At 40.0% G+C, this 144,179-nt stretch overlaps 1 protein-coding gene across 4 annotated transcripts; it reads right to left on the reverse strand.

The window, feature by feature from the left end:
* Nucleotides 1–21,023: 21,023 nt before the first annotated feature.
* Nucleotides 21,024–119,533, reverse strand: epha3 (eph receptor A3). 4 transcript variants are annotated; one of them, XM_061054166.1, is made up of 18 exons: nt 119,374–119,533; nt 111,669–111,733; nt 102,989–103,649; nt 67,355–67,510; nt 63,785–64,144; nt 57,878–58,002; nt 51,797–51,959; nt 51,110–51,215; nt 50,696–50,760; nt 49,032–49,157; nt 44,160–44,345; nt 40,025–40,086; nt 37,561–37,770; nt 35,688–35,837; nt 34,878–35,071; nt 28,156–28,311; nt 25,115–25,224; nt 21,024–23,723 (listed from the first exon to the last, which is right to left on the reverse strand). In XM_061054166.1, the coding sequence occupies exons 1-17, from the start codon at nt 119,465–119,467 to the stop codon at nt 25,146–25,148; spliced, it is 2,958 nt and encodes a 985-aa protein (XP_060910149.1). In that variant the 5' UTR covers nt 119,468–119,533; the 3' UTR covers nt 21,024–23,723; nt 25,115–25,145. The 4 variants fall into 4 exon arrangements, with proteins under 4 accessions (XP_060910149.1, XP_060910148.1, XP_060910147.1 ...); XM_061054165.1 differs by having other exon boundaries at nt 25,115–25,227; XM_061054164.1 differs by lacking the exon at nt 25,115–25,224 and having other exon boundaries at nt 51,110–51,212.
* Nucleotides 119,534–144,179: the final 24,646 nt, after the last annotated feature.

The following is a 144,179-nucleotide window of genomic DNA, read 5'->3' on the forward strand; positions in this document are numbered from 1 at the left end:
AACGCTTGTGTATAACAAAACCACTGGAAATACTACACTGTTTCTCCCTCAGGCCACTGTCAAAGTTAAGACAACCACGCTGAAAGGAACCAGACTTGCTACTGCTGCTGGTTAGACGGTCTTTGGTTTTTAGTGTATGTGTTAAAATATGAAGTATGTGTACTCTATATAAAGGTAAAGTAACCAATGTATCTCACTTACAAACATTGTTGATTAATATGAAAACAAGAAATTCAAGATAAGACAACAATAAGTTAACCGTGATACACATTTCACGATGTAAACTTTCTACTTCAAATGAGTATGTTTGTTACTTTCTGGCATCTGGTAGGTTTAGCCCTATCAAGCCACGGTGAGACAGAAAAATATTCTAGATGAAAAAATATATATTTTGGTTGAAAGTTTTAACAACCCTTCAAAAATCCCAGCAAAGCATCCTATTTATCAGATCAAACAAAGAATCTAAATGGGAACTTGAAAAACAACATACTGCCATTTTTACCGTCTTGAGATGATATTTTTTAAGTGTAAATGAGAAACACCAAACAAATGAAACAGTCAATAGAACAAGAAAACAAAAACACTTATCTTGTAAACATTACATGGAAAACATGAATTCATGGTTAAACACTGATAGGAGTGTATTGACAGCTTTAACAAAAAATGTGTCCAATTAATAAAATGTGTACCAAAACCATTTTATAAGTATTCCAGGGCAGCACACCAAAATCTTAAATGTATATTTTTTTATTGCCGAAATTAGGGCCCGACCGATATGAGATCTTTGGATCCGATACCGATATTATGGAGAAAAAAAATCCTATTCAGATATATTTCTGAGATCTATCTTCAATCTTTAGAGATAATTATACACACATTTTTGTGTTGATCCCTCAAACACAGTTATCAAACACTTAAAGCCTTTATTGGCCAGAATAACAGCAATGCACTGAAACACCAAACTCTACTTCAAATTAAAAAAATATAAAAATAACAAACTATAAAATGAAATACAAAACTTAAGTTGAAAGTATCAAATAAAAAATGTTGCCTTCCTTCAGTCCTGCACTGTACTTATTCCACCCTCAGCCATCTGAAAAATAAAAACAACATAAAATACAGTTATTAAACAAAAAAGCTACTATTGTTTATTGCAATTTTATTTACATATTCAGGATTATTTTATCGACTAACCGTGTATCGGGCGGGCCCTATATAGCTGAAATAAAAAAGTGTAAATTTAAGATTTTGGTGTGCTGATTTTGATACTTTGTTTTGGTTTAGGATTAAGCACCCATACAAGTTACTGAGAGTGAGCACGTTTCTTTGTATTTACTTATCAGAAGCAATAGAAAAGTGTCACTATTACAACAAGATGAAATGCATGTGTGAGAGGAAGTGAAACAGTGACATCAAAGAGACCACTGCTAGTGCAAGTTTGACTGACATTTTTTATATATCTCATCCAAGTATGTGTTTTTTCAGTTTAAAGCGTGTGGTCTAAACAGAAATGTATCAGTCAACAGCAGCAGAGAGAGAGAGTGACAGCCAGAACTTGCCCGTGATTTCCGTGTTAAAGAACACATTATGTGTGATATATTGGGAGGCCATGTGCTTGATGGCATAGTAATTAGAAGCCATATATTTTCCAGAGCTATGAGACGCCAGAATCATTACCACCTATCGCTCTGATGAATATTTCATGAGACTTAGTGGTTATGAATATATTTGTTTGCGCTTCATATGTACATATTCAAAATATGGAAAGTTCCACTGAGAGGTTGGTTGAGAACATTTAAAGTCGAGCTGCTGGCCAGTCGTTGGTATCAAATTGAATACTGGAATGATGCCAATTATGAACAATCAACCAAACTATTTTAAAAAATATGCATATGTGGAAAAGATGTGTGCAGTATATGTAAAAACTGCAATATATTTTTGTTGTCCCTTCCTTTTTTATGTCCGTCATGAGTGACGTTTTGGAGAAAACACTGAATTAAGTATATTTCTACATTTAATAATAGGTGGAACACATTTTCAGCGATTGGCAAGATTACTCTAAACATGCCATAGTTTGTGTGGGACTTCAATACATCAAACTATATCAGTCTATGGATCAGTGAAAACATTGTGGAAACAAAGAGTTTAGGCCAAGTGGGGGGAAATTGAAAGTACCGTAATCCTCGGGCTACAGATGTAAACTGAGCATAAAGAAATGTAAATACAGACTACTCAGTGTTTCCGACAATGTAATGTATCCCACATACAAAATGTGCCCACACAAACTTTAACAGGGACATGTGCATGTGTACGTCTGTCTCTCTTCTCTCACACTAACTCACACAAACACTGGGTGCAGGTGCAGCTCTTTTGACTGATGAGTCTGTGAGTGTTTCCAAAAGAGCGAGCTGCTCTGTGACAGCTGTCTCTACATTCACTGTTCACATGACACTCTGCATCCCGCCCTCCCTTTCCTTTGTTCTTTCACTTTATACTCTCCATCCCACTTTTTTTCCCCCTCTGTCTCACTTTCCACTGCGCCTGAGCCTCGCTGGAGTCAATCTTTCATCCAGAGGAGTGAAGCGCCAACTCTCAAGGTACGGTAACGAGAATCAAACCAAGTCATCCAAAACAACTCAACGCTGCTCCGTAGTCCAGTGCAGTGCAGATTGAAAACCAATCTGTAGTGGTTAAGAGATTCAGACCAAAGAAGGGAAGCAGCTGCAGCTATGCCAGTGCCAGGATTGCATTTCTATCTCCACACATTGACAGAAAGTTCAACAATTACCCCAGAGCCCAGCCTCAAAATATGATTAGCATGGACCCAGATGATAATGGCTTTTACATGCAATTACGCCAAAGGGGGAATTACCCAGTGTATGGGAATACTGTAGCTTGGGAATGAGACAATTGCTTGCTAATGTCTGTTTTTGTTGGCTGACCCACTGGAAATGTATTTATTCATTTTTTTTATTATTCAGACAAGCTGCATCTGCATTACATTTTGCAATCGATATTCATGAAAAATTTACCATCACGGAAGGTTGTGAGTGTTTTTTCAGGAGCAAGGAAACAGAGGACACATGATAAGCAACGAGCCGAAGATCACAATCAACAATCAACTGCAAATTTGCTTTACATTTTTTAACACTGAGATCTACAACTTTCTACACATTGTACACCTCTTCAATGTGAAGATTTATTTTACAGTAAGTATTGCGAGAATTCAAAGATGGTAATAATGTTGATAATATTTATGAACTTTAAAAAGTTTTTAAAAAAAGTTAAGTAAAAAAAATAAAAAATCCAGGACACAAATACCGAAAATAGAACAAATTTGACTTCATGTATTTTTGCTAGAGGCACATCTGTGCCCAGACCAGTAAAGACATATTTGTTAACAAAAGTATATTGAGAAATGAATTAAAAATGTAATTAATTGTTCTACCATATGGATGTATCTAAAATCTATTGAGCTACATTTCTTGGAAAAAAAGTTTAAAAAAAAAAGCAAAAAGAAAAGTTACAAACAGTTCTAAGAGTGTGTTTTATGTCACTTTCTAAATAAAATTTGTTTAGCTGCAATTTCACTTTCGTCAAGAACAAAAAATCCATTAATCAAGTTGTGCCATTTGATTGATTCCCAGAATATCCCAAAGCACCTTTAGGTGAGACCAAACAACAAAAGAGAACAATAACTCTTTCTAGCAGACACAAATGTTCTGTGACGTTATTTCCAGCTGAGCTGAACTCAGCTTACAGTTCCACAGTTTACCGTAGTGCTTCCTAGTCGGTGGTCTACACAGCCTTCTACAACAACACATACAAGTGCACACTCAATTGTTGTTTTACATTCAAATAACTAGAAGTATTTCTTTTGACATTGACTTCTATCTTAAGGACTTGAAATGAACATACACTGAGACCAGAGATAACATAATGTAGCTCAGATAACCATAGAGATGACTCTTATTACTGTTATTTTATTATTACCTTCTATTCTTTTTTAATCTTAAACTGTATCTACTTTAATTACAAAACCGATGCAAATGTAACAAAAGAAACATTTGGTGTGTTAAATTAGATCACTGTCTTTTTTGCCATAGATGATTACTTAGACTGCAATGTACTCACCAAATAAAACATGAAAAATGTTGTCTGAGTTAAATGGGATTTTTGGCAGCGTACTTCATCAGCTTAACTTTAGTCATAACTATCACTTCCACGGCGTCCGCTTGATTTCTGTTGTTTATAAAAAGTGTGATGAGAATTCTTATGAAGTGCCGTGGCTGCTGCCTCACAGTGTCTGCTTTTTCACAGCGAGTCAGCTGCCCCGTCTGCCGGTGTTGGGTAACCTTGAGTCAGATCTCTGTGGGTTGTCTTGGTGTAAACAGATGGTCTCGGCTCTGATGACTTGTTTCTGATGTCACCCAGATAGTGATTCGACTGTCAGCTGAGATTCCCCACTCTACGGAGGTGAGACGAGTGAAACAGTTTGAAATATGTGGAGGGTAAACAAAGGCTGCGGACCGATTTCCTGGGAGAAGTTCTATTTAGACAATCACAACCCAACTGTGTGAAGAGTGACAAACTCTAATGAAGGAGCCCATGGTTTTTGTGCATTCAAAGTGTTCTTTTGCAAGAGTGTTTTTGCTATACAATTGTTCAAAGAACTGTCACTTTATGAAGCAAAAAAAAGACAGTCTGAATATATGCATCTCCAATAATGCACTCCTCTTCTATCCCTCAAGTTTAGAACCAACATGTTTTCATGTAGTGTATAATATGCATTTTAATTTCTTTTTATTGGACCGATTATTTTTCGATGGCTTTTTGACTTTGCTTAAGCACTATGTCGAGTCAGTCTAAGCAGGTTACAGGAATCTAAGTTGGTCTCTAAGTTGGTCACACTCTTTATTATTAAAACTTTTCCCTAACTCTGGTAGGAACACTTTTAAAGAAAAAAATGTTTTTTTTTTCAATCTGTTATACTACAATAACTTTTACTAATTTACTAGTACTACTAGTTTTCCCTATAGATTGAACTTTGATAAATTACCCTTAGGGCTTTGACAATAGTAAATAAAAGGTATTTTATAAGATAGGGCACACTTAAAGAAAATAATTTCTACATTTTCCCACTATCTAATTTAATTAAATTAAGGTTAGAGAAAGTTGAACAATTTAAACTTTATGTTTTAAAGAATTGTCAAAGTTGAATTGGTATATAAATGATTAATTGACACAAGACATTTAGACTTCTACACAGGTTTAATGTTGGAATGATTAAAAAAGGAATGCCACTGTTCTGCTGCTGCCAGTCTCCTTGTACTAAAAGACTATGTTGTGTAGAGGTAGCCTGATAGTTTCTTTTCAATCTAATTCATCAAATATCGCAATAAATGCACAGAAAGCCAATGAAACAAGATTAACAACAGTGTGAAGATCCCAAGAATGTTATTCCTTTGTAATGAACCCACACAAATCCATACTAAAAAGCCTTTTTCACATTGCCAAGCCTGAACCATGCATCTTTCCTGAAAATACTGTAAGCTGACAAATCCAGGGCCTGGCTTAATGAGAACCAAGTGCCCTTGACCTTTACTCACTCTGTCCAGCTTCCTTCCCATTCCTCATACTGCATACTGACGGTATTTTTCCAATTCATGAAGTCAGTCTAAGACCAGTGCATATTCTCAGAACAGGAGAGGTGGGAGGAAGAAGAACATTCCGCGTGGGATGAAGTGATCATCCCTTTAGGTATTCACCTACTAAACCTAACAAGCTTGACGAGGACCAGGGCATTTGTATGAAGCTACTTAAAACAATGAAAATAGTCCTCCAGATCTCTGCACCTTGCTTTTCAGGAGGTAGACACATGAGGAGGGGGATTTGGAGAGTTTTCTGTGGATTGAAATTGATTGGACTGGACCTTTACTAGGATCTCCTCACATTTTCCATCCAAAGAGGCTGAGGGGCTAGCAGACCATCACATCATTACAAAGGCTTTGATAGCCATACCTCTGTTATAAGGGAAAGTAGGCAAGGTGCCCTGTGTGTGTATGTGTTTGCGTGTCTTTCTGTGTCGCACCTGCCAGATTGGCTCACTTCAGTTCATCAAGGTGCCCCAAATGGAATTGGCAGACTTTTTCAACATTTAACATTAATGTAATATTTATGTCTGCTTCCTCCTCTCGTGCTTTTACAACTATTTTTCAGGCTTTTCTTCATTGATTGTTTTAAATGCTCATAAACATCTTTTTGTATGTTGTGTGTTGTAAATAAAATTGCTTTTTGTAAGACTCTCATGATTTTTAAGTTGTGTTTTTGATTTTTAATGAACCATATAGTCATATTCTGGCCAAAAATGACCAAGGCGCTTAACTGTTGATGAAATAAGCTGTTAAACTGATGACTTGAAGCGATGAAATTACAGCTCTAATTAAACTGTTTTTGTTTTGTCCGGGTTAAAGTGGAGGAATTGGATTGACATCCAGTCTTAGTTAGTTGTTAAGAGGTTTGTTTTGCACACAAATAGAACCATGTATCATCTAATTAACAGTGATATGACAGCTCTTTAAATAAATTAAACAAATAACCCAAAAAGGAATCATGTATTACACAAAAAGGATTGGTCCAAGGACTGAACCCTGAGGAACTCCACACAGCAAAGCAGCCTATAAGTTATCACTGGTGTCACAGACAGATAAGTCAAGAAGAATATGAATGGAATAATCACCTTTGTCTGCACTAATCAGAATGATATGTGTCACTTGCAGTATTATGGTCCGTGTGGTGTATTTGATAAGACAGCATGATTAAAAGTAATCAAAAATCTCTCTTACGCTTTAGGAGTTAGTCTGTCACAACATTTTTCAAGGATTCTGGACAGAAAGGAAAGCTTGGAGATGGGTCTATAATTATCTTTAACTGTGCTAGTTCCAGAGAGGTTTTTTTTTTGTATAAATGTGTTGAATGCATCTCTTGCGTAATAAGTTGTCGGGCCATGTGTGTGAGTCAAGATACATTCTTTAGTTTTTGTTTATCTATTTGAAACCACAGTAACATTTTACACCTACACCAAGTTCATAAATCTTTGCAAAAACACGTTTTATATGACTTTAACATTATATTTTCCATAGATGTGAGTATACATGTAGTGACACATGTAATCAATAAAGCAAAAAGGCTTTTATTACCCCTAAATGCTGAGTTTTTTCCCTCTGATGGCCTTCTATAATGCTGTATTAACTACATAATGCCTCCATTAGGAAAAAGTGTCATCTTACTGAATCAATACCAACATATCTGACAGTCCTCACGAGTCTGTCTGTCTATCTGTCCCCTGCTAACTGTTTATGTCATTAGTGCATAACAGCAGGCACTTCCCTGAACTGTTTGGATGACTGTAACTGGAGAGGAAGTCAGAATCAGAGCATGAAAACCCAGCCACGACAGCCTGGCTTGTTAATGTCATTTTATCTCTTATGACAATTATCGGAAGTGAAATGTTTTTATCATTCTCATTGTGGCAAATCAGCAGCATCCGGTTCCTGAAGGCCCTCACCGGACCTGCAGAGTCTTTCCATATATATCCACAAGTGCACATGTTCACATGGACTGAAAAAGTCACGTAAAAAATGTCCCAGGTTTGCCAGAAAAGCTTTGGTTCAGTTATCATTGAGCACGCTCAAATTGATTTAGAACTGTACAACAAAAGCACATTTGTGAGCAAGGATTCCCACACACACACATACCTCCCTCCTCCGCACATAAACACACAATAAGGTCCCCATGAAAGGCAGGCTGAGATCTAAGGGGACCTAACCGAGTTTGACAGTCAACAGCCCTATTAAAGCAGGGCCCGCTGCAACCTAACACAGCAGTAATTGTAAATGTCAGGCGGAATTAACACAAAAATAAATAGTTTTAGGTTCCCTATGTGTGCATATGAGAGAAACATTACCGCACGACTCTGAGAAACGTCCTTACACAAGTCAGTCATCATCAAGCCTCATAGCATGTCTGATATGTCATTTTAATCTTATAGGAAACATGAGCCCTGGTCAAAAGCATCAATTTATACACTATGATCGTATAAACAGATTACACATATGTGGACCATGTAACATTTTAAGGCTTTTCAACACAAAACATTTACCACGCATTACACTTACATGTCTTTTTCCACATTCTCTCCCCCTGTTGGATCAAATTGCAAATGACATGACCGATGATGAAAAGACTGACCCAGGGCTGGACGCGTCTTCTGCATTCCATCAGGACTAGTGTTGTATGACTGACTGACTGACTGGTTGGCTGGAAGACAGGCGGACTGTGGTCAAACCTAAACCAGCTCACTTTGGGGAAAGGCCGGAAAGAACTTGTCATGTCTCCTTCTGCTGACATGGAAACACACAAGAGGAAAGAAGAATAGAGTGGAGAGAGAAAAAGAGAGGCAGAGAATGTGAGAGGGGTAGAAATCTTTCATTATGCACTATGTGGAAGCAATCATGCATGCATGCTTTATGGTCTCAGTAGTACGTCCACTTGTGTCATTTGTTGTTTTCACTGTGTTAGGTCCCAGTTGCGCAGTGCAAGCACAGATCTGTCATTGTGTTCACAGAGTATGGTCCCTGCATGGCAACCATGAAGGGTATGGATTAACCAATGATTGTTCTAGCTACCCACATATCAGCTTAACATTTTATATATACACACAAAAAGCAATTTCTCCTTTTTAAAATATTTTTCATTTTATTTCTTACAACATAATCATCTTTTGTTATAGTCCTACGCGTTTAACAATACTAAGCACACAGGTATTTTGAAATGTATATATTGTAAATCAATATAAAAATTTTAAAAGTATAAAAAGTACTGAAAGCAATAAAATACAACAACAAAGCAGAGACATTTACGCTGAACAAAAATGTTAAAGCAGACAATTCTAATTGTTTTTCACATGTTTGCTACACAGACCTCAGCATTGCACCATAATTGTTTGCATACGCTTAATTCCATTCATAATCTCTGGAGCATTTCAATCGATATTGCCACTTACCCTTTAAATAAAGTCTGAATTGAATTAAGGGTAGGTGTATTTCAAAGGATGACTGACACAAAACAATGGAGATATCCTCTGTTTTTTTTTTTTTTTAAGTGAAGCCACTGCATTCTTTATATAAGACAGCAGGGAGTGACCCCACAGAGAGAAGTGTATTGAATTATATACGACAATTACCTCACCTTTAAGTAGTGATATTTGCTCAGGAAACTTGTTTTCATGTTCTACAGTATAGCATGATGTTCATTTTACAAACTGTGGCTCACTTTCGTAAATTTAAATATAAAACAAAGTACTTCTATGGCAGTGTTTGTAAAATGCAGTGAGACAAGCTACAGAAAACTTAAAGTAAGTCACTGGATTAAAGCAACCTCTCAAAGAAATGTAGCAGGATACGTTACAAAAAAACACAACAAAAGTAAATTACAAAATCAAAGCTACTTTATCTTAAAGTGAAACCATTTTCAGTCAATGCTAATGGTATTTATATGAGGACCACCTTTTACTAAAGATAATAGATGTAGCTGCATACTTTTAATTAAAGAAACATACTGAAGTTCATTGCCTCATGACAGTGTCCTTTGTGTCCAGTGTCCAGTGTGACCATTTTTTAGTTTGTTTATTCCTTGGTTTTATTGCTTTATTGGTTTCCTGTTTAGTTTTTTAGTCATTTGTATCCTTCTGTTTTTCTGTTTCCTGTGTGTTCTTGGGTTTAGTTTTGAGTCTTTCTTGTTTTATTTTGTCTTTACTTTCCTTGTGTTTCTAAATGTCCCTGTGTGCAATTCCTAGTCTTGTCTATAGAGTTTCCCATTTTATTCTGTAGTTCTTGTCCCCAGTGTTTCTTGTCTTGTCTTACTTCCTTCCTTTCTCTGTTGTCCCTCCATATTGATTGTGTTCATTGTCCTCGCCTGTGTCTTGTTAGTCTCACCTGTGTCTGATTACCCAGTGTACATAGTCTCTGGGTGCTTCCGAATTGCAAAGGACTTGCACAGTCTGACACTAGACAGTAGATAGTAGACAGTCCCTTCTATCCCTGATGTACACTGTTAGGAGCTACTGGTCAGTAAGTCCCAACAATAGGCAGATATTTGTTCCTACTTCGTCTGATTCATTCAGTGTGGAAGAGGCGTCATTAGCCCGCCTCATGTTATCGACACTCCAACTCAGATGTGATATGCACGATTACTCAGTAAATAATCCAAAACTTTGCATTGCATGTAAACAATTCAACAACTTAAGATTTGAAAGGCGTGTTACCCGAACCGGCCGCATCCATCCTCGTTTTTTTTTTGTTTTTCCCATCCTTGTTTGTTTTGATTTGGAGGCGCACGTGAAGTGACGTTTTACATTTATTTTCGCACAGCATTGTGGGTGGTAAAATACATCTCATTTCTCTCAAAGGATGCATCCAAACCATACCGCATAAAACCCAGAAGTTAGTATCCATGCTGAAATGTTCAGTCTACTGAGGTGGACCCAAAGAATGCCTACTGAATGACCAAGTCACTTCAATCTACTGAAACCCCCTCCTGAAAAGTCTGCACTCCATACTGAACTGTGACTTTTCAGAAAGGGCCGAAGTGTTCCTTCCTTTCTGTGTTAGTTCGTTCATCTTCCCACTCGTGTTTTCTGTGCTGTTGATTTTCTCCGTGACTCTGGTTCTTTCTTCAATTTGATTCTTATTTGGTTTTTGATGGGCTTTAGTTTGGACTGTTTTTGTCTTTTGCATTTTTCTTAAATAAATATAATAGTATTATTTTCTGCATGTGGGTCCTCCCCTTTGCCTTATTACTCGGGGTGACAGATTGTATAAGTTAAACAACCACCACTATTATTTACTTATATAAATTTTTGATCAAATATTTTCTTGTTTTTATCAGAAACCAATAAAGGGTTTTGTAAGCCCTATTTGCACATGTTTCTCTTCATCAAAGCATCACAATGAAGCTTTGATGGGGTCCTGCAAGTATTCAGTAGGGTTTTTTTTAGTAAAAATATAGCAACCCAACAGAGGAAAGGTGCAACCATTAGCTGAAACATTTTCTCAAACTCAGCTGTTTAAGTCAAAAGTGGCATTAACATGTGGCCTTGCAATTGACGGAGGTCAAGCTGGGCGGGAAGGGAGAAAAGTGCTAGAAACCCCCAGTAGTCAAAGACAGACCTTGTCAGAAATCTATCCCTGTGTCCCTGGCCCTCGACCCAAATCATAAAACTCACAGACGCAGAGGAAAGCCTCCAGTAAATCAGCCTGTCACTGGCAAGACAAACTGGGTTTGATCCTGGTGATATATGGCTTTAATATGTGGATGGAAAGACGGGGCAATGACGAGAATGCAAGAGAGACAAAGACAGAGAGAAAAAAAAGAGAGGATGAACGGCATATAGGGTAACTTTTGAATTATTTCCGGAACATTTGTGTTTGTGTCAGGAGAAAACTAGAGAGGTCCCTTATGTTATCACACATAAATCAAATTTCTGTGTTTATTTAAAATAATGCTTAAATATAAGACATTAAGTTCTTCATAAAATAATCATTCAAGTCACAGATTCAGTGTTTTAAATACTGTATGCACTTTTCAAAACATATGGTCAATGAATATAACAGTAAAGACAGTTAAACGTTATGCATAGATAAGGATTACATTAAAAAGATATCTTGACAACTTATGCAACAACAACATTTTAGTAGAAGCACCACTACCTGATGAAAAAGACGCTTTTTCCTGTTGCTTTAATATCTCAAATTTAATTCCAAATACCCATTTCTTTGTGAAAATGTGAGAGTGAAGCTGTATGGTGGGCGGCAGTAGCTCAGTCTTGTGGGCGGCAGTAGCTCAGTCTGTAGGGACTTGGGTTGGGAATCGGAAGGTCGCCGGTTCAAGTCAAGGGCACGGACCAAGTCCGGAAATTGGTCTGGTAGCTGGAGAGGTGCCAGGCCACTTCCTGAGCACTGCCAAGGTGCCCTTGAGCAAGGCACCTAACCCCCCCCCCCCCCCACAAGCTCAGGAGCGCCCGCTGTGGGCAGCCCCCTCACTCTGAGACCTCTCCATTAGTGCATGTCCACAGGATCCTGTTTGTGCATGTGTGTGTATTTCAGCTCATGTTTGTGTAGCATGTTTACTAGACAGAGTGTAAAAAACGAATTTCCCCTCGCGGGATCAATAAAGTATAAATTCTTATTCTTCTTCTAAAGTAAACAAAAAGCAATCATGTCTTGTATTAATGCTCCATCACACTCAACTGTGTGAAATTCATTCATGTGAATGATGCAAAGAGTGTGTCAGCAGTGGAAATTGGGCTCTTATTTAGCATCATGATCTCATCAAGTAATCATCCTGCCGGCTGCTATATGGGGTAAAGGAGAATAGGAGAGAGAGGGAGGCTAAAGGAGAGCAAGGGCTGCCTATTTCTTTCAGTTGAGTTAATCATATTAAGATGTTAATGTCTATAAACTAGGTCTAATGGACATGCTGTAAAATTACTCTATAATGCTAATAACGGACAAGATGAAAAAAATAAAGAGAGGGAAGCAGAAGAGCTCAAAAGTGCTGGAAAGTGAGGACAGAGGGTGAAGAGATGAAGAGTGGAAAAAGTGGAAACTTCACTGAAAAATAAGGAGAAAAGTATAGGGGCAGGAGGAAGGATAAAAGAAAGTGACAGAGATGATGTAGAGAATAAAGAAAGACAGAAAGGGATGACAGAGTGCTGACATCAGAGGTCCAGCAGTCCCTCCACATCACTCAGCCTTCATGGAAAATCAATTCTCTCCGGAATGGACAGCGGTGTCGACAGCATGCAGCACCAGCAGCAGCTCTAAAGCCTCAATTCAGCCATTAACAGTAACACACAGACAGAGTGGTAATAGCTCAGACTCCTCAGGTATTAACACAATCACTTCATGTAGTGTTTTAGGCTGTGATCCAGACTGCATTTTGTTCAATGACTTACAATGTAATGACAAGTTTTTAGAGGTCATTCTATTACACTTTGTAGTGAAAAAGGAAACATACCAGCATGGTTTCAGTACTTAAACTTAATGCCATACCTCCATATATTACCATGGCCATTCTGGATCTGTACATAAAACCCTGAATTTGTACGCAGAAGCCTTCAGCAATTCTAATATTCGTCATTCAACTCCCATATTGAAATGATCAGTGCATGCAAATGACTTACACAGGAACTACAAAACTGTTTAACAAATAACATCAAATATCACCAAAATGAACTATCCTCCCCGTAATATGTTCAGTTTTAGGAGGTCTTTTATATCGCTCTCACATTACTGACAGAGAAGTGTGCAGTGAGCAAGCTAAGACCAACAGTATGAAAAAAAAGAAACTGGCTAACTGAAAACTGTTCGGGGAAAAAAAATGAACCAATTTTATGAAAAGTCAACACTATTTTAATGTCGATTTTTTTTTTATCATTAGTTGCTATATCTTCATAAATTGTAATCGAAGTACCGTAATATTATTCTAAAATCCTTATGATGTAACATGAACTTCTGGCTAACTCTGCCTTCTCTGTTAAATAAGATAGAAAATGAATGTTAGCATAAATTATTACATCAACAGCTTTAAGTTCTCAAAAAAATTGTATCTGTTTTTATAAGAATTTAATACATTTTTCATCAATTTACCTGAGGAAACACAGGAAACACTCAAAGGTATTCTTTAGCAGACAATTGAAATGCCATATTGCCACGGCATGGTTATTATGGTCTTAGAATAAACATCAAGCTTTCATCAGCGAGTCAGAACTTTGAACATGACATTGGGATGACAGTGAAGGCCTTTAAAGTGTTTAAAAGAGGATTACTTGATTTTTGGAGATTCTTTTTTCTCAAACCAAGATTCTAAATGTTAATTTGACTTGAGCTTGTAGAGCTTTTCTAGTCTTCTGACTGGACAAGTCAAATTGATTTTACACAGCAGGTCACACCTACCCATTCACACACACTGATGGAAAAGGCTGCTATGTGAAGTGTCCATCACTATTAACCAGTCAATACACATAAAAACATTGCAGACGAAGCAGCGGAAGCAACTTGGGGTTCAGTGTCATGCCAAAGGACACATCGACATGTGGCTGCAGGAGCTGGGAATCAAACCCCTCAACCTTATGGTTGAGAGACTCCCGACTCTACCACTGAGCCACAGCCACCTCTCAAACTAACACTTTCCAGTCCAGACCTAATCAGTTTGGAACAGCAGGAAAGGCTCCATTTTTTCAAAGAATTATATATTGTCAGTATTTTCCCGTGACAGAATGTGTGCAGCTATATAGTGTGACACCCAATTCACCTTCTGACATGTAGCTTTTTTTGAAAAACAGAAAACAACAAGAGATGTAACACTCTGCTTATCTGTTGATGACAAGGGGAAATCCAGAGGGAGGTTTTAAACTTGTAATGAACTTGAAGCAAACACAAACAACGTTTCCTACATAAGTTCATACCGCCTGGGATGCTTTGGTGACAGTGGTTGTACCTCGAGACTAGCTCAATAAAAACACAAATATCTTAAGTTCAAACAACACATGCTGTCTTCACTGTAATCACAGAGGGGGCCGTGATGATGGCTTCACTTCCCTTTGTGATAGCAACATTTGTTAAAGTGACAGCAGAGGTGTGAGCACTGCAGTCCTGGGACCCGTATGTGTGTGTGTGTCAGCTGTGATAATAACACTCTATGTGGCTTGTATGTGGACGCTTCAGTCCCATAGAGAGCACAGGCTTTACACAGCAACCACTGAGCATCCATCTATCTTAGTATGTGCGCACATGTACGTGTGTGTGGCAGAGACAGTGTTGTGATAGCTTAGAAGCTCCCTGCGGTGTGCATGTGTACACATAAGATCCTCATTGTTTCAGCATTGCCTCACACATACGTTTTCTTGCAAACTCTGAACAATGCTGGGGACGGAAAATCCCTAATCCTCCCATATTCAACTCCTGCAGTCAAACAAACAATGTCTTCAACAAAGAAAATGAACACATGACATTCTGGTCCTTTATCAGCGGACCTTTAACCCAGGAAGTGAGCTTATGAAGAGGACATTCTCCCACAGGGGTTGCTGAAAAGAGCAGTATGATTTTGCAACTTGTCCTCAGGCTCTAAAAAGCAGCTGCACACAGCTGGAGGCCTTTTTTGTTAACCAGGAAGGAGGAGGGAAGAGAAAGAGAGAGAGAGAGAGGGGAGGAGATAGAGGGATGAAGCCATCCAAGGAGGAGACATCTCTGCATGGGGAGTATACGGGATATGGGCCTCTGTACAATTCTGTTTCCATTGGGTTTTTTAAACCTGATTAAGGGTCCTATCTTACACCAAAGTAATTATTCAGGCTGTGCAAATATTATGCAAAGCATGTTTAATTTGTGACCACAATCTCGGTGTTGTACTTGAAACCGTGTAAGTGTCCCCCCCGCCTGTTGTTCTTTAAAGAAGGAGTGGTTAGGTGCAACGTTGGTGCTATGATAAGAATAGGTATCGGACAGCGATTGTAACACAAATCCATAAAAAAAAATGCTCCAAAGCCAATAGCCGAGTATTTATTTGCTATTGAAACGGACATTTTTCAGATAGTATGATGCACTTACAAGAAGGGCTTCACACTCAGTTTGCTATACACACGGTGTGAGGTACTCTTCAGTTAGTTTCAGTGCTTTTTCACATATGCACTTAATTATGTTTACAGTATAGAGTGCTGATATTATTTTCCCTCCTGACATCATCATATCACTTTTAAGGTGTTGTACAGGATTTCACAACAAGCCAAAAACAGCCTGACTTGGCCTGAGACTGACACCAGACTCTCTAAACAATAGTCTCTTTTGTACTCAGACACGTGTTATGTTTATTAAAAACCTCAAAAAGTCTTAGACGGTACCACCAAAGTCATGACCACAAATATTGATACCCTCTCCAGTATCTACAACTAAAGCCATGCCACGATTCAGCAGCATAAATATGTCATGAAGTTTGACTGGCCATCTTTTTTTGTATCAGTTCACAGAATGTTTATTGACTTTTGAGTCAAGCTGATCCTTTGGCTGAGTCATGATCTTGAGGAGTTTGAAATAATCGGTGAGGGACACTGCTGTGTCTGGTACGATCCCTGCCTTTTAATTATCTATTTACAGAAAGGCTCAATGTGACCATGTCAATAACAACAAAGTTAGCATAGACACAACTAGCTTCTGAAGGGAAAGATGACACTCTGATTGGTTTGCTTCATGTAAATTGAGCCTGTATAGCGCTTCTCTAGTCTTCTGACTACTCAAAGCGCTTTTACACTGCAGGTCACACCTACCCATTCACACCACAGAGTTTGCTTCTGACCATCAGAAAAAAACTAATCCCATTCACACACATTTATACGCTGCCGACAAAGCAGCGGGAGCAATTTGGGGTTAAGTGTCTTGCCCAAGGACACATCGGACATGTGGCTGCAGGAGCCATGACCTTCCGGTTAAGAGACGACCGACTATACCACTGGGCCACAGCCGCCTCATGTACTGCTCATGAACTTCCAAAAACATAAAGACACTAAATTAGCCACTTTTCCTACTCCTAACTACTTTGCGCTTGTAAAAGGGGCTATATGCACTTGTATCATGCACCAGGCACCTTTGACAATGCACCAGTATTATTGAAATAAAGCCCTAAGAAATGAAAAAAGGCAGAAGGGAATTATTTGAAAATGAATGAATGAATGAGGGCAACTTGTGATACAAAGCACAAAAAAAAAAGTAAAACTTTAAATTAAATTTTGGTATTTGGGTCTCTGTTAAAATGATAACGAAATATTGTTCTGCCTCAGTGTGAACACCTGCATAGTTTTAAGGGGTTGTTCAGTACATGACAACAATAATTAATTTACTCAAATGAAATCTAAGTTAAAAACCACTGAAGCGAAACTGTCTTACAGTTCTGTTGCATCAGAGGAAACATAGACACAAGGCTGGCTGTCAAAAAAGTGAAAAGACTGGAGCTGTATTTTGGATGATTGCATATTATCCCTTTTCAACATGGGTAATGAGTTTTACACATCATGACTTTGTTTTCTCATTATCATTACTCCTCAAGTGGAACCATGCGTATTGCATCCAGTAGTAAGTTGACGGCATTTCAACCGCATGTAGCCAGGCAAGATGATGAATGTTGCAGGTTAATCTTCTCCTTTGTTATTGGGTTATCGGGTGTGATTGTTCAAAACGTTCTTATCTGGCTGAACAGAACTGCCACAGGCACCTCGCTTCTGGCACTACTGCCTTCTACTGTCGTCTCCATGGCTTTATCTCCATCCAACTTTAACTCACTCTACCTCCTCCACTCCCACCCTCCTATCTTTTTCCTCACCCCAGTGGTTTTAATACCATGGAGGCTCTTTGGATAAAAAAGACAGATTGGTGGCGTTGTCAAGCATACTGTGTTCATTGTTTCCTGAAGAGGAGAGAGCAGTGTCCTGTCTTCCCTCTTTGCACATCTGCCTGGGAACATCTGGATAGTGTCAGCCTTTCAACATTAAGCAGAGCAAGCATCATTCTTTCCCCTGTCTGACACATCTCATCTCCTCCCTGTCAAAAAGAAAGAGACAACACAGATCTCCCAAATTTAAATCACACGACAAATCAACTCGGAAACAAAGTGCTTCATTAGATCTGGCTGCAGGAAAAAGAAGGAGGAAGGGATTAAAAACAGGGACTGTGGTGGTTTAGTTGGTAGCTGGTTAACAGATGTGGTAGGCTGTGTAGACAACATGTAGCAGATCCAGTGTGAAAGTGAAAGATGTTGTAAAATGAATAATGTCACAATCATACAGTAATCACATGAAAGATTACTACGGACAATTCTGCAAACGAATGAACTGTTTTCATCAATATTAACATTTTAACATTTAATTATTCAATGTGCAAAGAGCAACTATGGTGATAGATGTTAATAAAAGGCAAAGATTATGGGTATGGCAACTAAAGTACGGTTAACTTCAGGAACCTAAAAGCAGTTGCATGAGGAAAGTAAGAACTGAAGCATCACATTTATCTGTACACCAAAGGAAGCTTTTTAAGTTTTTGGAAGGCCTTGAATGCAATTACGTAAAAACATACAAATATAAAAAAAATTAAAGTGATTGAAACTAAATTTCAATCTAATGTAAAGTTACATTTTTTTTCTACATAATGTATTTAAAAATGTCAAATTTTTAAATAAAATCTTAATGTTTCATTAAATCGTTGATTTTAGATTTCCCTGTAAAAATCTTTCATCTAGTATTGTTGATTTTGTCCAACACAACGGCAAAACATCATAACAACAACAACAACAATGCTACTAATAATAATAATAACAATGATCGTCATCATCATCATCATTATCATCATCATCATAATCACCCTCATAATAACAATAACAATAATAAGAATAATCAAGCATTTTATTTAAAAAAAACATGATTTTCAGGTACTCAAAGACCCTATAAATTAGTCAAAAGTTAAAAAGATTAAAAATGGCATACTACAGTAGGAACAAACAAACATGGTAACATTAGACATAGGTCATGTAATCGGCAACATGTTCACAACATGTAAAAACACAGCATGATCACGAAAAAGTTTTTTTTAAAAAGGTGAGTCTTGAGCGATCATTTGAATGTGGATTGGTCAGTGCATTCTTGAACATGTTTTAGGAGTGAGTTCCAGATGGAGGGGACAGTTATGGAGAGGGCTCTGCCACCCCTCCAGCCTCACCCCCCTATGTCCGCTGCTCTGTTGGCATCAGAAGAACAGAGGTTAAGAGAAGGAGTGTGACGGTGGAGGAGGTCCGTGAGGTAGGAGGGGGCCTGGTTGTGGAGGGATTTGTGAATGAGGAGAAGGATTTTGAAGGACAGGGTAGAGGTGGTAACAGGAGTGGGTGAGCAGGGGCCCGTTTCTGAAAGAAGGTTCAACAAACCCTCAGTCTAACCCTGAGCTCTGAGTTGATTTACTCTCAGGTGGGAAACTCTGGGTTTTCGGTTCCAGATCAGCAGATTTAAATTTGTTAAATCAACTCTGAGTAGGTCCACTCGGTGTTCAGCGCGTGCACCATGACAATTCACCATGGCAACAGGTGACCAAAAAGAGATCCTCGTACTTTAACCATCTCGAAATATATCAATGTGGCCACAGGCTACGGCGAATATGAACAGGTTTTAAGAAGGATAAAAAAAAGTATCACTGCTGCAGCGCAGCGGCAAAGGAGAGAAAAGTGGTGTAAGAGAAAACAGCTGCTCGCGTCAGTGTGTAAAGTCTATTAATTTAATATTTAATCAGAATTAGGCTATAATAGGCTATTGCAAAACTGGTGGAATGGTAGCCTATTAAACCTATACAATTTATTTTCATTAAGATGCAATCCAGCAGAAGAAAAGTGACTTTAAAACAGCTCAAAATGAAATATAAGAACATAATTGGCTCATATTGATTTAAAGTTAACTTCATTTAGAGTTTATTTGAATGTGCATTAACTTTATCCCCAACATAAAGCTGTATTCACACACTTAGGCTAAATGTCCTCTCACCTTTATCCCGTTTAGTTTATTAATTAACCCTAATTAAATGAACATCTCCCGACGTTAATGTAGGCTCTAATTCCCTGCGGAGTAATGCAGCCCCTTCATACCGACTTAAAGACATGCCATGTTCGATAAAATAGTTTGTCTTATACGCTGTAGTATTGCCTACCTTACATAACATATGAAAACAACCTGGATTTTTATTCAGACAAACGGTGAATCTTCACCAACACGGCGTGATACGGACTGAATGAAAGAATGAGGAAATGAAATGGCGATTCTGGCTCTGAAAGAGGGAGGAGACCGAGAGAAACTCGGGGTTCACTGAAGAAAACCTGCTCCCGACCAGGTTAGGTTCACAGACTCAGTTACCATAGTAACTGACTCAGAGCTAAAGTAACCTCTCCCTCTGAAACGGGCTGGAGTTACCCCTCTTTCTCGGGTTTGAGTGACCTCCTCTTCTGAAACGGAATACCCAGAGTTTCCCTCATTTCAGGGTTAACTGATTCAGAGTTTGCACAAAAACTTATTTCAGAAACGGGCCCCAGGTGTGCAGGACGGTTTAGGATGTATTGCCGTTAATTTAGGATTTTGGATGATGTGCTTAAAGGATGCTGTAGTAGAGTCTGTATGTAATAAAGACATGGATAAGTGTTTCAGAAGGAGAGGTGGACGAAAGCAGTTCTTGTGAGTTTTCTGTCATAAATGACTCCAATCATGTTTTCTGATTGTCAAAGGGAGGCATCAGTAGTTATTTCAGTCTGTTCCATAAAAAAATAAAAATAGCTTCAATTTACTTTAAAATTAAAGTTATATTTGTGTCCTGATATGATCTTATTTCTTAAATAAAATAACTTACAATAGTCTAGAAACAGAATAATTTCTTCACACTGTTTCTTCAGGCACCATGCTAAACTTGCTAAACTTCATGAATATTGCTTGTACTGATATTTGTTTCTAATTATGCAATTATTCACATTTCATAATATGTTTTTTCTTATCAATTTGAATGATATACTGTAAATACATTTTCATCTTGCACCACCTGACTCTTAGTGTTATGCATGGAAATCAGATGTACATATAATCATCTTCTACGTAAATTTGGAGATTTTAAGAGTTGGCTACAAATGTGCTTTCGTGGACTTCTTGGTTCATGTTGATTGACATTTGAACTGCATGATTAGAAACATTTGTCAGGCAGATGATTGCTGGCTTTCATTCTAAGGACAGCATGTGCCAAAAGATAGATATATGGAGAGTGAAATTAAAAGAAAAAAGAAAAAAATTTGAGTGTTTCACATCCAGTTGTGATCTTTAAACATTTGGGAATAAACCTGAAGTGAAAGAAAAAGTCACATTGCAAAGTCACATTTAAAATAAAAACACAGGACCCAATCAATCATCATCCATTTTTTGGAAAATATTTTGCCAATATTTATTATAAAAATATAAATGTTTCCACTACAAATCATTTTACATTAGTAGACAAGGCCATCTACGTTTGCACACGTAAACTCTCACACAGACACACGGGTCAGTCTTGAGACAGAAAAGGGTGCATAACCGTATTGCTCGCTCCGATGTCCCAGGTTTAAAAAGTAAGTCAAAAACCAAAACACAGACAGCACTGACACATAATTTACTGTATGCTACAAAAAAAGCATCAACATTGCGCTGTATAATGTTAAACAAATAAATAATGATGTCAAACTTGTCTTTTTATTGTAGAAAAAAAACAAAAACAAAGCAGACACATATAATTCAAAATCAGATAAAATATAATACAGATGATTTTTGTCTCTTTTTTAATTAAAAATGTTGCACAATTTTTTATTTATTCTTTTATACATACAAACATTTGTACAAAGAAGGATGGCCATGTACATATAGTGGGATCTGTAGAGCTAGTTGCTATCATTATGATGGTTTACAGTATGTACACGCTAATTGGAACACATAGCAGCAACAGCAGCATCCACAGGTAGACCGATTAACAGAGGAGCGACTGACACACTGAACAGGGCTGGGATTCCCAAAAGCATCACCACTGTCCATTAGATTCACCTTCATCCATGGCAATAACAGTTCCATTCAAAGTGCTCAAATATTTTGTACCACAGTAAGTGCTGGGGAGAAGCTTGGAGATACCTTCAGGGTTAAAATGACCCGACCAACAGCACCAAAGTACCAAAGTGCCAGTTTAGAAATACTGGATAAATGTTGCGCTGAGGGTTAGACTGGGTGACATCAAAGCATGGGACAAACATCTGTTGGTTTGTACTTAATGGTACAAAGATCATCAGTGTTCTAAGGTGTCTTTAGGAAATCCCATCCTGGACGTACAGTATGATGAACAAGGATAACAATCTGGAAAGTTATTATTTATCAAAAGTGTTGCATCTTTCTCAGGGCATGTTCACACCTTGCTAGTTCAGGGCAGTGATGAAAAAAAAAAACCATGCTCCTATGACAACACAGGATGACGACCATGACTTTACGGAATATAAAATAAAACTGGACCTTTTTGCTTGAGGATCTTGCCATGATCCAAACCATCTCCGGGAGGCACTCTATGTTTTGCATCAAACATACCAGGATTTAAAGATAAAGAATTAATTTAATACTAAAACAAAGATAGTTATTTTATTAAATGTATGCTTTTGTTAATAAGTTATGGTTTGGCGAAAGCAAAGAGACTAAGACATCCTCACATCAGCTTTGTTGATCTCAACCTTCTTCACTAATGGTACGCTGTAGATAAATCCATAAAACTCTTAGAAAGACAATGATACCTGATGTTTTCTTGGGTCAATTAAACTGTCCTACCTAAGGAAGAAACTTGAGAACAAACTTGCTTCTACTTTAAAATACAAAACAAAGAAGAGGTATGCATGACACCACTTTGTCTCATTCAAGTTCTCTTTTGCCTTTTATGAATGTCTCTCTAACAGTTCCACCATTTTTTGTACTCTTAAGCTGCACGCTCAAATCATGACTCTCCTTCATTCTCTCTTTCTGTTTCCCATTGTAAGAAGAAATAATGTATACATCCTGAGATTTCACACAAAGGGCCTTGGGTTGAGGACATAGCAGAACTATACAACATCAGATCATAAGCCAACAGAACATAGATGTCACCATAAAGAAAAGTATATGTGTGATGTGAGTTATGGCCCCTGGACCTTCAGAGCACAGCGTTCGATACATTGTACATGTGACAGACTCACAGCTTCCACACAATGAGACGATTTAACAGAATATCATGATTATTGCTTTTATGTGACATGTCTACTGAATGCAAATGCTATAGGTTAGAGCTACAGAGTTAAATGGCTCGGTTGTCATCTTGGTGTGTCTGTAGAGACAGCAAATGTAGGTAGTTTCAACAAAATCTCGCACCTCAGACCTCATAAAGTCCAGGAAGGGTCCACACCCGAGTGAGGTACTGCTATGTGCCATGCTCTACCTGCAAGGCATCTCAGCCATTTCACCTTCTTGTTTCGCAGGCTGCTAATCGGGCGTGATGGGTGGAGACTGTGAGCATGCCCATCCCTTTTTAGCCGTAAAGGGAAAGCTAAGCTTTCCTGCTAAGCTCATTTTGGAGAGCTCCGGCTGTTTGTTAGTCCAGTTTTTGCCTTGTATCACAGTCCAGTCCTATGTAGTATCGCTGGTAAGGTTTCTCTGACCTCCTTGGACTTCCACTGCTTTTCCAACCCTCCTCTATGTCTGTAAGGCATCTCAACGTGGGCATGGAGGGATGGAGGGTGGAAGAGTCTGGCATTTCACCAGCTGGCAGGTCTGCACTGAACACTTCCTGTTTTCCTGTCAGGACATGATATGGTCTTTCATCAAAACGTTGACAGCCCTCATTTAAACCATTTCGTGTTTTCCATCCGTTTCCTGTTTACAAATGAAGCCACAGTGTTAGGCTGTGATTGGCAACCACACCAATAGACAGGTCTCTGGTGTTTTTTATTCGTTGGGTTCCTTTTTCTAAACAGGTACTGGGCCATTCTTGGTGTGAGAATCAAGGGCTTTGAGGCTGCTCACGATCTTCTTCTGCGGTGCTACGATAGTCACTCCAACCTTTTTCAGATCCCTGGTTGGTGAAGGAAAGGGGGAGAAACAAGAAAAGATTGGAAGAAAAAAGATTGAAAGTGTGTGTTAGAGATGAAGGATATGACACCCGGGCTCTAACAACATGCATCCAGCACTGCTCCCTGCACTTTCCAATGCAACTGTCATTCACAAAGGACTGCATTTCCCAGAAGGCCATGGGCTGCCACATCTTTGAAGGAGGTCTATTGGGGGCTGTTGCCTCCACTCCCCATCACTAACTAACAGGGGGGTGGGCCTATGGGGCAACACTGACAGCTGCGATTACGACCCTGTCAGTTGGGAAACAATGTTAAAGCCACAGTGGCACAAAAGACCTACTTTCTTGAATTGCATTATGCTGGATTCATTTGACAGGGCAGGTATAACTATGTGGAGAGGAGCAGCACTGGTACACTTGCAGGATATCACATTGTGAAACAGAGTCATCCTTTGACTTCTTATTTCAATGATAAGCTGTTTTAAGATTAGTTACATGCATTCAAGTGTAGGAAAATACAGTTGGTTTAGAAGACTACATCAAATCATTTAGAGGTCGAGAGGCAGCTCTGCATGTGTTATTCATTTTCACATCAAATTCACACAGAAGTTAGTCAGCTCTATTGAAACATTACATTCTTTAGAAAACATACACAACAGCAACTTCAATATACAAGTATACATACTTTGATTGCTTGAATAAAATTACAACAAATGTATGTTATGTCCCATCTCTTCTGCTAGTCATTATAACAATTGTGTTGTATTAGTAGAAGCAGGAGTTGTAGTCACAGTGCTGTTGTTACTAAGACAAACAGTTTCAGCCATTGGAACATTTAGATGTTATTCAAAATTGTAACACAAACATTTAGTAAATTCAGTTACAAGCAGAACTTTAAGTTTTCCTCCAAAGCAGCTGAAGAAGCCAAAGTTCAAAACATTCTGAGGCATCAGAAAGTGGAAAAAGTCATCATGTTTCTTCACTACCTGCTACCGTGTAAAGGGATAGTTATCTCAAATTTAGTAATTGTTGAAATGCAATAATTATCTTGCAAGAACCGTAGCCCTATATTTGACACTTGTTATACCCATCCAGCTTACTTTGAGGTATTTCAAATTTCCAATGTTGTCAGGGCACTATTAAATATAAGGATTGTTTTCCAGACATTATAACAGTATTATGGCAGTTGCCTGTGGTAAATTCTTCAAAATTCCAAGTGTCTGATAGTGTAGTTTAATTTGTAGTTACCGATTACAACAGGATCGAAACAAAGCTTATGAGTCACTAAATTCAGCTTACTATCCCTTTAAAGGTCAGACAAGTGAGAGCCCATCAATGCTTCTTGAAGTGCGGTACTGATCCCAGACAGGCCTAGGTCTTATCCTCTAACCCACCATCCAGAGCCTGGGGAGGAGGAGCCAGGTGTTAGAGAGTGGTGATTCCCATGGACGGCTCCCATTCTGGGCAAGTGGCCGGCGTGACATGGACCTCCGTCAGAACCACTCTACTGAGAGACAGCCAGGCCCAGCAACATTAACATTTTGTCATAAAAAAATGTGCTCTGTCTAGAACAGCATCATCAAACATCTGCGTTACAACTTTATGTACTAGAGATAAAACCTTTTATATTTGTGAACAATTAACCAAAACTTTGTCCCTATACTGAGTGGTCACCAGTTAACACATATTTTTTTAAAAATACAATTACAAAACACATTCAACAACTGTATCTTAAAATACAAGGTGTTATTCTAAAACATGAATCTACACATTTCTCAAAACTACAAAATAAAAGACACATACATATGAACAAACATATAAAAAGATAAACAGCTTAAAGTATTTCATAGTTAACAGACATCCCCATCATTGCACAGCGAATACACTACATGGTATTTTTTGTTTGGTGTTTATTAGGGGGAATTGTGAAACCAACTGAATCATCAGCTAAATTATACATGTAAATTCACATTGACACAGGTAAGTTTCTCCTCTGTTGTGTCACATTTTAAGTTGTTGAGAGACAGTAGATGCCCTGTAAGGTTAAGGATATAAAAGTGCTTTTCAACTTATTCCAGTCGAAGTTAGTCGGCTCTAATTGACAGAGGAGCACAACACCTGTGAATACACTTTAGATTGTACAAGATAATGCCAGTGTTTTTTTCCACTTTAAATTGCTTTCCTTTTGATTAGCAGCTCAGGTCAAGTTCATCACCACCTTAATCAAATACATACAATGAACTTTGCATGCACTCGCTTTAGATGAAGAAAATAGACCAAGTGATGCGGCATTTCCTAGTCAATCTATTCTCTCCCAGCTTGAAAAAGGACTTCAATTACTCGAGCAGATGAGTCAGCACACTGCAGCCAAGTATGATTACTGTTCCTCGGAGGTCAGAGCACCGCCAAGCCTTGTGCTGAATATCAAGGACTAGATTAAGACTGTACAAATCAATAGAGAAATCTATATAGAGCAATGCATGGTCTTAGCCAAGGCTGCTTGCCGTGTAGCTGAGTTAGCCTTAGATGCCTTAGCCTATAAGACTTCAGTGGATTAATACTGCAGTGATCCAATTTAGTGTCCACCTACAGAAAATAATGGACCAATATGATTTCTGTAGGCACGGTTTTTCCACTGCTGCTCATTTGTAATGCACTTTGTCCATTTTCTAAGATGTCCATCTATCTGCAGTGGAAGCATTGAGCTTATTAATGTGTGGACAATGGAGAACTTTTGAATGACTGATACATCCCAAGAGAAATATATATTTTGTGTAAAAGCCTTTCAAACAGCAAATACAATGGAGCTACAGCAAAGGAAATGAGCTGAGAATGCAAAATGTGGCTAAGAAATCAAATTTAATAGTCTTATTATCATTATCAAAAACAGTTTCTTCCCCAGCAGTGAGCCAGCACTCTTTTCATGTCCTTTGTTTTTGTTGTTGCAGAAAAGCATCACTTTGCAGTTTCCTTAAAGGAGCCCTAAAAAAATTCTCAAAATTCAAGTTTGAATATAGTTTACGAGTCACCAGATTTTACAGAATGCAAGAAATTGCTTCTGGGAAAAGTTTAAACCACATATTTATTTTATCTTCACGGCCCCTATTTGTCAACTTCATTCCAATATGCATCATTACTTAAAAGGATGTTACAGTCAACTTTTTTTTTTCCAAACATAACTAGCCAATTACTTTAGAAGACTGTTATTTTGCTAAGTTAGAGACAGAGGTTTGAGCTGGCAGCAGCACTGACCACCACTCTCCAACAGGCCATCAGTTCAGTTAATGCCTACTTTGATCACAATGATTACAACTGTCCAATTATTTACGCAGTCACATTCCACATCAATTAAACCAGCAGCGGGCCAACAAAGACGATGAGAAAGGCAGGCTAAAGGGTAAGAAGAGAAGTAGAACCTGTACTCGGACACTAACAAAACATACAGAAAACATAAAATATATATTTAAAAAAACATGTCAGCTGGTTTGTTTAAAGTCTTGAGTAACTTCACTCTGAACTTTCAAAATAAGAGGCATTTTAGTTATTTACTTGTGCTTAGGGTTCATAAGTTCTAAGTACAGAACTATGATATCATTCTCTACTGCAAACTGTCATTTATCCAAGGCCATGATTGACTTCATTATATGTTGTGACAAATATCCTGATTTTAATTAACTTTTTAGCACTTCACAAAACTTTAAAAATGTATATGCTAGAATACATGCACTGTTGGCATTATTCACAACCAGGATGCATAAGTATAAAGTCAGTATTTACTTTATACAACCAAAAACTCTGAGTGGCATTAGATTCCCTAGAAAAAGATAATCTTCAGTGTTGAAAGACGAGGCACTGTTATTCATTATGGCCAGTGTTACAAACCTGAGCTTCGAGAGATCACACATTATGTCCTGCACCGTGTGCACTCCAAATGGAATTCCTCAAGATCTGGCTTCAAAATAAATTTCTAACAATTTTTTCTTCATCTTCGCTTTGGATTTGAATGCTTTGCAGTAAAAAGAGGGCCATGCATACCTATTTGACAGCGATGCCTTTATTTGCTCCTTCAAAGGCCCCTCTCTATACCCTTTTATCCCATCAAATCTCCCCTCTCATGCCCTCCTTCAATGCTCTCTCTTTCATTCGCTTTCTAGTTTGGAAGATATTTATCTCTTTCTTTTAATGCTCGCACCTTCTCCCTCTGTACTTACTTGCAGCATTGACAGCGTGGCTAAAGGCCTGTCATCATGAATTACCATGACTCTCACTTGGACACCTTTAGTAAGGACTCTATAGCTCTCTTTACTTACTCTGAACAAGTGTATGTGTGTGTGGCAATTCCTGGGCTTGCCACGGGTTTTTGGGACCCTGTAAACTCTACTGACATGAATAGGCAGAGGATCCCAATGAGTGTGTGTGTGTGTGGTTGTCTTACTCTGTGGAGGTCTTGGCCAGGGTGTCACAGGAGCTGTAGCTGACCCCAGAGAAGGCCTCTTTGCAGGGTAAGGTCCTCATTCCATCCATCCAGTCACCCATCGTCCCCATCGAGGGAACCTCTGAGCTGCTCCTGTCCAACAACAAGTTCGCTGGCCTGAAAGGCAGAAAGGACACACACACACAGAGTAAAGATTTAATAAGTACAATTTTATGTACAATACATTTCCTTGAGTTTGACCTGTAACATTTTCAATTTAAAGAAACTGTGGTCATGGTTTCAGGATAAAAACAGGCACGAACTCCACCCAAATCACTAGTTTCAAAGGATAATTAAATTATAAACTGGTCTATTTGAAAAGCTCTTTCCACACATCTTTTCTCTAATGCAATTCAGTGCTTCTCTCTTGTCGATCACTTCTAGCTGAATTAATCTATGACGTGAATACAAAGTTTGTGTTTGGCATGATAGCTCTGATCTTTTAACTCCCCATAAGCATACAGTATATCAAGGCAGAGCAGTGTGAAATAGGGATTGACAATGGGAAACTTCTTAGAACCAACAGGTGGACGCTATGGAAACAGGGTTCAAGAAAAGCTGTAAGCAGCAAAATAAATAGCAGATGTTTGCAGCATTGTTGCAAGACTATTACATTGGGTCCAACTCTGCCAATGTAGCAGATCTTTGGCAGAGTTGCAAAGTTGCAGCTGCCTTCCAATATGTTGCAGACATGAAAGTATTTGAGGGCGATATTATCCATGCCATCCCTCATCTATACTGCTAATCCTGTGAAGAGTTCCAGGGCTGGAACTGATCTCAGCTGTCGTTGGGTGAAAGGCGACGTACACCCTGGACATGTCAATTACAGGCTTACATGAAGAGATAAACAAGCAATCACTCCTAACAACCAATAATTGATGCCTTTGGCCTGCAGTGCAGAGAGCTGATGAAGTCACACATGCAAAGGGAGACGTGCATATTTCACACAGAAAGGCCAATGCAGGGATCGAACCAGGAACCTTCTTGCTAACAACAACAGTGCTGTCCATACATGACAATCTTTACTGAAAAATTGTCATGCAGACAGTGTCCTGTTCAGTGGCTGATTAATGACTCTACATAGCACACAAACATTACCATATCTATCTATTGAAGCAGTTCTTATTACGAGTAACTTTTCTGCAGCCATGGTTTCTTTTCAAGTTTTATGAGCAGACCTTTTATCATCTAGTTGCTGTCATTAGAGTCTGTTGACCCTAACCGTTTCGTTGTGCTACAAGCAGCAACCATGATGTAACATTTACAAAACATTTTGTTTTACTATGCTTTTACTTTAATGGGAAAACATGTTGGATCACTAATTATTTAATAGTCAAAATATCTAGCATCTTATCCATTTATTAAAAATGAATTATACATCCATCATTTCTGTGTCTGCATACCTATACATAGCTAAACATAAACCAGAGCTACACAAACACATGCAAGCACACACACACACACACACACACACACACACACTGGCCTTGTGTGTCTGTTGCATACAGTAAACATGCTCAATGCCTTCGGGATTTAAATACAGGGGGGAAATCAAACTGTCCAACAAACTATGTCCATAATGTATTTAACATATTCAGAACAAGATTACTTACAAAATCACAATCAGTTTCTGTCTTATGTCATTACAGTTTCTGGTTGAACATGTACCATGTGGCAGATTTCAACACTGGATTTGATTAGACCTGATGGTTTCAATTGGATCAAATCAAATTAAATGCACTGCATTGGGCTTTAGAGTGCTCAGTCAACAGTAGAGGGTGAAGGAAAGGCTGCAGGCACTGTTCTGACTCGATAATTCGGGAAAAGAGTGGAAAGAAGAGGGATGAGAGAGGTGGACAGACATACAGAGAGGAAAAGAGAACAGACTGGAGGGGAAGCAAAAGATGACAAAGAAAGCTATTTCCTTTATCCGCGTCTAATCTTTGATGTCATTACTGATGCTGTTTTGTACAAATGTGTTCCTATTGTTGTGAAATCTGATCACGTCAATGCAGGAAATGGGAAAACCAGGTCAAACCACCTCAGGTCAAACTGGAGCTCAAAACAAACCAACCAATCAAACAATAGCCAAATAATGGATTAATTAGAGCTGTCTGTGAGTTTATAGCCCAGTGTAAGAGTGGCATTTAAAGCTGGATATCAAAGACACTCTTTTTAATTAGGACACGCTGCATCTGTCCTTAAGAATAGACAAAGGCACCTGCGTCAGCCCTGCACAAACAAACACACAAACTACACTACACACTTGCACAGAAGGGAAATAAAGCCTTGCAAACGAGCTAGTACAGGGCTGGAAAAAAAAAAGGTAGTTCTCCCTCAGGGAAAACTATTCATAGCCTTGTAAATAAACTCATTAGAATACCAGGAAGTCCACCTCCGCCTGGCTGATTTAGATTGGCAGGGGGAGGTTTGGAACTGCTCCGTGTGTGTTTGTGTGTGAGAATGTGGGAAAATTGCCCTAAGGTAGGCTAACTTTAAAGAATAAGGTAGGTATGGGGCACGGTAAAATATACACAGTTTGTCATTTTCCCATATTTTACTTCATAACCATCATGTTGAACTTAATAATGTATCCATTTTTGCATTTATTTAGTTTGGACAGTGCAGGGCTGCCTTCTTGGAGGACTTTTGCCTCTGTACATGAGGTGCGACCTAAAAAAAGGCCATCAGCACCCCTTTATTGTATACTTTTTGATGTTGAAAATGTTCTACTGGTAACTACTTTAAGTCATTTTCTGTTGTTTTTTCACCTTCGATAATAAGATTTACATGTATTGCATAGTACACTGAACTAAACAGTCTCTGTACGCTTCAAGCGACATGTTTTCATTCATGAATCGAAACAAAATTGGATTTTTTTTTTACGATAGTATATCATCAAGTTGTCATTAAGCAATCTTACAAAATAACAAAAAAATAACACACTTAGCCATCAAAGGGAAGAGAAAAGCAAGATGACATCTCAACTTGAGACAGGAAAAAGGGAGAACAAAAAGATGCGTTTGAAGGAGTGGAGTGGGTGTTGTTGCAATGATTGAGTCTTTTCCTGCCAGATCAGAGGCCTGTCAAAATGCAGAGGGCCCCCCAGGACCCCCTGGAGAGACTGGTTTGTTGGAAAATGAGGGGATATGTGGTGATGGTTTGCATACAGGACAAAAAAAAAGTGAGAATCTCCTTGAGAGGAAGGTTGAAAACGTTTCAAGAGGAAAAGGAAGGAAAGAACGCTTAGGCAGCAATTATCGGTACATTTTATTCTTTTTATCCATCGGGAAGGAATGATTGCAATGGTAAAGCCTTTTTTTTTTTTTTTTACCAGAATAAGACGGTTAAGATTTCTTTTTTTCAGTCTTATTGATCCTCTACTCCCCTGTACCCCCTTTTCCTATTTTTCTCGTCTGATCTCATCTCCCCTTTATCCTCTGCGTTCTTTCCCCCTCTCCTCTCCTGTGAGAGGTAAACTCCAAATGACCTTGTTTCCTCTCCAATATCAATTTCTTTTTTTTTCATTTTGTTGTTACATGTTCAGCAACATCTCACGGCAGCTCAAGAGAGAAGATGATTGGAGGGGAAACAGAGAAACAGAGGCATGAGATGATGGGGAATATAGAGGGAAAAAATCACATCTGTATGATGGCAGAGGAAGGCTGAAACCCCCTTGTGGACTAAACACTATATAAGAAAGCAGAAAAAAACATGCTCAAACAGAAGGATGTATAAATCCACCACAGAGGGAACATAAAGTCTTACCCCCTTCACATATTCATTTCCCTTCCCCTTTTCTGCTTTCATTCTTCTGACCTCTAAATAACCAGGGCTGTGTAGTCTCTTGTTTTTAAAGCTCTCAGCGGTGGAGAGAGGTGAGTGAGGAAGAGATAGAGACATTTTTAACCAATATTTAGACCCAATGTTATGCCTTTCAATTGCTGTTTTTCATATTAGGCGATTTGTATCCTCTGCCTCTGTTGAGTGTGATGGATACCATGTAGGTTTAATCAATACTGCTCAGGTGGTCTGAGGGAAGCTATTAACCTAAATGACTCAGGTGTGACATTTTGATTAGATTCCAGTGAGGCATGCAGTTTTCTTTTCTGTGAAGTAGCCAGATTGTTAGTTTAGTGCTTTGGATGTCTTAATAAAGAGAGCTCTCAAACTTTGTTTTTACATTTTTTTACAAGCCTACATTTGAACATATACAGTATAAAGAAACCACATATTGACTTTTAAATAGTTTTATTAAAAGTCATCAGTCTTTAATGCACTTAATCAACATTGCCTTGTACCAATCTTGTATCCTCTATCTTGTTTCTATAAACTTCTCAATCAGCTGAGTTTACACATTTTCACATCAACTTGGATTGATGTAAGGTCAGAGTTGACCTATTACTTGACTTTCAATGTTGTTACATATTTTCATATATCTGTTTTACTAAGCCAAATGTGTTTTCTCAAACAAATCACCCAAACTTATCTCATTGGCCCAAACAAAACATTGTGTAATATGTTTCAATGGCCACAAACCCCAGTCCTAGTTCTAGTTCACTCTTGATTCATTTGTTAACACAGATTCACAAAGTTTTATCTTTATACATTTTGCCCTTTAAGTCTTATTCAGATGAACTAGAAACCTACGACTACCGACAGTATTTCTTATGTAGGTTCGAAGTTATACTTTGGCATTACCCTTGACAATGACATTCCATTGCAGCATGGTAACAAAGCTTTGCTGTCACTCTGCCTTTGCATTTTGTTTGAACTGAGCAATACCATAATAAAGGTGTCCATTATTGATTTTACATAATGTTACAGTGTTGCAGTAGCACTACAGGTACTTAGACAGCGCCCACTTGTCATACTTGGGGACATACACATATTCATGGTTCAGCACTCTGGCTCCGATGTTCACAGTGACACTGGCCCTACAGTATTGTAATGAGGTTCCAACGTCATTGTACCTTTGTACTTACAGCTTGCATTTGTACAGATGTAATGTTGGTGTTGAGTGTGCCTTCACATTTTGTTACTGCATTGCGGAACGGCAAGAGGCATGGTGTGTAGACATGCAGAGGGAGCTTCACAAACACACAATATGGCATTCGCACACAAACAGTGCTTTTGTATCCTGCCAGTTCCAGGTACACAATGCCACCCTCTCCCCCAAAAAATATCTCTGTTGCTAGGAGTGATGGCTGATCAGTGACGGACCGTCTTCGCCTTCACCTTTCTCCCTTCTGCCTAACACATTTTAGAAAGATGTGGCATTAACTGGCATTAAGCAATTTATCAACGACGAGGCGTAACAGGAGCGTAGAAGTCCCTAGGGGCAATCAACAGACTTTGATGTCATTATGAAAAGGAGTACTGGTAGTATATAAACGTTTGGAATCCTCACCATGTTTTGCGGAGCAGAAAGAAACACTTTGATCTCATAATGTTTTAGACACCCTGTAAAACCAATCAGAAAGACAGTGGTCTCGAACCCCGACCGGGCTCCTGTTAGCCCATAATTAGTCTCTGACAGCCCACCTTGGCCTACAGACCCCAGTCCTTTTCCATCCTCATGCAGGGACAATAAACTCTGACCAGGTCCCCCCTCTGAAGCCTCCAGATGCTCGACTCCAGTCCCGAGCTTTGGTCTGGGCTTGTGAAGGAGGGAGTACTCCATTAGCCAGCCAGGACAGCCAGGAGACAAACGAGGTGTGTGAAGCTGAGTGCAGCTGCTCCCGCTGTGCAACTGCCACCAACACCATACACACAAAGGCACAAAACACACACATACACACCGTTCTCATAAATCACCACAGCCGCCTGTGCTCACCCAGCCTGTGCTCGCCCAGTGTTAAAAGCCAATCAGGGAAATTACATGCAAACTCCAAGGGACCTATTTTCACTTTCTTAAGAAATCATTAGTCAACGTTATGAGCTCGGACGTCTCCATAATACCACGGCTGTCTGCCGAACACCCGAAGCCTGCCCCCCACCCTTGTAGGGGCTGCACTGGTTCCCCACAACCCCCTGAGACAGAATGGTGGTCCAAGCAAAGAAGCATGGCATGAGGGAAGGGAGATGGGACGGAAAGAGCATCATAAGATCAAGGGGGAAAAAATAAATAAAACAGCATTGGACTTCATGGGAATGAAAAAGATCAAGAATATGGATCTAAATTGTTTAGGGGTAAATATATGGGAGGTGTCAAAGGCTGTGCTAAATTTCATGTAACACCCTGTGAACACAGGAAGCAGGAAGGCAATATTTATGACAAACCCTGGTACTGCATGGTTCCAAAAACAAACAGACGTGCACCAAGGGAGAAGAACATTTAACTTGAATGCAAAACCTGCTGCTCTTTCCAACCACATCCCTTCATTTAAAATGTTCTACCTGTCCCATTGACAAGTGATTACAAAATTGAGCTGCAGTAAACCTTAATGTTGTGTAAGTAAATTAGAAAGATCTTTAGGGTTTTAATGTTTTGAGTGAGTATGTTTTCTGCGGCTGGAGAAAAACCAACAACTGGGAAAGCTATCCACAATCAAGAATGCATTTGCCTCTTAGATTCTAAGCATATCCTTTAACTGGATGGAAGCCCCTTCAGGTTTATTAACCTTTAGCAGTATGTCATCTGTATGCACAAGAATAAATAAAAGTGTGATATGTTACAGTACCTTGATGTTGTGTTGGCTGTGATTTTGAGGCTACCAGGGTTGCGGATAAGTTTATCCAAGATGCTGACTATCTGTTCAAACTTCGGCCGATTGTTCCGCTCTTTCTGCCAGCAGTCCAACATCAGCTGGTAGAGGGTGGCAGGGCAGTCCATGGGCGGGGGGAGACGGTACCCCTCATCTACAGCTTTTATTACCTAGATGTAGAATGGAAAAGCAAAGATTTAAGAAATGACAGATGGGGTATCAATGGTGGGAAATACTTTGAACAAATTTATAGAATACACCATGGGTTTGGATACTAGATGTTTGTTTCAGTGCCGTGTGTTGCAAAACCCTGTAGGATACAAAAACAGTTCCTAATTCACTGAATGATGTTGCTAATAAAGTCATTTAAATTATGCTGCAGGGAACTTTTTTGGAGCGAATTAAAGCACCAAACCCTTTTAGACTGATACCAAACAACAGAACTCAGAATCTGGTTGTTGGGCAGCAACATACATTGCAAATGTTTTGTCTTGAAAATGTCAATGTTTAAATGTAGCTAGCATTACATTTTTAACTCCAGTTGACATTTATGTGAATATGATATTTCTATCAAAATTGCTCTGTTGCTATTTTCCTCTAATGGTCCAAAAGCCTTTTTAAAAGAATCGGATTATGAACCAAACGTCTTAATCAGTGGGAGATGCTGATGCCTCCACTTTGTTCCCATCAGTAAAACTTTGCAAACAGACTTCACTGCAGTAATGTTTAGTGTGCTACACAGACCACCTTTTTTAATGAACATTTAATTAACATCATGCTACTTACATCCTGATTGGACATCTCCCAGTATGGCCGTTCCCCATATGACATCACTTCCCAGAGTACAATGCCATAACTCCACGCATCACTGGCTGACGTAAACTTCCTGTAGGCGATAGCCTCTGGAGCTGTCCACCGGATGGGGATCTTACCTCCCTGAGAAAAAAACAGAATGAGGCGACATCGACGTGTTAATGACAGCTATGGTTACAATATTTGTGCATGAACAAAATCTCAAGGTTAAACTCCATTATAAAGTTCTAAACACCCATTAAGGCCAGTGGCTTCTGTGGTTTGATGTGAGCGATGTGATCTGATGCTCAGGGTCAGATCTGTAACTGTGATCTGAAGTATTACTATTATACAGTGTGACTGATTTGTTCTTACACACTATAGCATAAACTAACATCCTGAGTAAGATATAAGATTCCAAAATCTTTATTTGCCTGTTTTTTTTTATTTTTTATTATAAGGCAGCATTGAAAATGTTATTTTAAGGGCACTGGTAGCCTAGTGGTTATTGTGCACGCCTCATGTACGGAGGCTATAGTTCTTCAGGCGAACGGCCAGGGTTCGAATATCACCTGTGACGCTTTTTACCGCACGTTCCCCACTCTCTCTCCCATTTCTGACTCTATTCACTGTCCTATATCTAAATAAAGGCAAATACATGGGTGATGCAAAGACTACAAACATGCAAACTTCCCTCTAAATAACACACTGTCATACTGCCTGGTCTGTAGAAAAAACACATGGGAAGGTACATGGCACACACACGCACACCCACACACACACACGCACACACACACATACACACACACACACACACAGTAACAGAATGGTAACACAAATAAACACAGCAAACAAAAACATAACAACAAGCACAAACAGCTCGTATATATTACTGTACCCACCTTTTCCCCCAAATGGTTAAAGGGCAAAATGTGTGAACACCACTGGACTCACATGCACATGCAGGAACACACAAAAACAAAGAGAAAGTAAAGATTTCACCCCCAAAAAAGTGAAGGCCAGCTCAAAAAAAGAAAGTTTCTATTGTGGGCTTGTCAAAAGTTGGGAGTGTAGTGAGTAACCGTAACATGGCACGGTTTATTATCCTGTCTTAATATTTTAGATTATGTATTTCTGGGAGAAAGGCAAACGGCACACTGACTGTTTATTTGACAAGCAATTCTCAGCCAGAAAATTATACTGTGTTTAAAGGGGCTGCACGCATGGTCTAGACCACAGGATTCTGTGTTGAAAATGATCACAGACACTAACACAGACACACACACTCACACACACACACACACACAACATGTAAAAAGTAAAGATGCACATGGAGAAGTGGAAAAATAAAGCCAAATAAAGCTGTTACATTTTGTTCTGTATTTTGCGAATCCTGGCAAACTGTTATTTGTGTAGTTGTACAATGTTGAAACTTTATTATGTTAAATGGATTAACTAATTTTGTATTTAACTTCATGGTTTGGGAAAAATGCCTTACGCTTATAGGATTCCCATACTTCAGAAAAGTTTAAATTTAAACTCCTTGTATGTGTGTGTGTGTGTGTGTGTCAAAGCATTTGGCCACACATATTTTCTGGTTTACTGCATAAATGTGAAGATAGCAAAGACAAATCCAAGAACATTATCTAAAAGTACAGTAAAGTTATCTCTATTCTCTGTTTTTTTGTTGGAACAGTTTGATTTTAAAGGGAATGGGAGAATACTGCAGCCATTTGATGAATAATATTGTGTTTTAAGTAACACATTCCTGAAAAAAAGGTCATGTGCCCCAGGACTGTGCCCAACCTATTTGTTAATGCTGTCTTCTGTGTCCTTTGACAGTGTCTGTGTGTGTGCTCCAGCTCACCCTGGTGGTGTAAGCAGCCTCCGGGTCGTCCTCCAGGACTCGCGACAGGCCGAAGTCTGACACTTTACACACCAGGTTGCTGTTGACCAGGATGTTCCGAGCTGCCAGATCTCTATGAACGTAGCCCATGTCTGACAGATACTTCATGCCCGAGGCAATACCACGCAGCATGCCCACCAACTGGATGCCTGTAAACTGAGCATCATGTTTCTAAAGAAAGAAAAGATATAAAGACAGAAAAGAGCACAGGGCACACGTTAATGTCACACTTTAATGTATACATATTAAAAGAAAACTCAAGGGAATTTGACCTTTCCGACTACTTGGATAAAATGAAACCTCTCTACATTCGTATCTGTAGCTTATATATTAACCTTTAAAAACCACCTCTAACATTTAGTACCACATCTTCAGTTCAACTGTGAAATATCAAAGTGAGCGAGGTAGTAATGTATGGAAATCAGGACGAGAGCAACAAATTTACTGACACAGCTGTAATTTTTCAATGAGGCCTTTTACTGTTATCCAGAGCTCATATTTACAACATATCTATTGTATAGATATTAGCTAATGTAATGACCAAAGTGAATGACCTTATCTTTCTGTAGCTGTGTGCCTGTCTGTCTGTCTGTCTGTCTGTCTGTCTGTCTGTCTGCCTGCCTGCCAGTCTGTCTGTCTGTCTGTCTGTCTGTCTGTCTGTCTGTCTGTCTGTCTGTCTGCCTGCCTGCTTGTCTGTCTGCCTGCCTGCCTGCCTGTCTGCCTGCCTGCCTGTCTTTCTGTCTGCCTGCCTGCCTGCCTGTCTTTCTGTCTGCCTGCCTGCCTGCCTGCCTGCCAGTCTGTCTGTCTGTCTGTCTGTCTGCCTGTCTGCCTGTCTGTCTGCTTGTCTGTCTGCCTGCCTGCCTGTCTGTCTGTCTGTCTGTCTGCCCGCCTGCCTGCCTGCCTGCCTGCCTGCCTGTCTGTATGTCTGTCTGTCTGTCTCCACAGGGTTTGGGTTAGACTCCTCTGGCATGTGACTGAGTACAGTTTCTTTGTGTTCACATTTCCATCCCTTTCTCTTCACGTTTCACTCATTTGCTTTGTTTGTCTAAGAGCACGTCATTTGTGCGATGAGTGTAAGATGAGTGTATTTTCCTTTGAAACCAATTGGGCCCAACTCAACTTTTATTTTGTCTGGAGCAATTTGTGGCCAGAACCACCTGGCTCAGTCACTTCAAAGCTTTCCAGATTCCGGACACGAGCTGTAACACACGTTATGAATTTGCATGCACGTGTGTTTTTTTTTTTGTTTTTTTTTCCCAAATGTCATATCTTCAATGATGAAGTGCAGGCCTCTGGGAAAATGTCAGGAAACAACAGCTACTCCTCCTTGCATATGTCTGGACAGTGTGCAGACACATGTGGGAAAAACCTAGAAAAGACCTTCAGTACACATGCGCTCATGCCAGTGTTGTGGCTTGGCTGATGTGCTTTGGCTAATTTCAGTGAGGCAGGTCAATTTCTCTTTAAGAGACAGAGGCATGGCAAGAATCAAATTCACTCCTGGCCAGACAGTCGGGGATACAGTTCATAAAAGTAGTCATTTGATAAGTTCTGTGTGGTGAATTCAGCTGGAACAGCCAGAACTCCTAATATCAACCATACTCAGGTAGCCTACATGAACATTTACTGGAATCTATGTATCTAAGTCTTCAAACATTTTTCAATAAATATGTGCACATTTTCTAACTAACTACTACTAGTATTCATACTGCCACTTATATTCTTCTACTTCTGATAGTATTCATAATAAACAACACAATTGATGTTATCTGCTGGGATAGCACTGACACAGTTTTACAAATTCAACCCTTTGTTTGTAATTTAAAGCTCCTGTGAGGAGTTTTCAGCTGCTAAAGAAAAAGACAGATCGGATGCCTCTTCGAGACCTACAAAAGATACAATTGGTGAAAAAGATTGATTGCTCACAGCCATTCTGGAGGGAAAGACAGCATGTAACTTTTTATTCTCTTGTAAATTGGTCTTGCTTTTTTACAGTTACAATTGTGAGACTGAAGGTTTTAGAGGTGTTTGGACGAAAAGTCACAGTCCGGCATGTGACAAATGCAAGCTAAAAGATACTTTTTATTTTAAATTGTCGGGGCAAAGATTTACGGCACTGCAAAAAAAGAAAGAGTAACCTAATTTGTGATAAGAATGTGTGTGTGTCGAACAGTTACACCACATTATGAAGCCATTAAGTGTGTGCCTCCAAACTGCCTCAGATACCTTCAATATAAGTTATTATGCACTCTAGACTCTGAACTTATGTGTGTGTGTGTGCGTGTGTGTGTGTGTGTGCGTGTGTGTGTGTGTGTGTCTGTGTCTGTGTGTGTGTGTGTGTGTGTGTGTGTGTGTGTGTGTGTGTGTGTGTGTGTGTGTGTGTGTGTGTGTGTATGTGTGTGTGTCTGTCCGTGTTATTACTTACCCTCAAAAAACTGTCCAGTGATCCGTTCTCCATGTATTCTGTGACAATCATGACAGGTTTACCTGCAAAAGAAAGCAAGGTGTCAGTCTTTGGGCTTATCTCATCGGGTTTAACTTGTGTTTTCTGTGTGACGAACAACTAGCCAATCAAAAGACCCATTATCATATTGATTTCAAATGTATTTCCTGACACTGGAAAAGTCATCGGGAGTCAACGCTGGGGCTGTTACTTGACTTAAAGCAGACGTACATGAGCCCTGATAGGGACCAGGTTGAACTCTTTCCTGTCTTACACACACACACACACACACACACACACACACACACACACACACACACACACACACACACACACTCAGTAGTCTGAAATGAACCTAGCCATAGTTTTAGGGTTCCAGCAGGTCAGCTGTCAAAGTGTGACATCTTTATTTCTCTCGACGATCTGGCTGTAAATCCAAGCTGCCTGCTATCATCTGTACCTGATCAGACTTGGGCCAACACAAGGTTTATTACAGTGGGGAAAAGTAAAAAAAAAAAAAAAAAAAAAAACTTTTAAGAAACCTTTAAATCAGGGATTGTTGAATGGACAGCATTGGTGTCAGGACCTGTTTGTGTGCCAGATGGCTTTCTTCTCCCTGCGTTACTCTTGACTTACCACCATCCGCTAACTTCTTCTCTGTTTAATTCTGATGAATGTGCCCTCCACTCTCCCCTCCCTCTGCCATTTTTTTCATTCCTGGCCTACCTTTCCTCCATCATCCCTGCCTCTCTTTACCCATCACCCCATCCTTCCCTTTTCCTTCTTTAGCTGTAGCATGTATTAATGTGAGCCCTCAACACATCTGGCACGAATGGCTCTTTTAACCATTGGCAGAGGCTGAGTGGAGAGGGTGATGGAATCAGTCACAAAAAGAAGCAAATCCATTATTCTCACAGGAAAAAAAAAGAAAAAAAAACGTTTCATATGTAATGATGAAATCTGGCTGACTCAATATCTTCAATTAAATCAGAGCAAATCTGGAAAAAAAGCAGATCTGGTGTGAATTACAAATAGAAATGTTCCTATGAGTCAATCAGACTCGAGAAAGTTGTTTTTGGCACAACAATCTGCTTCAAGTAAATGAGCCAAGACAAAAGGTGTGCTTGATTTAAGTTAGCGTCCAAGATAAAAAAAACAACAACCCTCCAGTTTTTGATTATCATGAACTACATTCCAAAATTTAAACAAACAATCTTTTACCCTCCTGATTAGACGCTCTTTTACTTTTTCACTCTGATGCGTTTTTTCCTGCTCTCCCAAGGGCATGGATTGTCTCAGTATAATTATTACACTTTCCACTTTCTCTTACGGTAAAATTACAGTAAATAAATAAAGATAAGGTTAAACACCCTACCCACCCCTAGTCTCTAAAAAGCTGTGATGGATTGCTTAGTTTACGGGAATATACACACCCATTCCTCCCTCCTGTCCTCAGACCTCTTCCCATTCCTCTTCCTCTCCTTTCTGAACATTGGCAGCGAAAATAAAGGTCCCAAAGACCCTTTATTCTGGGAACACCAGTGTGAGAATGTGTGTGTGTCTGTGTGCGCAAGTGTGTCTGTGTGTAAGTGTATGACAGAAAACAGTACATGCGTGCATGTGTGTGTGTGTGTGTGTGTGTGTGTGTGTGTGTTTGTGTGTAGGCCTGCAAAAACGCTGCCTCTGGATCAGCCAAAAGCAGCAGCAAGGTAAATGGGGTGTGAAAGTCTCAGGATTATTAAGAATTAACAGGAGCAGCTTAATAAATCACCCTGCAGCCCTGTGTGTGTGTGTGTGTGTGTGTGTGTGTGTGTGTGTGTGTGTGTGTGTGTGTGTGTGTGTGTGTGTGTGTGTGTGTGTGTGTGTGTGTGTGTGTGTGTGTGTGTGTGTGTGTGCTTGTGCGTGTGTGTATGTGTGTGTGAGTGGGAAGGTCTGTATCTGTGTGTGTAAGAGAGAGCATATCAAATGGACCTCCTCAAAATGTGCCCTGCACTCGAGCTGCTCTAGCTCACGCACATGTGTTAGGGTATCCCTCCAAATGTCATGGGTACACACACACACATAACACACACACACACAATGAACAGTGGCCTCTCCTTCTAGTGTTGAAGCAGAAAATAAAACCACAGTCATTGCAACACTTTGCACAAGCTGGAATTTAAGATGATACAAATAACTTTAAAGAACTCTTTCACTTTCAGGCAGTGCTGAGGAGTCACAGGCTGAATAACATGAAGCGAGGTATCCAAATGGATTCCTGAGGAATTTGCCTTCCTTTCAAAACTTTCAGTTTTTTTCTAAAAAATATATTCTGAAAATATGTTGAATAACTAAAGGATTCCTACTTAATTCATGATATTTTCTATATATTGTACTCACTTTTCCCATTTTTATTTAAATTATAGAATGGTCAAGGGAAATCTTTGCCGACTTCAAATGTCCTTTCATTCATTTGTTGGCAAAATAAAAAATCCCACAATGCATCATTTCAGCTGCATTATTCCTGTAAGTCATGACTCCAGACAGTGAATCATGAACTGGTCTTGAATATCAGTTTGCTGTTTTAATCCCCTGGTGATTTAATGAATAAATGAATGAACACAATATGGCTTAAATGTGCTGTCTGCCGCTGTATGCACATTCCATTTCGATTCCTTCTTCGCCGATTCTGTTTTAGATTAGAGGAAGTCATGCTACTAAGTCACAAAATTCAATTGCTTGAAATTTAAGAGGCAGAGAGCAATTAAGGCATTACAATTACACGGGAAAAGCAGAGATGAAGAAAAGAAAAACATATGAGACAAAGTACGAGGTACCTTAAAAAAAAAACAGAACAGTGAAGTAGGGGAAGTTCTCTGTGTAATTTTATTCTACTCTTTAGAATAAACGTACTGGCAGAACTACTTAACAAGCCCGGTGCCGCAGGGAGAGATAGAGGCCAGGCCCGTTTCTCAGCGACAAAGTTCACACTCATTATTTCCCTTTTTCTGCAGTCATTCCTTTTTAAAGAGGCCTTCTGTGTGCTAATGATAGTCTTATAAAGAGGCCCAGAGGGGAGCGAGTCAGAGATATGGATTTATGGATTTATGCCCGCTTTTGGACACAGGCTTTGATCAGAGTACATTGATCTGCAGAGATTTACACCTCGGAAACTCAATAAAACTCCTGCGCTCTTTCACAGAAGTGTTGGCCACTTTAGAGCCATTTGTCAAAGACAATTCCAAATCCGCAATCGGTAGAAAGACTCTGGTGAGGATGTGTGATGGAATGTGAATCCAAATACGATCTTTGTGGTTTCTTACTCCGTTTTATTATATTCCATCCTATTGCATCTGTAATTTTCTTTTTTTACTTTAACTCTCTAAAGTACCATTGCTTACTGTGTCCACATGTGCTTTATTTTTCATCATGATTTACAAAAATAGATATATTTTGTAAAACTTTAAGGGCCCTATTTTGACAGTCTAAAGGCCTTTGTCTATAACATGAGGCACAAAGTGATTTGTGACATGTCCAACTACATTTTGCTAGTAAGCAGCGCACAATCAAGGCGCTAAGTTAAGTGCAGGATCCAAAAAAGGTTGGATCGGGTCCCTTGATAGGTGTAAAGAGGTTTGTTTCGGGCATAACTTTACTCAAGCAAATCAGTGTCAGCTCTCATTCCCTTTATGAGCCAGGTGCAACTGCAGGCAGACATGTTGTTATTCACACAGTGCATTTAAGTCTTTATTCTTGAATAGATCAGGCTTTGACCGGCTTATAACTTTTCTCTTTACATTTTGCCCCTGAACATACAAAACCTTCACAAGACACTGTATGAAATATGTTGGTGGCGGATTGAAGTCATATTTGCTTCCCACAACATGAGAAACAATCAGTGTAACTGAATTCCAAGTTACCTAATGTGGGTGCAAAATTCACATACTATTTAAACAATGTGGGCGCTGGGTGTGAAAATTACAACTGCTCAATAGGAATGACATCTGCACTGTGCGCCAAGATGGTTTGTGCCTCATGTACGATAGGGCCCCCTTAAACCTTAAAATTAAATTTAAAAAAATGCACCACCAATTTGCTTTCAGTGTGCTTTCAAGTGATGAGTCACGAATACACTTACTGCGGGTCACCACCCCCTCCAGCCTGATGATGTTGGGATGATCAAACTGTCCCATGATTGATGCCTCAGCGAGGAAGTCCCGCCTCTGTTTGTCTGTGTATCCTCCTTTCAAGGTCTTGATGGCCACACAGATCTCCTTCTTGCTGGGCAGCTTCAGGCGCCCACTGCACACCTCACCAAACTCACCTAAAGATTAATAAAAGGAATTAACAACATCACCAAAAAAAGAAAACACAGAGTTTGATATACTGTATAATACAATGATTCTTTTATTTTAAAAATGTAAGAATGTATTTTCTTTAACAAGATATATATCTCACAAAGAGCCTAAATGTTTGTCAATTTCAGTAGACATGATAAGTGTAGTTGTGTATGCTCAAAGATTTAGATTTCCATTCCTCAAAATACACAAAACAAAGAAATTAAATCAGTAGTAGTAGAGCAATTGCTTCCAAATGTAATGGGTTTTTTTAAACTTGGTTTTCCGTGTCCTATAGTTAGCTTACTTTGTCTATTTAGATTATGGGACACATGCACTTGCTCCCTCAACTCACACTATTAAAGCAGCCCAAGTTAACAAAAATGTTCTCACTGGATTAGCAAGCTTCACTTACTGCCAGAGATCTACTGCATGGTAGCTTCCTATAGGTTACTTAACTAGCCCCATCCAGAAGAAAACAGATATTGAGTATGTTTTATTCACTCACTTCGCTAGCTCAATTTTATTAATGAGAAAATGCTAACAAGCTTAGCATGAGACAGAAACAGAGTACATTCAGTGCAGTGATTTCTTTTGTCTGAATTTATCATTTTACATAAGAGGTCATGTCTTAGTGTTTAGGCCGAGGCTTCAGCTCAATGAGGATTTTGATGATTACTTCTTATGTCCCAGTAATCAAGAAATGTGTGTTTCTGAATTGTGGAGATTACAGCAGAACTTATGTGTAAAGACTTACAGTAATGACACCATGTGTAGAAATAAGCTTTGAAATAGAGCCACCTATATTCACAGTTAAGAAAATGTCCCTCCACTGAACAGACAGTGAAGTCACCCTTAAACTCTCAATGCTGTGCTATAAAGTAGTATAACTCCATGCCACTGTGAGAGAGGGCAATTATCATTCCTTGCTGGTGAGGGGATGTTTGTATACCTCAGCATATAGCTGTGTATGTGTATGAATGTGTTTGTTTAGTATGTGTTTTCGTGGGTAGTGTAAGTGCACTGTGGGCAGACTGGCCACTTCAGCGGCAGCCGGCCAATTTTCCAGTTGGTGACGTGGTTTGGACAGACTGTAGAAGATACGTTCAATGTGTATATGTGTGAGTGCATATTTCTTTGAGTGTGTTTCACTCCATACTTTATATCCATATTGCGAGATGATGTCAGAGCTAAGACATGTGGATATCTCTCTTAGTCCAGTACGGTAATTTCCCATAGCAGCTCTGGATCAGAGAGCACAGGTTGGACCCTGAGACTCGAAGGAACAGGGTCTGGAAGAACTTAAGCTGAAATAATTACAACCTGTCTAAATACCAAACGCATGCCTGCTCTCTCTCTTTGGCTCTGTTCTTTGGGCCCTCAGCAGTGGACGGAGGAGCCAGGCCAAGGCACCTTTTTATGTGGTCACTCTGAGAAAGGAGATCTCAGCCCAATAATGCTTGATTAGGGACACTCGCTCCTTTATACGTGCTCTGAGTAAGGCAAGGTATCCCTCTTTGATGTTGAGGTCTGACCCATGTAAGTAGAGTGGAGCATGTGTTCTGTCTTTTAACACACAATCACCGATTGGCAACAAGATCAAAGTCTAGTTAACATATTTAATGAAGACAGATGAGGTTCAGGGAACGTTTGGATAAAGAAGAAGTATGTTGTGTATTGTTCTGAGCGCATATACAGGGTTCATAAAAATCACACGGATGGGTGGTATGTTGTATTCCAGCTGACGGATAAAAATGTTTACATCATGGCTTAAGCTCTAAAGTTCACCACTGGTTTTCACTTCTCATTAACTTCTTTTGCAACAGATTTGAAGTCAGGAGCTAAAGCCTCCATTGGTTTCCCAGCTAGTTTTATAGACAGAAGTTTCACTGGGTCTTACGTCCACCTCCCTCTCTTTGTATAGCTATATGTGATGTAACTAAAATGACATCAATGTGTCAATTTAATCACGGATTCAATTACTTGATTACTTGATCATTTAATTTGTACTCACATCTAACAACAACATATCACATCCAAGCAGCAAGACTTCAAATGTGGAAGTGCAAAAAAATGCAGTTCCTCGAGTGTCTACTTGAGGCTGACCCTGAAGTCCCATACACACCCCATACTAAAATGTCTATTTTGACAGCATAAATGTAAATTTTTACAGCCTGGTAAAACAAGATTTTGGTCTGAATAGCTAATAGCTTTATCGGCACACACTGGACAGGAGTTGAAATTTTTCGATTCTCCTCAATTATGATTTTTTGAAGGATAAGAGTTATTCATAATAAGGGGCGTAGCTGATCTGACAGACGGACTGATGTGTTGTAGCTGTTTGTCAAGGGGCATAATGCTCGCCGTAGCCTACGCTCTTTGCCTGTTACTACCAAAATTAAGTTAGAAACAGCATTTCAATATGGCGAGCAGCATCTTTTGGCTTCAAAAGTTCGCTTGACAAACCAAAGGGTGACACAACTGAAACTACGTCCATGTATATGCAGTCTATGAGTATAGGCCCAAATGTCTTTGCAGGTAGTGTCAAATCCTCAAAAGAGCTGTTGTTGAATGTTAATGAAATAACCCTCATTTTGTGTTAGTCTGCCATGAAAAGAAGACATACATTGTTGTGAATTAAGTTGATATCTGATGTCAAAGCATGACCTTTCAATCATTAAACATCTAAAGTTTGTTCTTGTTGAGTTAACTAGTTAATATATAATGTTTACATCCTTCTCATGATTTTAAAGCCACTTCCCAGCGTGGATAAAAATAGTTTTTTTTTTGCACTGTCAGATGTTCAGCTTCATGTTAGAATGGAGAAGCACTAAAATAAATATACTTTGCTTCAGCACGGCAGTGTTGCCATTAAAAATGTATAGCATACTGTAGTGTAGCCTTCTCAGCTGTGTGAGAGGGCATCGGGGTCAACTGTTATTGGTTTAGAACTATGATACAGATGTGGTAATAATTATGTTTTATTATAAAGACAATATTTATTTCAGTAATTGTATATAATTTATTCCAGTTAATTTAGTTTTAGCATCCTAATGCTAACATAAAACCAGACTTAATATCAGCTTCTAAACGCTAATTGAACAGAAACAATACAAGGTGTCAAAAGGTTATACTCAACCCATTTATCATTGTAGCTCTTTTGAGGTTAATGTAATGTCTCTACTATGAACTATGAAAAATGTGTTGCAGAGTGTATTGTAGTCCAGTTTACAGTCAGGTATTACACTCTCAGGCCGCCCTGACAGCTTTACAGTGTGCAGGACTGGTGGGACTCTGGAGACCGGCATGTCGTTATATGTGCTGTGTTCTTTACTCTCCATCTATCCTCACTGCACTCCAACATGAATCACAATGCATTACCCTACCATCTGCACTCCTGCTTATCAGGGAGAACACATAGAGAGGAGAGCAAGTTTGTTTTACTGTGGCGATCATTAGACGGAGTTTAGATTTAAAGCATCAGGCGGTTACCTGGGGGTTAAAGTGATGAGGGAGTGAAGAGAAATGAAGAAAGGAAAGAGGGAGGTGAGAAGAACAACTTCTAATTTCACAATCTCCCACCCCATCAAAGAGGAGGGATGGAAAGAAGGGACCTCAAGCTGGGGCTTTAAATGCTTCTCATTTCCAACTGTGCGGTACACGGCACAAAGTTAAACTATCCTGCTGCTATGAAAATGTGGATATATTGAAGCTCTACATGCACCTCACTTTATCTGTATGTGGCTGTGCACTTGGTGTGTATTTGTCATCCAAGTAGAGCGTGGAAGAGTAAGGAAGTGGTATTATGAGGTGAGAGATGGAAAGAGGAGGTCAGGGAGGGAAGAAACCATTTATTTCTCTTAATCTAACTTCCCCTTTTTCCTTTTTTTTTAAGCTGAAGTTACTCTTTGGTGATTCTTTTTTTCTGCACATATAAACAGTTCCTGAAAGGAACAAAGCAAAGGGGTAATTGGATCTTGATCTGAAGCATTTTGTTAAAAGGTATGTCCCTATTCTATTCAGTGGGGTGATGAGTAATTGATTTGTGAAAGTTGAGAGTCAAGATACCCTCTACCCCAATCCACACCGGATGCAACATATGGAATTAACCAAGTTTGTATTGTGCATTGCAACAAGAGGAGCTGCTTGTCAACAGGCAAGGCAGGCAACTGCTTGGGGCCCATGGCCAGTAGGGGGCAGTGACTCAGAATGTTACAGTGACAGTAGAAAACCTCCCTAAGGGGGCCCCATCTGACAGTACTCACTGTTGTTGCACCACTCAGCGTTACAGTATTTCTGAGAAAACTTAAATATGTTACCGTTAGTGTCAGAGTATTTTTTGACTTAATGGCGATGGACACTGGTTGGAAGGGCCCCCAGTAAATTTAGCTTAGGGCCCCCATCAGATTCTAGAATCGCCACTGATTGCAACTTTAGTCTCCGTTTAACACTGTTTACATTGTGTAAAATCAGTACTAAAGACCTATAGTGCATGCCTAGAATGTATTCAACTACATTTGAATTAGTGATTTTGGGAATCATTTGGAAAAACTTAATTCACAAGCAGAAATCCTGTCTCACTGGTAAGCAGCTGTCTGCCCGGTCCAACTAGGCCAGAGAGAAAGAGAGAGACAGAAGGACAAACTTTTTGAAGTGTGTTTGTCTGTTCTCACCCGCTCCCACCACTTTATCGATAGCGATGCAGGAGGCGTCCAGCTCCTTGGCAAACTCGTGCACAGCCTGGCTCGGGTCCTCATAGGTGTGGGGGTCCACATAGGTCCTGATACCCGGCAAACGCACTGCAGCAGAAGAAAGCAGGTTGCATCCATTAGTGACCATTTCATTTAAAAGTCTCTGCCACTAGTCCCTATGACCATAATTACCCTGAACATTTGAATGACACTAAACTCTACAAGGACAAATCCCACAGTGTACACATGGACTGAAAAAATAAAACTAAAAACATCCTGAGAACTTATGACAGAGGGTTAACACTTTACAACAACAATAAAAACTTCAAAGATAATCAAGTCTCCATTGGTTGAATAAGTTCAGCTTTAAGATTCTTTTCAAGCAAAAGCTCAGAGTGCTCAAATTGTGTGTAAGACTAACAGCAGTTTAAAGATGCAGCTAGTTAAAACAATACATCAGGCCTGGAAGTAAAAGTGTTTCATGTGTTTTTAAGTAACCCATGTGCAGCTTTTATGTTATAAAAACACACAAATCAAAGAAGAATGACGAAAAGTTGTAAGAGATACTCTTTAAGATTAATCTCAACACTGTGACCTCAAAAGATTTGATGTGAAATTGTATTTCAACTTTCAACTGATGTTACCCCACACAACGAGGAAATTTTGTTCTAAAGAAAACTCTAGACTTTGAACTAGCGTCAGACAACAAAAGCGTATCATTAGCTCTGGCAAAGTAAATACCAAAAGCCACCAAAAACGATTTTAATGTACATAATGTTCTGGTGAGTATTGTTTAAGACAGACTTAAAACATAAATAAATAAGTCAACCTATCCTTTAAGTAATAAAGCTGTACTTTATAAGTCCCTGTGGGGACATTAATGTTGTCCTTGTGACCCAGCCTAAGGATTCATGAAGCTGCAGACAGCCGCACTTCAGTGCCTTGGGAGTTTCGGGGGGGCCTGTTCTTTACTTGGTTCAAGGTGAAAAGGAGGAGTATTCCTAATATATAACACACTGCATAGAATCAAAGAAGATCATGAATAACAAAAAAGCAACAAAGATTTAAACGGAGAAAATGGGGGCATATGTTAAACCTGTTATACTTTGTATTGGGACACATTTGTGGTTACTTTGGCTATTTGTTACATGGATACGGTTTGAGTGGAAAATGTAGAATTGAGTGAGACTTTCTTGTCAATGGTCAAATATGTATCAATTGAAGACCTTTTCACTGGAGTAAAACTGTATGGAATATATAATTAGAAATTATAGAACCTGAACTTTTACTTTTTGCTCCAGCTTGTTTGGAGGAAAAAATCGGATCATTTTTCCTTCAAATGAAGCCTTTAGGATTGGTTTGCAAATGGACTGAGAAACCTCCACTCAACATAGTCTCGGTCCGATTACTGTCATCTCATATGACCAAACGAAGTGGTGTAAAGGGGGGAACTACTTTGCATTTAGAAATAAAAGAAAAGATGCTTTCTATAAACAACTGTTTGTATAGATGCGTAGAAACAAAAACAACAAAGTGTAACTGTCTATAATAAAGTAATGTAGAGTAGTTGTCTGTTTTCTAAAGTGAAAGCTTGAGTGCAGAGAGGGCAGATTGAACCAGACCTCAGGAAATAGTCCAGTACTTACAGTGGCCATTGCCAAAGTGCAGTCTTTTCTCATCAGGATGTTTGGATTTGCTGTGGCAACAAAACCTGCCAATGCAAACAGAGAGAGGTCATAAGTAGTGCCACATAGCCCAATAAGAATTCACCCATTGGGCCAGCCTGGAGGACAGAAAGCAGTGAGTGTGTGTGTGTGCGTGTGTGTATGCGTGTAATCCCAGCTCTTATAAGTCAAGAGAGGATCAGTAAGTCTTATAATGAGCCGTGGATTTATACTCTCTCTGAACAGTACTGACTGCCAACTTGTGCCACACTTACACACTCATACACACAAAACACACACACTTTTTCAGTTCAACCTATATATATATATATATGTATGTATGTCCACTTAACATATGAATTGTGATTTTGTCAGGCATGTGAATGATAGACAGACCTGCCAATCAGCACGTAGAGCAGAACAGTGAGCAGGATGATGGCCACGGCGGAGGAGATGGCGATCAGAACAACTTGGCTGTTTTCACTGGAGATGGAAAAGGCTGCTGAAAGACAGAGAGCGACAGGCAATGAACACTGGATCCTTCAAAGCTCTTCTGTAATTTATTGATATCATATATCCATGTGATATAATGTAATAAATTCAGTTAAAGTTAAAGCCACCAGAAAGAAAGTTTAACGACTGATTTTTCATACTTCCATGTATTGATCTTAAACTACAGTAATAGCTTACTGAGAAACCTCTTTATTTAAAGGTCACATATTATTCAAAATACACTTTACCATGTTTTTCTAACACTAATATGTGTGCCTAGTCCGTCTACAAACCCCCAATTATGAGAAAAGTCCATTCCCTCCGTCTTAAACTATCTTTTCACATGTTATAGATTTTAGACCTAACAATTGCAACATTTCCGTATGTTGAGGCTAAATCAACTGATATTTGTGAAAGTGAAATGCTCAGATTTTTACATTTTGCCTCATACACTGAGAAACTTTTCAAAAGAATTAAAATATTTTGCATCAGAAAGAACTTTTAACATAAAAAAACTTTATGTATTTTCTCTATTCACCAAGCCATTTTAAGCTTAATACAACTACAACAGTAATTGTGTTCTGAACCTACAGTCAGGGCTGGTCTCAAACTGGAAACTGGGGCTGCTGGCTCCATATCCTGCAGCGGTGCGCGCTCTGATCTGCAGAAGGTAGGCAGTGTTGGGCTTTAGACTGTTCAGAGTCACATTACAACCCCGGGCACGGAGGATGGTGTAGCTGGTCTCCTGCTCCTCCTGTGACACACAAAGAGAAAAAAAAAACAGGGACAGAGAGAGGGATTACACATTTGTCAGCGAGTTGGTTTCTTTTTTATTTCATTTCAGCCCAGGCTAGAAAACCAAATACACATCAGATGTGTTCAATAAAACCCAGTATATATTTTGTGCATGTACATTTTCACACACAAGCAAACAGCCAGAGACATCCTGGGCAGTTTCGTAGGTTTCTTCCTGATCTGATGAATTATGCCGTTTATAGTTTATGACTTCTCTCCTACTGATCTCCACTGATAAAACAACAGGAGGATTTACACACCGGGTCTGCATGTGACACATTGTTTCCAGATGTGGAAGGAAGAAAGCGTTAGAGGAAAAAAAAAAAAAGAGAGAGTGGGCAGGAGGAAGATTTAGAAGAGAAAAGATGGAAGGCAGCTGTCTGAGATTACCAGATATCTATTTGTACTTTCACTGTATTATACATGCACCTTACAATGTGTAGGTGTTACCTGGTGAAATAAGTGAGAAACTAATGGACTAATAAAATGCAAATGAGTTAATACATGGCAAAAGTGAAAGAAAATTATGATAAATATATTCATTACATTTAATAGCACAGCATGGCTTGACGTAAAAACATTTTACTTTGGCAAGAAAATTTAATTTTTTTAAACATGTTGTGTTTCTCTTTGCTGAGCCACTCCTGCTGCAGTCAAGCCTGCGATCACATTATTGGATGCTACGATGCAAACTGTTCAATAGGGGGAAAATAGGGGAAAGGCAATCTTCAATCTAAATGACAGCCTATTAGAGATGGCTCTCACGATCCTTAAAATGAGCTACATGTTTTGCAATACAGCCAAGCTCATAAAAAATGCCGAATCATGTTCAGGCATACTCAAATCTTCATTTTATAGACCCAGTTATATAGGAGAACTCATTGGTATGGGCAAGGGCATATACACACACACACACACCCACACACACACACACACACACACACACACACACACACACCCCCACACACACACACACACTTGCATACCCAATGCGTCTAAAAGAAACGTCCCACCTATTAATGGAGTGGATCAGACTTTTATGGAGCACAAAGCTTTTTAAACTGCTCGATGTGTGAGGAGGTAACTGATACAGCAGACCTGCACCGGGACAACTCTTCATCACAACTATAAATCTACTCGCAGCTTGTCACCGTTCCGCGTTCCGGACAGCATGTGATCCCCTGAAAATCACACACAGGTGTGGCATGAGCGCCCTTATGTGTGTGTGTATAATGTGTGAGTGTGTAAGATACAGAGAGACAGAGGAGGAAGCTCAGGTCAGGCGTCTCCTTTTCATGCAGACTGCGGCCGGACAAACTGTGTGATCCAGATCTGGTCCACTAGTGTGTGTGTGTGTGTGTGTGTGTGTGTGTGTGTGTGTGTGTGTGTGTGTGTGTGTGTGTGTGTGTGTGTGTGTGTGTGTGTATGTGTGTGTGTTACACCGAAACACTGCTAGAATTTAATATGGCCTCTGTGCTGCGTTATGCTTTGACAATCTAAACAAAGCTGTAGCAAATTACAGCTTGTATAACACACACACACACACACACACACACACACACACACACACGCACACAATGCAAAACTCATACAGACCCCAAAACAGGAGATGTACGGCAGAAGTCTTATAAATACAATGTTTTACTCAGCATTCCTTCCATCTAAGACTAAATAAACAGCCCAAATTAAAGCAGATTAGAAGCTCTCTCTCTCTCTCTGCTTTTGAGATCACAGTGATAAAACATGCAAAAACAATCAGCAAAGTGTATTCCCACCAATTTGAGTTTCACTAAGTGCACTTTGAAATGCCTTATACAGTGTCCTTTAGCCGGCTACAGCCACAGGAAGATCATATAGCTAGCCTGGGATTTCCAAAGATGAAACACCTCTGGTCTTCTGGGAAGCTTTCCGGTTGGGAATTCCCAAGAATATCACCAAACATTCCTAAAGAACTCCCATATATAGGACACAGAGTGAGGGAGCAGGCCTTGCCCTTTAGAAACGTAGGTTTATGACACACACATATATGTGATGGCAGAAAGAGCAGCGCCAGACAAGAGAGAGGCTAAAGGCCGAACATGTGAGGTTATGGGGATCTCTTTGTGTGCTTCATGTCAGATATTAATATGTCCAACCTCTGAACAGTTTATATAGATATACGTATATTAACTTCCACACCAATCAGCCTACTGATGAACACATCCTAAGAAATCTCAGAGATTACTCTTCTAAAATTGTAAGTATCTGTAATATTGTTGTTTAATTAATTATCATTCCAATGTCATTACTGCATCAGAAATGTGACATTTTGCACGAGTACAAGAAAAGTGTAGTAAAAGGGGTCTAACGGCTCTAAAGAGGTACTTAATGATCAAACATTTTTTGACAAAGTTTTGTACAACTCATTCAGACTCATTAGTGTCAGTGACTGTCAATTCCAGTATATTATTATTTTACCATTCAATTTAGGTAACGCCAACAATTTGGAAATCCTACAGTAATAATTGAGTTGAATCCATAAAGGTGGTAAAAAAAACAACATCTACTTCTTTAAGAAACTTTTTTAAGTTTTTATGTTTCATTTTCATGATTTTAGGAACTTCCTGTATGGAAGGTTCATTTTCCTTCTCTTAGTATTATCATTAAGTCTGAATTGACTCAACAGAAACCCTACCAAAGTGAAAGGATCTGTTGGTTGAACATTAAAAAAGTTTTTTTTTTCAAATATTTTTTTGGGGCTTTTTTGCCTTCATTTGATAGGACAGTGGATAAAGTCGGAAATCAGGATGAGAGAGTGCGGAATGACATGCGGGATAGGAGCCACAGGTCAGGCTAAAACCCGGACGCGTTTACTTGGAGGACTAAAACCTCAGTACATGGGGTGCAACTTAACAGCTAGGTCTTCTGCTTCCCCATGGAAGATTATTAAATCCATGTTTTCAGCTGGCAGGAAGTCTTTCACACTTGTAGAAAACTCCTGAACAACTCCTGATATTTGCAGGAGGAGCTGTACAGTATGTGTGAACGCAAACAGCCTTTATTCTTCATAAAGTCAGAGTGAGCTGATATGAGAATGCAGCAGGTGGGAGAGAATTGTGACCTTTATATCCTGTGACCTAAACTGCTGCATTATGTTCTCTGTTCATCATCATGTTCTTCTTCTCTATTGTTGATAGTGAGAGTCTGTTGAACTGCACATAGCATTGACATAAATGCAGATATTCCCATTATTGCATCATATAGCTGACTCTGTGACTCGGTCAGCCACTTCCACGTCGTTTTATTTTAAGGTCATGTCCTGCCTCAGGAGACCCCCCCGCCATCTCTCCCCATCTGACAGGGATAGTTCCTCCCTCTGTGAGGTGCATATGTGAACAGCCAGGTCAGGAGAATTTCAGGAGCAGTCCCTCCTCATATTATCTAGATATTTTCAGGAGTGCGTATGGGAAAACGGCTTTACACAAAGTGGCTGCATTACCTTAAGTAGGAGAAGTCCTATCAGGACTTTGGATTTACGAGAGTATGAGACTAAATGACTTGTGCCGATATATGTTCTATCTGCCCTGAGCTATACAAATGACATTTTCAGCTTTAAAAATGCCTCTCTTTGTCCCTCTCCTTACATAAAAGCATTGTTAAACTCATCATAAAAACAAAGCTGTCGCTTTAAGACTTTCCTTGTCAGCCATTGGTTTAACTCACAAAACATCTAAGGAGTAGATTGTCAACTTAACAGAGGTATTTCTTTTGAGTGATGTGTGGTTGTTGGCAAAATGTTCACTTTCCTGCGTTAAGAGAGGCTAACGTCATCACTGAATTGCTATTGGATTACAGGATAATGTACACAGTGTATGCCTGTTACAAACTTGTGTAAATACAGACGGAGAAAACCACAAATTGAGAAGTAAAACGTCTGCCTGATGCTGCAAATCTGAACATCTTCTCACTAAAAGCTCCCTTTGATCTCTCTGTTTCTGTGTTCTGATTCACCATCCTGTTTATGTGTATATGCAATTATGTCGGTGTGTGTGTCTGTGTATGTGTCTCTAAAAGCCTCTTTCGCTCTCATAAGTGAGTCATGGTGTGCTCTTGATGTGGGGGAATCTGTGCTGCGACTCTTGTCCTCCAATGGCCTTGATGCTTGGCATGCCCGAGGCCCTCAGCGTCCCTCTGCCTGCCACACGGAGAGGCCTCTATCCTGGGTTGTCATGGGAGTCTCCCCTGGTTGTCCCAATTCCCTCCGTTGCATGGAAGGGCCTTTTGTCTGGGGTTTAAAATCCGTGGATATGTATGGCTGCTGTGGAGAATCCTCTGGGAACTTTGTTTGTGAGTGTTTTTTGTGTGTCCGTACCCGAGTGTCTGCAGTAATTCCTGAGAGACGATGTGATTAACAGGGATCAGTGAGAAAGGCCCCGAGATTCCCATAATAAAAGTCTGTCACACTGACTCTTCCTGAGACTTATTTTTTTCCCCTAATCATCTTTTAATGAATATCGTTGGTGTGTGAGCATGGGTTTGCGATTTATAAGCCACTGTTAAAAATAAGACCTGCAGTGAGCTCTGACCAAGCATCAGTCATTAACTCTTCCTTTCGCTGTTTTCCGGCCTTCTTTTAACATCTTAGGTAAGGATGGCTGAGCAAGGAGCAGAGTTTAGAAGAAACAGCTTCTGTCGGCCTACTAATCAAGAGATTAGGGGCCACTGTTGGCATTCAGGCAAACTGTGATCTGGGACACACACACAGACACACACACACCCTAAATCTGCCAGAGTGATTAAACTTGCATCCACGGCTAATTTCACCATCAAATGTCAGCCATAGCACAGCATTGGTGCTGAAAGCCATTGTAATTCGTTCTGCACTAATTTCCCTCACAGAGGAATGAGCGACCCCACAGACGCATTTACTGTCTGCCATAAACCTTGTCTCCATTAGGGAGTAGAGGGGAGAGGAGGACAGGATGAGAAATAGGAGGAGAGCTGAAAAGAGATAGAAGTTAGGGAGGGAGGGGAGGAGGAAGTTCAGCAGAATGAAAAAAAGGAAGAAAAAGAGAGATTAGAGGTTAAGGAGTACAGAATAGAGGTGGGGTAGTGAGACAAGTACAAAAAAAAAAATATATATATATATACTGTATACATACACAGAACTTGTCTTTGCATATAGATTAAACTGACCACATTATATTAAATTTAGGTATAATTTAATCAAATTCGGGACCTAATGTAGACAACACATTACCCAACATCTTCTAGTTGAACATCCAAAAAGGGGACCAAGACCCTGCTACATATCCCGTAAAAGCAGGGCCCCTTAAAGTTTATAATAAAGTACAGTATGTTTTTGCTCCAACCATATGTTGTATATAAAATAATACAAGGTAAAATTATCAACAATGTTTCTAATTTGCTTTGGTGCATATTGTTAAATAATTAACTGACCAGTTCAGCGTGCTCTTTTATCAAGAAGACAAATACAATACACTGTAAGCTTAGCACAGAGGCATCACACCAGGTGTAAACAAGCCCAAGGAGCAGAGCTGGGCTGTGACACTTAATGCATTGAGGCCACATTTGGTATTGCATCCATTGAATTAGCCTATACTGTATGACCCAAAAATTATTTTCTTTTTCCAACCCAGTCTTCCAAAAAAAAAAGCCAGAAAATATAAGTCTCTGATCACCTAAAATGTATCTCTTTATTATCTGGATTTTATTGATTATAGAATTTTGAAAAAAAGATCTCGGCCTGGAAAAGTCAAATTCTCCTGATCAAACTTGACAAATAACTTGAGCCAAATGCTTAAAGGTGCAGTTTAAATGGCATTCTGCTTATAGGCAGATAAGGTAAATCATCACAGTGATACATTCTGCACCAACCTTTTCGTAGTACTTGATCTCATAGTCGAGGATAATGCCGTTGGGTCTTTCTGGCTCCTGCCAGGACAGGGAGACACTGTTTCGAGACGTCTTCTCCTTTTTGATTACTGTTACCGGGGAGGGAGCTGGGTGGGAAACACAGACAGAGAGTGAAAAAAGAAAGAGTGAGTTCCTTTATAGTGAGGTTCAGTGGAAGTTCAGTCCCCAGTGTTGCATCCTGGCAATTGTCTATGGTTCCTGTTAGCCTAATTCAGTTTGCTGCCCGGTGGGGCCACATTAACGGCTGTAGCCAAGAGTGGGTGGAAGTGGAACAGGTCCATGTACAAAATGCAAACACTGGCTTGAGGAGAATTATACAGAACAAAGCACACCGGCTCAAATGTAAAGTTTTTTATCAGTGTTATCTGTAATACAGTTCTGATGATTCTCTTTAAAAAATAAAAGTCGCAATAAACCTCTGTTTCCTAGAAACCTTTTCAGAATAAACCTTACTTTTTTTAATTTATTTTTTTAATTTAAAAATTCATCTAAAAAGGCTATTTTTGGTTAAACTGGTAACTCTCATTAAAGCTGTCAACTTCTGTTCAATCATGTATTCAGTTTCTCACAATCATTATCCCCGTCTTTATTGGTGAGGAAGTGAATTCTCACCAAATTAAATAGCTTGTCCGGTAGCATTTCTTGTCGCGCCTGTTGTTGCTCTGCATTGTTTAGAAAAGTGTTCTACTTTTTATTTGCTCTATAAACCATCTCTATGCCTTTCTTTCACTGCTGCCCCTGTCCCTTTTGGTGTGGCGCTTTCTCCCTCCGCCAATCTTCTTACCAATCCTTCACCCATGCACCGCCTCGCCTCGGGGACTTCACATGGTCTCAATCTAGTAATTCAGCACATCCCTCCCCTTTATCGAGTCCTGCCACCCCCTCCCTTGCTCCGTCTCTTTCTCTCCTCACTCCCTTTCTCATTTCCCTCTTTTACTGCTCTCTAATTGCCAGGCAGCTCTGGGGCCAGCCCGGCATCTGAGGCATCGACTTTTAATTTTATTAGACCACAGGAAAAAACATGTTTGGCTTTGAAATGTTCGAGCCTTTCTTGATTGTGATTATATAGTTGCTGAGTGTGTACGTGTAAGTGTGACTATGTGAGTGTGTTTGCGTCTTCTCCGTGCATATAAACTTGCGTGTATTTCCGCGGGAAGTTATTTTTTCTCCTGTAATGAATCCAGATGGAGAGAATCTGTTTCTATACCCCCTGCTCCTCCTCTCCTCGTCTCCCTCTGGTTCTGATAGCGGGGTGAGGCTGTGTTTTTTATTGGCTCTGTGGTTTATGGAGGTAATGATTTACTGTGTCTGGGCCGCTTGGAGGCAGCTTCAAGTTCCTCTCCTCCTCCTTTTTTTTCCCTGCTCCAATCTCCCTCTTCTCTCCATCCTCCCTCTTTCTCTGCATGTCAGGCACTTTATTTGCTGTCACTCTTTGTTTCTGTCTCTGGTATAACTGTAAAACTGATACAACATACAAGGCCCATAATGGTGTTAAAAAATGGCCTTCGGTGCCACTCACCTGTGATGTGAGGGACTTGATACAGCATTGAGAACACATCTAATTATTTTGACCTAATGGTGGAATATAGAAAGTGATAGTAGTATGATGGTAGTATGGAATTCTCTGAAAGAGGTGCTGGACTGTGGCTTTAAAGGCTTCACTTAAATCATTGGCTGACCAAATTGGAGCAGTTCCAATACTATTACAGATATTGTTATTTATTCTGATCATACAGAAACTAATACCAAAGCTGATTTATTTATGCTCGGACCCTGATGCTAAGTAGAGACAAACAGACAGACAGAGATGAAGAAAATGAAGATGGATGGATGGATGTGTGGATGGATAGATGGATGGTTGAATGGAATTGAGGGATAGATGGAGGATGGATAGATGGATGGATGGATGGCTGAATGGATGTATGTATGTATGTATGTATGTATGGACGGATGGATGGATGGATGGATAGATGGGTGGATGGTTGAATGGATGGATGGATGGATAGATGGATGGTTGAACGGAGTTGAGGGATAGATGGATGGATGGATAGATGGATGGATGGATGGATGTATGTATGGAGGGATGGATAGATGGATGGATAGATGGATGGATAGATGGATGGATACCAAATCAGTAACGGTACGAAAACAGAATAGATAGATAGATAGTGTCACTATCAGTGTTTCCTATATACCAGTATACTGTGCTAGTACAATAGCAAGGGTATCAGCCGTGGACAAAGCCGAGCCCCCGAACCCCCCCCCCCCAGAGTTGACTGGTTTCAAGTAAGTTACTGGAAGACACTTCCAGTAACAAGACTTTGGTGCTACAGGAGATAATCTTACTTTCCCTTTCTCTGTTTCTGTTTGGTTGTACATTCACACGGGCTGCCCAGCTATTGATCTTTACCATCTTTTGACTGGTAAGGTATACATTATTAATATGTGAACACATACTAAGATGAAACATTGATGAGATAAATAACCACATCATAAACAGTTGAAAGGAAAGATTCACCCAGCTGTGTGTACAATGTAAATACTGCTTGTGCCAAGTTCAGCGGCAGTTCACACTGTTGATATTAAATGTTGTTCACGGTAGTTATGACAATGACTGAAGGGCAAAGGAGGTAGAAGGAGGAGAGCTATCTGACAGCACCTTGACAGCGCAGCCAGGACACACGGCTCCTTCCCAGGGAAACACTTAATCCAGCTTTTAACAGCTTTGGCATCTGTACGTGTGTGTGTGTGTTTATGTGAGAGAAAGTGTATAGACGGGTGGGGCTGGTGCACTGACATACCTAATCCTTGTAAACTCTCAGGGCTGATGGAGAGTGTGCAGCTGCAGGCACAGATTTTTGTTCGAGAGGGAGATAGGACTGTGTGTGTGAGTGTGTGAGTGTGTAGGGAAAGTTGACAACACCGGCAAGGTGTGTGTTGTGTGCATGTACCTCCGACATGCCTCTGTGTGTGATTGATCAATGGAATGGAAAGACCATGATCCATCTCTGCTTATGATCACGCAAATATTAACAATGTTTTTAATATTCAGAGCACACACATAGCCCTCTTAGTGAGGATATGTGTCTCTTCAAATCTAATATATATTCTAATCACAGAGAATCCTCTCACCACACAGATTACAATGCTTACTTTGCCGAAGCAGTTTGTCTTCTTATTTTTTTGTTTTCTTTCTTTAAATGTTTGGCTCTTTATTGTCATTGTGACAAGAAATCACTCAGATCCCTCACATGTGCATATACACACACACACACACACATCATCATCATCTATATTTAGATGATGCTTGTTTGTCACTTTAAAGAGGTCGTGTCTGGATGTTGTCACTACTTGTACAGTCAAGCAGTGACAACATTGAATGAACCCAGCAGACATTCATCCATATGTGTATAATGGGTACACTTGACCTTTCACCTTTGCATATTTATCACACTGACAAGCTTCTTTAGAGAGTTTACATTATGCATGTTTGAGTGTATTTATCTTATCATTGGGTCAAGGTTCACCCCCGTCCTTCATAACCTCCTTCATAACCTCCACTGGCTCCCCATCCCCCAGTGTATCCACTTCAAACTCCTCATCCTCACCTACAAAGCCCTCCATATCCTGGCTCCCCCCCCCCACTCCTCATCCTCACCTACGGGTGGGAGTTGGCCACCAGCCAACTCCCACAGAGACTCCCCCTCACTCACTTCCTTCAAGAAACCCCTCAAAACTCATCTCTTCAACATTGACTAATATATTATTATTACTATTATTACATTAAGCTGAATGCCGTACAATGATCATTATACAAACCGTTCTTATAATTCTGCCTGAATTATTCAATGCACTGGAAGCCTGGAAATCAAATACATTTTAATGATACTGTATAAAGTAGGTATATATGTCCCATGTCTGCATTCAAAGTTAAATGAACAAAAACCTTAAATCACTATCAGTTCCTCTGAATACACAATGCCTCATGGTACACCTACTCCAACCACACTGTTAGAAACACAACTCTTGCCATCTACCTATCATCGTTGGTGTCATGGAGTGTGTAATTCTGACCTCACTGCACTTTCACTCACTTATAAATAAGGAATAAAGTTTTAGACTAGAGAGTTTATAAATATTGAGGGCCACAAATAAAGTGGAAGGGAATTATGTGTTCTGGACTGATTTCAGAAAGTGACAGATATAGAGGATCTTGTGTTTTATAGAGGAAAGAAACGGAGGAAAGAAAACCACAGATATGTTTAAGAGAAAAACAGAATAATACTCTAAACTCCCAACACAAAAAAAGTGAACAAACAAGAAGTCAAACTGTGTAAGAGTACAGTAAAGGGAGCGGGGAAAGGAAAGGAATAAATGGATGTACTAAAGCGAGACCTTTGTGCATTCCTTGTTCGAGTCAGGGATTTCTGAGGTTTGGCGCTAGAGCTGGATTTATTTCACTCTTGGAATTTCACAGCACCGCTTGCTTTTGCTTTCCTCTCCTTCTTCTTACTCGATGTGTGGAGAGATATTTGTATAAAAGATCGATGGGAATTTTAGGAGCCCATCCTCATGTGAAGAGTGTCTGGTAAAAAGATGAGGGACTTTTTTTTTTTGTGAAGGAGGAAGATATTCAATCCGGGTCGTTAAACAAGAGAATAGCGGCCTGGGATCGCCTTGTAAATGTCCAGGCTGATGGTTGGAGTGCATATGTTTGGAGCACATAAACTACAGGCGAGTGTATTGAACTATATGATATGGATTTCTTTTTTCAGAAAAGGAAGAAATGGGAGGCAGTTTAGAGAATAGGATTTATGTATAATCACTGTTTTATGTTGCTTCTAACCTTATTTAAACCCATACATTCAGAAAAGCGCACAGTGTGGTGGTAAAATATACCACTGTACTAGTAATATAAATCATTAATATATTATATTAACAGTGTGGTCTTGTATTAAGCATTCATAGACACAACTACATTAAGGCCAACTACATTTTCCAAAGTTTTAAGAAAATGCCATCTGATTAACAAACATTAAGATGGTACTGAGCAGCTGAATCATTTTATAATATAATTAGATGTCCTGGTGAGTCTTGGACATCCAGTCTTTCAAAGAAACAGACAAAAAAACAAGACAAAGATGATGCGTCATTAAAGAATAAAAAGTAAATCGTTAGCTAGATAACTGACTTGAACTTTCTTCTGTCTGAGTTTACTCAAAAGTGTATCAATCAATTCATGTTTATCTGTACAGGGCCAAGTCTTGACAGGTCTAGATAGTACTCTTTGTTATAAACAATATTGTAATTTATTTGCAGAACCCGCGCCACTTCAATTTCCTATGACGTTTCGCAACAGTTTAAACCATAAAGTATGGGTGGAATGTCTGAGGGAGGCAGAGAGAGTTTACGGCCTGGAATGATTGACCAAGGAGTAAAACTGATAACCGTCAAAACAGAGACGCAAATCCAGAAGATCTCTGACTTTCTTTGTGTTGCTTTTTTTTTCTTTCAACTCTGTGTATTGGTGTTGGCAAAAAAAACAAGTTTTCATGCAGGTGTAATTTGGTGGATATTTTTGACTTCTCGGAGTAGAACTGCACCTTAGAGTCATTTTCATTATGCTCAGACAGATTCTTTCTACCTCACTGAATCCATTAGTTTTGTTTTTTTAAGCTCTGCATGTGAGGCAGTGGTTCTATGTGAAAAGGGTTTAACTCCAAACATGCCTTCCCCTTCAAAGATAGGTTGCCTGCTTCAGCGGTTGTTTAAATTCATATAGAACGTGTAACAGCTGGTTTAAAGTATGTAAGCGTGTTTATCTGGTGCATGCCATAATCCATCCAACCATCTGTTTGAACATCTCACCGGCTTGGTTGGTGGTGATGACGACAGCAGCGTACTGCCTCATCTTTGGTGCCAGTGGTGACACTCCGTTCTGTGCTTCGATCTCGAATGTGTAGTTGGTGTGGGCCAGCAGATCTCCCACTGTCACCGTGGTGTTGTGAAGGCCAATGGCTCTCGGCAGGAAGCGAACATTGCTCCGGCACGGCTCACAGCGCTGGGTCCCTGCGTTGCTGCCGTTAGCAGGGACCCCACGGCAGCGTTTGCAGAGGACAGTGAAGGTGATGTCCCTGCGCCCGCCGCTGTCCTCCGGCCAGTTCCATTCAAGGATTACTGAAGTCTCGTTGATGGAGGAGATCACGTTTCGAGGAGCTGAAGGAGGACCTGGTTGACAGAAAGGATGGGGGACGGGATAAATGGATATTTAGAGGAAGATAGAGGTTTGTGTGTAAGGGTAGACGATAGAAAGAAAGGTCAGAAGAAAGGACATCCAGTAAAACGAGTTAAAAAGACGTTTTAAAAGGCAAAGTATTGTCGAATCTCTAAGCAAAGTTTTCCTTTTCAGAAAGATGACATTCATGGAAGTTTTGTGATTAGTGATCAAAGGGTGTTTAGTACTTTATCCAAATGAATTGGGACAGTAATTAAGGTAAAGTAGGTCATACTCTCTCTGCCTCAAAGGTCCTCAAATTGCAAAAGCAGTGCTTCTTATATTAAGCTAACCACTTAATAAGTGCTATACAAGTACCTTTGTCACAGTTACTTTGTGGTAAATTGTAATGCCATGGTTTAGTTTACAGGAATCTGTGTATCTAATACAGTAAAGTTATATTTCCCTCTTCCCTTCTGGATCAGTAAAAGGAAGAAAAAAGCCTCTTAAGAATGTAGACTGAATCTAAAAGTATAGACATCTTATTACTAACAGATTTCTCTGAATATTTCCAGACTTTTATATCAAAGCTAAGACTGTAATTACATGGAGGACAAAACAAAACTGCCAAATAACTCCACGAGCTTTGAGCAGGAGGAGGAGGAGGAGGAGGAAAGAGCTTGAAATAAGCGTGCTGGATTGTATTTGCAATGAAATGCTTTGTTTGGTGTGTTTGACAGACAAGACTTTACTTCATTCTCAAACTATGCGCAGCTCCTGACTTGGTAATCTGCATTAGTTTCTCTGACTGTTATTTGCAAAAGAAAGTCGAGAGGAAAACGGCACAATCCTTCAGCACACATATTAAATAAAGCACACCAGGGTATTTGGGAGTTCCAAAATATTAGATTTCTGATAATCTGTCATTGAAGTCTGTAAATCAAGTGAAGAATGATAGAAAATAAAACAGATGAAATGTGTATTCATCAGGAGTTTGTAACAGAATCAGGACTCAGTGATATACCTTTGACATTTTTTTTAAAGCCAGCTGAAAGCCTCCTCAGAACGAGACAGTACTTCTTTGAATCCTGACCCTGACAGTCGTGGGCTCAACTCGCTACCTTCTCTGACTCCATCAAACTACTGTAATCCCTCTGCGATATAACCTGCACATGCATGCACATGATGTACACATGCAGGCAATCATAAACCAATTTCAAATGTCAATATAAAGAATGGACATTGAGATGAACATATGACATGAATTATGTTGTGTAAGACCTGAGGATGTGTGAGTATTCTCCACTCCCTCACACAGGGACTTATGTATTGATGATTCTCTGTAGGCTCCTTCCAGCCTGCTAATGTTAGCAGATGCTGAAACTCTATGTCTCAAGAAAAAAAAAGAAAAGAAGGGGGGGTTTTACTTTTTTGTGTTGTTCAAAAAGTTTAAGCAATGTTAATAATCAGTTGGACTGGCACTTTTCGTGCACTTTTGTGCTAATTTGGAGGCAATGCTTGTGGGACGTAGGGGAATGCATTGATGCATTTTTAATCGTTGGAACTGAATTCTAGAGAGTAGACAAAATATTCCTCAGCCAATGCTGCGCAGCTGTTATAAAAATGTCTCATGTTAGATATAACAGGAAATACCGTAAGGTTGTTGAAGTATTATGGTTTTAAAGTTCTCTCATATCCCCTTCCCTTTGAGGTTTTTTTTTTTTTTTTTGGCCAATACATCTAAATTTCCAGAGTTAATTCTAAAACAACCTCTATCACACTGCCAACAGTAAAATCCCTTCTGAGATAATCATGATCATTATCTTCTAACAATGTGTCTATTCATCTGCAGCCCTTGCGTCGCTCAATCTGTCCCAATGTGGTGAAATTTGCCTAGTTGACAAGATGGCGTTGAGATAATGACAACAGGGACCTGCCGTGACTGTCTTTCTAATTAGGATTCTGTCAATGGCTGTGGGCGTCAGATTGTGTTTTCTACTGTTCTCCGCACAATTAAAGACTTTTTTTTGATTTCCTCCTCTCTTGCACGTTTAGAAACGGATGTATCTATAACCTGACATAAGGGAATGCAGAGATTTATAGTTTGATGGGGAATGCAGTTTGGAAGGTTTGCAGTGTGCATCTGCATCTGCAATCCATCTGCATCAGAGGAAGACAAAGGAGAATCATGCAGAGAGCAGGAAAAGGCTGATAAAGAGGTTGTGGTTTTGGTGACCTTTACATAAAAAACAAGGAATGCCAGTGTTGTTTGTCTATTACGCTTTTTTCCCCCAGTGAATTGGGAAACTGCACTCCATTATGACTATCTTTAAATATTTTATGTGGAAAAATCCAATAATGAATGAAATCACGCTCCATGAGCAAAATCTTAACACGAGGTCCAGTAAAGGCTTCTTTGAGATGTCATTTTACAGCGTCTGGAGGAAATTTACCGACTTGTGCTTTTTTAGTTGCATGTCTCTTTTAATCAAATATCGTGCTGTTTTTTTTTTAATTTGAATTTAAAACAATAATGTTATGTTGACCCCCCCTCCCCTCTGTTTGTCCTTGGTCTTCTTCCTGCAACTTCCTCTATCCCATTTCTCAAGCCCAGCGCAGTTTCATCAGATGGCTGTTCATCATGAGTCTGGTTTTGCAAAAGATTTCTGCCTCTTAAAAGGTTCTGTTTTTCTTTCGACTGTAACTTTGCTAAATGCCGCTTAGTGCTCATGATAGACTAAAATTCGGTCTTTGTATATAATATAACAATGAGTAAGCTCTTTTGTAGTACAATATAAAAAAAGATTAAGGTCTTTTACCTGATTTTTGTAAAGTGTATCGGGATAACATTTGTCATGAATTAGCGCTGTACAAATACAGATTGATTGATGATATTTTGCATTGACAAATTTACTGTTCTGGAAAAATGATTCAGAGTGAGCAGCATCTGAAAGCATTTAGAACATAATAGGACACTAAAACCCAGTGACAGGCAAACTAATGGGTTTAAACATCTCTCCAAGGCAGATCCCATTCCATGTTTTATAGGCTAATGAGAGAAAATCCTCCCACACCACACTGAAGGGGATCTCTTGTCAGATATCTGATAAAAAAAATAACGCAAGTAGCTGTGGTCAGGGCAGAAACCTGCGTCACTCCAATAATCCAGTGACCCCACATATATAAATCAAGCAGCCCCAAATGTTCTGTAAAAGCATACTTACGGGTGCAGGCCATAGAGGCAGGGTCTCCCTCAGCACGGAAGTAATTCTTCTCGCAGCCACAGTGCAGCGAGCCCTCGTGGTGGGAGAAGCTATGGGGCGGACACTTTGAACACTCCATATTTCCAAGCGTAGATTTGTAGAAGCCCGCCCTGCACACTGGAGACAAAAGAACACAGACAGAAACATGAGCATCGTGCTGAGCCAGCACATATAGCTACCTTATATAGATGCATTTTTGTCAGGAAGCTTAAAACAAAAACAAGAAGGGAAAGATTGGCTTTATTTAATGCACTCGCATGCATGCAGACGAACCACAAGAACAAGGCATAATCTAAATCTCATGTTAATGTAACAGGAATCTATCGACTGCTTGTAAAAAACAATAACTCTCTGAAATGTCTTAGTATCTATTCCTCTCCCTCTTCTTCTCTCAGAGGGCACAACATGAATAATGCAAATTGTCCCTTCAGATAAAAGGGCTGCTCTCTTTAAATATCGTTGGTATTAAATCTGCACTCAGCAGCTCTTTTAACTCCTACACACCACAAATCTGTTGCAATCTGTATAAGTAGGGTGACACTCCACCTGTGTACAGTATATCTTATGTGTTAGTGTGTCTGTGTGGGAAGGAAGATCAAGGGGGGTAAAATACTTTTCCTTCTTTCTGCCACATTTTCTGTTATTTAGTTAGTTCCTCTTTCATAGCTCTACTCTCTTCCTCCCCGCTTAAATGAAAATCTTCACAACACATCACAGAATTAAAGCAACAAGAACATTTTCAGTATATTCAAAAGTGAATGTCATTGTGTTTGAAAAGAGAAAAATGTTTTAGCAAATCTTTGAATCATATCTGATAAGAGGTGGGCGAGACTGATTGATCCGGAACCAGATTTTTATTCAAAAACAAACGGAAGGAAAGGATGGAAGTTTTACAGTAATACAATACAGTTGCAGACATCTTGATCTCTCACACATGCACACACACCAGACTTTTTTTTTTTTTAAATGGCTAGCAGCACTCGTAGCAAGCCAGCCGAATGTGTGGGCTCAGCAGAACAGGTCTGACAGATCCCAGTGGTGGACAACACACCTCTGCAAAAGCCAACACTGCTGATACTACTGCCATATCCATCACTGACACTGGCACACCAAGGTCCCTGTGCTGCACTAAATACTCCTCTACTGAGTATGTGTGTGATTGTGTGTGTGTGTCAGTATGATGTTGTGCCAGTGTGTCCGTGTGTGTGTGAGACAGTATGACGGTGTGTGTGTGTGTGCGTGTGTGTGTGATATTGATAGTTTGTGATGTGGGTTTAAACAGCCCTGTATGATCCTACTGATGGAATGACAACCACAACGCTTGCTGACACACACAAAACAGACCACCCTGATTGGAGGACACGGCAGGAAATTGGACCTGACAGCCAGGGCCTTGAGCCAATCAGGTAGCAGAAGCAACGAGATAACCGCTGGGTCAGCAGAAATGGAACAGAAAACAGAAGTCCTGATAAAAAATAAAAAAAAAACAGAAGTTCAAAGGAATTGATCTCGTAACAGTGGCTGATTCTTTATCTGACACCCCCTCTTCATAGGCAATCTTTGGCTAAGCACATTTGCCGCTAACAGCTCATCTCTGGGGAACACCAAAGAAAAAGGCCCTCGCTATATTTGTTGGAAAGTAAACCACTTGGCTCAAGTCAGATTGCAACTGTTTCCATTTAGCTACTGCATACAGACTCCTGGCATTGATTTAAAATAGTTTTTTAAACCAATCAAAAGGTATGTACTTTCACAGGTTTTTTCTATTTTTTCAAATCAGACAAAGTTATAATGACATTCATACTGTTGGTACGTTCATCTAAAACCAACCAAGAAAAAGTCAAGATATTTAATCCATCATATAAATATTTTAAATGTGTTTTCATAAGTATGGACTTTCAAAAAATTATGTGTATGCTCAGCCCCAAGCCTATTGGGTCCTTCTAAATAGAAAATATGCTTTAAAAATGGGTCAAAATGTTATATTTTAACTTTTGTTTTTAAAGCTGAGTGCTTTCACTAAAATGCTCGACACTGTTGTTTTTCACAAATATAACTACAGTCTATGGAGAGTAAATGGTCTCGAGTAGACGGAGCTCCCCCGACCTTCAGCATAGTGATCTGGCACAACTACCACCTGATATCCCTGACGCCCCGGCCACTACCATCAGACCGTGTCATGGCCATAACCACCGCCTGGTGCCTAGCCACCCCATTGGACTGTGTTGTCCCATCCACCGCCCGATGCTCAGCCACTAACATCAGACTGTGTCGTTGACCATTAGATAAAATCTGTAGGCCTGGGAATTTGTTTGCCAGGCCAACATTTCTCTGCAATTGCAAATCCACTTTTTGATGTCTCTCATTTGGATGCTTTGAAGACATGTTTTCAATATTTTTCATTGTAAAGGAACATTAATATTCTGGAAGCACAAGTTGAACATTACTTCGGTTGTATAGGATTGACTCTTTAAGCGTGGCCGTCTACAACTGCTGGAGTTACTTCCAATGTTTCTATTCTTGAAAAAATGACTGTTAACACTTCACAACATAGGAAAAAAAAAACAGGCTCGTTTCCACTTGAAAGTTAAAAATACAAAGGGGGCTTTCGAGTATGTAACAGGGCTTTTAAATTTATTAGGCACACAGTGGATCTCTTAAACATTCAATGTTAAAATGAATAACTAAAGCTGCACTCACAGTATGAGGTTTTCATATGACAGTATAGTGATATGTTGTATTTTCTTGACCGCAGCCCTAAAAATATTTTTATAACAGCTGGAAAAGGATAATAATGGTCCCGTTTCTTCCCTGTGAGTGTGCCAGGATAAAAAGCAGCTCTGACAGAGGCTGATGGTAAAATCAGACTCAGCTCGCAGGAGGTTAACTACTTATCTAAAGGAGAACCAAGGTGTGTTACACTGACATTCAGCAGCAGTGTGCGCAAAGACATGAGAGGATAGTATGATATCTTGTGCGTGGTGGGGTCTTTGTGTGTGTGTGTGTGTGTGTGTGTGTGTGTGTGTGTGTGTGTGTGTGTGTGTGTGTGTGTGTGTGTGTGTGTGTGTGTGTGTGTGTGTGTGCGTGTGTGTGTGTTAGCCCCAGGAGAGGAAACAACACCTCTTCAGATGACAGAGTATGTAAGATTAATTAAAAGATGTGTGTGTAGATATGTGTGTGTGTGTGTGTGTGTGTGTGTGTGTGTGTTTCTACTGTATGTGTGAAAAAACCACAGAGTCACACATTCCACAAGCGCATCACTACCTTATCAAATAGAAAGAAAATGAAATATTTGCGGAGAAAGAAAAAGATTGATGTTGACCCCTAAAATCATCTTTTATTTATTTTCAAATCAATAATGACAGAGGAGCAGCCTATAAGGGCAGTATCTCTGTCCAGTGTAAGTACTCTTTTGTGTTACACACAAACACACATACACACACACACCCAAACACAGTCACGCATGCATACAGTTGCAGCAGCCACATGATCTTGTGGTTGTAAAATAACTGGGGCTGCAATTTGCTCAATCAATAGTCCAGGTCATAGGACACCCTCATCAATAATGAACATGACTGCTACATGGTGCTGGTGCACATGCAATCCCCTCTTTAATATGCTGGTGGGAAACCTGACCTGACCTTGGAGGGGATTATTTTTTACGACGCAACTTTTTCATGGGACCACTTCAAAATACAACAACGTGAATTTACTGTCCAAATTAGAGGTTCTAAAGCCAGGAAAGTTCAGCATTTAATGGTTTTAGTATAGAGCCCAACATGTGGTGGCACCCAGGCTAACAATACATCACTGGGAACAAATGACAGAAAGTTCCATTCAGCATTATAATGGTATTAGAAGCCAGCAAAGCTGTAATCATCAAAAAACATCACTGATTATTGCATGCAACAGATTGATGACTTCTGGACCTCTCTCGTTTGTTGTGAACTGACGTGTATGTCACATCGGGTAGGTAGGAAAAAGCCTCTGTGCTTGAGCTCTTTCTTTTCGTCAGCTGGATCCAAAGTTTTGGTTTTGATCACCATCCCTTGCTCTCCTTCTCTCTCACAAACTTCAAGGCTCAGTGCAGCTTCTACCACAGTCGGAGCAAAAACACCGACCCAACAACTGATTTCCTGTTTCCATACCACATCGCCTCTTTTCCTTTCCAATCCGACAACATCACATTGACTTTCACTCCCTCTCTCCACCCCTTCCATTTTCCTCCATCTCCACCTCCTCGTCATCCTGCCCAGCCTCTTCCAGTTCTTTTCTGTGGCTTTCCCTTCTCTTTATTTCGCTCCATCCTTCTTTCCTTAATTGGAAAAGCTCTCTTTGAAATGGAAAAGTTATTTACTTTGACAGCTTAGGCATTTGGCCGGCGGTCTTATCCGGAGCCACTTGTAATGTTACTGGAAACATGGCAACAGTAAACATGTTGCCCCCTGCCATGAAATCCCCCTTCAGGCCAAACAGTAACAAGTTACAGAGATCTGAAAAAAGTCCATGTCTTTCATGAAACCATTATACATTTTGGTGGGAAATTTCCACTGCCTTGTAATTATGTCATTGTTTAAAAGTAATGCATCATGGTATAACATGGTGCTTATTGGACCAATTTATTTTTAACAATGCCTTTATGATAATTTACAATTTACCTGAATATCAGAGGAAAGTTTGACTGTTAAGTATTGGTGTAATATGTAGGATTTTTACAATTAAATATCTAAATTAATTAAACATTTAGAAAACCTTTGTTATTTTTTCAGCGAGTAATAACATGACGTCTAAGATTTCCAACCGTTATCAAAGCCAGAGAAATACTTGATTTTATAGTTGTTACGACTCGTGTCTTTTGTGGTGACAGAGCCGCAATGAAAGATATTACATGTTTGCCGTTGCCATGGAAACACCGGATGTTATGTCAAAGACCGCTGTATAAGAAAGCGGGAGTAGTGACTGAAAGCTGCCGTACAGTTGCTATATGTTCTGCTGGGTTAAAAACATCATGATAATTGTGCTTGGATACTTCTTCGGTAAACATTCTGGTTCGGTTTTTCGATTCGGTTCCGCCCGTTCGTCTTGAATACGGTCAACTTGGAGTTCAATTTCTAGGAGGGGTGGGGGTGGAGTAGCAGAAGGAATCACACCCATGATTCCCCATCAACCTCAACGTCATCTTTTGTAATTGTTGTGATTGAGAGCCCCCTGGTGGCAGAATTTACAAACTAAGTGGTGTTTCTTTTTTTGAAGACACCTAATAGTGGCACAAAACTGGACACTGTTAACTGCATATGAAAATAGTCCCATGTATCAAACCCAAGACAAATTCACAATGTGATAGAGATAATGAAAAGCAAAATGTTAGAGGGAAAAGATGAATAAAGGTGAGCTTTGAAAAAATATCCAAAAGTGACACAGTTAACCATTAAAATGCATTATGACCAATTTGTTAAAGCTAATACGTCTGTAATCCAACAAAAAAATAATTTGTCCTTTTCAGAAATATAAATGGCAGCAATTGTCAAAATTGAGAAAGCTGTTTCTTGGGGCCAACTGCTACACATTCAATCTCTCTTACATTCAAATCATTTGTCATTTACCATGATAATCACATTTGTAACATAGATGAGTATTTCCATTCATCAGTATGGCAGACATATGTGGGTTTGCTTGCCAGCAGGGAAATTATTTTGTACATCTGCGAGGTTCCACAGCCAGTATCCATCAACAGTAAGACACATTAACCACCGGGGACAGTGAGGAGAGCTGCCAAAGCTAATCAGAATATAACAAAGTCATGTAATAGGCGCACAGCTCTTGAGGTCATAATTGCTGATGAGTTTATGCTGTGGTCATTTCAGTCCTGTGCTGGCGCAGCATACCCTCGCTAAAGGACCAGGTGGGATTTAGCAGCCATATCAGCACTATTTAGTGGTTCCTTTGTAGGAGTTCAGAATGTCAATACAATTCCCAGTAACTGCTGAATTTCATTGCTTCTAGGTGAAATAATCTGAAATGAACACATTCTTTGTATTAAAGGTAGATGATAAAGGGGAAAAAAGAAAGTTATCACAGGGAACTCTTACACTGTTTAACAAAATAGAGTCCAACATTGACATATTTGAAAATGAAATACCCTTTTTTTGAATTCTTGCCTGGTCATGCAAATGCAATTGTGAATGCTAAATGAGATTCATAAAATTTCATAAAAATATTCAATCAAATGGCTGTATTATAACAATAGTGCAGCTAATCATATTTTCCATAAAGTTTGAAGCCTTGCACTAAACCAGCTCCATTAGAAGAAAGCTAGGAACCATGCCCACTTTCACAGAGCACCAAAAATGTGCCACTTGATCCATTTCTGACCCCAGTGTGCAGCTCTGTCATTCTGTCATGATGACCTCATTGGGCTGCATTTTCAACAGCCATAGAAATGAAGCAGTTGGCTCCATCAGCTGAGTATTGGAGGGCCAGATTGGAGTTTGTGATGCTAACTGCGGGCTAATGGCCTGGAGAGACCCCACCATTCAAGTCTGTTTATCTAAGCACACTCAAAGAGACTCTTCTCCAGCCTAGATGTTCTGTGTTTCTGTGAGTGTGTGAGTGTGTCCTAAATGCTAATCATCATACCACACAAGCACCAGCATTTTCTGTCAGTGTGAAAAACAAGTTATTTTGTGTGTATCGTGTGTGTGTTTGTGCATGTGTGTTTGTGTTCCCTTCAACTGCATGTGTGTGTGAAAATTGGCAGAGCAAAGCTTAATTAAGTGATCTGATCCAACGCTGATTTGCATAATAAAGCCGCCGATGAGGAGGATGAGAGGAGGACCAAAAGGAAGCAGAGGAAGATGAGGGGAGGTAGAGGAGGATGTGAGGAGGATGAGGGGGAGGGAGTGCAAGGTGAGGATGGAGGGCAGTCTACATTGTATGTATTACACTATTGTAGACAGGAAAGTACAAAGGAAGCACATGTTTGTGAGAGCAAAGCCACACAAGCACATTATCATAATAAAAGAAACAAAGAGTGTGTGTGTGTGTGTGTTTTGTGTATGTGCGTCAAGGTTTTATGACTTTAACAACCTGTGAGATTGTGCGCCTTTCCCCACAATTACAGCTCGCATTAACACAAGGAGATGAAGAGTAAATGTATTAATGTAATCTAATCATCAAACAAGCAATGTGGCCAAAGTCAGCTCCCTGTTCTAAATGAGATTTTGAAAGCAGCAAATGTTGGCCTTCCTACAGCAGTGTAACCTTGATGATTACAAGGACCGGAGATTGAACCCCTTTCTTTTGTTTCCTCTGCCTCACTTTTATATTTATGCAAAGCAGTTGAGAGGGAAGTGAGCAGAATCAACACATCAGTTCTGTATAAAACGAGATTGAGACGCTGTGGAGGCCAAAGAGAAATTCAAATTATGAAAATGAAAATAACATTTTTAACAGCTCACATCCTCATGACATTTTTTTTTTGTTTGAAAAAAGAGGAAATTTCAACTAAGCTTTTCACGCATCGGGGTGCAGATTGCCTAGCAGTTAGGTTATGCCCCATGTAGGGAGGCGGTATTCCTCTGAGCGAGTGGCCAGGGTTTAGGTCCGACCTGCAGCTCATTTCCCGCATGTCATTTCCCAATCTCTTTCTCTATCAAATAAAAAGCACCAAATAAAAAATGTTTTGAAACATGTACAATACTGCAAGCTTTTATGAAATTATTTCATGCTTCTATATTTTCCATCTGTTTACTACAAAAGATTAAAGTGTTGTAAAATTAAAACACTGAAATTATCATAATCATGACTTCAATGCAAGACACTTAAAAATAATTATATGATAATACTTATATATAATGTACAAATATTAATAATAATATATTGTATTTATGAACCACTTTACATTTGAAGTGAATCTCAAAGTGATACAATTTTGACACTTGGCTTATTTTCTTAGAACTTAATAAATGGAGCATGTTTGTTCCCAATATGTGTGTTAAAGTGTATGTGTGTGTGTGTGTGTGTGTGTGTGTGTGTGTGTCTGTGTATGTGTGTGTGTGTGTGTGTGTGTGTGTGTGTGTGTGTGTGTGTGTGTGTGTGTGTCAAAGATTGCTGTTGTGTGAAGGACAATAAACTGGGGCAAAACAGGGCAAGCACTGTACAAACCCCACACACGCAGAGGCATGGATCAACTCCCTGCTGTATCCATCAAGGATGCAATAACTGTTCCCAACCCTCTCCACACTCCAGAGGTTAGCCAGGTCAGTCAGAAAATCCAGGACAACCAGCACAGCAGCACAAACACTCTCCAAGCACACACACACACAGACACAAACACACTAAGACACACACACACACACACACACACTGAGGTGATGTTAATTTCCCAGGGATGGATGTGGGGAGACAGGACGTTAGTGCACACATAAACATGGGGAGATAGGAGGAGAGACAAAGGACAAAGAGAGGATGAAGAAGGCTGTGAGTAGGAGACACGGATGGAGAGAGAGTCGGAAATCACAGCCAAAACATAAAAACACATTAACACATTCCCACACTATGCACACCCCTCAACAATAAACCCATTTGTCTCATTCCAACACACACGATAGGATTACAACTGTTAGCATTTCCTGGGAACCAACACGGCGAGATGTGTGTCCATTTATGTGTTGAGTTGTGAAGATGACACTGACCTCTCAATGCCCCCTCACTTTGTCCAAACATAGATACACACATGTGCATTCCACTGTTACACTCCCTGGAAACACACACACTGCACAACCAAACAGGCCCTAAAAACATTTGCCTCCACTCATCCTTTACTGGACCATTGTGTTTCTTTGAATACAACCGATAACCAGTGGTGTACACCAAACACACTTATTCAGCTGGTGGTTTAGAGCTGGACAGGCCATTGTGCAGTAATCCAATGTGTGACAATGGTAGCTGGTGGCAACCATGTCACCATTTCCATGCTGATATGGGAAAATTGATGTGGAACTCAGACAAATTTATATAATCTCTTGGCTTTCCACTAGCAAGCAGGGAATTTATACCAGTGCCTCTACTCAAATCTCATTTGAAATGAATTAATATTTTGTTTGATTACAAGGACACAAAAGATAATGACAGCTACTGCCTACAAGACATACAACAACTACAACAACACACAAAAAGACAAGAAAAGAAAAGGAAGGCCGTTTGTCCAGGGGAGAGGCCACAAGAGATGCAAGTCAGGGGCAGGGGGCTGTTAGACATCAAAACTGGTACAGATCATCACTTTTGTCTTGCATGCATAGACCTGCCTACATACTTTGGGATCAGGTTATTATTCTATAATTCAACTTTGCTCAAATAACAGTCCATGAGGTATCTAGTACACTCTCATAGTCACTGACAATTCAGGCCGTATTTTCTTTGAAAGTAAGTCAAAGAAGTCCATAAGCTGGTTGTGTTTGTTATAGCAGTCCGGTTTGCAGATTTTACAGTTCATCAGTATTTTCCTCTTTAAAGACAAAAGAGTTAATGCCTATGTTGTCCCATCATATTTCCAAGTATGCACATATTAGGGAATTAAGACATACGAACTAACTAATAATTGCAGAAATGCAGAACTATTCAACTCATGGAATGGATAAAATATCTCCATCCCTTATGATGTGACCAATTTGAGTGCTCATTTGGTTTATCCAGGGGCTCTTAGAAGTGTTGTATTGCTTGAAGTCAACTATTCCATATTGACCAGGTTGGTAGAGACACACCAATAATAGATCATAGTTTGTGTAATGCCTTTGCACTTTTACAAGAAAATTAAATGAGTTGATTATTCATTTTAGTATTATATTTAGGGTATCATAGTTGACATAAGCAAAATTGATATGTTATATTGTAATGTTCCTCTTTGGCCACTAAACTACCTAATACATAATGATTTATCTTGTTGTATGACTGTAATGTGATGGTATTTTACATTAAATGCAGTATAAAGACTAACTTTACTGTTATATGAAAAGGGTCATAAGTTCAACTTGCCAAGGCGAAATCAGTAAATACCTCAAATAAAAGCTAAATGCAGTGTCGTCTTTGACCACTGAAAGCAGTCTGGAAAACATTTAATTGGCAGGTGTACAGATGGATGACTAGAACAACTGGTGGGAATAGTTGCAGTGTAAAATGCATAGGGTGAAAAAGGAAGTTGAAATTCCATATGCATCTATAAACATTGAGTAAATATGTAACTTTATGTGTGTGTGTGTGTGTGTGTGTCTGTGTGTGTGTGTGTGTGTGTTTGGGGGGCCGTTGTTTATAGTGACAAGCAACACCAGAGCGGTTTTATTGACCAGTGCCAAAGTGAGCACTCTCTCTACTTAAAGAGAAAATAGGCCATCTACAACGCTGCTGGACACACACATTCACACACACAATGATGTTGACCCACTTCACTCAATGTGCTCAGTCGGCAAGGCTTACAATTGCTGAGAAGAAATTGAAGTGATGCACTTTTATAATCGCATTGATGCGGGGCAGCACCCATGTCATTTAAAATGTTTCAAGACACAGTTTACAATGAGAAAGAGAAAAAAAAACTTTTATTTAATTCTAATGGAAATAATTTTCTGGACTTGTATATCCATCTAAATTTTAATTAGATGCACATTCGAAAAAATGATGTCATTTGATGTGTCATAGTCATAGCTTTATTGGGTTTTAGCACTGATTAAATGCCCCAAAATAAGCTACAGTCATATACATATAAATTTGACCTTTTTTCAATTTAGCTTTAAATATATTACTTGTAGGGCTGACCCCATATAGTCAAATACTCGACAATTAGTTAGTCAGAACCTTAGTCGACTGCCAGTCTCACAGTCGATCATATGGGATCATTCAATTCTAGCAACTATATGGGTGTGTTTAATGTGTAATTTTAAATAGACTTGTCTGTTTTCTCCAAATAACTCATGGCTCATCAATGGCCTATTTTGGTATAAATATCATCTTATTAATACTTTTAATGCAGTTTAAAAAACACACTTTAAATCAATCTCCTTAGTGTGCACATGAAGAAATCCCCCCAAAGCATTGATAGAAGCAGCCTGTCTATGTTTGAGATTGGCTACTGACTGACTGAAGAGATGTCAGTCATGGGCACAGTCGCTTGTACAAAGGCTCTCATTGGCTGCTATAGGCTGTTATGAAGTGTCATAAGGTCAGCAGAATAGAATTATTCTGTTTTTTACAGTTGTTATGGATGTTATGTGTTTGGATTAAATCTTCTACTGGATTGATTGGAATCATGGGGACCTTGTTGGTGGAAAATTATGATCAGGGGAGATTACAGTTAATATTCAAATGGCAAGTTAAAAGACATTGTTTGCTTGTCGGTGGTTGGACCCGCACACACTGGGCCATCATTCTGTGTGTCTTCTTTAGGCTACTGGACATGTGTAATATAGTTAAAAGGTCACCTTAATACAGACTTAATATATGGATCCTCAATGAGCGCAAAAAAACAACAACAAAACTTTAGACTGTCAGTCGAATCAGGTTCGACTATGTAAATACTTCATCGGTGACAGGCGTACCTACTTGTAAGCTAAATGAACTTTTAAGAGTGTACAATGACTCTTTATTGTCCATGCTCTGTGAATAGATAAGAGTTATATGTTATGACTCTGGATTGCGGTCCCTCATGTTGTAATTCAGATGACGAGACCTCCGTATGGTTGCTGACATTGAGCACCAGCCAGGAAGGTGCTCCTGTGCCTGCTAAGGTCTGAGTGAAGAGTTGTAAAGCCCCCCTTAGGGAAAGACTACTTTCACTCGTGGACCACCTGAGGACGATTGAAGGACACAAACACACGAACACACACACACACACACACGGTTATGCATATGCTGACAGAAACCTACTCACAAGTCTCAGTATGCTGCTGCTGCCATATGGTAAAGAGCCCCCAGGCTCCTCTCACTTCAGACAACATGACATTGTGGCTCACATTGCCCACCGTGTTACTCTCACTGGGAACTGAACCACCCAGACTACAGAAAATACACTAGCACGAGCTGAAAACTGAATGGAAATAGAATCATGCAGTTCAAATTGATTTACCCAGCACTATCAAATGGACTGTACTTACATAGAACTTTTACACTACAAGTAACATTCACCCAGTCACAACTCATTCACACACTTATGGCTGACTGTACTCTGTAAAGAGCCCATCAGTAGTAACTAATCCCTTTGTTACACATTCATAAGCAGATGTTAAAGTCACAGGGAGAAATTTGGGGTTCAGTGTTTATCCAAATCAGATGTGAACATGAATTATGATCTTAAAATGCTTTACTTCTACCATGCAGTATAAGGGCTGCATAATAAATGTTCAACAACTTCCTAACTCACTATCAATAAGCAGCAATTAGGAGGGTATTGAGGGTAAACTCTTAATGACCCATATGCTATAGAATACAGTCATAAAGGGTAAGGTACTAATATTACACTTAGTAATGACTAATAACTAGCCAGAATGCTACAAAACAGCATGCTAATAAGCAACTAGTTAATGGTAAATATTGTGACCTTAATATAAAGCATTATGGATATGTGGACTGCATCGGCTGGGAAACCCCAAACCTTCTGATTGAGAGACAACACCTCTACCACAGAGCCACAGCTTATTTCTGGTGGACAATCACACTTTGATTCTAATCAAGGTTCCTCACTGTTGATTTTCATAATGGAATATTGTGTGGGACAAATAACGGTAACAGTGGTTTCCAGTTTCAAACATCTCAACATCTGGATTGCATTTGTTGCTATGGGAGACATCATGAAACACTGTACAAACATGGACATGAGCCATAAAGATTTATTCCCTTTTAGTTTCCACCTTCAGAAGCTCAAACTGTATTTTGACTTTTAAATACACCTTGGACAGCTTGTGTTTTCAGTCCATGCAATTCCAATGCTTTTGGCCTTTTCATTAGATTTAGAAAACAGTCTAAAGAGATGCAGTTGTGTTGGAGCGAGGGGGTTAGAATTTCATAAAGCAGTGGTGAGGGTGGCTGTGATTCCAAGGCCACAAGGTGGAATGACAGAGTACAGTGCAAGTTAATCTGAAAGTACTTTTTCAAATATTCATCTTAGCTCGCTTATTATCACAACCATATCATCACACCAAGCCAAATATTTCACATGTATCTCATTAGTTTTAACCTTGAAGTGAACACCACCCGATGAATCACTGACAGAAGCAGGAAGGTCAGAATCTATTAGTTAAGGTCTTGAGAATTCCTCTGTGTAGCCGAGGCCTGAGGTGGCTAATAGGATTCTCCTGCATGCCACGGGGAATAATATGAAAGGCAATTTGATCATGTAACAAAAATAAGAATCACATTTACAACTCCATGCCAATGTTGCAGCCTTCGACTAACAGCGTTGTGGATCTCATTAGCATTGTCTCATTCACATTGTTATGTTGTGACTTTTTCTAACCTGTGACATTCTTTGATGTAAACAAACAGAGCAAGACTCAGGAAGTCACAGATGTGGATGTGTGAGTCAGGCGGGGAATTTCCTAATAACCACTACACCCAAACTCAACATTGGAAAAAAAAACCTGCTAAAAAAAAAAAAAGCTTGAATAACACCCTCAACCAAATTAACTTTAATTTTGTGCCATGTTTTTACTGAATCACATATAGTCATGTACCGTACATGAGGTTCAAGTGAGATACAGTACATTGAACTCAACTTTAGAAACAAACCAACAAATGTTAAAAACTATAAATGTCCCAAATTTTTATTTCTGAAGCCTACCCAAGTTTGCTAATGCCATAAGTTCTATTTTGTGCTTGGATTCATTAGACAAGTTGACTATTTGCCTGATTGTGGGTTGCAATGATGAACTCTCAATGGTGTTCCCCTCTCTTGAACCCATTGCATTTTGGGATAGATTCCAGTCCCGGGTCCCTCTGGAACGACTTAGAAGCTAGAGAAAATCAGGAATTCATAACAGAACATCTTAGTAGTCCATGAGCCAGTGGGACCATGAGTGCAAAATAATGGTGTCTCCTTTGGCAAGTGGGACTGTCAGTGTATTAGGAGAGAGTGCTGAAACACTACGTGAATGTGTGTCCAATCTGTGCACATTTAGAAATGCATGCATCTGTGTGTATCCATGAAATTTATGTGTGTGTGTGTGTGTGTGCTTTTATGTGTGCATGTGAGTGTGTGCTGCAGGATTCCTGGGGCAGGTGTCTCAGCAGTGGCTGGGGCAAAGCAGTGCTAAATCACTCCTCAACTGACACACCTCTCCACAGGGCGCCCCGCCATGTGTTACTGCAAAGGGAGGGAGAGGGAGAGAGGGAGAAACCAAGGGTAGCGGTTACTGGGTCAGAGAGGGAGATAAACTTCTCTATAAATCAGCATCTTGAGATTTGTGTGTGTGTGTGTGTGTGTGTGTGTGTGTGTGTGTGTGTGTGTGTGTGTGTGTGTGTATGACAAAGAGACAAAGAGAGAGAGAGAATGCACATGCTATGCCCTTGAAAGTGTGTGTTTTTTGTGTATTGTTTTGTTTATTAGTGCACCATTTTTGCCTGTGTCAGTGTGTGCAAGTGTGTACATGACAGACCAGCGCAGGTGAGATACAGACAAGGCTAGACATCCTGGCACGAACCAAGAACACATCAAGGATCTCGCCTTACAACGTTCTTCTGGATCTACCTCCCATCACCCTCAGCTGCTTTAGGATATTTCACATAAACACAATTACTCACACACTCAGGGCCTGATTCACAAAAGCATTGCATCGCTATTACACCTGCTAACCTGTGCCAAGAGAAAAATGAAAGAGTCAAAAATATGAAACAATCAGGGTTAAATGCACCCCTAACTGCACTGCCTAGCTAACTGCACCGGTGTTGTGACGTGTATTTAAATGTGCCATTAATCAGTAATTTGGAGAACAGTTGGTCCCTTTCTCTGCAAGTGCGGTCTCATTGCAAAAAGCCTCTTATTCACAAACATCAGTGCTGCCAGCCAAACGCAGTTTGCTAAGCAGTATAACAGATGTCACGCAAACTTTCCAGTAATCAAGAAAACAATTCCACCTCTGAATGACTTGAAGGTAAATAACCTGAAAATAAAGTTTGTAAAAATGACTTTCACCTAACTATTATTATTATTATAACCAGGGGTTAAATCAGCCCAGTGCTGTCAGTGGCTCGACACTTCATCCACATGTGGAGATCGTCTGGAGCCATTTCTCACGATGAGGATGCGATTTTTCTTCGAGTTGTCGTTGCTCGCTCCATTCAGGGACGAAAATTAGTTCCAAACGGTGAAACTCATAATGCATATTTTTCAGCTAGGCCTCAAAATAGACTTGAAATAGTCTCCTCCTAGCTCATTATGTTTATGTGGACAGAATTGTGCTTCATCAGCATGAGAGAACAACTCTTTGCAGAGTAAAGGTGCAGACAGCTTTTCTCCACATCCAGACGGAAAAAAAACAAGAGCAGACTGCATGAAGCAGGACAACTTTTTGGGAATGTTTGTGCTACATGCTTTGTGAATAAGACCTTGAGACAGAGCAGACAGCAGGAGCAAGTTATGTGTAGCTTTCTGAGCTGTAAACAGCAGAAATCAATTCTTTAAAAATCAGGCTGTCAGTGTGCAAATAGTAAGTGTTACCGTTATCCCATTTTTAAAAAAACCTTTATCAGATTTCAGTAGCAGAGGTTATTTGTCTGAATCACTTAATATTTGTTGTTGTACCTTACATGTTTATATGAATGCGCAAATGTTCAGAGAAATGCACACCTGCTAGAAACACACATGCTGTGTACACATACAGGGACAAATTCCTGCTGAGTGTGTAAACAACATGTTTCATGCATAGAGTGTGTTATGGAGTCATCAACGATGACACACCAGCGTGGACAGTATTCACACGGGTCCATTCTAAATAAACTTCCTGTACTAATGTTAGAACACACACACACACACACACACACACACACACACACACACACACACACACACACACACACACACACACACACTACACGCTTACAAACACTTACACACTACCAAGTGCTGCAGAGATTCATGAGAGCACTTACACAACACACTAGAGACTAAATAAGATTAAGAAAAATGACTTACATAAAAGCAATAATAAATATACAGTATCAAGGCTACTTGGAAAAAAAAAAAGTAAATTAGTTTGATTAAAGCTGCAACAATTTGCAGCCTGAAGTGACCATCATCTCCCAAATGCAGTACCAAAGAGTGGCCATGTTTTACATTTCAACTTTACAAGTGTGATTATGTTGGCATATTGACTTTCAGTAGCACAAAGGTTATAATAAACAATGAGAAAATAACAAACAACTTCTGTAACATTACATAAAGTAAAATAGGTTAATAGGATTCGCTCTAGTCTTGGTGTCTGAGAGTCAAAATACAACTATTAAATTCCCTTGAGTATCAAATTTCTGTTATTACCTTTGCTCAGGAGTGACTCTGTCATGACTTTCTAAACTTTATTTCTCTGACTTTGTGTGCTTGGGGTGCGGAGTAGTGGGTGTTTTCTGGTGTCAGGGTTGAGCTCTTGAAAAGTGCGGCATCAGCACAAGTGTATATCCAGTGTGGAACCCTGCAGGGCTAACCTTAGTGGGAGTCTTTGGAGCCCCAGCTCAACGCAGTGTGAAACCAAAGTTGAATAAACCAGATTGAAGTTGTCATCCTCCCAAAGCAATGCTTACAGGTTTCCCCTGAGATGCAAAAATACAGTTTGCAAAGTCTTACAAGCTGATATGTTCAGAGACAAACATGTGCTTATAATTATACACTCAACACACAGGCACACACGTGAGAACTGTTCAACTCACACATTGTATTTTTCTATCCTAATCATTGTTGGATCCCAAAAAAGGGTGGATGTATGATAGTGTAGATGGTAAGCAATACTAAGAGAGTGGATATTTCTGGGGAAATGACGCAGCAATACAAACTGAATTTGATACAGTACTTGCCTTTGTGGCATGGAAGATTCAGCCCACATACAGTACTTTACAGAATACAGCCATGTATGCACACACAGAAACACAGAGAACTTATTTGGGCAGCAGAAAGCAAAGCTGACCCACATTGTACAGTTGATATGGGCCTTTTAGTAGAAATCAGATACTGTCCAGTCTATGACATCCACAGTTTCCCAGCCAACCACAGCTAGTGAAACTTAACTCAACACTCTGTAAAAGCCTCAATGGAAGTAGCCTTGACCCGTCTTAAAAAAGCAGAAGAGTTATAGTGTCTCATGGTGGTCAAAGGGTTGTTTCAGGAGCTTGAACCACTCTAGGAAGAGTCACATTATGCAGAAAAGCTGGATTTCTGTATCATCTTCCAATGAAATTCACCTTGAAGTATTTTTAATGGTTTATACCAAATGACATTTAAGCCAATATTTTATCTTACAAAAGTAGTGTTTAAATTACCAACAAGAGTAAGGCACTGCAAAACCAGACGAAAAAATACAATGTCTCTTCTCTCTCTTGAACATCATAGGTTAGCAATACTGCAGGCTAATGTTATGAGGAATGGCAAGAGCATGAAAGGCTCTCGCCGCTGCCATTCATCAAGAGAGAAAGTAGACATCCATCATTGGGTTGCTAAAGACTCCAGTAAAGAATGGCCTGTAACGGTCCATTTAAATTCAAACCAAAATTGGAATGCTTTTGTGTATTATTTTAGTATTAAGGAGCATTATTAAGAAGCCAAGTATATTATTTCTGTCTATTTGAGGAATTATTTGCAATTAGTTTAATGGCGAAAAATTTGACAAAACACAAAGCTGGACAGAAAGTCTTTCTCACACACAGACACTCACACACATACATGTAATGGTGTGTCCCCCTTAATACCAGGGCCGGTGACAGGCTGAAAGGCGAGAGTGATGGATGGGCAGGGCTTAATCACCTTTAATCAGCTCTGTCCTTGAATAATGATGAACAGCCCCCTTTTTACACACAGAATACAGAGAGAAAGAGGGGGAAAGAGAGGGAGAAGCTTTGAGAAAAGATGTGCGTTCCATACTCTTTGTTGAATTCACAAGTAGCGGCAGATGCCACCCCTCCTCCTCCTCTTTCATTCCATACGTTCACTTCCTCAATGCAGCACAGTCTGCATAAATGCACTGGCTACTGTGTTCCTCTGCTCGGCCCGCACAGACTCATCCATGTATCTTTACAACAAAATCAACAAACACTGTCTTTATTTAGCCCAGCTCAGATGGAGGTGTTGTTCTGTCGGGTGAATGCCTCTTTACTCCAAATTCCACAAAAAAAGCTGAGACAGAAATTTAGTCAGTGCCAGACATTGTTGATGTTAAAATGGGCTCTCAGCTCTGCAGGTGTTAAAAGCATGCCAACACTCAAAAGAGACACAACAGTTAAAAATGTCAACTATTTCCTGGATGAAAGCAGAGTGTCTTTTCCCTTTCAGTGTGTATCTGTTCAATATAAAGCCAAAAAATGTATACATTCCCACTTCTATCAAAAAGGGACATTAACACATATTTGTTTTCTGTTTTTGTCATTTTCAAGTAACCAGATTGTAGCTTTAGTCACAGCACCAAGCCCAGCCTCGCCACTCCCACTCTCCCATCAACCACCACAATCCTGGTGGTTGACAGGGAGCCGAGCGGCGGTGCTGTCAGGGAGGCCAGAGGCTGAAGCGTGGGGGGCCTGGCGGGGCGACTAAGCCCCAGGACAATGCCATTACAGTGGGGATGAGGGCTGCATAAATGACCTGAGGAAATCATGGGGCGAGTAGGAATGTTCACCCGCTGGGCGCACACATGGTATTTCACTCTGCAGCGGGGTGATAACCCCCACTCTCCCCAATAACAGCCACCCAGAACAGTCTATCATTAAAAAGAAGCCTGTCGAAAAGGTCTCTCATTGCGCACGGATGAAGTCTGCTGCATGTATGCAAACATATTAAAGCTGAAAAAGTTTCTTTAGAAACTAGACTGCGATCATTAAACACATGCACCATTTTCCTCAATTTCCATATATGACCAACATATTTTAAAAACTGAAACACATTCAAATAGCTAAAGCAATGATTTGTTTACTGAAAACCTCTGTGTAGTAGCCGGCCTTGCATTGCATTTACCAACAGTAAATGTGGACGGCCTCCCATTGAAGGGGACCCTGAGCTCAACCTTATGGCCCCCACATTTTAAGCCTCAATAGCAGCCAATAGGAGCATGTTACAACCCCATATAGACTAGTCTATAGAGTGTGTTACATATCCTCATTGACAGCGGCCACAGGTTACTATAGTTCACTGGCTAACAAGTCTTGCGGTTTAAACTCTTTGGGTGTCATATACTCGGAAAGAAAGCAGGTTATGGAGACCAAAAGCTGCGCTGCCACTCACAGCAAGGAGGTCACGCTGTGCTCTTATGTTTAAGAATATCAAGTTAACTAGCAAGGCAAGCCAACAAAATAATGGTAAGAAAACAGGACTAAACTCCATCTCATTGGACACAACTACAATCGATTTTGAAAGTGAGGTGACCCTAAAAGTATTTATCGGTAAGCTGTGACATTCTTCATTAATGTAGTCGGCTGTCAGTCAGTTGTTTACCTGTGATCAATACACATCTTCTTACATTAGCTTTATACATGAAACCAAACACACATATATGAATTAGAAGCTCTAGGTGTAACTTCACAAATGCACTATAATGTCGAAAAAAGACTGTCTGCTATACGTCAGAAAACATAACAGCATATACCAAAAACATCTTCCAATGTTAACCAGATGTTAAGAATTGAGTGCAATTAAGTCAAAGTGATGCGGTACGCTCCATCAAACTCAACAGGCGTCCTCATCTTTCCCATGTCCTGGAAGTGTTCATCGTGTAAGTAAAACCCCTTCTTCTCTTTCCTTATTGTTATTATAGGCCCATAAATAGTCCAGGGCTAAATTAATGAGGCCACAGAGACGCTGATGGAGGAGTTAGGGGATAAAGAAATTGAGAGATGAAGGGAGTGATAGATGGCATCATTATAGCAAAGCACATCTCACTTAACAGAACTGTTGGCTTTGGAAGTTGCATGTTTTAGGGTATGCCAATTTCTGCCTCGCCTTGCATAAATGTACAAACATAGACACACATAGACACACACACATGCGAAGGAGACAAAGAAAATAAAGTTAATAAAGCCCTCTGAAGCCCACTATTTCCACCGCCAGAACAGATATGCATGAACATATATACACAGACGAACAAATGTACGATATGCAAGCTGGAACAATTAAGTCATATTTTTAACCACACGCTATACAAACCCTCCCAAGCTAAACACGACACACACCATCATAATGAGCTCAATTGAAGCAATGAGAAATGAAGATAGCCTATTCTTTTTCCCACCTGGGGACAATTTACTGAGTATCTCCGTTAAGCTGAACACACTGGTAATTAACACTGAACCTCAGTCCGTTAGCCGGCTGATAGCAGAATTCTTCATTGTTTTAGTCGAGGGACTTCACATCGCCTATTTCTGCACACATCAGAGTGAGCTATTCTTCTCTGCAGAAACCTTAAATTAGAAGATGATCTATTAAGAAGGACTAATAACTGTGATACTAAAGCACTGCAAGAGTGCAACACACACTACCCTGGCTCTCCATAAGACTCAAAGACATCGCTCCTATCACCTCCTGGAGTCGAAACTGATCCCTTGAAGGTTTAAATACCGCCTTAAGATTTTAGGACGTGTCCAACTTTATTGTTTTTAAAGAAGTTAAATACAAAGATTTAAAAGTGAAACCAATTAAAGTCTGACATTTATTTAGTTTCTCCAAAAAACGAAATTTCATCAGAGACCTTTTAAGTTTCCGAGACTTACAGTAATGCTTTAAAAACCCACACGGGAAGTATTCAATGGGGTTAAAACATATATAATTGGATTAAATGCAGTTTCCCACACATTATTATATCCCACGCATTAGCAGCAAGGCATGCATGAGCAGGGGAACGCACTCCAATTCTTATCATCATAATTGAATGACAGTAAAAGAACAAAAAAACATCGAGAAACCCTGTTGTGCACAGATGTGTGAAGGATCTGACACACTAGATGAAAGATGTTTGCTTTATAATTAAAAGGTGTGCACTCCCACTGTCAATGTATAGCACTGTAATTAACACCTTTCTTCACTGTTAATGGGATTCAGTGCAACCTATCAGCGATCAAGCGGTCATGTCTCTCGCTCTCTCTCCCCCTGTCTCTCAGTCTCTCAACCCCTTCATTTCTGCATGTGTGTTGGCAGCGCATGTGTCACTCAGCATGATATTAGCATGGTAAGTGCATGCAGATGGCAGCCACAGCCAGTAACCTTTCAGGAGCCATTTACATGTAAATCGATGGATTAATTGGCTAAAGCTCATTAGAGTCGGGGGTCTCATCAATAGCACGCACCTCTATTACCCCTGAAACTGAGCTGTCATCTCTAACCCAACATCCTCCGACTCACTCACACACACACACACACACACAAACACACAAATATACACGAGAACCTTTGAAATCTACCCAAAACATTTCTTATCTATTGCAATTGTTTGATTTATACCATAAAAGTTGTCTGACAGTTTTGAACTACTTTAACCAATGCACACTCAAAATTGAAAATGTATTTTTTGCACTGTGATTGCATATATTTATGAAAGGGTAATGTGATCCGATCAATTGTCAACTGCAAGTTATCAAATTAAAAAAAGAATCCAATCCAGTGTTTGTTTTGTATAGTGATTAAACAGAACACACCACATCATGTAAGAGATGGAGGGAAAAACATGATTTCCATACATCTCTAAAAGGCCAGTATCGGCCCTGCTACATCAATAAAGCTGTTTGCAGCCATCCAGCTCTGATCTGCAAAGCAAAGATTCAGTGCAAAGGTCTTGCATTAATCAGTGAGATTTCTCTAACATTCCTTGAGGCTTTGCACTTTGGCATCCCCTCCAGGTGTTGAAATTGAACACTTAATAGCTAAAGACCAGCGGAGCGGAAAAATGGAAAAAATTGGTCGGTTGTATCGCTAAGCGTGCTACGCTACCTTCACCTTGACAAATGCCTGGTGCCATCCTTTTAAACAGTGAGAGATGAAGGGAAATGAATAAGAGGAGGTGGGAAATCTGTGGATGATGAGTACAGTAATCTTGTTGGACACTGGTGTCTTCTATTCTCTGCTCATCTTCACAATGCTTCTAACCTTCTATGCATATTTGTGTGTCTACGGTGTGTGTGTGTGTGTGTGTGTGTGTGTGTGTGTGTGAGAGGGAATGTATGCGTGAGTGTGTAATCTGTAAGAAAGGTCACTGCTCATCTCTGCAGTAGCCCTCAACCTTTAAAGGTTGGATCCTTTGTCCCGTCATAAGTGACACTTCATCCCAGCCACTTCAGGAAGAGAGACTTAGGCAAAGACAGAAAGAGGGGCCTTTTGTTTGAGGGCAGGGGCATCTTGGCAGCACAGACACTTGTTGACACACAGCGGTGGTTTTGGGAATGCCAATGCTTAAAGGACTGAGAGAGTGAGGGGGGACAGCATGGCAGTAACTCACTGAAATCACGTACCATCTATAAAAGCTAAACACCAACATTACAACTTTATTTTACTCCATTATTTTTAACTTCCCCATGGAGACCCAGAGGTCTCCAAACATAACAGAGAACATTTACTTTAGCATCGAGCACTGAAATCTCAACACTGGGTCCCTTATCATGCTTTAGATCAGATCATCGTAAGTAGCAACAGATTTAAAATGCAGGTTCACTATTTAATAACATGTACATAATCTGTAAAACAACATAATATGTTATTTAAAAAACTACCTAATAAAGGTAAAACTTTATTTCAACTGGGAAAACAAATTAGAACTTAAGAGAAGTATTGAAACAATGCACAATGCCTTTAACTGTAGATTTAAAGAGATATCAAGATTTATAAAAATTATATTAACTTAAAAAAGACAATACGTGTATTTTTAATTTTGTTATAAAAAGTGATTTTTTTACAAGGTACAAGTTATTGTCATCCATATTTTTCCACAGGTTTCTTGATATCATGACATATTATATTTCGTATCTATAGCTCTTTTTATACTGCCAGTTCAAGGTATGACTTTGTGGATGCCTCTGTCCACAAGGTAAAATACATGGAGGTGTAATAGCGGGGTTCCTAGCAGGAATCAAAGTTAGTAAAACAGTTGAAACAAGGATGAAACAGTGTCACTTTAAATGTAGAGCGGGAAGTTGGAACTGTGTTAAGTGTGTGTGTCTCCATGTGAGTGTTTAAGCTTCCGCTTATTGTTCGTACGTCATGACTCATGCTTCCGCAACGGATTAACTCAATGTAAAGATTGCACACTGACACTCCAGTGTTATGCAGTTGCAGATTCAATATAAAAGTGTAAAGGTGATTGGGGATCTTCATTACAAATGATGACGTTGTTGTAGACCCATAATGTAGAAAAGGGTTTGTGTAAATTGTATTTTACTGGATATGAATATTTCAATGTACTCCAATGTAAACTTATTACATTATTTCAAGTGTACAAACTTCCCTTATGCAACATTAATGTCTTAGATCAAATGTGTTAATTAATTTTGAGGAAGACATTGTATTCAGTGCACATTCTAAGTTTTCTAGAGATGTTGGAAATTAGTATCAGGAGATAAAAAAAAACTGCTTCATTGAATATAAATGATTCTTATGTTAATTGCTGGCTATCGTCAGTGGGGAAAGACAGATAGACGTCCACACAGCTGCAGACCTTTAAGGTTGTCCGGTGAGGTCTCGCGGCGCAGTCGTTATGGTTGGATGCTCTGAGCATGCTCTGTTGTGTTTGGCATTCTGAGTGCAAGGACAGCTAAAGGCCTGATCACTGAGGCCTGACTGCCCTTAATCAGCACACGCAAACTGACACACACTCATATGCATACACAACAGTAGTTGCATATCTAACACGCAAATCAACCCCCCCCCCCCACTCACACTAGTTCACACAAACACTTGTACACACCAAAGGGCATGTCATTCCAGCTGACACCATTTCTAAGTCAACCGCCATGGCTGCAAGCTAAAATGTCACCACTCTGCTTCTTGCGGGTGGATAGGGATGGCTAGAGTATGCAATAAATGAGTGCAGGGACCTTTTCCTTCATCTCTATCAAATGTTACAGTAAGAAGAGTTAGGGATGCATGGAGTCTATGGATCAGTTTTATAAAGACACTTACACGGGGGCACAAGCTGGGAAATAAGTTCTCTTGAGACATGTTACTTTATTTGGTATGTCTTTTTTTTTAAAAATACATTTGTATTCTCCAGGGCCTCCAAGTAGAAATCCAGATAAAAGTCTCTTCGCTCTGACTTAGGTACCTCAGTGAGTTTTGGATCTGCCAATGTGACATCTTATTCCAAAGTTTTCTACATTGAGCTCTGCCACTGAAAGTAAAGCCAGCAACCATACGTATCGTATTGTCTCCACAATGTCATTTTTACAGCCACAGGCTCAGGCTTTTACTGGGGGCTGGGTTCACTACACAAAGTAAAAACTAAAAACAAATTGACCTCTCATATTTACTGTCTAGACTTTTCTTTAACCTAACTATGGATGCCCACTATAGCCAAACAACAAACTGGTTCTTAAACTATCACTTTGAACCCTAAGAAGCAAACCTGAGGTAACCAGCTAAGTTTACCATCCTGACAACCTTAATTGATGTCAAAGTTATTGTGTGTGTTGCAAATGAATGGGTACAAGATTCATCCTGGCCATCATATAGATAAAAACCTGTTAGATTCAAACTTTTGCAAAACAAGCTCACACAATGCTGATTGAGCCTGTCACTAATTATCTCTGTATTGTGCTTCACAATATGGCTGCATCAGTTGGTGCAGGTCTCTCTTAAGAAATTACAAGGTTTGTGTCCATACAGAAAATAAAGCAAGCATTCAAAAATGAAACAAAAGATCAACTGAACTGTGAGCACGAACAACAGCCATTGGATTATAAAAAAAAAGTCTTGAAACAAAGTTTCACTAGAATTAAACTTTTCTGCAGCAGAATAAATCTTGGTGGGGCTAATTATCTCATCTGATTACTCCATGACTTTACTTGTTCCCCTTCCCTTACATTAATATTGATTTTTTTTTAAAGGGGCTGGCAGCCTAGCTTGAGACCAAACTTTATGAGCATACTGTACATCAACAGTTTTGTGTAATTGCTCTAACTAACAGATGAGGTGAAAAAAGTTATGCACTACAACTTTTATCCCAATTTACTTACTTCACTGAATTAAATAAATATCAATGGAACCGCTCTATTACCCCACACTGCCAGGGTGTTCCTGACAGGACATCTCGGGGAGCTCAGGCAGAGTGTGCATGAACAGAGTGCAAAGGAATATAGACAACCTTAGGACCTGTAACTGGACCTGAAAGCTTGAGAGCAGCCTTTTCACAGCCTTTTCACAGCCTTTTCACAGCCTTTCATTCCAACCCTTGAAAAAGCATGATTTTAAGTTTAACTTTATTCCAAACGGTTTCCTTTGATCCATTTCAGCCTATTTCTGGTCAAGAGGAGAAAGATTGTTGACAGACAGCCATATCATCTCAAGGCTGTGTCATAACAGAAAGAAATCCATTTTGGACGTCTGGAAATTCATGTCCTGATGTGTACTGGCCGATGAAGGATTGGTTTGGCAGACTAAATGTATGCATAGAACAGTCAGTATGTGTGTGTGTGTTAGTGTGTGTGTGTGTGTGTGAGAAGCGTCTCCTGCTGCGGTAAGCACTTTGTCTTCCTTTCCTCACCTCTGCTCACTTCTGGTTTACTAATGACCTGTGTATATTGACAGATATGTCTCCCACACTTATGTCTTGCACTTATTCTCTCTTTCTCTCTCTCTCTCACACACACACACACACACACACACACACACACACACACACATGCATGCACAGATCCTGGAGGAGCTCTAAAGAATCTCTTCCTGCTGACTTGATTAAGATGGAAGACACAAACAACAAAAACACAGAGGTCACCATGGCAAGGTCAACAACACAGAAGCAGGCGCAGGTAAGAAGAATAAAACACATTCAAAAGTACCAAGGTAGCTGAGGCTCAACTATTAAACAGTTAGGCAAGATGAATTTATACTTCCTTTTTTATAATTCTGAAGTATCAGAAGCTTTCTAAAACCAAAGACGCATATGTACACAGATATTTTTTGTAAAAACTGATGTGCAGAAAGGTTGAAAACACACACAGTATTCAGTAAGACATTCCTATACCATAGCCATGTTTTGAACGCTTTTAGGATCTTTTCCACACTTGGCTGCATTAGCGGGCTACAAGCTGGTCAAAACCATCTGTGGTGCCTTAGTGTGGCCAAAATGTTCTTCATGTTTGTTAAGAGAAAATAAGGCAAACGCAGTCTTCAGATGCTAATGGTCTGCTTTGGCTTGATTCTATTGTATTTATGCGCCTCATAATTGGCGTTAGTAAATGTCGGCGCTGCAATGCAGACAATGAAAATCTCTCAGATGGACACATCAATTAGACTCTTTGAATTGCCAAATCACAGCAAAAGTAATCTCACAACACTTTACAGAGCAGGTCTAGACTGTACTCACTCGTTTTTTCATTGTATTTTGAGGAACCCGTGTGTGCACTCTCTGAAGGGAAAACTTCCTTTGAACATGCAGAATTGAACAGGACCAGACTCATTGGTGAACAGCCATCTGTCACAACTGGACGGGCCCAAAAAGTGGGATAGAGAGAGAGAGATAGTTTAAAACGGGGGCCTGAACCATCACCTGGTTTAGCTCCTATGACTTACTCCTGTAGCAGCAGACCGGGTTTGATTCCAAATTTTAGGCAATTGCTGCACGCCTTCCCCTCTCTGCTCATCGTTTTTTCCTCCATATGTTTGTTTTTTTCCCCCTCAGAAAACACTGGGGCTGACTGGCGTTTATGTTGAAGGACAGATAACTGAAGCAACTCTTACGTGTCACTACATCAGTGGTTACTGTCTACATCATAACTAGCGAAGCCTCGGCACAAAAATTACCAGCACATTTCCGTGCTGTGCCCCCGACTCTCCAAAGTGTGAAAACAGACATCTCTGTCTTTGCCTGGCTGTCATTAGAGTGCAGTGTTTGTTGAAATGGAAAGGTTGTTATGCCTGCATCTGTGATGTAGCAGCACAGCATGATCAGACAGCTGCTGGAAGACAGACATTTATGCGGTGACGCTTCGGTTTGAAACTCCGACACTCCGAGGCCTCTCTTCGCTGAACGCATTGCAGCTGTAAAGCCTCTGACAACCACTCTCACTGTCATTATACAAGTGTACAGGACGTGTTTGGATATGTGAGACACTTGACAGCCGAAGCTCTTTGACATGGGTGACACATCTTCAGCACAGAGGACAGCAGACATCACGCATGACCAGCTTACCATAGGAACCTTTATATGCATGGTTTGCAGAGATGCATCAAAAATGGTCGAAAAAGCTTCTGTTGAATATCTTTTCACTTCAAGTAGTTTTTATATTATGTGTAAAAGCTCTAAAAGTATTATGGTCGTTTATTTTACAGTTTATTACTGTATCCCGTGGCCCTGTGATTTGCATTGTTCGGTCATCTAGTCCTGCTGAAGGTGGACATCAAAGCTGTGCACATGATAAAAAGATAGAGCTGTGATGTGGAACACTGATAGTAGGAGTGGGAAGTGCTAATGGAAAGTAAGGAGAAAAAGGTTAAATGCAAATGAGCTGCTGATTGTGCTGTAGATCAGAGTCGCTCAAAGTAATTATAACAGATAAAAAAAAAGTGATGAAGGTACAGAACGTTCGCACCACAAATGTTGTGCCTATTATCAATTATTCAAAAGCAGTTTCTAATGTTTCATGTTCTGTTTTTATGCAGAATAGTTGTAAAAAAAACACAGGAATACAACCAACATAATTATGACATAAATCCTTATTTCATCAGAAATGTTTGTTCATCACTTGTAGTTTTTTTTTTTGTTCTTGGAACCTGTCTGTCTTCCAGATGTGATGGAAAATGTGTTTTTCAGCCAGCATACTCGAACATTTGAGAGCAATGCTTGTAGGAAGAAGATTAGTGGCATAAAGATGAAGGGGGAAAAAAAATAAAGAAGCGAGCATGTCGGCCTCTGTGGACGTTGAATTGATAGCGGCAAAGTCACAAATCACAAAACAAGCATTCTGTGCCAAAGAGTGTTCAGCGGGGGTCTGTATCCCAGTGACAGCTTGCTTTCTTTCGCTCTTGCCTTCACCCCAACCACCACCACCCGTCTCTCTCTCTCTCCCCCCCCCCCTCTCTTCTCCAGCTTGCTCCCTCTCATCTATCAGGAATGATGGAGTGACTCCCCTGTTCCACTCCCCCATGTCCCTCCCCTGTTACATTACATGTGTATCCAAACATCCACCGTGTCTGTCAAACAGGACGTTTCCTGCAGTGTTCATCCCTCTGTCCTTGCCTGTCCGCCGACACACACACTTACGCACACATATACGCACACACACTCACGAGTAATGTCAGTCCCGCAATGATCGTTCACCGGTGTTAGCCACACCTTTTGTCTGCGTGTGTGGAAATGCACAGAAAACACATATCCTCATACAGATGTCTATTTTATTATCGTCTTTTTTTTTTTGTTGCCAAAATACAAACTGTATGCAAACCATGTCTCTTTGTACAGTACACACTCAAAACCCACACTCACAAAATACAAAGCTGGACTACGGTGAAGTGGTCCTGCCGACCAATAGGGGTCTCTCTAACAAATAAACAGCCCATCTATCTATCCGTCCACGTTCGTTCTGGGTCTGGTTCTGTATGTGTGTGCCTCAGTGTGTATTTGTCTGCATGTGTTGAGTTGAATTCCTGAGCCTGTGGTTACCAACTGCTTTGAAGTCCTATAACAGCACCAAGGCACCAAGGGGTGACGGACTTACCCGCCACCCCGGGCCTGTTCTGCAAGGCCCGTAAAGAGAAAAGCAAACAGGCAATAACACCCCGAATGAATAAAACTTCTCCTGAATCTTTGGCTCTGGCTTCCCGTCTTGGCCCTGTGTGCCAGAAACACACTCACCTAGGCGCACACACACACACACACACACACACACACACACACACACACACACACACACACACACACACACACACTACATCAGTATACTACATAAGCTCACAAAGAGATCAAAGTTTGATTTAAGAGGACAGAGACACAAACAGACACACACTCCTGCAGTCTTTTACCCAGCATGCAAAGCATTGACTGGAATATGAATGGGGCTTTTCTCTGTCTAATGCATTACTGTAATGTATTATAAACAAAGAGACTAACACAGAGTGATGTTTATACAGCCTATTGTATATGAACATATACAACATCGTCTGTGTTTGCTCACTTAGAAAGTAATTCCTGTCTTTGGACAACAGCTGGATGGTGTCTGTAATTAATGCTATGCTCATTATCTCTGTCTCTTAGTCGCTCTCTCTTCACACTCTCTCTTCTCAGCCATTGTTGGAAACAGCAGAAATGCATTCACTTTGAGGTTAACAGAATGCGCTTCTAAACACAGCAGGACATGGCAGCACCTCTGCATGCTCACTTTTGCAATATATTCGACTAATCAGAACTGTTAATGTGACTGTTCTCTGCTTGCAGGAATGGGTGAAAATGCTCGGTTTATTTTTACATACAGTGAATTTCACATGTTGGTTGTTAACACAATTATTAAAGACCTTGCTCCTTGGATCACATAATAAATGCCTTGTCCCTTTCTTCACTTTCTTTTTCAGCTCCAAAAAGGAATCATGCCAGGCAGCACACAGCCAAATGGCTGCAGCAGAAAAGGCCTCCACGCTAAACTCTTGTGACAGGAGAGGAGGAGACCAATGCAATGAAGCGCCAGTGTCAGAGCAGAGCTGAGTACAGTAACTCATTTCAATCACCCGAACACACAGGACATGCATCCTCTGATGTGATCGACTGGATTAGCTTGAACATGTGTGTGGCTGAATTACATGAACAAAACATGCTCTCAAACACAGTAGAGGTGCTCCTTATGCAGGATCAGAAACAGGCTATTGTTGTACTCTGCTAGACGTGTGTGTCTTTGTGATGTGTAGCAGTGTGCTTCTGGAGACAAGAACAATGACTTTGAGGACTAGAAAAGTGTAGGCTAAAACATACAGATGCAGACAGTACATGCAAAAATAAGGAGAAGAAAGAAGATGATGTGATACATATATCAGTCAGGATTAGAAATACTGCCATTGTAATAAGGGACTATTGTGTGTGTGTGTGTGTATAAAACTGATCTGTTCTTGTGGAGAGCCTGGCCGTTATATAATCGCCAACTGAAACAAACAGAGTCCTTCCAAGGGACCAGAGGAGAGCCAATAGCTCCATGGATTCACAGCACTCAGCCTCAACAGACTGCTAGAAAAAATATACAAGAGACACAATCCAAAACAACAATGTTGGTGATGAGAAAAATAAGAGGGCAACAGAAAGCATAGCTTTAGAAATTTAGGACGCTGGATCTCCTCTGCTCATATGAATTGGTCAAACTAGTTTTTTATCAAAACGTTTCTCTAGAAGAACTTAAAATACATAGTGTATTTGTATTCCTTTCAATAAAAATACGAAGAGTAAGAACAGGATAAAGCCTTTAAAACATTCTAAAATACACAGAAGTCAAATGTCGCTGAAGGTTTAATTAGATCCTGTAGCAATTGATTTTGTAATAAACAGAAAGTGAATCATTAGGGGGGAGATAATGCACAAATCTAACAGAAACAGAACCTCACTACTTCATTAACTTGAATATTACCTGGTATTTTAGCTCTGCTGTTTGACCACTTCTTAGTAATGTGACTGGATTTTTTTCTTCCATCAGCCACATTGGATCTCTACCGTTTTGCATAAACCTCATTGTTGAGTCATTGTTGAATTCAGCGTTCAAATTAATCAAACACTAAAATGGATTGCAGACTCATTTCAGAGACCTGAGCTCGTGTATTCCGCTGGTCAGGGTTTGATGTAGGCTTTGCGTGACCGAGTCATTGAAAGATGTATAATGTGTCTGCTTGAAAGCCAAGCATGTCTGCGCACAAGGGCAGCAGCTAAATCACTTAAGCGCGAGGGTGGAGAGTGATTTAAAACATTCGACAGGAGATGGACTGTAAGCTTTGAACCGTCGGCCCAGATGATCGGCCACTGGGGGAAGCGGAGAGACGGGGCAGAGAGGAGAGGATGTAAACATGGAGGAAGAAGAGGCCCTTCTTTTTTTTTGGAAGTGATGAGATTACTGCAGTCTATAAAAACAACTAACTTTAGAACATCAATCCTGAGAGGACAGACCTATTTTAAAAAGATGAGAAAGCATGACTTCATAGTTCTCTACTTCCACTTGTAACATATATAATATTTGCCAAAACATCAACTCCAGCATAAGCAGGCCTGAGTATATGTGTCTCTGTGTCGGATTAACTCTGTGTGTAATTATAATAAGCATTATGGAGCTGGCAACTTTGAGGATAGAGTGTCTTGATAAATCCAGTAAGAATGTAAACCTGCGTCTCTCGTCTACGTGCAGCATGAACAGCTGCTTGCATTTGCAACACACACACACACACACACACTAACACTAACCCTAACTCGACAGACACACATCCGTTTGCTGTTTTAGGATCAAATTAGGGTTGCAGGAATTTCACACTGATGCTAGATAGGAGTTAGTTCACCTGCTCCAGTCTGTTCTAATGACAGATGAAAGAGCAGCTTACAGCGAGATTAGATCTGGCCTCACATTCTCTGTGGAAAGGCCAAAGCCTGCTCGCAAAAACATACAGTAATCCTGACGATGACTGACGCGTGCATTCACCTGGTACACAGTCTTGAAAAACTCCGCCCGCTCACCACGTTTTACTCCCTGACAAACAGATCCGATAACATCTCTTCTCCTCGGATCTGGATGATGAAATATCAAAATAGGCTCACAGCAGTCACTACATCCCGGGAAATGCGTGATGACCCATTACAGCCATCAGCCAACACACGAATACATCCTCAATAGCATGCAGCTCACACACACACACACACAGACACACATTAGTGTCCCATCGCCAAAGCCAGACAGAAGTCGTGTGTTCTTTCGAAGGCGCCACTGAAAAAACATCCTCGCTTTGACAAATATCTTTGCCTATAGACGTGAACACACACACAGCCAGGCAAGATAATGACAGTCTTATACAACAGTGTATTCTATTAAAGCCCTTAAACACACTTTGGAGGCTGTATAAACAACGGCAACTGCTCTCACACTCTGTCTCTCTTCCTCTCTTACACACACACACATTGAGCAGAGGCTTAGGTAATCGGAAGATGCTGCATCAAGGCATTCGGTCAAAGAAAACAAAGCATGAAATATTCAGCGAAGGTGCTCCATCCTCATGACTCAGAGCTAACAGTCAAAGCCAACAACATTTAATCCAAACACCTCGTTGTCGGTCTAAAATCCAGCTAGCTGCCGCAGCCAGACAATGTGAATATTGCAGTTCCGTGCTTGAATAAACTAATATTATACTGGTTTATTTAATATAAGCAATATATGGAAATATGTCCACAACAACCAAACTCTCTCTGAATGCAGTCATACGATAACATGTGTCCAAGAGAATTCAGGGGCCCCATTTCTAGGTCTGTGATATGTGAGTGCTTGAGAAATTGTGGTTTAGGCATCTGTTTCACTCTGTTGAATCTGGCTACAGCAATGTAAATATGTTTTCATCTTTTTTCTCTATCTGTCCGTGCGGCGACCTAACCTCATGCACTCATCTATCTGTTAACACAGAAGGCCTGAGGAGCGAGCTGCGCGCTGGGGGCCAACGGCGGCTACACGCGGGGGGCAGTGGGGGGGCCCTGTTGGTGCAGCTGTCCGACTCCGCGGTAACATAAGACCTTATTAGAGTCCATTAGTCCTCTCTGAAACCAATAAGAGATTGTCGAATACATCCAAACATTCACACAATTCACAGGGAGACAGGAAGTGACAGGAGGGTGGTAGGAAGGGGGCACAGGGGGTCGGCCATTTGTCCACATAATGTCGCATTCTTGCATCGACAACTTTTGGCCTTTACATTTTTTTGGGAACAGCATTCGTGGATCATGGATTCTTTTGTACCAAAAATTGAATTGCATCAGTGTTTTCTTTTTTAATCTACTAATACCCTTAAGAACACGTTTCAAAACAGCATGCAGACTTTGGAAACTTTTTATTAAATGGTGAATCTTATATTCTGTAAGATCCTCAAAGCCCCTTCTTCTGGAAAGAAAAAAAAGTTCCACAATGAATTGGCATCAAATTGTGAACAAGCAAATTTGTATCTCTTAGTACTGTAATGTATTTGGTTGTCGCTGTCTGCTATTCCACATCTCCCTGTGCCATGTTTACATTTTGTTCGAATAAGGATTCCAACTGACAGCTGCCACAAAGTTTCTCCCAGCATCTGGACAGTAAGACAGGCTGGTTTGGAGTCAAACTGCCCCCGGAAAAGAGCTCCCCTTGGCCCTGACAGCAGGGGCTTGACCTAGGAGACTGCCTTTGATCTTTAATTAACACTGCGCAGGGCTCAAGAGAGGGCAGAGTTGATGAACATGGTGAGTGTTTAGGACCAGCTACAATAAGTCAGAAAGCTGCAGACAGACTGGAGTTCCCTTTTTACTTTCACCACTGTTTTAGCTTTAAAGACTTTGTGGAACAGCCGCAGTGCAGAGGCGGCTGCCTTCAAATGGATGCTTCCTAAGCAATGTGAGGAGCTCACTGAAACTGAGAAAAGAGAGACACATCAAAATTGACATGGGTGGAAGAAACCAGCCTCAACAAAAGAAAGGTGGAGTTTCATGGCCCATGCAGTGACCAAGCCACTGTGAGCAGTTTTCTCTGGTCAAACATAACATACAGAAACATTAACCAGTGGGCCATGAACAAGCAGGTATACACCCTCTCTGTTGTTATTTTACATTATATACCTTTGTGTTTAAATATGCCATGTGCTGTTGCGTATGATTTTTATGTAAAGCATACTTTCCACAAAAACGGCAGCAGCTGCTGTACAGATGCAAAAATAAGTGTAGCAGAGTCACACTGATGAAGTACTGCATCTGTCAATGATGAGAAGTGCTACACTAGCCCACTGAAGAATCCTGCCCATTGAAAATGGATGTTTGCCAAATTATCGTGGATAACATATTTACAACCATTATAAAGACAATAACCACATTATAACTTTTAACCGGACTGGGATAGTATGTGCTGAGATGACTTATTGACACATTCAACCTCTGACACAAAGTGAATTCTAACAGTTTCAGATTGAGGTAGCTCATGAATGGCTTTCTTCTTTCTTTTTGTAAAAGATACATCCTATTGCATCACTATTCATGTCAGTCCGTTTCATAACTATTTACAGTTAAACTTCATACAGGGAGTTTAAGTTGAGTATAGTGAAATGAAGAGTAACATTCAAAGGACAGACAAGTTGTCTGGAAAAAGTTGTCTGCTTGCAAACTTTTAGTAAGTAAGTAAGTAAGTAAGGTGTGTTTCACATGTTTCATATACCAGTCCAGTTCAGCAGAAGCAAGAAGAAGCTTTACTGACTTCTATCATTGTGACAATTTGATTACTTCCAATATCCAACTGGCAGCAACTCAAACCAGACCCCCTGGTAAACATGTGGTATGATGATGTCACAGACAGTCTGAAATTAAAAGGCAGCCAGACATACTTTAAGATTTTTTGCAATCTCCTAGAAGGCGACGACAGGCTTTGGGGTAAGATCAAGTATCTTCAAACTCCAGTGTCTACCCACTCATGACTCCACCAACACCCACAACCATCACCACAACTTTTCCATGATCCACCGTCCACTACAGCCCATTCCTTTCTTCTGTGTTATCAGTCCCATCCCTGCTACTCTGGTTAAGATCTTCCCATAGCTAATGATGTGTCACAGAGAGGATTACTATTGAACTACTGCACGTTGCTCCCTGGAGCTCAAAGATCTGGACAACACGTCACACACATACATGGAAAAAGATATGAACAACTATCCACCAACACTTTGGGATTCTGGGGTTATTTTGAAGACTTCAGACATATAGAATCCATACATACATGAACACTCAAAGGTTGGGCCTTAAACGTTGTGGACTGACAGATATGAAGTGGGACAGTCTTCTTATCACACACTTTGCACTCTTTGTAGCCTTGGCAAACTTTGCCTTCATCCCCAAGTACTTCAAACAAGATACATGAAAAAAAAAAAAAAACTGTTTCCATAAAGAGGCAAGCGAAGAAGATAAATTGGATATAACACATGTATAAAAAGTAGTTACTGGACACAATGAAAGTATGAGAGAACTGGGAAAATAAAAAGCATGAGTGAAAGAGCTTTCTTACTTTGGCAGGTGTTGCTTCTCTCCTCGTACCCTGGGTTGCATAGACACTTCCCAATAGGAACAAGCCACTCCCCCTCCGTACTGCAGTACATTCGTGGAGGCTCCTCCTCTTTGGAGTGATTGACGCACAAGCCTTTCACCTCCACTAGCGACTGGGAGTCCATGGGCACCGTATCAGGGAAGGAGGCCAGATTCCTCACAGTGTTCGGGCACTTCTTGAAGTAAACCCTCACTGAAACCAAAGCTACGCAGGCACCCACATCCTGGAACGCCAGGTAGAAGCCCTTCTTGGTCATTGGACCGACCTCACGCACCTCAGTGTTGAGCTTGAGGATGCGATCTCCCAAGTCCATTTGGGTGAAACTCTCATCAGCTGCGATGGTGTCGATCTTAGAGAACTGGTGCTCTCTGAAGTGACTGCCCTGGTCGTCATCTGCCTCCAGGTAGAGGAGGTTGAAGGTCTCTTTGCAGGTACCCAACACCAACGGGATGGAGTTGCAGTCCCTCAGGGTGAACTTCAGCTCCACGTAGATCTTCTGAGCCGACTGGCGGGGGATCCAGTTGGTACGAAGCCAGTTGTTCTGGCTGTACTCCATCACATTGCATACCTGGAAGGTCCGGATGGGAGTGTAGTGCTCATCGACCCCGCTGATCTCCTCCCACTGAAAGAGATGGAGAGAGGGAGAGGTGGAAGACAGAAACAGAGGGAGACGGAAAGGAGCAACAGACGAGAGACAGGGAACCGAATGCAAAGGAAAAGGGAAGCAAATTTTAAGAAGGAAGAGACAAGGATAGAATGCAAAGTAGAAAGCAGAAGGAATTGAAGGGAAGGGTGTGATACAGAAAGTGATCACATCAGAGGAAAATTAATAGAGGCCGAGATAAAGGTGACAGAGGGAAATAGGGCAAGGGGTCAAAAGGGTTGGGGTTCAAAATAGAAGAAAATAGGAGTAAGGGCATAAAAGGAGTCAAAAAGGAAGTGATAGTAAGAAGGGAATTTGGAGCCAGGAGAAGGAGGTAGAAACGGGAGAAGAGGGGAAATAGAAGAGAAAAACAAAGTTATCTCCACGCTATAAGCATTCACAGATGAATTATTTAGATTCAGATTCACTCTTTGTGAATACTAAGCATCTAATAAACACTTAAGGGTGAAAAATCACACTACCAGATCTCTTGTAAATGACTCAAATTAATTAAAAGCAAACTTGCTGCCTTAGCCAAATTTCCCAGATTAGAGGGCTGTGAAAATATCTCAGCGAAAGAAAAACACGAGGTGCAATTTTCCATCCACATCCTTCTAAATTTGTGTGAAGCTGCTTAATTGCTGTTAAATATTAACAAAATCTCGTAGTGTTTTTTTTTCACCCTTCTTCTAACATGTTTTTTTTTTTTCTCTACAAGTGAGGACTTTCAAGCTGCAGTCTTGGTTATTTGCATCACAGTACTACTGCTACTAAAAAGGAAACGTGCTGAATCCACTATGAAACAAAAGAAGCTACGAAGTATAGACAGATGTGAGTGTATACCAGGAACGTTCGTGTCTATCTTACATTTTCCCTCCACTGGGAGAAAGCAATGAGAGGAGAGGAGAAAAAAGAGAGCCGGGTCATTGCTTTTGAATTCAACACAGCGGGAAGTCTCATTGATCATGCGCTTTGGCTTCCATGTCCAGGCAAATCAACACTGAATCAGAGCGATGATGAATGGGAAAACACCTGAAACACTGGGCTCATTGTGGTTAAAATGACAATCATTAGAATGAATGGGCGTCAATGTGTAAATGGATGCTTTTATTTTCTGTTGTTTCCTTTCCGTGGAATTCAGAAATGGATGTATGCTTGAGTGAGCAGTGTTTTCTTCAGAGACAGACAGAGAAAGGGAAACCCGCTCTGGGTAAATGGAAACTGAATTATCGCTACTTTCACACAAGCATTAATGGAAACATAAACCCGCACACACATATACATTCACATAAGGCTCATGTGAAGTGTTTAGAGTCCCATAGCAGGCGGACACAGCAGGTGCTTTCAGCCTGAACACAGAAATTAATGACGAGCTAAGAAACTCTAGGTTCTCTATTACATGTGTTTTTGTCCCTGAGTGTGTGTGTGTGTGTGTGTGTGTGTGTGTGTGTGTGTGTGTGCTGGTGTTTGAGCCTGTGTGGGGGAGTAAAGTGTATCTATGAGTGTCTGGCGTTCAAGGAGCTCTCAGGCTGAAGGATGACCACTTGCTTTTCATCTCACTGTGAAGTTAATGAAACACCCTGAGAGAGAAAGAATAATAAAGAGGAAGCTGGAAAGAAAAGAAGAGGAGAGAGAGCAAAAAAAAAAGAAAGAGCTGAAAAATAGCAAGAGAGAAAAGGAAGGAGAGATAAAGCAAAGAGGAAAACTAAGCGGAGAGATTCCATTGGTGTTTAGTCTCCCCCGTCAGGCCTTCCTTGGCTTCACCTCATTCATCAGAATGTAGTCCAAGCTCTCTATAGGCCCAACCATAACAGGAAAAGTGCAGTCGAGTGCGGCTAAACACAAAGAGGCTAAGAGAAACTTAACATTTCACCTCAGTTTACCGACGAGTTTAAAAGCTCGACTGAAATTCTATGTAGATTTAATGATGTGCTGACATGTAGAAAGGTTCCATGATAGATTTTTACACCACAGGAAGACAAGATCTGGAACTACAATTAGTGATTATGTTTGATAAGACTGTACTTAGTTGAAGACATAGAGGAGGAAATAGAGGAAATAAAGCCCCATAGTCTGCTTGAGCTTTAGGTATTAATGGTTGAACTATGTCTTTTCGCCAGGATTGATAGCAGCACAAGTCAGGGTTGTTTCTACATATGTGCCTCTTTAAGAAATGTACTGTTTCGACTTCTGGCTATGTACATTTTTTTTAAATCTAAATCTGTCTGATATCTAAGCCATCTAATAGAAAACTAAATTGGTTGGAGCCAATGTAAACAGAGCAGTCTAAAATGTCTACACTGGATGACATCTATCCTGCCTCATTTCTTCAAGAGCTTCTCCATTTATTTAGGAAATCATTGTAACATTTTTGAGCCACACTTTATCTTTCCATGAAAGTAAGCTACTATAGCAAAATTGTTTTCCACCCGTACATTTTTGATTTAGCGTTGTTAAGCATGTACCTAAAGAGGAGACGTCTGAGCTGCAGAGTCCCTATTCATCAAGCTATGACAGTGGAAAGTAAAGTAAATCAACTGTGGCATGTGGAAGCCCTCTTTTAGCTTACTGTTTGGGTGTGCTGCTGAAGGACTGCAAAAGTATGCAGTGCTTCTTAAACACATTACCTGAAAACCAAACTATTATATTTGTCTTACTCCTTCAGTAATGTTTCTGCGTTACATAACCAAGTGGTTTTTGGAGCCTAAACCTAACCAAACTGCTTCCTATAGACAACGTTGAGCACATATTTATTTAGTTGTGAATTCAAAACAATAAAATGTCAAATCATTCTCAGAAAGCTTGAATGAAAATGTCTAACCAGGAGACACTTACTTATGTGGGTAAATTCACTTGGTGATCATCAAGTACAAAACTGATAAAAGTGGGTTATCTAAAGGTTGTATTCTCTAAGTTCTCTAAAACGAAGCTGCCACACAACATGGATGTGAGAATGTACGGATATTAAAAGTGGACCTATTCTAAAGCAACTGAGAGAGAGTATGCTGCACTCTGCTTCTTTATGGAGGTCCTAAGTTGGCCACACGCTAACACATACAGGGTATACAATCAAACCCAGGTGTGTGTGTGTATGCAAATTTATGTTTGTGTCAATGGGCCGGAGCTCTATCCTATTCCAGAGAGCATACTATATAACTCTGACTTGAGCAGTCTGTTGAGTCTCTGCCAAAGTAAACAAGACCTCCACTACGATGTGAGGATCCCTATCTAGAATCCATTACATGGACCCTCCTCGTTTTTTTTCCATTCCTAAGTATAACATCATCACAATGATCTTCTCCGTTCTTGAATCACCTCCCCCAGGGTAATTAGCTGAGTCTTATTTTGTGTTCTTAAATTAACAAGGAGGGAGAGAGAGAGGGGGGGGAAATAAATGACTTATATCTCAGCAGTATATGTCACCTCCAGATCTAGAGAAACATTTGCTGGAAGAGACACACATTCTATTCCAAGCAAAGGCAATAGTTTAACCTTCATTACATTTACTTTTGGCAAAAGCTCTTCCACCAGCAGAGTCAAAGTGGGACGCTGTTTGTACATCTCCCAGGGTAAATAAAAGACTAAAAGGCACTGTTGTGTTTCACTCTAAGGGACGTAACCCCCCCTCAGCCTGTCCTCTAATTGATATATAACAACACCAGGACCCAACACCAGTCCTGTTGACCGCTGACCCCGACCCCTGATGGCCACAGTGGGGGCACAGTTTGGTGTGATCTTGCCCCTGGTTCCTCTGATCTGTGCTGTAGGTGAAGCAGCTAAAGGGACAGTAAAATGGAGGGTGGTAACTTGACCCGCTCAGGACATTATAACGACGGCAACAGGCACGACTCAGAGTCACCAAGTCAGCACACCAGTTCACCCACTTCAAAGACATGCAGGTCAACGGGAGTTAATGGGCCAGTTAATGGGCCAGTATAGAGTAACAATGCATGTATACCAAGCTGTATTTTTAGGACTCAAGATTGGGGTGAGCTCACTCTTTTATAGCAATAATAAAAAATGTCTTCATTGTTTTGACAGAGTCAGTGAGGAGGTTTGGTAACAATCTGATGATCTTTATTTTCTGTATTGTTTGGCTCTGATTTATTGAAGACCCTCTGTAATGCAATTAGCTCTGGAAAGGAGTGATGGTTAAATCTAAGTTGTGACAATATTTACTTTAGTAATATAATCAAGGTTGCAAGAAGCATTAAAACGCAACATAAAATGTAATTTAGATATTGCATTTCAGTTTTTTCTTGATAGTTTTTCTTAAAAACAATTCTTTTTGTCTTGTTTTTTGGGATATAAATTTCAAGACTTTTGAATAATAAAAGTCATGGTAGAGACATATAATTCTTGTTCACGTCTACAGCAGGAAAAGAGTTCATCTTTAACACTGGATCATCCATAACAAGTGCGTATAGCCCCTTCACGCTTTGGGCTCCAGAGGGGCCAGAAGGGTCACAGACACGACAACTGCAGCATATCAGTCAAAGGACATTTCATCAGCTGCTCTTACCGAATAGAAACCTGAATACACACTTCCCACCTTCTTCCTCCTTCCCCCTGTTTTTCAACTGCCCCCAGCCTTGCCCTGCTAATCCCTGTTTATGCTTTGCTCAAGGACACATCAGCAGCATTTGCTGAGTGATGCTGGGAAGCATTAATTCCAATTAACCATGTCTGCAGTATACCGAAAATACTTAAGGGTGTAATAAGTACATGACCTTTTAGTCTGTAATGAATGGCTTTTTAATTATACTAATATGTTGGGTGTTTTGTTGTGTAGCGGGGTTTTATGGTACATGGGGGATGTATTTCTTGTTCTTAGAGGTGTATTTGTGGTAATTTTGTAAATGCTCTCATGCTTAATATTTGTTGCATAACATCTGCAATAAAACACTTAAGACTTCCTTCACTCAGGTCCCTCGCCTTGCCCTGCTAATCCTCGTTTATGGATGGGCTTTTCTGTGTACTCTCTCACTCTCTCTCTCTCTCACTCTCTCTCTCTCTCTCTCTCTCTCTCTCTCTCTCTCTCTCTCTTTCTGAGGGGTGGGGGAGGCATTTTCTGCTGGTCAGGCTGATTTCGCAGATGGGGTGGCAGTTGTGCATGGTGGGCTTTAAGAGCCCTTTGGCGACTAAAGAAGTTGAAACAGCAGTCTGTTCTCTGAGAGGGAAAACAAATAGATGATGACTGTAGTGGAGGACAGAGTCTGAAATATAAAAACCAATGCCATTATACTGTGTCGGCCCCCACTCTCTCTTTCCAGACCTGAGAATTAGAACGTGGGAATTGAATGTCAGTGTACTTGAATATTCCTGATAGTATTTCTATATGACTGCTTTCTTCTTTAGATGTCAAGCTACCTTATCACAATGCTAATTAAACTATTGTTCCTAGCTTTGTTTACATAGACCCATGGAGGGCATTGAACCAAAACGTACTGTATGTACAAATATTTTATCATATTCATCATCATAATAATAATAATTATAATGATAATATATAATCCTTCAAAGTTAGTCTATATATAAATATTGAAGAATTTGATCCAATCGATTTAATGCAAAAGTCAAAAAGCATCAGTCTTGGCAAAAACAGTGATGGAGTTGTGTCCCCAGTTGGTTCCTATATGGAAAATGGGCTTCACTTGGTATGTGTCCATTAATTCTATTTTGTATGCACAGTCAGTGTCTGGGGTTTTGGTTTGTTGCTGAAGAATGCTTTCAAAGCACGCAAGAATGTAATCTTTAACACTCTTTAGTCTTGTGAAGGGCTAAGCCCCCTGGACACTGCTCAGCAATCAGCCTGCCTCCCAGACAGATAACAGTATATCTGGATCACACGCACTCTCACACAAACATACACACACACACACACACACACACACACACACACACACACACACACAGTTGTCAGTCTGGTCTGTGAGTCCGGAGTGACCGTCCTGGGGAGGCTAAGCTCTTAATTTGTTGTGACCAGAGCACGTTGTGTCTCAGTAGGCCGATAGTTGCAGCCCCTCCATCAATGTGAATGCGTGTGTTTGTCTTTGTGTGTGTGTGTGTGTGTGTGTGTGTGTGTGTGTGTGTGTGTGTGTGTGTTTGAGGGCTTCGTGCCACTGCCACATTATGAGAAATCATTTGTGAGCAGCAGTCTCCCTGGGCAGGCTGCTTATCGGAGTGCAGTCAGTGGATGACGTGAGTAATTACAGATGATTCACCTTGAGGACTTGATCATCAGCAATATCTCTCTCTCTGCTTCTCTCCCCTCCTTTTCCTGCCCTTCCCTTACTCCTCCTATCTGTCTTTCATCCCCTTTCTTTCTCTCTCTTTATCCCTTTTGTGTTTCTTCCTCTACCTCTTCCCTTCCCCCCGTCCGTCCGTCTTCATCCTCTCCTATCCACTCTCTCTCTCTCTCTCTCTCTCTCTCTCTCTCTCTCTCTCTCTCTCTCTCTATTCATTCCTAGCTAAGAATGACATTGGCTTCTTTGTTGCTGCATTTTTTTACAACACGTACAATCACTCGCTTCTCTTCTGAACTCGTTCAAAGTAAATAAGATGAAATAAAGCAGAGATGACTGCCTGCACTGCTGAAGCTCTGTGTCACATTCCAGAGTCCGGTGCTGGATCAGGTCCTGGACATATCGGTCCACATTTTCCTACTTACTGACACGTGAATAACTTCTATCAACACAATATCAATCTTTTTTGCTCAATTACGCAAATACGAATTGTTCTGTGGCCTGCGATTGTCCTTGAAGTGAATACATTCTAAACTGCCTACAGTTTTTCCTTGGGGTCACTCAGTCCTTCATTGTGGTTCACCCTCCTGAAGAAACCCTGAACGTTTGGACAGAGCCAGCACTGTATACGGCCGAAGGAAACAAGGTTTGGCAGCTCCACGGAACAAATGACTGGATTACCTTAAGCCACTGCCAAGGAGTAATTCTAACACTTAATAAAGGAAAAAAAAAAAAGGAAGTGAGGTGTGTGTGTGAGAGTATGTGTGTGTGTGTGTGTGTGTTGTGTGTCACTGGGCCAACCCTTAGGCTCAGTAGTCTAACTAGTTAGACAAATAAACACTGAACAAGAGCCCACTGCAGGGACTCTGGTAGCAGAGAGAGACTGAATGAGGCTGCAGACATCGTTTTACCAAAGTCTGGGACCATGTTGCCGTATTTGTTTTTTCTTTGTTACAAAAGCTGTAAAGTTTAAATAAAGTAGGATATGTTTTAAAAAGTAGAAAATCTGCAGCAAAAAAAAGCCAAAACAATTATTTTAAAGAATAGGTTTATGAAGTTACTGAATTTGTCTTGAATAAAAGTAACTCAGCATGTGCCAACTTTAATGAGAGTTTCATATTTATTTGTTTATGTATTACCGTAATGTGCACCCCTACAGACATGAAGATGGGTGTTAAAGGGCTAGTAATGCATGTGCATGTGCATAACAGTATGTGCAACAGACAGAATGAAGTGGAGAATATTTACAGTTAAAAACAAATGGATAATGGAATTACTGTACAATGTTTACAAGCAAAATAAATCAAAGTCTATCTCCTTTGTTGGTGTGATATTTATTCAAAAAGGGGAGGCTTATCATAATTTTTTGTGTGGATGCTTATGTGCCTAAAACCTTAAAATCCCTTAATGCCTTAATCTTTTGTTAAACACCCCGACACACACACACGCAGTTCAATTTTCTGTAAGCATCTTGACCATATGGCAGGATCTGAATACTTAACCTCTAACCTGCGTGATGAAGAATGGACATAAAACGTCTAAAGAAAAGTGGGTTAATCTGCACTTGGCTCAATGAGACAACATGATAGTGTGAACCCCCAGGAGTTTGAAAATCCTGACGTCATGTGGTGCAGGGGGGGGGGGGGGGGGGGCTGTTAATCCTACATCCATGTTCATGTTGGGGGATCTGACTTCCAGATGTAAGCATATACACACATGATGTGGATAAAAATGGAGATAAGAGGATACTCACCCCATGCGATGGGTAGGAAATCCATCCTAACTCCCCTTGGCTTGCTTTAGAGTCTAACAGGTTAACTGTGATGAGAAAGAGAGAGAGAGAGAGAGAACAAAGAGAACATGAGTGTCTAGTCCTTGTTAGCCCCAATTAGCTCTCATATAATCCCACAGGAGGGATCACTAGCAGCGATCATGACTTTATTTTCTCAGCTGCCACACGCACACACACAAACACACACAAACACACACACACACTCTCTACATGTGTTATAAGCTAACCAACAGCAAGAGCCGCCCTTTCTTGCCTTTCTGCTCTGTGTGAAACCAGATGTTGGCTGGGCAAACTGGCTAAAGCACAGAAATTCCGAAAAGATTTTGGACTAACATAGATCTATCATTTCAAATACCAGAAGATGTATTTCATTTCCACGTCTCCTGTTTTTAGACCCAACTGACCCCACAGTGTGCATAGCCACACATACAGCCATGGTTATTGGGCTGTCACCAGGTAGAACTGCATCAAATCCAAAAATCAGATCCAATCAGCAGATTCAGAGGTGGTCGGAGATACAATTGGCCACACTGAAACAAAATATAAATCCAGTTATAATGAATGGAAATGCAATTTCATGTCGGTTTTCCTTCCATGAAGTCTTTCATGTCAAACAGAAACCCAGACGCAGAGAGAGGAAGCCATGTCGATGGAATATGACAGAGAACAACTAAGACAGGGACCTTCATTAACGTGACACTCGACACTTTTGGTCGGGGAAAGAAGATATCAGGCAAAAGAAGCAGCTGTGTCAGTACTCAATGTTTTCCACAGAGCAATCCAAATGACCAAAGGGGGAATTCTACCTCTAATGCCGATCTGCATGCATGGGGCAAAATGAGGAGTACACAGTAAAAAGTGGAAGGGACTTAAAGAAATTCAGCCATATCCTTAGCCCCTTTTGTTGGCAATATTAACTCTGTTATAAAGTATCTCAACCACAGAAACATGAGGTTTGTATATTCTTTATGACGTGGAGGAAACACTATGAGCTGTAGATGCCCCATGTCCATACTGTAGAAATACATTGACTGTGTTAAGACACCATATGGGTTTAGGGTCTGTCAGTAGAATAAACATACAATTTAATACTAAAATTATAAAAATCCAATAAAACTTTGTAGAAATCCATGGCAGCAAGTTGACAATATGCATTGAAATTTAGAAATTTGTTTTGTTTGTTTTATTCCCTTAAATTTCAAATACTCAAAAGAAGCTTTATATCAACTGAATTACAGTCTGCAGTAGAGTGAGTGAGGACTGAAGATGGTGATACAATAATGACTTACAAGACTTTAATTTTTGCACATTTTAAGGGAGATGTTCCCTTTTTGTTTCTCTTAAGTTCAAAACCTCTTTACTGACATAAAATGCTTTATGAAGCATGCCATTGTGATCATCCTTTGGAATTACTTGAATCTAGTTAAAATGAACGGCTTGTGCCATGTTTTTACTGATTTGACTGATTGATTATTTGGAGAAAAAAACCCACAAATGTACATGTTTCTTCTAAAAATTTGAATTAAATGACATGAAAAAGAGGATAAAGATTTTATGAATACAAAATAGAAGAATTAAGTACAAATAATTATTTCCTTTAAGTTTGAACTGGAAACTGACTCAGCCTCTTTTTCTTCCTGCTGAGAGCAAATCAGTCTACAGTTCAACACACACACACACACACGCACACCAGTGTAAACTACACACACCCTCTTGCCCAAGCGAGAGCACACAACAAAGTGAAGCAGCAGTGCAGTCAGGCCCTGCAGCTGAAACTCTATTCACTGTGAAAATATAAGGAAAACAATCTCTCGGTATTCTCCCATTCAAAGCTTCAATAAGCAGAGTGTACACATCTTTGAGGATTGTCAAAGGGAGTGTTTGTGGGTCAGGGTGGACTGCTGTGGCACTGTGGAAATTATTTTAGTCATGCCAAATTAACCCCCCCACAAGCAGCATAAACAAACTTTGCAGTAAAAAGGGATTCCGCTGCTCCGTGGACTAATTGCTATTTCACACTGGAATAAAAGTTGAGATGGAGATGATCATTTTTTTCTCCGGCCAGTCTGACAACTATCAGCCATAATGCTGAGAAGAAAAAAAAATGAGCCAGGCTGGGAAGTGGAGAAAGAAAAACACACAAAGCCAGACTTATTATAAAATTTCCAGTTTCAAAAAGCTTCTAACTGGAGGCTCACCTGAGCCGTGGCCATGCTAAGCCACTCGGCCAGATGAGTGGCAGTCGACACATTCCTATTAGAGTCTAATGAAGCTATCTGTTCATGTCAGATAATAGCAGCTCAGCATCCAGGGCCATTGCTTCCAATTTACATTTCTCAACGAGCCGAGCCCACCACTCAAATTGAGCCGAGCGGGGGAATTTGAGAGCAGAAAATTAGACGACTCTTATAACGCGGGAGGAAAAAGCCCCCTCCAGCTGCACTTGGCTAGAGAAATCAGCACCCACACATGCACACAAAGGCACACAAATACACACTTGAAAATGCATGCATAAACACAAAACACGGTGCAGTTATTAAAAACACAAAATCACACCAGAAGATGCATCCTAATTCAAGAAACTAGGGAAGTAAACACAACATTGAAATGCATGCAGATCTATTAAAATGTTCCAACATTAAAGCATTGACCAACACAAATATGCACACATCTACATACACTGTAGCCTAGCATACAGTCTTTAAGATGCCGACCAAAACATGAGCACAGTCTCGCGCATGCGTACTCCAGCAGGCACAAAATAAGAGCATACACAAACTTGAGCTGACAGTCTTTCTTACTCTCGCTCTCGCCAGCTCTCTCTCACTCTCCTACACACACACACACACACACACACACACACACACACACACACAGAGTCAGTTAGCAATCTAGCGCCAGCCAAGCATATAGCCCCTGCCCCATCAGGGAGTGCCTCTAAACGGGAACTCAGAGTATTAATAGCAAACTGAGCCAGCCTGTCTGGGAGGGAGCAAAACATCACTGAGGTAGAAACAGGTGAATCAATGTTTGATACATATGTAGGCCCCCCATCAACACCCACATACTAGAATATACCCTGATAAAATGGAAGAGGAATCACCTTGCCACAGGCAACCATACAACTGTGTATGTTCAGGATTTACTGATGGATATTCATTGATTTTTCCTTCAGACCATAAATGCATATGCACCGTCGCAAATAGACCACTCGTCATATAACATTAGTTCCCTTTTTTTCCTCTTGCAATGACCTAGTATCGCTTGGCATAGCACATGTTGAAATATTTACATGAAATGTTGGAGCAAAGATCTGCAGGGTGCCCGTTTTGATGTCTATGCTCTCATAGTTTTAACACCATTATGACTGTCTAGCTCAAACTTTAATTCAATAGTCTAGCTATTCCAGTCAAATTTGATGAAGGAAGCCGTTTCCCAGCAGATGCATGTGGAAATGTAATCCTCAGACATAATTAAAATGTTGGAGGAGTGGAAGGAGAAGCTGTCAGTCAGAGACGCTGAGCTAGAATCAACACATGGCTCCGTCAGCAGAGTGGAGACCCTCCCATCTGGACTGAGTCGCTCAATTCTTCAGGATAGAGGAGAATAGAATAGAGATGTTGTGTGTATGCATGTGTTCCTGTAATATCTAGCATCTGACTGAGCACAGAGTTGAGAGGGCATTGGCTCTACAGCCCAGCTCCGTGCATGTGAAGGTTGGCAGGCCGCAGTGCAGGCAAAGCAAGGCGACTTGTGTTTGTGTTAAAGGGTGAAGTGTTCACCTCCCATTATGAATTATTCAAGTGCAGAGTTGCTCTGTCTGATGTTGCTGCTGCCTGCCCAGCCCCTCTGCCCCCATTCCCCTTTCTTTCTTTCTTTCTTTCTTTCTGTCTGTCTGTCTTTCTACTTTTACACCACATGCCTTATACACACATGGTCTTAAACACTCACATAATGGCAGACAGCACTTCTGCACACATTCTGTATAATTTTATATCTCTTCAGACACACCCACACACTTAAAGACACACACGTTTCTCTTTACTATGAAGCTGAAAAGACGTGTGAAAATAAGGATGCATCCATGTATCCAGCTCAATGTTTGATCAACTCACACGTACGACCTGCAAAATATATGAAGTGGATTTATTATAAAAGGAGAGGTTATGTGTAAGCATATTTCTAGTACCACCTCTGAGAGGTACCATCGCTCACAAACGCCCATCCGTCCCAGCGGGACTGCTGCACCGGCCTCTCCGGGCCAAGCCTCCCCACCACCGGCTAAAAATACCCGAGGCCTCCCGACGCCCCTCAGCAGGCCAATATCTCAGCACGCAACCACGCAAACAGACGTGCACCGCTCACATGAAGAAAAACCCCTCTCTTTTTTTTGTTTCTTCATTTATTAAAATAATATCCACTGGTTCATCATGACTATAATGAACTGACGGACTTTATTTGGATTTTTCCTCAACTTCCCCCTTTAAGTTTTATTCAAGGGGATTAGAGGCATATACGAAAGAAAGGGGCACTGTGTCAGCTGGGTCAGAAGATTGAAGAATTATTACCTTCTAGCCTACATGAAATAGCCTATAGCTTAACTACGTTCCTGTTTCATTGAAATGGGAATGATAAATATAATGGCGTATTTTTTTTCCCTTCATCTCGTCCCAAGCGGAGTTTGTGGATTTATTCTGTAGCCTCATTCAAGCGGTAAAGGCTACACATCAATTCTGTTTGCTGACTGCGGTTTTTAATTACTTCCTAATTTACTGATAAAACCTTAAAGCAGGCTATCGAATAATTTACACCTGCTGCGTTTATGACCATGGATTTTGAAGTGTCCACCCTTTATTCTCTTATTCTGTGCTGCGCGCTCGTTGGATTAGAACAGCAGTATGTGAGCATGGACATAAAAGTCAGAATAACTTTATCCTTCCCTCATGTGAAAGTAGCCGGAATTGGTTAAAAACACACGGGGGAAGACAGGTTAGTGATTAATTAAATACACAGTTGTAAAAAAAATAAAAAATAAAAAAAAAGCTAGGCTATCCTGGTGTGTTTATTTACGAATCACTACGGTAATCAGTCCCAAATGTGGAGCTTTGCGATAGACAAAGTTACATTGATTTTACTGTTGAAGAAAAGGGGCTCTGCTTCTCATCATGAGTGAGCTCATGTTGGTCTGCTTTGTTGTTTCACGCTCATGATGCTTAAAAAACAACACTGTGGCTCCTGTTTCTGTGGAGGAATAGCTGTAAAGCAGGGCGACGTATACGCAACAGAAAAAAAAATCTGTAGCCTATCAAAGTGGTCTTTTTCTATCTTGGTAAAGGTAAAAAAAAATGTCTGTATAGATTTCTCTGTAATATACAGACGGAGCGGCTCGATACTGACACTCTCTGGTGAATTTAACTCACGGAGGTGTTCCTTATTTCCAAAATGATGCTTTCCTAAAAAAAAAAAAAAATCGGTCAGGTGTTCTCTCTCTCTCTCTCTCTCTCTCTCTCACACACATACACACACACACACACACACGCAAACTCTCTCACTCACACACTCACACACACACACACACACACACACACACACACACACACACACACACACACACACACACACACACACACCACTTCAGATTACCATATTATATCTGAATACTAATATTTTTTGGGGGAAATTCTGCGGAGGTTGCTGTTGTTTATTTTAATAAATATAGGCTATGAAATCATTAAAGTTAGCAATAAGAAAATTCAAGTTTCTTACGACTAATGCAGATTCACAGGACATAGCCTATAAGTAGCCTTTATAGATCCTAACTAACATCTTTGTGATTTTTTTGTTGTTGCAACTTTCCCAAATTTCCAATCAGTCCACTGATGCATTCATGTAGGCTATTAAAAAAAAATCACAAATAAAAAGTTTGGATCCCCTGCTCTGAATTAACACCAAAGCAGGGCACTGCGTTGTTTGCCTGACGAGACAAGGCGCGCAGAAAGACAACGCACAAATAAACTTTTCTACAGGGTCAGAAGCCTGGGGACAACACATGATTTCGTTTAAATGCAAGTTTACGGTTTTAACTACTAAAAGATCTTATGTTGACGTAGTGACCATGAAGTTAAACTAAATGTAGCCTAACTTTTAGTCTGCTTCGGTTATTTGTCATTTCAGTTTTGGGGTGACCCCATCATTGTAAAAAAAAAAAAAAAATCATTTTATCTTTGTAAGGACTATGTGAGTGTTCTTAGAAACTTTGTTTGACTTCGCATGAAGACCCAAACTTTCCAAACTCACCCTACAACGTCAGCACACACGATCCTTACTTTCTGACACTTCTGGAGGCTACGTGTGCTGCAGAAAGGTCAGGAACACGTTTCTGCGTCTTACATTTTCCACCTGTGTGACTCCAGACATTTAATGACTGAAGTGTAAATAACAACCACCAAAGGCTCAGTCAGAATATTTGATTTGTATTGTGCTTTTGAATCACTCCCTCACTCAACTGTTTCTTACTTCGGTATAAGGGAAGTGTCGGAGTGAATATGCATCTTTTTATTCATTTGTTCGTTTTGTATTTATTTATCTATCTATTTTACAGGAAATAACTGAAATCGTTGTCACTGTCCCTTTATACAGTGTGACCCAAATCTACTCCCAAAAGTATTGTCCCCCTCTGCGTGCATAACCTTTACACAACTCGGGACGCGCGTGCCTCTCCTTTTTACCCTGACCCTGCTGCAAAACACTTCAGCCGTGCCAAAAGAAGCTCTAGAGCAGTGGCACTGGTTTTGTTCATTTAAGACATTTGAGCAAAATGTGCAAGTTGTGTTAAGGAAGGAGACTGTTTCACTTGTTTCCAGGGCAGCTCCACGTGTTCGGAGACGCGACTCTGCAGAAAGTAGACCGCTCTGTCCTGATCTGCGGGGGTTCCAAATGCTGCCCCATGTTCGTTTTAACCAAAGAAATAAAGGGCATTAGCACTGGGGAGAGGTAGATCAAGCCGTCTGCACATTCGTCATTTTTGCTCGATTAATGAAGGTCGGATTTAAATATTATCCTCAACAGAGTCGTTATGGCTTCGTTTAATGGACAGTCTATCCACGCAGCAGCCTAAAAGTCCACTGCTTTGGATCTATTCAGGTCAGAACCATAAAAAAACACACATCCGCGTTTTTTGCGCACTATGTGCGTTGGAGCTCATCTTCTATTTATTGCCTTTAAATCGGTGTGTCTGCCAGCTTCAGTGGGGCGTCTACCCCGACTGGATCCTTAGATAAAACAGAACAACGTGAACCTGTGATGGAAACACAGACAGCGGAGTTTCTTTACATCACATTATCCCGTAATAACTCCACAATGAGCGCTTTGGAAGCTGTCTCGCATTTTAACCCAATTCAAACAACTATTTACCCCCGTGCGCAAGACGATCCGAAATGAGACTGCCATGTCTGCTTTGTTTGGATCTTTTGAAGTTTATTCTGGAATTACAGTCTGTAAGTGGTAGTATCCCGGCTCCACATGGTCTTCAGTCTCATGTCCACTCTTTAAATCGCCTTGTTATTGTTATCGCTCTTATTTGGACAGTTGCGAGTCCGCGATGTGTCCAACACGCGCGCGCCCAACACATAAACACACATGTTTAGCAGACAGAGAGTTGCCTTACCTTCATTCGGGGGGTAGATGACGGGAAACGCAGGAATAACGCAGGACAATAAAAGAGGTAAAATGAAAAGAAGTGATCGCGGATTGCAATCCATGGCGGCGGATCAGAGGTACATAACTCCATGAAGCCACTGACTGATCTGAGAGCGTCTCCTCTTCTCTCAGCTTTCTCTCCTCTCTCTCGCTCCGGCTCCCTCCGGCTGGAGCATTTTTCCGCTGGGTCCTACAGAGTCTGACAGACAGCAAAACACAGCGTGCAAGTTCACCACAGGTCACTCCAGGCACTTGAACACGGACGTCTTCTTGATTTGAGTGGCAAACAGATACAGTCAAATCAAATCTGTGAATCCGTTCACTCAAATGTAGAGCCGAGACTATAAAAGAAATATTAGATAAACTGTATTTGTGAGAAAATAAGGGCAACAGCTCATGTTTCAGTGACCCATTACTGCAATAACTGAATCACATCACACACAAAATACTTCACTTGCTGTATTCCTCTGCTTTATTCTCCAATCAAGGAGACTATAATAAAGTTGGTTTTATTCTGAAGAGGAAATATGTTCTTTTGAATCCCATAAGTGTAACACAAAGGCAACTTTGGCCAAGTTATAGTTAAAGCAGCTCGCTCTATGATCTTCACGTCATCTTTTTATTCAACAAGAGCGCTGATAAAATGTGCACAAATATTAAGAATCACAAAAAAGGAACTCAAATAAGGAATCACTTTGACATGACTGTGGGTCACTTGATAAGAACCTGATGGTTTGTAATAAAACAGCAAAAACAGCGATTTTCAGTCAAACAAGGAACATCTTGGTTTATTATTTACTCTTATTGTCCACGTTCTTTACGTTAATGTTTCATTTTCAAATGTAAAGACTGTGCAGGATGAGTGTGTTCTTAACCTTTAGAACCAACAGAACCCATTTATTGATTTCTTTCCTGCACTCATTCAAAACAATTGTCTTTCACATGACTCTAGTGTGTATGCTTTACTCACATAAATAACATAGACTGACCTATCATAAATGTCTGTTTGTACTGTTCATGTGACAATGTTCACTGACTGACTAAGGTTTAACTCATCATTGTTATCAGGGAGACATCATGTGCTTGTGTTTGCATCTACTGTGCATTTCTGTGTGAGGGCCATTAGAGGCCCCTGACACCACCATACATGATCGGCAGTGAAAGGCTGGGTGGCAGAGTAACGTCAGGGCCCTCGCTGAGACACCAGCTGTTGCGGTGGGGGGTTGAGCCGGAGGTTGAGAAGGCATCTGACGAATGGGGAAAGTTTGAGGACTCGGCTCACACAAACCAATGATTCACTGTCATTTATAGAAATGGTTTCAAAATAAAATAAAAATAAAAATCAATACCTTCCTCAACTGGATACAACAGGAGGTCTCACTCCTATATAAAACAATATGAAAGAAGTTCTTGATGCATTAAATATTGTGTTATTTCATGAAAAACTAATTTACTGATCATATTTCAAAGGTTTTCTTCAAACTGAAAAAAAGAGGTAGAAGTGAAATCTTTCAGCAGCAGCTGAACTCATGCTAATGTTATGCTCCCTCTGAATGAACTTAATTAACTTTTTTTTTTTTAAGAGAATGATTATACAAACCATTACGACATGGAAGAAAACATTTCCTAATTTTGTGAAAAATGCCCAAGATATGCAAATTACGTACTGCATTTGAAAAATATCGCTGCACACATGAGGCATCCACACACTGCTGCATGTCCAGGAGGGAATCTGTTCACAAATACTCTACAACTTCTTTTTTTGTAAAGCATTTAACGCAGATGTCTTACAACAAATGACTTAACAGCAAACTCCTCGCAGCGTCTAACTCTGAGAGATTCATTAGTTGCAGGTCGTCAATGGAAACGGGGAAGAATGATGCCAGCAGGTCTCTGGCCACATTATTAAGTGGCTGTGGCATGTGGATTTACAGCAGGTTTTAGATGTGCCAGCCTCCGTCATACATCATCTTCTACATCCCACTAATTCACTTATTACACACTGAGAGAGATTAATATGAGAGGTCCCACGGCTAACCATCAATTCAACGGCTGCTCGTTCCGGGCTCATATAGTAGTTTACAGGGATGAGGATGGAGTTCGAGGCAGAAGTTGGTGAGGAAACAGCTGCATTCATTTATTTTTACTGTGCTACATACTAGTTAATACGAGTTCTACAAATCTGTATTTTTTTTCAGGAATTATCAGCTTAATTTAAAAATATTCTTAAAAATATTGACATGCATTTTTTACTCCAATAAGGACAAAGCAAAGTTCACAAAACAGAAGAAAATGAAGTAAATGTAATAATTCAATTAGTTTAATAACAGTGCATTTTAAAATTTGAATATTTGCAACAACGTAATAAAAAAGGGTCTTGATGACTATGGTTGCATTTTTTTAATTTGAGTAACTGTTTGCCGACTTAGAACATAGTCAGTAGTAATTATTAAAGTGGTCCAAAAGATGCTGTCACTGTGTTTTTCAGTCATAAAACTACAAGTTATTTCAGACTAATTGCTTTAAATCTGTTTCTGATTGTGGTGAATTGGAAAAATGTGATGGGTCCCTCCCATCAATCCACTCCAACTTTTTTTCCCCCCCTCCTCTCAATGAGAGCTTGTCCGCTCTTGAACTTTTTCCAGTGGAACAATCCAGAATGAGAAGGAGGGAAATATTGATTTAGAGCTGCAATTGTAACTCATGATGTGTCCTGACACGGCTGAACTGTTTAGCCTTTTCAAACTCACAGAACAGATGATGTTTAGGAGCAGCTTTGAAGCTTTGACGGGCCGGGTCTTCCTGCACTGTGACATACAAACAAACAAACAAACAAACGGATAGGCTGACTGTGTTTACTGCCTGCTGTCAGTACCCTCGTCCTCCCCGTGGTTCTCAGGCGGCACATTCCTCTAAACTCAGAGCGTACGGGGCGAGGAGAAGCCAGCAGGCTGCTGGCATGTAACACTATCCCCCCCTACACCAGACATCATACCAGGGACGCTGTCTCACCAGTGCCAACACCACCACTCTGCACACTTTTCCAAGTCCTTTTCTTCTGCTGTAGACTTCCATTTCTGCATGTTTCACACAGTTGCAATTGTTTTTTTGTACAGTACAAAGTTTGCGATTCAGCGTAAGACAGATAAACTGCATTCACATACATTTTAATACCAACATCCAAAAGTGACATTCATGGAAGAATTTAATTGTGTCTACATGTTCCGCTTACCCAAAATTCTCTTCTCACCCTCTTCAAGATGAAGCTGATAGGACTGAATGGAGTGTATAACAGCAGGCGGAGAGACGGAGCTGGGCATCCTTCCATCTTTGAAACAATCTCTCACCACACTAGCGTCCCATCAGACTGTGGGAAATGGCTGACAGGAGGGAGAGCATAAAGCGTGATGAGAGCAGAATTATGGATTTGCTTATGTGATTGTTTGTGTTCCCTTCGGAATCAATGAAAGATTCCTCATCGTAGGATAAAGAGTGAAGCCAGTCTTTTTTTTATTTTTTACATAATATGGGATGTCTTCTCATAAAACCAGCTACAAACAATTGCTGCAGCCATCACTAAGCCCTTCAGTTATTATTGTTATCATGATGTTTCTTTATAAATGTTGTTGTTGTTTCTCTCCAGTAACGGGAACATTGTTCAAATCTATGGCCCCGGTGGAGGCAGTCGGTTTTGTTACCGTCTAAACAAAGCAACAACATGGAAGAACACAAATTCCTTGCTGATGCAGCAGCAAGCTCTTAACTTTATTTAAAAAAATACCACTGTAGGGCGCCAGTAGCCTAGTGGTTAGTGCTCGTTGTCCATGTAAGGAGGCTATTGTCCTCAATCAGGTGGCAGGGGTTCGAAACTGACCTGTGGCCCCTTTCCTGCATGTCATCCCCCACTCTCTCTCTCTTCCCCTATTTCCAACTCTGTCCACTGTACTATCTCTACAAAAAAGCCTGAACATAAATCATCAAAAACACAACTGTCCATACATTTGATCGTTTTGTCAGTATAAGTAAATAACTTTAACTCATGGTGAAGAAAAGTAAAGTGTGTTTTTTCCCAACAGTGTGTATGTTATGTAGCAATTTGGAGCATTTACAGGTCAGCAGGAAAATATATTGAGGAATGAGAAAGAAAGAAAAAAGGGAAGAAAGAAAAGAAGAGAGAGAGAAATTCAACTAGAAGAGGGAGGACAGAAACAATGGAGTTCAGATATAAAATATCAAAGTAAATGTGATTCAACAGTCATCAAGCTAACATTTTTTTTCATGTTATCCAACTTTTTCTCTTGTCAATGACACATGCAGGATTGTGAAATAAAACAAGAAATATCTTCTAAAATGCGTCCACTTTTTTTCTCCTGTCAGGACATCTGCCTGAAAATATTAGACTTCGCGCTCTTCCAACTTTGCACAGTTGAAGTCCTTATGCATTGATAGTGTCTGTGTGTTTCTGCGCCGCAACATTTGGTGACATTTTTAGAGATCACACAGCCAGTCAGCAGTGTTGAGGACACTTCATTTCCTGGTGAAGGCTGGAATTTCTGTTGATTGTGCGTATTTCTTTGTCTGTTCAGGGTGGATGTTGTTGCTCAGGCTAACCGACCAACCAGTCGAAACTGATTAAGCAGTAAAATGTAAGACACGTAACTTCCCACATTCTTGAGGGATTTCTTTCTGGGAAAGACTGACCAGAGAAGCAAAGCCTTCATGAACTAGTTTTGTCACTGCACACTTTCGATGACGTTATATGTTTAAGACTTAGACGAGACGTTTAACTAAATGTAAAAGGTTTTCACAGTGTTCCTACCTGGGAACACATTTAGGCAGTTATGCTTCTAACTGAGAAATGCCCCGAAACAAACAGTGTGACATGATGTTTTATTTACTGCACGATAACTAAACACGGCTAAACCATAAAAGCTGGTAATTAGAGAGCGAGGAAACAACATTTGGTCTCCTTGATGGCATTGAGGTTTTGTCACGAGGAGAGGCAAAAATGCAAACAGGCGGGCTAAAACTCTCTCTCTCTCTCTCTCTCTCTCTCTCACACACACACACAGAGAACACACACAGCACACACAAAGTACGGGTCTGCCTTAAGTAAAAAAATGTAGACAATTTGTGTAATGACCCATTCACTTGTTTTTTTGTGAATCTGTATTTTGCCCCTCCGTGCTTTGTCATATATGAAAAATCGACGGAGGGAAAAGATTGGTTAGAAGCAGCATACTTGATCACTTATCTCACTGAAATAATAAACTCATTTTTATAGTGTTGCAACTGTATACTCATGGCCAAGTACAGCTTGGGATAATTAGCTCAAATGAATGGAAGTGTTGTGTTTTCTGGGAACGAGTTCAGTCCTAATACAGGAAGACGCCGGTCACAGAGGCGGCTCTCATCAATCTTTGAAGGACAGTGTCTTCACCCCCATCTGACTCCCTCTGCTGCTCACCCTGCCAGTATTGTCTTGGATACTATTCCTCCTCCATCTGCTATAGGATTACGTTCACACACACATGCACGCAAACACACACTTTCAGGTTTTAGGACTCTGTGTGCCAAATAGGACCTTATCTGCTATGTAGCTGACACAAATGAAGTTTTTTTGGATTTTATCCTCAAAATCAACTTTTGAAATATGTTCACAAAGATTCAGAATGGACACACATTGTGACCACATTTATGTAATTCAAAGCATATGGTGTGTTTTGCTTTATTGAGCACTACACAATGTTATCTGGAAATATATATATATAAAACCTAGAAGACTTGGTCATACACCGGAAAGTATAGGACATTCTGCATGTCAGAGTCATTTAAGAGGATACATGCTACTGTATTAATGTGTGTGTGTGTTTGTGTGTGTGTGTGTGTGTGTGTTTGAGTCTGTGTAAGTCTGCTGCTTTCTAGTGGCCTCACACTTCAAGCAGCATTGGGAAGACAGGTCTGTTGCTGCACTGTTGCAGTGACTTAACTAAAATATTCAGGAGAAAAGCACCTTAATTATACAGATGATGGAGTACAGACCCTGAAGTCGAGTGTGTGTGTGTGTGAGTGAGAGAGAGAGAGACTATGTCAGTATCACACAGCTTCCATAATAGCATCTAATTGGCCTATGGCTTCACAAATCTCTCCTTCTCATTGGGTGCATCTGTCTTGTCTAGACTGTTGCTGCACCTATTCACTGAGAAGACAAATGTGTGTGTGCAGATAAACACATCAATGTATTGTATATACTTTTGATGTTTCCATAACATGTGCATACAACTCACACATATACACAGATATGCATGAACAAATATTCTCTAATATGTCATAAACCCACAAACAATGTGTGCTATGGCGGGCTTTTGTGTTTACTCCTGGTGCATTGGGAGAGACGGACACACAACCTGTAAGACACTGAAAAGTGTGGAAACACACACACACACACACATGTACGCACACAGGCATGCACACACACACACTTGTTGCCGTCTTCCTGCCAGATCTACTAAATGAGGTGTTCCTTTTTCATTAATCATGGCTGTTGTTAGGGTTACCTGAGCGACACACTGGGGAAAAAAAAAGGCAGCCGGAGCACTGAGTGACACTGAACAGCCTTGCTTACATACTAATTATAATACATTAATGTGATTATTTCAACACCTACTCATTAAATTACAATCTCAGCCTACACATAGCCTTTTCATTAGGATATATGGTTCATTTATTTGTGCAGGAAAACGTAAAGTGTTTTGACACATGCATGTAATGTAGATATTAAGAAATGTGAGGATTAATGTGCACCACTTAAGGTTGAAGTGAAACAAGTTTTGCTTTGAGAGTAAGCATCATTACCTACACTTAAAAAACAGAACAGGATGTAGTACAAACTCCTCAATAGTAATGTCTTTGTCTAGCTTTGTAAACCCTCCTTTTGTGGATTTGGACTTTTCCTGTCATCTGCTCGCAGTCTCTCGCCTGTGGAGCTATGAACAGTTGGCAGGCATGGTGAAAACCAAGGCTTTGGGTGTGGTGCACATCTACAAATGTAAGCCCGGCTACATTAGAAATAACCTTGTGTTGAAACATCTCAGTATCCCGGTTAAATCCTTACTGGGAGCCTGGCTGGAATGTTGTTTTGTTTGTGGCTGCACTCTTAACTCCGCTACGATGCATAAAATGCAGATTCAAAGCCCACTGGGAACAGAGATAAATAAATCTCACAATGTAACTATTCAGCAGTTAAACATCATGAGACAGAACCTTCAGAGCCCAGGCATTTGAACTACTCCTAACTCTGAAGTAGTGTCAAGAAATGCCTTTCTTGATATGTAATGTGCTTCAAAGAAGAAAGTAGAGATGAACTTTTCCCATAATCAAACAGAGTGCAATCAAACTGAACAAAAACACCTCTATACTTTTAACATGTTTAGTTCTGTTTAAGTATCAAAAAACGTGCTTTCAACAAAGAGTTTCCAGGGCATAAAAACGCTTTATAGGAACTGTTACAAAATGTATTGTTCCCAGACAAGCAAACCAAGCTTAAGGAACTCCGCTCAGTTAATGTCAGCAGCTAACAACTATGTGTGCTACCGAGAGTGTGAATGATTATATTTGCCCAGCCGAAAATAATCACCTCAGGTCATAATAAGAGGTTGTCACATTACTGAATGTAGAATGCTGATGATGCTTAAATTGACTGAACATAACATAAATGTGCAAAGTGGGATAAAAATAGACATCACATCATCTTTATGATACACAGTGAAACTGCTGCGTGTGTTACGCAACATCTACCAGGTTGTCTTTTGCGAGACAACCTGGTAGATGTTAAAGACAGGGTTGGTAATTATCTCCAGATACACTTTTTTAAGATTTTGGTTGAAATTGTTTTTAGGTCCTGACAGACATCAATTATGTATGTGCTTTGAAAAAGGAACGAAGAAAACCCCTCATCTGTAGCAGTTGTAAGCCTGTAAAAACTTTTAAACCAATTTTAAGAACCAATCACGCCTCCCCGCTCGTTCTATACCCCATGCATGCACAAGCCCACATTCAAAGCATGAGCTGAGGCCCGCTTCTGGACCAATGGCATTTGTGCATGTAAGTGAGAGGCGTGGCTTTAGAGGGAGCACAGAGGGGAGGGGGTGGGTGCAGACGAAGCACTGAGGGAATGCTACTTTTCGAAATCATGCTAGTTCTCGAAAATTACCAACCCTGCCTTTAACTTTAATTTACATTCAAAGTAAAGACATTTTGAAAAAAACAAAACTCGGTGCTCGGTGCCTTAAATCCAACTTTGGCATGCAGTGCTCGGCTTTGGAGCAGTCGTGACCTTTGCTCACATTCTGTTTCATGAGTTCCAAATTGATTCGTTCAGTTCACCAGAAACATTAGCCCGTTAAATGAATGTGTGTTAAGGCAAAACAGAGCATTACCTATAATAGCTGTAACAGTTAGATTCAAGCAGGTCCACGTCTTTAGGCAATCCACAACAACGATCCTGCAGGAACCTGCAACACAACGGGAGCCAGGTTTTTAACCTCCTTTAATGACACATGAACGGAAACAGAAAGGATGAATGAATGAATGAAAACAACAGCACAGGTCCAAACGGGCCAATGACTCTATCGTTGCTCATCATATCCAACCCTGTTCCCGTAAATCCCAAACAGCACTTCATCATGGATCAGGTATGTTGCCATCCATTATCCCGCTCTTTGTCAGTGCAGTCTAAGCATGTATATCCTCTGGCACACATGGTTACCATCAGCACCACTCCGACCACAAAACCACAGTGTTAGTCTAATCTCTAAATACTGTGTGTAATAGGCCCCAGTCATTATGTTGCTTCAGTTTATGACACACGCACACACACAGTCCTAAGAACAGCTATGAGAGTGTGTTTGTACCACAGCCAGGCAACACTGTAATACTGAATGGTAAAAACCTCTTCAGTCGTCGCAGCGCTGCCTTTCATGTGAAGAGTGTCTGACGCTCTTCCTGTCTCGTTTCAGACATGTTTAACACATTCAGAAGAGGAATTAACATGTTTTCAGCCTTGTGTCACATGTGTCGTCCCCCCCCCGCAGATAGACTGAGAAGGTGTGGTTGTGGCGTGGAAAAAAAGTCGATATTTGCTCAAATAATCCTGTCCATCTTAACTGTAGATATATTTCTTTCTCACTCTGTCTCTTCAATGGTCTCTCTTTGCCACCAAGACTCATCCTGAGAACAGAGAGATTACCTCCATTTGTCTTCATTAGCATATTAGCTAACAGGCCCTTTGCCGGAGCCCGTGGGAAACTGCTGTAATTGCTAAGATAGCTGTAGACTAAGCCACTGAAGGAATCTGTAGAGCTGTGTGTGCATGTGTTTCAATAACGGAGGGGGGGGGGGGATTTCAGAGATGAACTTCACCTTGACTCTTATGTCTCCTCTCTCCAGTCTTGTATCTCTGCGAGTGCACACTGTATACGTGTGAGAGAGAGAGAGAGAGAGAGTGCAGAGAGCTGAGAGGAAACAACAATCCAGAAAATTACTCGGAGCAGCCAGCTGTTTCTGAATCTCATCACAGGACTTTATCAACAAACATAATTCTGGCGCCAACCTCCTATGGCGCTCCAAACATTTCCATGAAAAGAATAATCACACAACTATCCCATCCTCACTTGTGAGAGCTGGCTGTTTATGAGGGGTATTTTTGAGTTTTTCACTTCATGCGGATGAATGCAAAAATGAATTATCCTTGCATATCTGAACTACTAGGCAGGAGAGCTTGTTTGATCCATTCTAATATATGGATGATTGCAATACACTGTGATTCAAATTACTGAGCGTGCACTCATCCTCAAAAACATCCCATACAGTCCAAATGGCAGCTGAACTGCTCCTAATTGCAAGGCACAAACAAACACAAAAATTACAGCAACTGTGCCCAATTAGGGGATATTTTTGCTTTGCTTTCTGTGGTTCTATGGTTGATTAGCTGCCTGTTCAGGTGAGCAGCTAGCATTGAATACATCTGAATTTGATAGAGTTCAGGTCATTCACTTGAAAGACGCCAAAACTTCGCTTGGAATTGAATAGAATTTGCCTGAGTTTGGCAATATAACATTTGAATTTTGATTTGATGAATCCAGAAGAAAATTGAAAGCATCATTGGTTTCTGGTTTCCATTTGTAGGAAAACAGTCTTTGTAGAGAAGTCTGCAAGTATGCAATCCAGACTCCCATTTTATTAATCTCTATTAACAGACATCACCATGCCAATAGAGCTGAGAATCCTCTTTGTTGTTGTCTCTCATTTCCAAGTCCATTCTTGCTTTTAATGTTGCTAGAGGGACTGTAAAAAATGCAACACACCAAAAGGGAAGTCTAGGCCCGATATCCTTAACCGCTTACTGTCACTGGAAGCCCAGAAAAGTCTCCTGTTGCCTCAAGAGGCTAAATCATCAGCAGATAATATGTGATGGGTTCAGAGATTGCATATACTGTAATGGAACTAGACAAATATGACAAGAATCAAATGCTGAAAAAAAGGGACAAATGGCTAACTAACGGCTTACAAATTCAGCTAAGGAAACAAGCATAACAAACAAATATAACCAAACTGAACAGAGTCATAAAATATGGTTGACGATGTCAAGGCTGAACAAAGACAACCAGTCAAACAAGGAGGAAAGACAAAGGAGTATCGGAACTAGGTTGGCAATCAGTTTCAGGTATGTGATGAGAACTGGTGGTGATAATCAAGAAACCAGGAGACACAAGGACAGCAACTGAAATGTCAGAAGATGTCAGACTTTAAAAATGTATCAGAAAATGTAATGAGAAAGGATACACTGATTGTTAAATAAGTCTATTTCCAGTTTATTATTTGCTTTCTATGGAAGCGATTAGTGATCAGAATTCAAATGATGAAGCTAATTTGAAAATTCAAATGCATTAACAGAAATTCTTTTTAACTTTCAGAATATGAGTGTATTATTTGACTCAAAAATAAAATGATGATTAATTTATCTAATTTGAATTTTAGTTTTCAACTTTAAAAATGCACATTCTTTGACTAAATTAAAATGAAGAAGAAAATGAAATTTGCTTTATCATTTTCAAAAAATGCCCCGCTAAATCTGTATCATAATTCAAATGAAAAAGCTCATTTTAAAATGAAAATACATTTTCAGATTATAGGTGCATTATTTGACCTATATTTAAAATGAATATTCAGTCATCCAGTTTGCATTATACTTTTACTCTCTGTGTATGCATATTGTATGACATCATTCAAATGAAAACAAAAAGGTCTTTGGCTTTTCGTTTTCAAACTTGCCGTGCTAAAAAGTGATCATAATTCAAACCAACTCGAAAACGAATTGGCAAAGTGGACGACGCAGGAAAGTGACGTCAGACTCCAGCTCCCAGGCAGGTGAACGTAATGTTTACAGTCTATGAGGCGAGCGGGCAGAACGCGCAGTACGATGGGTGGCGGGGTGAATCTTTAACGCTGGTACAAGCTCCAAACTAGTTGTTGCCCTGATTTTGATTCAATTTTAGCCTTGTAGTTGATTATTCTTTTAATAACTACAAAACAACATCTGAAAGGGAGAGAGCGCTCGATACAGTCGGTCGAGAGGGAGAGTGTGTGCCATTACGCACAGAGGATGAGAGACACTTTGTGTACAGAGCTGGAGAGATTATTTGAAACAGAAAATTCAATCGATAATCTTTTTTAATGTAATTAAGTTAAGCAGAGAAGAGAGTGATCTATAATCTATCAATAAACCGGTTTTAGGACACGTCTGTGTGAATTTCACGGCGTGCAGATGCTGAGTGACTCTCACGGTCAGAGATAGTGGGCATGGTGTCATGCGTGAGACTTGGGAGCTCGGGTTATAAAGCTGCTGCGTCATGCTCACTGAAAGTTCAGTGTGCGCTGAAAAAAACACTCCGATCACCACCTGTATCACAGTGTGAACTAAAGTCTGCCCTAGTGTTAAAGATTCACCCCGCCACCCATTGTACTGCGCGTTCTGCCCGCTCGCCTCATAGACTGTAAATATTACGTTCACCTGCCTGGGAGCTGAAGTCTGACGTCACTTTCCTGCGTCGTCCACTTTGCCAATTCGTTTTCGAGTTGGTTTGAATTATGATCACTTTTTAGCACGGCAAGTTTGAAAACGAAAAGCCAAAGACCTTTTAGTTTTCATTTGAATGATGTCATACAATATGCATACATAGAGAGTAAAAGTATAATGCAAACTGGATGACTGAATATTCATTTTAAATATAGGTCAAATAATGCACCTATAATCTGAAAATGTATTTTCATTTTAAAATTAGCTTTTTCATTTGAATTATGATACAGATTTAGCGGGGCATTTTTTGAAAATGATAAAGCAAATGTCATTTTCTTCCTCATTTTAATTTAGTCAAAGACTGCATTTTTGAAGTTGAAAACTAAAATTCAAATTAGATAAATTAATAATCATTTTATTTTTGAGTCAAATAATACACCCATATTCTGAAAATTAAAAATAATTTCTGTTAATGCATTTGAATTTTCAAATTAGCTTTATCATTTGAATTCTGATCACTAATCGCTTCCATAGCTTTCAAGTCCTATAATTTCAATCTAAAGAAGAACATGGATAAGAAACCCACTATTGGAGGTGACTAAGAAATATGCATGAATAGAGAATATAGTGTTTGCAGTAGTCAACATAAAATATGAATCCCACTGTCATCCCGAAGCACAACACTGCAGCATTGTTAACAAAGAGGGCAACAGAAAAAGAAGGTCAAGCAATAGAACAAATACACACATGCAGTATAATTATGCACACAATACACCGATCTGGCCAGAGGGGGGCTGGGTTGCGTGTGAAATCCAACCAACATACTCACGCATGCTTGTTAAGACAGTCTAAAGCATGGTGACACAAGCCCCGTGGCACAATTTCACTGACACACACACTCAGCCTCACGCCATCTCTTACCTTCAAATGACTTAGTGTTACAGCAGACAGAATTACTCTGCACAGAAGAGAACCCTAATGTCGTCCAGTCAAGTGTAACGCTTTAAGAGACAGTATGGTATTAATGTATGTTTATTTAAAGTCCTGCTGTCACCGGCTGAAGCTGGCATTAAGCCAAACGACTTTTTTTTTTTTCATGTAGAACAATGCACGTATCTAGTTTTCCCTTTTCTCAAGAGATTATCTCAGGTCAGTGAAGTGTCTAACCAGAGATGGCAATGTGGCAATCACGCATAGAGAAGAGTTCATGCATTTCAGCTGATCTGTAGAGCGCATTCGAGATTTTATTCTCCCGTGTTTTTTGATATAGAGTGCATCATATATTCTCATATAGGAATATGGTATAATTTCACTCATGAGTCCTTTTCATGTATCTTTTCTTCCTATATACAATAATTAAGTGTCACGTCAGATATGTGGCCCGATTTAGTTTAAATCTATGGGGCATGTTCTTCAAATGACCATTTGAGGCTGGCTCCAAAGCAAACCAATCTCAATAGTCACGTTACAATTGCTGACTTTACAGCGGGCATCCAGACCTTGTTTGCCGTGTTTTGGGTGAATATTCCACATCATTATAAATGATTACATAAGGTAACATGTCTGTCTGTGGGCTGAGTTCTTCTGACGGCCCACCTATGACAGAGAATTCTTCGACTGAGTGTTTGACTTTTTTATTAATATTTTTGCACTAATTAGCAGGTCTTCTGGTTTTTGAATTTAATTCATGAAAACTTTAGAAGGTCCATAAATCACCAGCATTAACTACTTCAGGGAAAAATGGCTGGTGAATTCCACAGACTGCAGGCTTGTGTGAGCCGCTGGAATCCTCTCTGTAGCTCTTCGGGTTCATGGGCCTGAGCTCAAAGTTTACACACCCACACCACCAGATAACTTGGGATCTCTCCCTCCCTCCCTCCCTCCAGTTTCCAAGTTTCCTACCTCTCTCTTTCAGACCAATTGAGTCTACAACTGCACCAGTTTTCCTTTGTGTAGTCCGCTCCATAAAACTATCTACTTGTATCAACAATGAATATATCATGTTTCTCTCAAAATTGCTCATAAGTTTGGTTGTATTTGTTGTCTCTCTCGAAGCCCACAGTCTCAGACAGCTGATCAGTGTGTTGCAGGTGGAGGAGCACATATGTGGTGTACCTAACTAGTAGCCTACAAAAAACAAAGTGACTTGCTAACAGAAAAGTAAAGCCCAGAGAAGATCTTTTATACATATTATACATTTACACCATTGTTGTGTTTTGGTTAGTCTTTCTTAAAATGAAGGCCCTGTCTGCATAGCCTCCATGCAGGCACTCAAGCCGGTCTGTCCTTAAAGTAAGTTGGTTTGCTGACCAGCATCACATAAATATACCTCATACGAAACCCCTTCAAAAAGACCAAACTATCCCTTTAAAACACTTTAAAACAGAACTCCAAAAATCAAGAGGAGACTTCACAGTAACAGTAAGTATCACTTTATTCTTATCTAGTCTTTGATCATGCACAAGCATGCAAATTATAGCATTACAGTAGTTCTGATATTTTCATAGCTAAATTAGCAACCAGCTAGTGAGTTGTGCCAACTAGCATCCAACATCTATGCCAGAAGTTGTTTTTGTATTGCAAACTGTTCTAATCACTTTTTGATGTCTTTGTAAACCCTAAATGGAGGTGTCATTGAGAGTTGTAGATAAAAAGCTGTAAGATTGAAAGAATTGGAGAAATAGATTCAGAAGGTGAGAGACTGGTGCAGTTTGATTGTGTCGTTGGCTTGGCCCTCTACGCTGGATTGATTGAATTTGATTAGAGGTGCCATGCTGTCTGCCAGGGTACTCGAGCACCACTTAGATCCTGATTGCTTTGCCAACCCACCCAGGCTTAAACCTCCCCCATCCTCCCATCTCTCCTCTCATCCTGTTCTTCCATCCATCCTTCCTTTTGTAGAGTGTTTGCCAGGGGCAGAACCACATGGGCAAATCCACAGAGACTTGCATTGACTAAAAAAGTGCTTATTTGACCTATCTGGTTAAATAAAGAAGGGCAAAAACACTCCTCTTTTCCACACAATCTCCCCTGTCTACTTTTCCATCCCTACCTCACTGCTGTCTTTACTTCAGAGCCAAGGCCATTCCAGGCCCTGTCAGGTCAGGGAACTCCACCGCATGTCAGACATCTCACTCTGACACACAATCCTTCCCTTTCTCCGTTCTCTGCCAACCCCCTACCTCATCCTCCCCATAGGCTTTCATGGAAAGTTGCACTCTTTTGTTGTGCCAAAGCCTGCATCCCAACACTCCTCCATTCTTTTGCTTCTCAATCAAAACCAAACAGAGGTAGCAGAGGTCTTCAAGATGGATCATTTTACTCGCTGCTCAAGTAATAAATCATATGTTGGACCAAGCAGTTCTTTCTTGTGTCATAAGTAACAGCAATCAGGGCGGTCTGACAGCTGGGATGTCAGTTCAAGGATTCAAAGGAAACAGGATTACTCTGCTATCCTGTACTGACCTCACAAAAATAAAGCACCAATCAGTCTGCGTAAACAATCACATGCATATCTGTGCACAAACATGGTTGATTATCGATGTTTTATCGATCAGGGACTTCTTCAAAGCTGTCACTGATTTCATGAGCATTGGGGCATTTGGAAGAAAGAAAACTTTAATGCATTTGCATTCTCAGGTTCTTCACTTTGAATCACTCCTATGGTTGATAATGACAGTAGTGTTTATGTTATCAATATTGTTCATATATGAGCATGTAATGTACATCAAATTGATATATGACAGCTTGTTAGAAAATGATTTACAGCTGACAGGTACACAGGTTCTGTCTGGTTTTGTTTTCATAGAAGGTAAATTTAGCTTGATGTATTGGCAAACTGATACGTTGGCTTAACCAGTAACACAAACACATACAGGCAGGCAGCCAGAACAGTGAGCCAAAAGTAGGATAGCTTTCCACAAAATATGCCCAGACTCCCACCTTCACACCTCATGGCCATTTATGTTCTGTTTGGTTCTTTCAGATCACCTATAGATTTACGGTGGACCACCTGCGAGACTCACCAACCAAGCTCAGACACAGACACGCATTGGCAGACATAAAATACAACCAGCTGGCAGACAGCAGCGATCCAGTGAGGGAAGCCTATGATTGATGTCTAAACACAGAGGAACGGATGAAACCAATCAAAACTAACGAGGAATGGCAGCTCAATACAATAGAGGCTGGGCAGACATAAGGAATATGTCCACGGCTTGACAAGGATGCAGCTACATCCTCTGATTACAATAGTGGTCTGCCATACTGTATACAATCCATGCACTGTTAGTCTCAGTTCGGTGTACAAATGTTTACCTTAAGCATCGGTTGATGAACAATGACTTTCACGGGAAACAGAAGAACAATGTTTTACTGACAGTGATGTTTTGGCTGGAGTCGGTGCAGACGCATCCAGACCGGTCTTCATTTTGTCCTCTCAGTTCAAAGTACACAAAGCATGTCCAAACTGTAAAATGGGAACATAAACTTTTCTGAAGCTTTGACGGATTATTTTATTCTAAAAGAAGCATGTGTTTTCACTTAAGCCGCTGGCCAAAAGACGACTTTTGGTTGCCAAGCTAAAGGTCTAATAGAACAGTTCTGCAGTAAATCCAGTCTTAATAAATTTACATTGTTTAAGTTCGGTTGAAACTGTTTTACAGATATTTGGAAACAACTGTATGGACATTTCAGACGCCATAGTTAATCCTAATTAATTGATCTAAATGGGAAAACTGAATGAAGAAAAACTTGTTGGTGTACCGCAGTACAACTCAAACAGTAAAATGAATTATACAGTGATTATACTGTTTAATCAACACATTTTATAAACTATAGGTAACGGAAATGTTAACATATTACCTTCATAAAGTGAGGATTTATATCTCAAAATTCTAGACATTTATTTATTTAAATCTATGTTAGCTTAAAACAATGACAAAAGAGGGTACAAACACATGAACGACTATTGGGTATCATACTGTAACAATATTTGAGACAAGGTAAGAAAAACTAGATATAAAGTGGTATGAAGCACTGTCAACTGAGTTAGATTTTGTGAGAGGTTTTCTATTATTTTTTCATCTCATTTATTAGGGGACAGTGTGCAATGACATTGATCATTGATACAAAGAAAAATGAAAAGATGGTTGCACCAGATAAAGCGAGTCCCTAATTTCCATCTGTAGTCCCACATAAAAATAAAGCAAGAAAAACAATGACACTCCACTCAACAGAGGACAATAAAGAAACACACCTGACAACACCACATAATAAAATGCTATAAACACTGTGGAACACAATAAGTATCCTGCTCAGTACCAAGTATGAAAACAAAACCATATCAAGATTGTAAAGAGACTAAGATACTAATGTAGGTTCCTTACTTAATAAAAATCTGAAGTACACGCTGCACAGTAGAGGCTGTAGTATGACACAGTCATTACATTACAAAGTAATAAAGAAGTGGTACATGAATATTCTTTAAAGTTGTGTCCTCTATCTCTTTCGAATTGTCCTTGTGAAATATAAAAATGAAAAAAAAGGACAGCATGAAAAAAAAAAGAATTGACTATTTAATTATTTAAATATTTAAAATTAATTAAGTATAGAATTTTGTTCAAAACAAAAAATAGTATAACTATCAGGGTGGGAACATATTAATGGTTTAAAAGACATTAGCAGGAAATAGTCATTAAGAGTTGCCTTAATGACTGTATGGGTGTACACTCTCTTCTGGTATTCCCCGTTACACTGCGGTCTGCTGTATCCTGTGAAGAAGAAGGCGTTGGTGACAAACGTTTGATTTACACATGGAACAGCGACTTGCAACAGTATGAATAACTTTCTCCTATCTGAAGGTTATTCATTAAGGCTTGTTGATGTTAGGCGGCTCAAAAACATGTTGACGACAGATGTCCTCTGTCTCTGCGAGTTACTGGCATCACAAATAGTCCGTAATGAAATAAAGTCACAGTTACTGTACCATTTACCAGATCTCTGCGGTGAACTTACTCACCCCTCATAACACACACACACAAACACACACTCACATGCAAAGAAACACATTAACACAACATGGTGGTGCAGTTACTCATTCTTCCTAAAGCTGCAATGTTTGTCTAAGCAACCACACAATTAAAATTCACTCTTTTTTTAATGATGTGGGTGTCTCCCTTGCAGCCACACCCACACATGCAACAATCACTGTGGGGCTCTTTCAAAGACAGTTCTTGTTTTCTTTTCTTAAAATCACAACAAACAAAGAGTCCTAAAAAAAATCTGGAAATATTCTGAAGGAAGACAAAAATTCACTGTATGGAGGTACAATTTTTTAAAAATATATATCAGCAGTAGATGCGTTTCAGTAATTACATTTTGCATATTGTGTACATCATACAGAAAAATATGAAAAGAGTGCATCATTATGCAACAATTTGGTGACTACTGTAATCATCTCACTTGAAAGGAACCACCATGATGCTAAACAAAAAGCAGACCCAGCACATCACCACGGGCACATTTTGTAATTGTGAAGCGTTTTTATTGCTAAATCTTCTACAACAGTCCTTCAGCTTTTATTAAAAACAAAGGCAATCCAAACATGACACCCACTGGGATCTGGACTCTCCCAAAAACAATTTAATGTCATGTGTGCAAACATGCACTGGAGCAATATACAGCTCTCTAACCACATGAAACTGATTGAGGTGTTTAATATCGGGCTGACTATCAAGCTGGATGAAGAGATTTGGTGTGGGCACATGAAGTAAGAGTGCCGTACCACTTTTCTTTATTATTTTTGAGTGTGTGTGTATGTTTGTGTGAAAAAAAAAAGCCTACGGTCAGCAGTACTACAAAGCTTGCAGGTATAGGAGTAAATTGGCAAGTCTCGATAAATGCCATCAGGTTCATCGTCTTCATGAAGAGATCCCTGTTCATGATGGCGGTAGTAGAGAGTTATTTCAGAAAGAAGCGATAATAATTGACTTCACTCTATGTTTTTTTTATATGTTAACTATAACATGCTGGTTAAAGAACATACAATCATATGACTGTCATTCTGCTGCTTTTCTGCTTTTAAAAGAAAGTCAAATGGCATTTTTATGATAGAACAGCAGAATGTCACAGTTCACAAACTGGTCCTGAATTATGCAAAGACTAAATGGATGATGTTTTCAAATGTGAGGCATACTAACTACAGCAATGTTAAAATTCATTTGAATAACAATACAGTGGTAGAGCGAGTGAAATATTATAAATATCTAAGACAACAACTGGGCTTTTATTTGAGAAATAAATCTTGGTTTCTTTTATTCATTAGGAAAATAATTACTGAAGCGGTTTTCCTTTCTGTACTTAATTATGGGGCGGTTATTTATGGACGTGCTGCCAGTATTACTTTCAAACCTTTGGATGCCATGTATCAATATGAACTGAGATTTATTTCCAGGAGACAGCTATGGGACACACGCTATGTAGTGAGAACATCAGAAGTAACTAATCCCATTCATACACATTCATACGCTGCCAATGAAGCAGCGGGAGCAATTCAGGGTTAAGTGTCTTGCCCAAGGACACATCAGACATATTGCTGCAGGAGCTGGGGATTGAACCCTAAATCTTCCGGCAGAGAGCTGAGGACTCTACCAACTGAGCCATAGCCCTTTCACCACGTTTAAATAAACTACCTCCTTATCTCTCAACTTTGCTTAGTAGCCACAATACACACTCTCAGTCATGGCTCACCCTGCAGGTTCCCAAAATCCTGTTATGACTGAAGGTCTGCTTTTAGCTACTACAGACCAAACACATGGAATTTATTTCAAAGACACTTTAACTCATTAATAACCCTGAGACATTCCCAAGTTATAATTTCCAATTGTATTGATTTCAACTGTTTTACCTTTTTAATTGTTCTTACTTCTACTATTTCTAATTCATTTATTATTATTTATTATACTTTCAGTATATATTCTTGCCATTTTAACTGTATTATATGAACTCCCTGTTTAATTCTTGCTTTTCTCTTGTTGTTACACCCTAGCCCAATATTTTCTTTGTATCTTGCCTCTTCTCTATTGTTGCCTGTACCTCAGCACTATTTCAAATGAGGGTTCTCCCTCAATGTATTTTCCAGGTATTTAAATATAAGAAATGATGATGAAGTTGATGACCCACAGAAAAGAACAAGTCATCTGTCTCTTTCAATGATGAGATTGTTAGATGCTGTCGGAGATTCCACAAAGAGTTAAATTCTCAATGACAGTGACGATTTTCCTTTTTAAATTTGTATTTTTACTTTCTTTACTTTACTACTTTACTTTCAGCTTTGAGTCCAGCTGGAGTCACTGAGGCCACATACCATAAGTGAACCACGTTGGAAAGTACATCCGGTTTTCCAGACAATCTTAGTATTGAGTTTATTCTCCCAACAGGCCTTTCCTCTGCTGTAGCTAGCTTAAGTCATTACACAGTGTGAGGGCGATGATGCTGCCCCTGGAGGTGGTCAAGAGGTAAATTGGAACTGAAGTGAGGGGCTCAGTGTCCACTGTGCAGAGCAGGGCCCAGACGAACCCTGGGGTCTTCAGGCCCCTCGTTAGAGGCCTACATGTTTTCATTCGCTGGCAAACTGCAGGAGGTCAATTGCTGCTGAATTACCAGCTTTGGCTGGGAAAACGGCGTGCAGATAATTAGTTCACTCTGCCTGTCCACACGATTAAGTTTTCTGAAAAACAGTCTAAGAGACGATTCAGGGCTCCAGTGCTGCAATTAGACCAACATTAGTCGAGTATTTTAAGCATGTGCGTGTATCTGTATTTGAGAGGCGAGTGGGAAGCCTAAAGAGGAAAACTCTGGTCAGTGTTTAGCAGACAAAATACATCACATGACTGCAACAGCCAAGCAGAGACACTAAATCTTCTCAAGATCTAGCAGCTTATAAATAAGCTCCAATATCTTCTCTCATCAAATATTACTTACAAAAAAACATTGTGAAAATTGGTAGAAATAAAGCCAGAGAAATTCACAAGGTTATTTCACCTACCAGCAGTTCTGGTACTGGTATCCAAGCAGTGGTATCTCTCTTGCTTAAAGGAAGATAAGTGCCCTATATTTGACTGGCCATGTCCAAAATTAATCATCCAACCATTTCAATGACAAAAGAAAGAATGTCTGACTCATGAGCTAAAGATTTAACTTGATATTAAGGTGTAAGAGAGGGGAGAAACTGTTGAGTGGTAAGATGGAAACGACACATTAGCTTGAAACACATATAGTAGAGTTAACTTAACATGTGTCTTCCTTTGCCCTGGTTATTTAAGATTTGATCAAAAACCCAGAAAGGGGCTTATATTGTTAATTTGCATGCTTAACCTGTCTATTCACTCATTTAATACACTGTACATATCTGAGTTTGTTTTAAGTCCATCTAAGATGCATGTCCCAGAATGCATTGTGGGAAAGGTCTCTTTTACGAGGAACCCATATTGGAAGCCCCTAGTTTTGGAACCATTTTGAGGGCTTGAGTTCATCATTTGATTGTTGCTTGATATTTTGAAGACTGCTGTGGCCGGCTATGGAAGTGAGAGTGGTTTTGCATTAATAGCCTTTATCCCAATTGACAGGTAGCAACTTGTTAATCACACATTAGCCAGGCCCTCAGGCGTGCCCTAATGTATTGTCTGTGTTACTCTAAATAGAAACATGATATATATATATAACATCATACGTTATGAGTAAGACTTAAAACACTGAACTGACACCATGAACTATAAGTCTTTTTTTTACTGATGTAGTAAATCAGATAAGAATTAGGGTCACTTATTTATTTTGACTTTTTTTCAAAATAATTGAAGCCACCCCCTGCTGGCCATTAGAAATAGTGCACATTAAACAACCTCCTCAACTGATTCCCTTTACTCTAGACATGGAGGCCACCTCTGCTACTTTTAGACAGGACATGAACCAGATAAATGGTTAACACAGTTGTTGCAGTGTCCAATGCAGTTCTAGTGTTCAGTGAAATAATGTGTGTAGAGTAAATCTCTATCAGTTCTTATTGGTTTGTAAGGTACTGGTAAGTGACATGTTGTTAAATGTATTTGTTTGGATCAGCTCAATCAGCCAATAGAAAGAGAGAGTTAAGGTTTGCACTCTTTAATATATAAATGCACTTGATGTGTACAAACACACTGGAATGCTTTTGTGCAACATCATGACTTGAGGCTTACCTTTGTTCAATTACACTAAAGAAAAATAGCTTTAAGGTCATACAGGCCACGTTACTGTAAACCTTGCAGGCCTGGAGGAAGTTAGCATAAGGTCTTGTTTCTTTGTTTAATAAGCAAACTGATGAATTGGGTAACAATTAGATCATAATAATTTGTCTACTTTACTATGGTATGATTTGTTATGGTAACCCTTATTCTCTGACCTGTACAGATAACAATCAGGTGTGTAAATTTGCACAGGGCATTCAAATACATTTACATGATCATGGTCAAATTTTTAATGTGTAAATTGATTTGCTTTGTTGCATGGATCCACAATCACTACCTGAGAAAATCTATTCCTACAGGGTCATGGTCTGTAAAAATCTCCATGCAAAAAGAATGGGCTGGCTTCAACTTAATTCAATGAAAATAAATGGAAATGTGATTCATGAGAAGTGATCTTGCCTTTCCATGGCCTTCTGTAAATAATTGATGATGGGGCATTTTTTCACAAAACTAAAATAGCTGCTGAAAATGAGTCTTTATTCTTTAAAGATCCAAAATGATCTCACAACAGCCACTCCACACACTTTGCAGTCGTTAAAAAAAGGCAGCTCTGTCAGTGACCAAACACTTCACGATGCATCATTTTCATTGTCTCCTCTAGATGCATACATTATCGAAATGAAACCTTTATCAAGAGCTTTGCTGCAGGTCCAAAGGTGACATTTAGCACTGTTGTGATGAAATATGTGAAATGTTTGACTTGCAGGTAGGATGTTTTTTGCATATAAAATCTAGTCATAAATAAAATGGCTAAATGTTTTGTTTTTCCTTCGTTGTCATTTAAAGCCCCTCCTTTATCTACCTTTTACCCCATTTCATGGTTTAGTCTTCATTTTCATTCATATTTCCTCTTTTTATTGTTTATATTTCTCAGATGTTTCAATTCTAACTCGGTGGTTGTATTAGGATGTATGTGTCTCAACAGTCTGCCATTTCAGACACAGCAGTTACATGAATCCCACTATTCACTACATAAATTATGTATCACATCATTTACCTGCAGTCAGTCAAACCCCAGGAAGATCTGAAAAATGCTGCTAATGATTAAAACTGAAACAGTTTCTTTCTGGAGCAGATGCTTGTTCAAGAACATTGAACCTTAAATGAAATAAATATTGAAACTATTTGTCAACAAATTCTGGCGGTCATTTTGAAATGTCCTCAGTCTTTCAGGGTTGTTGTTTTTTTTTTTTTGTCTAACACAAAAAACAAATGTTGACATTTGAAATGGGATTGATAATGGAATAATGGCCAGGTGGAAGCAACACTGACAGGCTCTCTAAGCAACCCTGTTATCTCCATTTATCTGCAGTGTATAATCCACGGGGTAAATAGAAAGTAATATTTGTGCTGTGGACACAAGGATTTCCTCTCGTGTGTGTGGAGACACAGATGCAAACACAGTTATCTGCTGCACACCCACCTCGCCGCCGGCAATCTGCTCAGCTTTTAATGCTGGACCTACCATTACCCACGATGCACACACAGGCCAGCAGACAGCACAAACAAACCAGCACACGCATGCATGCACAATATGCTTGCATGCATGCTCTGAGTTTGCAAACAAGCTGAAAATAGGGATTCATGCATGTATGCAGGAAGCAGTACATAACACCCAGCATATATTGCTTTTCTTTTTATCCGACTCTCTCGAAGCTATCGCTACCATACAGGCCTCCTGTGACCCCCAGGGGTCAAAACTGGATGTGTGTCCTCCCCCACTATGACCTTTGTTAATGTTAGAAAGGGAGACCCCCAGGGAGGATCTTCAGTACAGCCACAACATGCTAACTCCAAAATAGAAACAGATCAACAAACTGGTGAGCCGTGATGCAAATAACTTTAATAAAAAGTGAAATCCCTATAACCACAGGGGCGGCTGTGGCTCAGTTGGTAGAGTCCGTCTCTCATGAAAAACCGGACGGTTGAGGGTTCGATCCCCATCTCCTGCAGCAACATGGCTGATGTGTCCTAGGGCAAGACACGTAACCCCAAATTGCTCCCACTGCTTCGTCTGCATATTCCACTTTATACATTGACATATACAAACACAGGCTCTTTTTTCTAAAGTGTTTAAATCAATCATGTTTAATGTGTTTATTTGACTACTTAATCAGAAATTAAAAAGTCTAAATAGGAAAATGAATGATTCCTGTTTATTAGTTTATTGTTCAAGAACAAAACACACAGGCTCATCCAGATGGCTGAGTCAGCTGTTACCTGAGTAACCAGGTCTTTTTGCTTTTTCTTAGGAAAGATCAAACACAGACTACTTGAATTTCAGAATCAGTGCTTCATTCACTATTTATTACATAATATTAATGATTCCTTTCAATTGCCAGACTAAGCTTTTGTCATGCTATGAAACATAACTTATTTTGTCAAATCACACTGACAGGCACACCACCATAAATGTGG

The sequence above is a fragment of the Labrus mixtus genome, chromosome 13 (genome assembly GCF_963584025.1).
Source record: "Labrus mixtus chromosome 13, fLabMix1.1, whole genome shotgun sequence".
Lineage (NCBI taxonomy): Eukaryota > Metazoa > Chordata > Actinopteri > Labriformes > Labridae > Labrus > Labrus mixtus.

Excerpts from the sequence above, each read along its gene's own strand:
- epha3 (XM_061054163.1), bottom strand. The coding sequence starts at position 119,467 with ATGGATTGCAATCCGCGATCACTTCTTTTCATTTTACCTCTTTTATTG. Across the intron at positions 58,003-63,784 it reads CATCACCACCAACCAAGCCG|CTCCCTCCCCGGTAACAGTA; the intron begins GTGAGATGTTCA and ends TTTCCCACCCAG. Across the intron at positions 49,158-50,695 it reads GCACTTTGGCAATGGCCACT|TGCGTTTGCCGGGTATCAGG; the intron begins GTAAGTACTGGA and ends CTTCTGCTGCAG.